The sequence below is a fragment of the Odontesthes bonariensis genome, chromosome 7, assembly GCF_027942865.1.
Source record: "Odontesthes bonariensis isolate fOdoBon6 chromosome 7, fOdoBon6.hap1, whole genome shotgun sequence".
Taxonomy (NCBI): domain Eukaryota; kingdom Metazoa; phylum Chordata; class Actinopteri; order Atheriniformes; family Atherinopsidae; genus Odontesthes; species Odontesthes bonariensis.
The window spans coordinates 32,171,657-32,293,552 of record NC_134512.1 but is presented as its reverse complement, the minus strand read 5'-3'; the positions used below and the strand labels follow the sequence as shown (position 1 = coordinate 32,293,552).

At 40.3% G+C, this 121,896-nt stretch overlaps 4 protein-coding genes across 9 annotated transcripts; 2 read left to right on the top strand and 2 right to left on the bottom strand.

Annotated features, from left to right (window-relative positions):
* Positions 1–299: 299 nt before the first annotated feature.
* ndrg4 (NDRG family member 4) lies at positions 300–75,079 on the top strand. 6 transcript variants are annotated; one of them, XM_075470573.1, is made up of 19 exons: positions 300–487; positions 3,650–3,723; positions 34,355–34,445; positions 37,473–37,631; positions 44,892–44,930; positions 58,247–58,352; positions 62,479–62,599; positions 63,612–63,674; positions 64,327–64,387; positions 64,667–64,753; positions 64,839–64,895; positions 65,850–65,953; positions 66,046–66,102; positions 67,170–67,221; positions 69,965–70,012; positions 71,367–71,402; positions 71,483–71,534; positions 71,677–71,715; positions 74,621–75,079. In XM_075470573.1, exons 2-19 carry the CDS (start codon positions 3,650–3,652, stop codon positions 74,767–74,769), a joined length of 1,395 nt encoding a protein of 464 aa, XP_075326688.1. In that variant the 5' UTR covers positions 300–487; the 3' UTR covers positions 74,770–75,079. The 6 variants fall into 6 exon arrangements, with proteins under 6 accessions (XP_075326688.1, XP_075326692.1, XP_075326689.1 ...); XM_075470577.1 differs by lacking the exon at positions 37,473–37,631; XM_075470574.1 differs by lacking the exon at positions 71,677–71,715.
* Positions 75,080–83,705: 8,626 nt separating this feature from the next.
* On the bottom strand, positions 83,706–93,474 carry LOC142384380 (olfactomedin-4-like). The gene is made up of 7 exons (XM_075470572.1): positions 93,367–93,474; positions 92,598–92,720; positions 91,091–91,309; positions 87,983–88,136; positions 87,503–87,730; positions 86,855–87,023; positions 83,706–84,321 (listed from the first exon to the last, which is right to left on the bottom strand). The coding sequence occupies exons 1-7, from the start codon at positions 93,436–93,438 to the stop codon at positions 83,886–83,888; spliced, it is 1,401 nt and encodes a 466-aa protein (XP_075326687.1). The 5' UTR covers positions 93,439–93,474; the 3' UTR covers positions 83,706–83,885.
* Positions 93,475–97,885: 4,411 nt separating this feature from the next.
* Positions 97,886–103,287, top strand: LOC142384798 (olfactomedin-like). The gene is made up of 5 exons (XM_075471105.1): positions 97,886–97,975; positions 98,159–98,317; positions 98,894–99,106; positions 99,403–99,535; positions 102,303–103,287. The coding sequence occupies exons 1-5, from the start codon at positions 97,943–97,945 to the stop codon at positions 103,148–103,150; spliced, it is 1,386 nt and encodes a 461-aa protein (XP_075327220.1). The 5' UTR covers positions 97,886–97,942; the 3' UTR covers positions 103,151–103,287.
* A 5,812-nt stretch (positions 103,288–109,099) lies between these two features.
* LOC142384797 (olfactomedin-4-like) lies at positions 109,100–116,606 on the bottom strand. Its single transcript, XM_075471104.1, has 7 exons — positions 116,519–116,606; positions 116,288–116,410; positions 115,976–116,194; positions 112,186–112,339; positions 110,955–111,182; positions 109,777–109,945; positions 109,100–109,656 (listed from the first exon to the last, which is right to left on the bottom strand). Exons 1-7 carry the CDS (start codon positions 116,567–116,569, stop codon positions 109,221–109,223), a joined length of 1,380 nt encoding a protein of 459 aa, XP_075327219.1. The 5' UTR covers positions 116,570–116,606; the 3' UTR covers positions 109,100–109,220.
* Between the last annotated feature and the right edge of the window lie 5,290 nt (positions 116,607–121,896).

Genomic DNA, 121,896 nt, shown 5'->3' with positions numbered 1-121,896 from the left:
ATTTTAAGCTAATTTCAAGATCACATTTAACTCAAAAGGCCTAAATATCACATCTTATTTCAAGAAATCTTGACAAGCCGATTTTCACTAGTTCCATTGGCAGATTTTTTTGCTTATTTCAAGCAAAAACGTCTTGAATTTGTTGTTTTTTTGCTTATTTTGGAGGGGCATTTTTTCCAGTGTGTGCTATATAAATAGATTTTGAATTTGAATTGCATAAAAAGTGTAAAAAGTCTCGTTTCTCGTGGTCGTTCCCTTTCTCCTTCTCGGTGCTGTGATCTTCAGTTGCTGCATCATCGCTGAAGCCACATGCTCACTGTTTATCATCAGGAAGGGGAGGGAGGTAGAGAGACGGAGAGATCTTTCTCTCATTTTGTCCACAGACGCACTCACACTCGCACCCAGTTTGTGGCAGCCGAGGGAACGAGGACGCAGAAGGCTTGAACCACACAGTGCCGACCGCAAAGAATTCAAAACAACACCACAGGTACAGTAATGCTTCATTTATCTGCAGCAGGACGTTTCAGTCGTCGCTTTTTCGACTTGCGATACAGTAATTCTGGAGACTGAAACTCTCTGTTATTATTGTAACTTTATGTTTTATATGTAAAAGACAGCAGGACTTCTGCCTTCCATGAGCTGTAGCTCCTTTGTGTGAGAGAGCTACAGCAGCAGCAGCAGGAGGAGGAGGAGGATGTTAAAATGAGGACAGCATTTTTGGCAGCCAGTGTGTGAATGCTGCTGCTGAGCCTTTGTACTCCATACTTTTACTCTCACACACACACACACACTCGTTGCCAGCTTCTGCATTTGGGTGAACAGAATGTAGACAGATTGGATTTACAGACCCTTCAGGAAGCAAAGACTAGTTGTATTTTTTTTTAAATATTTTCTCACATGTAGAGTGAGCAATCTGCGCTAATGTTTGGCTGAGGTGGCTGGATGATGAATCTACAGTGGGTGAAAGTCATAAAAGTTGATTGAATTTGGTGCAGGTTTGTGTCAGCGGTGCTCTGACTCAGCCTGTATTCGCTGAACGCTCCTGGCAGCACCTGTCAGATTAAGACTGTGATGCAACACGGTGAAAATAAAACCGGCACAAAAGACTAAAACAGGCGCTAAAGTAGATATAAATATTTAAATTGTGGCACTTTTAACCATTGGGCTTGTTTATATCCTGCCATAACTAAAAGATGGGAGATAACTGAGTTAATATTTTGCCTTTTTTAACACAAAGGAGACGCAGCCGAGGCCCCTTTTTCATCTGCTCCTCCAACATAAATTCCCTGCTGGATCAGAACAGCGCTGCCCTTATCGTTTCCTTGCAGGGAGCTTTTTCTTTTTTTTTTTTTTTTTACGGTCTGTTTTCAAGCAGTAAAACTTATTACCTCGTTTTTTTTTCTACTACCAGTGCTTCTCATTTCACCAAACAGCCACGGAAGTCAAGGCTGTCACTCTTTTGGGAGTGGATCTGTTTCTCAGCTCTGGGTTTATTAATAGAAAAAAACAAAGAGCGGTACGCTCCTGCTTTTGTTCCTTCACGAGCCGCACACAAATTCTTGCTCATACCTTATCGCTGCTCCAGTTAGTCCATATTTGGCGTTAGCTTGTTGACTTTAGGTTAGCAGCTTACAATGGACCAAATAAACCCAGAACCCTAGTCAAGTCTAAACAAACTAGAATTAAGCTCCAGCTGAAGTTTCGGCATATCTTTAGTATTTGTTTTAACCCACTTACGTTAGGCAGGTCACCTTCATCTCTTATTTTAGAAGTCCCATTGTTGCTCCTGGACTGTGTCTGAAATCATGCCATGTTTACATACTAGTGCACGGAAACTGCTGCCCACCATTATGTTTCCAAGTTCGGAGTTTTGAAAAGGTTTATGAAAAACCTCAAAACAGAACAGCATAAAGGGCTTCCCTGGTAAACGTCTTAATAATGATGATTAGTTTATTCTCAAAATCCTAATTGACCAGAGAAAAACTCATGTTTAAAGATAAGATTGTGGACGCAACCTTTGGGTTTCTTTGTGAATTGTGGGGCGTTCACGTCAGGTACGAGGAAAGGTAAAGATGTTATGTTTATGAATCATCTTTTTACATTTGAATATGCACATATACCTTATTTAATTTTCCATTTCAAGAATAAAGTTGAAATACTTCAGAAATAAAGTTGAAAGGTCGGGAATAAATTTGAAATGCTTTGAGAATAAATTTGAAATATCGATAATGAAGTCGAAATGTTGAGAATAAAATTTAAATACTTCAAGAATTCAGTTGAAATATCTAGAATAAAGCCAAATCATCGAGAATAAAGTCAAAATGTAAAGATAAAAGTTGAGAGGTCGAGAATAAAGTTGAAATTCTTCAAGAATAAAGTTGAAATACTTTGAAATACGTTTAGAATAGAAAGTTAGAAAGTTAAAATGTCAAGATTAAAGTTGAAATACATACAAAATTAAATTGAAATACTTTAAGAATTTAAAGCTTTAAAGCATTGGCATACAAAATACCTTTTGTAAATGAACTGTTACTTCAGAATAGGTTTTAGTAACAAGGAAAATCTTACTGTGACCCTTATACTCCATCATACTAAACAGAAAAAAGTAAAAACTATATTTTAAGATAATTTGTTATGTTTAGCCAATATAAATGACCAGATAACCTTAAGTTTTCAAACATTTTACGAATACAGCTTGATTGGGATTTTTTAAGTAGTTGAGTCACTAACAAAAAACTACAGCCTTTAGTATACATGATTACGATTTAGTAGTTAGCAGTGATGTGTTAGCAGTGATGTGTTAGCAGTGATGTGTTAGCAGTGATGTGTTAGCAGTGATGTGTTAGCAGTGATGTGTTAGCAGTAATGTGTTAGCAGTGATGTGTTAGCAGTGATGTGTTAGCAGCATATCATCAAGCATGAAAATATTCAAGTACACGTATTTTCTTTCAGACAACATTTGCTCATTTAAAAAATAAGTATCAGTCATCAGTTTAGAATGAGAAACGCTTTAAAAGAAAATCGGTTGCTGGTAAAAAACTGTTTTTGAAGCTTGCTGTTATTCTGCTTCTTTCTGTTTTGAAACAACTATTCTTGCTCCCTGGAGTCTCCAAACCTCACTCTGAGCCCCCAACCTCCCTCCCACCCTGTGGCACTTTCAACAGCTAAACAATGAGGTTTGGCACTGTGACTGAGCCATTGCAGGAGCAACACTGTTATTAGCGTGTTTCGCATGCTAATACATCCTCACTTTGCTAGATGTTTCCGCTGGATCTCTGGTCTAATTCGGTATAGCTGCTGAGAAATTAATACACATGATTGTTGCTCTTATTTCTAACCACTGTTAACAGTTGATAAGAATTAGCTGTAGTTTAAGTCAAAGTTTTTAAATAGTTTATATGATCTTTTAACACAGTAGCACCAACCACAGTCATAGAAATCTTTCTATTAATTGTTAACCTTCACATTTCTCTCCCTCTGAGGCAACATTCACAGGAACCAGTCGGCCTGTTTAGCATCTTATTATGTGTGTAGCTTTATTGCATGAAGTCTTAAAGTTCTGTGAATCTTGTTACTGCCTTTACACCTGCAATGCACCAGCAGCAGTACAGTAGATCTTGTCTCTTGTATTTTTTATACCCGCTGCTAGATGGGGCCTGGATTGTTTTGGAACTTCCCTCCCAAGGCTGGCTGCACGGTTCCACAGAGCCTCCTGCAGACCATGTACGTAGGATCGTGAAGCATCCGTACCTTCCATTCAGTACCACACAGATCCAGTCTGCGTGGATTTATCTATGGCATTTTCCGTCCATCCGTTCCATTCTGTCAGTCAGTCCAGTGTTTCACATGTTCATTACACAGCAGCCGGCAAATTCCCATAAATCATATGAAAAATCATGATGTAATAATTAAACAAACCTGTGTAGGACAGGAAAAGTCAGTCTTATATATTTTTAGAGGTAAAGATTAGATTCTGGGAATTAAGATTTGGAACAAAGTCAGACCTTGAAACTGAAATTAGTTTCTAAAAAATAACAGAGAACAGAAAAGAAAAGAAACATTTTTAGAGAAATCAAATATCTATGCAAAATATCATTTGGAAGCCAAGTCAAAATGCTATGCTAACTTTATAGGTTTAAACTGCTAGCTTAGCAGAATGGCTACAACACACTTTGTTGAGACTTAATATTTATTGTATAAAAATATTCAAGAGTCCAGGAAAGACAATAAATATTTTAGAGAAATCATATCGAGTGTATGCAAATATAAATTGGAAGCCATGTGAAATAGCTATGTTAACACTTTGCTAACTTTATAGATTCAAACTGCTAGCTTAGCAGAATAGCTACAATAGCTACAACACACTGTGTTGAGTCTTAATATTTATTGTTTTGTAAACCCCAAAAATCAAACACTTCTGCTAAACATCTTGGAAAAAATAAGCAAGAGTCCAGGAAAAACAATAAATATTTTAAATAATTCATATTGAGTCCATGCAAATATAAATAAGAAGCCAAGTCAAATAGCTATACTAACGCTATGCTATCTTTACCAGTTTTAACTGATAGCTTAGCAGAACAGCTAATGTGAGTACAAATTTTAACCAATGTGAAGTCATGTTGTTATTAATGGAAGGTTGTTGTTGTTATTAAAGGAAAACAAAGAAAATTCTATATAATCACGTCATAGATAAACTCGATCTGATCTTAATGGAGGTGTTTAAAATTACAACTCAGAAAATACACAATAATATGTCTTTACATGGTAACCAATTAAACTAACTTGTCTATTCTGTAGATTTTTATTTCTTAAATTTAGACTGGTACTACATGGCATGCTGTTGCTTTCACCTTGCATTTTTCTTTTATTGTAGCTTGATTGTAAAGAATATTTAGAATTATTGCATTTAAAAGCATTAAAATTTTTTGCACCAAACAAATAAGGCATTCATTTCAGATTTACCTGTTCATCACAGCCACTGCTAGATTGGGTTAATGTCTTCACAACATTTGAAAAGGATGATCTGAGTCCCTTTTTCTTGTAAAAGTACACAAAAAATATCACTAATAACTACTTTGCCTCGACAGCAGTGTTGTTGTACGATATCAGTGCAATGCTTGTTCCCCTCTGTGGTGTTGTAACACCAGCTTTTTGTTCGATTTATGACTTTATGAGACTCAAATTGGAGGAAGTTTTTCAGGTAAATCTCAACCTCATGCCTCATTGCTGCATTTAGGAAATGAAATGGAGTCATGTCAGCATGCCCTGTCATCACACTCTCAGTGTGTTTGTTGTCTGTTCCTGTTGCCAGTTAGCTACGAAAAGCTATAGCCTTGGTGCTGGCTGTCCAGTGTGATTGTCTGACCCAGTTAGGGAGGAAAAGCATGTTTCACACATGTCTGCATGTGTATTAGTGCATCTTTGTTATGCAGTGTACGACAACTCACTGTCAGCTTTAATAAAGTCTAAATATGTTGTGTGTTTATTGGACTGAAGTGAAGGGGGTTGTTTCATTAAGTAAATGATGCTTCTGACATATTGGTTGTTGAATGGAAGTGCTGTGTCACTCCATGGTCACTAATGGATTCAGTTATTAAAATGGAGGCCGGCACCAGAGGGGCAGTTTATATAATAATGTGTGAAAACATGATTTTGGCCTTCAGTACGCTCCCTCCTATCATCAGAAAAGCAAAAAAGGGGGAGGGTTAATGTTTCCGGATGGAAATTAGTTCTTAAAACCGGATTGTGCAGGTTAGTATTGGGTAATCAGAAAACTTTGTTGATCTGCACAACTGGAAATACACTCGAAGATGAAGATTACAGAACAATTATTCTCAAAAAGGAATAGCTCAATAAAATTAAAATAAAAAATGAATTGAATTAAAATACTATAAGATAAGGAATGTGAGCTCTTAGTAAGAATATGTAGAGATTAAAGTGTTAAAAACTACTTTCTGGTCCTGAATAGATGTAGTTCTGGTAAACAAAAACTGTCGTATTGCACCAGATTACATGTATTCAAGTGTGGATATTACACATAGTAGCATGCCATGTCAGAACTTGTTCATCAGCCTAAAAAGATACATGTCAGATGTTTCTGTTTGTTCGTCTCAGGTAATTTGAGGCATATTTGATCTGATGCTAGGAGGAGAGCAACACTTTTACAAGTGATTAACAAATAAAAGCAGAAACACACAACTAAATACACCAATTAGAGGAAAATGATGGTGGAGTTTATTTCTACATTTTCATCCGTCAGCTTTTCTTGAGGCTATTTCTGTACTCCTATATTTCTTAATTTATGTGTTTGTATGTCAGTTGACTGGGTGGTTCTTACCCCGGTCTAAAGCAGGACTGCTCAACTGGGTAAACTAGACAAAAGCTAGGCATTCCTATCACGATAGTTATGATCGTCTCCTCGACACGTGATGGCTCACTGTCTTTATTAACATTCAGACACAGGTCGTCTCCAAGGACGCATCCAAACCTTTTAGCTTCCCTCAAAGCCCTTTGTAGCCATTCCCCTTCTTTTTTTTTTATCTGTACGTAGATCAAAATCACCTGTTAGAAGACTTTTACTTGTTTCGGAGACACAGTTTAACGAGCCCCTTGAATAGATCAGGTCAAATCTCCTCTTAAAACATACTTTTATTTGAGAGCCTTTCCTGATTTTTATTAATCGATTGTTAATCTGACCTACGACTTTATTACATGTTATATTGTTGCACTGATTGTTGAAGGTGTTTTTACTCTTTATTTGTAAATACAGGACCCTCCAAAATGTTCGGGACAAAGTTCCCCCTCTGCTCCTCAGTGTAAAATACCAAATCAAACAATTCAGATGTGATTAAAGTGCACATTCCAGACTTTAAAGTCATGTAGAAATTACAACACTTTTTTACACACAGTCCCCTTCATTTCAGGGCTCCATTATGTTGGTACATTAAAGCAGCCATGTTTAGTACTTTGTTGCTTATCCTTTACACACAAGGGCTGTGTTCGAAACCGCATACTTCTCCTACTACTCATACTAACGTTTTGACTTAGTAAGAGAGCTTGAGTAAGCGAGAAGTTCGGATGCATGCTAGATTTGCCGAAATGTTGGGTATGCATCATGAGGTTACTACTCATACTCAAACTACCCAAGATGCAACGTAACGTGACGTCGCCGATCGTCATTTCCTGTCAAAACGGCCGTTTCAAGCTAGCTACAACGAGGGTAGGTTCACTTCCTGTTTTCAAAACAAAAGCACCAATTGTATCGTAATGGCTTTCCCTATGATAAAAGGCAACGGGTATTTTATTTTGTGAAAATAACCGGAAGTGCGTTGCTCACTGCGGCTAGCTTTAGTAGCGCCGAATTCGTCGGAACAAAATTGTAAACAGCCGGTATTTTGTCAGGTTTTCAACACGTTAGGTATCTAAACGACTACTTTCTCGCCTGAAAATGTTTCAAATGTTGCTAAAGTTTACAGAGTTTAGAGCTTAAGCGAAATCAGCTTCAGGCCGGCTGATTTTGGCTTGGGCAGGAGCGAAATGCATTGTGGGTAAACGCTCTGCATACTGTCTGATCGATCAGTATGCCGTATGCGGAATGGAAGTATGTAGTATGTAGTTTCGAACACAGCCATTGACTGCTTGAAGTCGGTGACTGATGACATGATCAGGTGCTAAGTTTCTTCTCTGGTGATGCTCTTCAAGCCTCTACTGTGCCCACCGTCAGCTCCTGATTGTTCTGGAGGCTTAAAGTTTCTTCTTCAGCATATAGAAGGCATGCTCAGCTTGATTTAAATCACGTGACTGGCTCGACCACTGAGGAGTGTTTTAGCTCTGAGAAACTCTGCTGCTGCCTCAGCGGGATGTTTGGGATCATCATCTTGTTGCAGGATGAAGCTCCTCATGAGTTTGGAGGCATTTACAGGAACTTGAGCAGATCAGATGTTTCTATGCAGCTCAGAGTTCATTGTGCAGCTGCCCTCAGCAGCTCCATCATCATTGAAGATCAGTGAGTAGCAGCCATACATCCCCAAACCATAACACCCCCGCCGCCATGTTTAACAGAGGAGCTGCTATGCTTTGGATCTCAAGCACTTCCTTTTGGTCTCCACACTTTCTTCTTGCCTCAGATATAGTTTCATCTTGGTCTGGTCTGTCCAGAACACCTTTTTCCAGAACTCTGCAGCTCCTTTAAGGACTTTTTGGCTGTAAACTGTAATCTGTCTCTCCTGTTTTGTGGCTAACTGGTGGTTAGCATGTTATTTCTGTTCATGAAGTCATCTGTGGATAGTCGTCTCTGACAGACACACATGCCTCCTGAAGACTGTTTCTGGCCTCTGGGGATTTATCTTTGCCACATTGAGGATTCTTCAGTCATCAGTAGTGTCTACGATGAATATTTTTAAAATTCAATGACAACCTCTGATATCGTAGAATATGATAAAATACTTTAGGTGAGTTGAACTTCTTTAATTCTAGCTTATTATTTGTTGTTTTACCATTGAGTAATTATTTAATAGTCCCCAAAGCGAAACTATATTGCTGCGGGATAAATTATTAAGGGAAAGTAAATTCCCATTTATGCCCTCAGATCGCTCCACTGGGCTTTGATTCTTGTCATCTGGTTCTCAGTTCGGTTCAGGAAGGAGTCAAGCGAATACTCCCCTCCCCCGTCGGCGTGCTGTTTGTGGCCGCACGCTGTCCGCCCGTCTGTCCTGCTGGCAGCCGCCCGGCAGCCCTATGGACGTACCATAGAAACACAACCACAAGAAGGGACACGTAGTTTCATTTTTCATTGCTGCTGCCGGACAATCCGACTGTGCCATTCAGCTCGAGCCAAATAAATACAAGACATCGTGTGTAAACCTTTGCTAGCGTGATGCTAAAAAATAAGGCTAATCCACGACTTTCAATGGGTCAATAAAACATAAAGTATGAGTTAAGTGAGGCCTTTTCAGAGTGAAGCTCATCTTTTCTGAATCATTTGGCAAGTCAACAAAACACACTCTGGTGTCATGAATCACTGGTGTGATAGTGACAAAAGCTGTTCAGTCCCTCAGTATTACGTAACATATTCTCATGTAGCTTTTTGATAAATCCTACCACACTAAACTGGGAAAACCATCTCTTTTTGGCTTCATTCCGACTTGATTCCTTGGTGGAATTGTTATACTGAAACAGAAGGAAAGTCTTTTCCAGTCTTAAACCATGTGACGAAACACAGCTCCAGGATTTTACTCTCCCTCACCACCGACACCTGCCATCGAGCAGTGTCATTACAGGCAAGTAATGTTCCTGTGGCATAAAACTCCCAAACAGATTTGACCGTCAAAAGCCACACATGATATTTCTTCATGGTTGTGTGGCTGTAGGTGACATCTGTATGTCACTTATCACCACAATTTTTTAGATAATTTGTTCGGTTGTAGTTTGAGGAGCACAACGTTGGCCTGTTTCATCTGCAGAAAAATGTAGTTTAAAGGAACAGTTCACTATTTAAGACCTTGAGTCCCAGTTCCAGCTTGTTTATCAAGAATAAGAAATGAGGAGACCATTTTCACAACAATAGCTCATTTCTATCCATTTTGGCTGTTTTGGCTGGTCCATCCTGCTGCTACAGACAGGGTTCCATTGGGCACTCTGTTCAATGTCCTTAAAACAATACTCATGTTAATTTGAAAGAAAAGGTCAACTCACCGGGTGGTTCGTGGTATTAAAAAAAAAAATGTCGGCGCATTTTATGGTTTTCCATCCGTGTAATCCGTGTTCTTTGCTGTTCAGGAACTATTTTTCATGCTAAATCACGACGCACGTAAACATCCGCTCTATATTTGAGTCTGAGGCTCTAGCCCTGGCGCAGTGATCTGACAGTGAAAGTGAAAGTGAAAAGTCTTCCAAACGGAATACAATTGGATTACAAAATGCTAAATAAAGCAAGAAATAACTTTTATTTCGCAACGCAATTTTTTTTGGGACACACAGGAACATCCACGAACCACCCGGTGAGTTGACCTTTTCTTTAAAATTAACATTAGTATTGTTTTAAGGACATTGAACAGAGTGCCCAATGGAACCCTGTCTGTAGCAGCAGGATGGACCAGCCAAAACAGCCAAAATGGATAGAAATGAGCTATTGTTGTGAAAATGGTCTCCTCATTTCTTATTCTTGATAAACAAGCTGGAACTGGGACTCAAGGTCTTAAATAGTGAACTGTTCCTTTAATCAGATTTAATCTGTAAAAGAAGGAACTGGCGTTGGAGCTGTTGGAGCCCAAACAGATTTATACACATTCATGGGAAATTAAGAGGCTGTGCTGCCAATGCCAATGGAGGATCGGGCCCTTTGGTTGGTATTGTCTTGGTATAGCAGTATAAGTATGCGCAGCCCATGGTTGATAGTCGATAACAAAGAATTAATATCACACCGGTAACATTTCTCTGAACTGAATACATTTTTGCCAAAATGAGGCTTAAACAAAAACATAATTTCAACATGTAAAAAAAAATCAAATTTGTTGCCTTTTTAATTGGCAAAGTTCAGGCTGATAGAGTTTATATAAGCAGCTTCACTCCTTAAATGTAAGCTGCTATATAGATATTTAATTTAATTATTTATATGTATACACGAAAACATAATCAATTACATTCAAAATTTGACATGTTTTCTTTGTCCTGTGAATATAAAATTGGTTTATGAGATTTGCAAATCATTGCATTTTGGTTTTGTTTACATCACAATGTTGGGGAATTGAGGTTGTCTTTGGTTAAGATCCTGGATCACCCCCCACCTCCCCAACCGTGGCTGTACATACAAAACATGTTGGACGCATACCAGATGTCCTACTGAAATACTTTTAAAGTCATGCTGAGAGGCACAAAAAAAAGGACAAGAAAAGGGTTGTTGTATAAAACTTAAAGGTTGTAAGGTCGGATCCTCGTTCTTTTAACCAGTGAGCGGTCAGAACATGAAGTGGGCATATTTTTAAACAGATTGATTCTCAGCAATATTTCCAGCAGAAGCACAAATTATACAGAAAGCACAATGCAAATTATTAAAGCTCATGCAGCTTTATCTGAAGTGCCACAAAGTTGGCAAGTTAGAATGACCCTTGAAGCCATGACTACCAAGAAACCCACCAGTTTGACATAAAAGAAAAGATCCTTCAACAGATCAATCTTTTTAAATCTGCTCCACAGGCTCAGTACTTTATTCTTTGCACAAAGATAAACAGACATTAGCTTTACCCTTCTTACTCTCCCCGACTTCGCTGCCCCCCTGAGAGCTGAGACAAAAATAGATCTTTGAGCAAGTGTGTTGTCATAAGCGTGAACTCGTCACTTTGTGACTGGTCACTGCCTTTCTGCTTTTTATCTCCGTGCTTTGGTTCAGCCAGGATCAGTTTGCTAACTGTTAGGAACAGCAACGAATGCACATTTCTTACAATCTGTAAAGGTTTTTAGCGATATAATGCCGTCATCTTACTGCCAAAAAAAGCTTCTGATGCCAGAAGAGAATGCTGGTAATCGTTTGAAGCTGATATTTAATATTTAATCCTCCTCACAGACAATGGTATCTCTGCTCTGTGAAGCTTCTCAGTTGCAGAAGATTCCTCCAGACATCCTGCAGCTGTAAATAATTTAAGTCTTAATGATTTAAACATATTTCAAACCAATGCTGTGATGTTATTATTCTTATTTTCATGCATAAAAGATGTGACACCATGAATGTAAGACAGTTTGGTGTTTCCACCCTCACATGGGTCCAGAAACCAACAGGTTGGATGATGATGGCGTGAGGTGTCGGGAGGGGAAATGTTAGAGAGCGTCAGTCAGGATTAATATCCCCGATCTGCTCGACAGGAGGAAGCTCCCCCAGGAAGCATATCTATTTAGGTAAAAAACACCAACAGCTGAAAGACAAAATCATGTCAACAGAGGAGGAAACAAGGCAGCGAGTATGAAAGAAGAAGCTTTGAATTTAGGAGGTGAAGGTTTGAATTCACTGAAACAAGAGACAAGAAATCATGTGAAGATAAACTGGAACCACAAGAGACCCGACTTACCGACATATAGTATTTACTGCCTCTTTTCATACTGTCTATTATCGATTCAGTCCATTTAAACGTGTATATTTTCATAATACATACATTAGGGCTGCAGCAAATGATTATTTAGGTAATCGAATTAATCGATTAATTGATTAATCGGATACGAATTTAAAAGAGAACATTTCTTTTTATGAACCAGCTTTTATATATAGATAGAATATAGAATGTAATCGTGTCTCTAAGAACTTAAATGAAGTCCTCTCATCGGATGCGTGAAAACACTGCATTGCTGTTATTATCTATCTATGTTATTATATATTATCATACGCTACAGTGTCAGTATGAGTATGGCCACTTAAGGGGGCCATTTCAATACAATGTGTAGGAACACCTTGAAAGCTTTGTTTGAAGTTGATAAATTTATTTTTTGCTCAGCACCACAGGAAACATTAAAGTCAAACGTCTGTTTTGATGGTTTTTACGTGGATATGAACCATTTCCAACCTGGAATTTTGTCAGGTGTACTGATATCGTAACAGTAGCCTATTTTAAAATAACTATTAGGTTAACGTTAGGCTACATCCGTACAGACTCTAACCCCTCGAACTCTAATAAAACAGTTACGTCGTGTAGGGAACAATCAGCCTGTAATCTACGTGTAGCCGAAATAAGTACAACTGTTTACTTCGATTAGTTTGCTAGTGATACCGTTCCATACCCATTAAGTTACCCTGTTACCAACTGACTGACTTATCTTTGTGTATTTTGAGGCGCCTGATGAAGTTGGACGTAGCTCATCATTAATCCTGATGCCACACACTTTGTAAGTGGCCGTTCGCTCGTTTTCTGCCTGCGGGAACGCTTTATAACCAAGTGTGATAACACATGGCAGAGCTCCAGGTGAGCTTTCCGTCGCCGTGGTCACTTGTTGTTTTGATATCTGTGGCTGCGCCTAATATCACAGGAGGGAATTAGATCCAGCTTGCCATCGATTTCCCGTCAGTAACATCAACACCCTGGAAAAACTAGAATCAACTAAATACTTTAAAGGGCATAGAGAATCAAAATCATCTTTTTCACGTTTTTGGTGTTAGTTCTGAGTCTCCCCGCTGTGGGGAGTACACACGAAGTGCCAGCAAGCGTCAGAACCTCTGTTTCAAGTACTCCCCTTTTTAATATATATCCCCCTATCCGTTTTTGTGAAAAAGTGACGTCACTTTTTCAGAAATCGCCCCCCCCCCGCACCCAAGTCCACAGCCACTCCGTTTCAGACACGCCCCTTCGGCGAGAAACAGGAACTGGTGTGCCTTCCAAGGCTGTGAAAGCGGACTACGATCGTTACATATTCTTCCCCCGGAAAGCAATGTTCGCCATCAATGGCTTTTATTTATTTTTAACAGCATCCCCATCCGCCGACTTTTCCTTTGCTCTGCGCATTTCACGGACTACAGTTTCACAAAGCTCCGTTCCGAGCAGCTCATGGTCAGTTCCGACAGGGACAGACTGCTGCGCGCCCGATGCAGTCTGTGTCTCGCTCCGGTGATCAGCTGCACGCAGCGGCGTCGAACAGGGGGGAAAAGTCAGACTGATTCACAGGGTCCAGCCTACAAGGGGGGCCCTAAGGGAAATTTTCTTCTTTTTTCGTTTTTTAAAAATCATTTTTAAAATAATGTCAATATATGTTGGTAATTTCTGCAAATCCAATGTTCTCTGGAAATACATCTGTTGAAATGTATATCCCAGCCTGCAAATAGGCTATAATCTATATCAGACACCCCCATTATCAGTGCGCATTGGTTTAGTCCGCCCTCTGGCGGACTTTTGATTATACATGCGCAATAAATTTCACTCACTTCATTATTAGGCATTAAACGCAGCAGCCGGCACAGGAAAGATCCAAAAAAAAAAAATCAGACTTTCAGAAAAGAAAAGAAAGGCAAGAGAGACAGAGGAAACAAAATGAAGGAAAGCAACTGCTGACTGATTTGTTTCCCAAGAAAGGTGAGCCCAGATGTCAAAATTACAGCCTACAGTAACTGATTATCCCATTCCCATTCCGTTGCATACCACTGTGATAGCAGCCGAAGTCAAATAATTAAAAAAATTATCTCTCATTTTGTTGGCTACCACATATAGAAGCCATATTTGTCTTAAATGTATTTATTTTCATAATAACTATTAGCCTATACAAGTGTCCCAAAAGCCTAACATAGGGTCGATGTTGGTTCAAATATGCATGGTAGTGGTTGTTCCTGGGGCCCCAAATTTGGTGCTACGCCCCTGGCTGCACGTCTCCAGGACTACGGGGCGAGCAGGTCGGATCACAGCTGACCCTTCTCTATTTGCACCACTCCCCTCGGGCAGGAGGCTTCGGTCCATTCGGACCAGAACCTCCCGTCACAAAAACAGTTTTTCCCCCTTGCAGTCGGACTTATGAACACTTCATAATCACCTCATAACCTGCCCCAGTCACTTTACCATCATTAAAATGGCACTAATGAAGCTGCACTGTTGTTGCTCTGTATATTGGATACTGTGTATTGTTGTACACACCTTGTACATTTTATATTCATATATTTTTATTCTTTATTTTTTATTATTATATCCTATGTTACATGTTTGCAACTTACGCTGCAGCAAATTCCTAGTTAGTGAACACTGTTCACTAACAATGGCAATAAAACGAATTCTGATTCTGATGAGCTTTCTTTTCAGTCGGTGTATTACTCTATAGCTCTGTTTTCAGTGAGAGCAAGGGCAGCCAATCAAGCAACGGCAACCGAATAGCGCCAACACCTACCTGCATTTCATAATGAGGTTGCCAGATAAGCTCTGAAACGACGGAAAAAGACGCATTTAAACCCAGCATAGTAACAGCTGTTTCAGAGAGCCTTTTAGGGAGGTTCTGAGCCATTACAGACCCAACCAATTTCTTTTGGGCTACATATCACATCACAGAACAAGGATTAATGCCCCATTCAACCATTCTCTATCACCTTTAAGATTGTTCACGAGTCCCAAACCAAAAAGTCTCGAGTCCCCATCTCTGGGTAATTCTGGTGACATTTCAACAGAAATTTGGCAACCAGGGTCCCCCAGGGGTTAATCCTTGGCCCCATCCTCTTTAGGCAAGGCAAGGCAAGGCATCTTTATTTATATAGCGCATTTCATACCACAGGCAACTCAATGTGCTTTACATAAAGACAAGGCATTTAAAAGAACAGCATAAAGCAGCATAAAAACAAGCAATTTAAAGAGAAAAAAATAGAATAAAAATTAAAACACAGTTAAAAGCAATCAAAGAAGAGGGGAAAAAGAAAAATATAAACTCAACCATGAGCACACCGAAAGAGAAATGTTTTTAACCTGGATTTAAAAGTGCTTACAGTTGGGGCTGATTTCAGTTCTGCTGGTAGTTTGTTCCAGTTGTGTGCAGCATAACAGCTAAAAGCTGCTTCACCGTGTTTAAACTCTGGGCTCCACTATCTGACCTGAGTCAGTAGATCTCAGAGCTCTGCTGGGTTTATACTCTACCAGCATGTCATTCTTTACTCGTTACCTTCCACCCCTCGGCCAAGTCATCAGCCGCCATGAAATTTCCTTCTCTTGCTACGCTGATGACACACAGCTTTACATCAGAACAACTGCTGCAGCCCCCCCCCCCCCCCCCCCTTCATCATCGTAACTCACCATCTGTCTGGAGGAGATAAAGGTTTGGATGGGGCACAGCTTTCTAAAACAACTAAACAGCTCTAAGACAGAAGCCATCGTGGTAGGCGCCCCTCACCAGATCCAGTCATCATCCATAACCAGCATCACTTTCTCTCATCACAACACTCCCCACATGGTCCAAATAGTAGAGGTCTTCTTGATGCTTTTATCATCACTGCTTTATTTTCTTTTCAGACCTGCAGTCGTGCTCTCTTTGATATTGTAGCTACAGTAAAATACCTGTTGCTAACTGAGTGTTCATGCCCTTGGTGCTTGTTTGACCAGCCACTCCTTCCTCCTGGGCTCTTCTCTGTGTAATCACACTGAGAGGATGAAGCAGAGGGAGGCATATCCTTCAGAAGGCTGTTTGAAGTGTTGCAGACAGATGTCTAATTAGTACACTCGAGTAGATTCAGTAACCTTGCAGCTTGATGAAGAGTCAGGAGAGCTGAGTAGTGCCTCGGTACCTTTTGGGTACGATGAGCAAATGAGGGCAATAAAATGCAAGGAATGCATTTCATGTGACAGCCGAGTATCACAGCAAAGTTTCAGCTTCATTGCTTTTATAAAGATGGTCTCTATTATTAATTATTTTAGTCAGGCATGTAAAAGTCTAACCTCTTTTCTGTCACGTCCTGCCCTTCTTTCATTCTCTCTTCCTCTGACCCAGTTTCCAAGCATCGATTCAGTGATTTTACATCAGATCAGATGCTTTCCTTCCACATGGTTGTGCAATTGATTTCCTGTCTGGCAGAGAGATTCTCACTGACCCTATTTAACGTGCTCTTTCGTCACTAGACGACTGGAGCTATGACGCTGGCCCCAAGCCTCCCATCAGCCACACACTGATACGTAAATATGAATAACAAAGATCAGTGTTATGTATCAACAGATAGTAAAGCTTTCAGCTGTCCAAAGTCTCTATCAGACGGGATTCGCTTGGGGTTTTCATATACTTTGTTGGGGTTCATCCAATGAAACAGAAGATCTGTCTTTCCAAAAATTACTGCCACACTAACAAGCACATTTGATGGGTACAAGAAAAGTAAGTTATTGGACAAACCCCAACAAATTACACATCACTGGAAAGCCCAGGATGTCCTCAACTCTCTTTAGAATAAAGCTGGGAAACTCTTGTTCCTTACAGAGGACAGAACTGGATAGTTGTAAGTCAAAAAATGTGTAAATGTGTTCAAAATTGAGGTGGTCCGTGGCGTAGTGGGTTGAGCAGGCGCCCCATGTAAAATAGTCCTCGCTGCAGCTGGCCCCGGTTCGAGTACTGCATCAGACAGCCCTGTGCTGCATGTTGTTCCCCCTCTCTCTGCCCCCCGCTTCCTTTCTCTCTGAACTTTCGTATTCGTTAAAGGCATAAAAAGCCAAAAAAAAAAAAAAATGTGTTCAAAATCTGATATTCACTAAAAGTCAAGGCAGTGATTTTGGGTCACTCTTTGTATTTCTCTCATTCACAGCATCCCTTTTATCTCGAACCAAGGTGCAGCCTTTTGAAATGTTGTCAAAATGTGAAGTTTTCTTTAAAAAAAACACACGTCACATTTGAAATTTGAATACTGTGCAATCAGTGGAATAAAAACCACCCTCGAGAGACGAGGCGGAGAGTGCAAAGTTGATAAAAGGAAAATATGTAATGATCCATCATGACTCCTAATCCACTGTAAACTGAGTGCGGTTTCACTCAGCTCGCACTAATGTATGAAAAGCTGGGTTGCTCCTTAAACTTTAAAAATATCTGTCCTGCGTTCTTCTGAACAGAGACAGTATCACAGTAATAGTCAAAGACAATACAAGTGGAGTTTATTCCCCCTTTGTGTGCTGGCAGAGGAAGAAAGGAAAGCAAAAAGTGTGAAAAGGTTACTATGGTGAGACTGTGAAATGTGTAATTTGGCAAGGCGAACTAGTGAGAGGAGAACGAGAGGGGAGCATTGTATGCAATTTAAACCAGGAGAGCAGTACTGAGGTAATTTATAAGAATTTAAAGATGGAGTTAATGCCTTTGATTGGCTGATTAGAGAAGCTTCTGTCAATATTATGTGTAATGTCGTAAGTATTTATTGTTTGATCCACTTTATCTGTAAAACTGTAGAAGCACAACTCCTGGTCAGATATTCAGAGGGTCCATCCATCCATTTTCTTGTAATTATCTGAGGTCGGATCACAGAGTCTAGGAGATAAACCCAGACATCTCTGTCCCCAGAGATACTCTGCAGCTCCTGCTGGGGAATCCCGGGACATCCCCGATCAAAAAATTTATATAAAATCCCTCAGACAGGGTCCGCCACGAGATCTCCTGCCTGCACTGGAAAAAATGCCCCTCCAAAAATAAGTAGAAAAACAACAAATACAAGACGTTTTTTGCTTGGAATAAGCAAAAAAATCTGCCAATGGAACTAGCGAAAATCGGCTTGTCAAGATTTCTTGTAATAAGATGTGATATTTCGGACTTTTGACATAAAAGTGATCTTGAAATTAGCTTAAAAACCTCTTCAAATGTGAAAAAAAAAAAAAAGTTTTTTCATATGATGTGACTCAAAACAATTTGTTTTCAAGACTTTTTCATTTAAAGGATAAGACCGGTTTTTTGACATTGGGCCCTTGATTTCACATTATAACATGATGTTCTACTCACCCCTGCTTGTTGTTGGTCATTTGGAGCTGTTCCGAAGATATTCGCGAGGCGTCTGGCTGCTCTCTTGAGATATTCGGCCATGAAACGGTTTCCTATGGGCAAGCTTATACAGGCACAAACTATGCTGTTTATAATTTATTAATTACTCTACACTAGCACTGATAACGTGGAGGTGCGTCGCTTACTTAAAAAAATCCGGGTTACTAATTTTGAATTTTAGCCGAATGAATAAATAGGCAGCAGGTCTGTGGGCTGTCTGTGGCAGTAGCACCACGAGGACGTCAGTAACACCCACTTTACGACAAAAAAATCAAAATTACAGTAACCCGGATTTTTTTAAGTAAGCGACGCACCTCCACGTTATCAGTGCTGGTGTAGAGTAATTAATAAATTATAAACAGCATAGTTTGTGCCTGTATAAGCTTGCGCATAGGAAACCGTTTCATGGCCGAATATCTCAAGAGAGCAGCCAGACGCCTCGCGAATATCTTCGGAACAGCTCCAAATGACAAACAACAAGCAGGGGTGAGTAGAACATCATGTTATAATGTGAAATCAAGGGCCCAATGTCAAAAAAACGATCTTATCCTTTAACAAGATATTCAAGATGTATTTCAAGAAATCTTGACAAGCCGATTTTCACTAGTTCCATTGGCAGATTTTTTGCTTATTTCAAGCAAAAACGTCTCGTATTTGTTGTTTTTTTACTTATTTTTTTTACCCCTAAAAGGTTAAATCAGATCATGTAAAATGTGTCTTTCCTTTGGCCATCGACAAAAAACAGATGATAACGAATAGATCAAATGTGAAAATGGTGGGAAAGTAAACGTGTACGATGAAGAAGGTGAGCCAGACACCATGGGAGACCCAGACGGGGTTGTCATGGCAACCGTGTCTGGCAAGAGCGAGACAGAAAGAGAAGCAAAGCAGCCCGAGAAAAGTCTGTTTAGTGCCCCTCAACAAACAGACTGTTTTATCTGCTAAACTTGCAAAAAACCCCACAGTTTTCTATGAGAGAAAAATCTAACATTTTGTTGTGAGAGGACAGACAAACCGGCCTGTAAATAACTTCTCACCCACTGACACTTTGGCTGCCTGAGCTCAGTGGGTTAAGAGGATGAAGAGGAGCTTTGAAGTCAAGCCCTCCTCTGTGGTGAGTGGACTGTGATGGCCACATGCCTCTCTGGTCATCTCAATGGCCTTGCTGGCAGAGCTGGGCAGGAGAAACACAAAATGGCCGAAGGAGAGCATGACGACCCACGTTTGTGATGTTGGAGAACAAAAAGTGCGACACCGAGGATCGCAACAGCAAATCGGCACAAAACTGCTTAAAAATGACAACAAATGTATCCAAAACGGCAACAAATGAGCACCCCATGATGCACAGAAAGGCACAAACACAACCGCAAACAGATGGCAAATAACCCCAGAGACACGAATCAGACACACACACACACATAACAGATGCAGAATAACAGCAAAGACGTGCAAAACTATTTCAAAATGTCAACAAAACAACCTGAAATAAAACAGTCGAACACAACCAGAGGCAGAAAGTGTGGCTGTTAAATGTCATGTGTTTTTATTTGATTCTAAAGTGGAAAACTCACATTTTTGTTAAATTTCCAACCTGAATTTAGAGGCCAGCGGCCAGTACTGCAGAGTAGATTCAACACATCTGGAGCAGCTGCTTCACAGCTGGTTCAGTTGTAAGTGAACCAGCTGCGCCAACAATCTTTACCTGAAGTCACGGCCTGTTTTAGACGCTCAGGGCTTCACCAACCTGCCAGTCAACATCACTCTGAGCCGGGCCACAACTTCAAACTCTTTCTGTGCGTGTTCACCTAAAAGATTTTGTTATTATTCGATAATTAATTCCAAACTTCATCAAGAACATCTTAATTTGCACAAGAAGGAAAAACTGTATTCGTAAATAATTAGGAATTTAGGGATAAGATTATTGCTAAAATCAGTAGAATTATCATGGCCTCGTTCTTTCTGCTGGTAAATTAGTAAAAATCTTTACATCCAAGCGCTTTAAGTTAGTTTTTGAAAACAGAAAAAAATAAATAATTCTTGTTTAATGTTATATCTAAACTTTTTTTTTTAGTTTAAGGAATGTATGTCGTCAGTCTCCAGTTCTAAAGAAAGAAGTATCCAAACCCCCACAAAGACCTTAAAGGAGCTCTTTAAAACCTAAAAATTCCAGCTAGCAGCATCAACTTAGCGAGCATTGACCGTTAGCATCGTGCTCTCTCATGGTTAAAAGTTAGAAGAACGGTTAAAAAGGTTATTTTAAATGCTCGTGCACCACAACGCTGTCGAAAGGCTTATATCCAAAGGTTTTTGTATTTTAGACATAGTTTAGAGCAGAGAAACCACTTGGTGGAATAAACCAGCAAATTGAGTTTTAAAAACACTTTGAATATATATATATTTGACACCAAAGAGTGTCTTGTATGTGGGATGTATATTCAGTTTTTTTTAGTCATGGCATACATATAGTATAAAAATGCATTATTGCACTAATACACAGCCTTTTACAAACTGCACAACAAAAATACTGAAATGCAACTGTTCAGCAGCCTTAAAGGTGCCAATATTAATATTAACAATAAAAACAGTGACTTTGTCACACAAAGTTCCCCCTCTGGGCTTTAGACTGATATTTAATCTGGAGAGTTTATTTGAACTGTTGGTGCTGTTGGAAAGGTTTGAAATAACTGAAAAGTGGAACTTTTGATTTGATTGTGAAGCAGGAAGTAAGTGGAATCATCCTCAAATGATCAATAATGCTCTTTCCTAATTTCATTATCGCCTGAACAGCAACTGTTGCTGCACTGTTCATTATTAAAGAAACAGCAGTATATATGTATAGATGCCGAGTTACACACCAGTTAAGAGAAGAAGACCACACTGGTATCTTTCCACCAGTACCAGAGGCGTCATGAAGCCAAAAATAACCCATGTGACTAAACGGTAATTGAATTCCCAAGAGGCCGTCTTACATAAGCATGTCAGAGTGAATAGAGCTGCTGAAAAAGAGAATGATGAAACCGGCTGGGGGGAAAAGGCAGAGATGGGGGGGATGAGGTGAGGTGTGAAAGAAGGGAAATCTGAGAACAAGAGGAACTGAAGTGACAGATGAGAGTTGAAAGACACACATGCTGGAGTGACAAGAGGTGGAGGTAAAATGTCAAAGGATGTGGAGCTCAGACAAGTCGAAAAAGAGACGCCGTCGTTACGGCAGTAACGAGCTGTCGGAAACCGAGAAACAAAACGAAGCAGAGACAGAGCAGGAATATGCCAGTGAGAATGCCAGCATGGAAACAAAACCTTCTCCAAGTAGCCTTTTGATATAATAAAGTCGGCAACGTTTGAAGAACCCGAAGGACCAGTGTGAAGGATTTAAGATCATCTATTCAAAGAAGTAAAATAAAGCAGAAATAAAGCTTGAATTTTCAGAAGGTTAACGTGTTTGAGACGTGTATGAGGGACCTTAAACCTAAATGCTTCTGCCTTAAACTGCCCTGGAGCACCTGAGATACCGCGGTTCATAACTTTGGTTTGGCTGTTTGACATTTTTATTGGTTTTTGATGGCGTCTTTGTGGCCTCTTCAACATGAAAACAAATTCATGTGTACGGCTGCACATGTGCAGGGCTCACACAGATTAGTTTTTATGACAGAGGTGTCACAAAAATGTTACGTCAGCATACATTCAAATATATTTTAACACATATTCGGACAAATTCTTTATATGATGCAGAGAAAACTGGAAATAGGTGTAGTGATTTATTGAAACGACTGCAGACATCAATACAGTAAATAAGAGTCTGAGCTCCTTTATTTTCCAACTCAGCCTGAACCCTCTCAGACGAGCTTTCTGTCCTTTCTTTAAGGAGTCTTCAGGAATAGTTCTCCAGGCTTCTTGAAGGACATCCCAAAGCTCTTCTTTGGATGTGGGCTGCCTTTTGTTCCGTTCTCTGCCAACATGATCCCACACTGCTTCAGTAATGTTGAGCTCCGGGCTCTGGGGAGGATTCATCCCTCCATCAGACCTGCTGCCACTGATTTTCAGCCCACTTCTTGTGTCCTTTGGCACAGCTCAGCCTTTTCTCCCTGTTTCCCTTCCTTAAGAACGGCTTCCTGACAGCCACCCTTCCATGGAGCCCATTTCTGATGAGGCTTGGGCCAACAGCAGATGGATCAGCTGAAGGTCCAGATGCATCTCTCAGCTCCTGTGTCAGGTCTTTGCTGGATTTTTTCCTCTTTCTTAAGGACGTCACTTTCAGATCCTGTTCATCTGCTGTAGATAGTTCTTTAGGCCTGACACTTCTTCTTTTGTCCTCCACTTGTCCAGTTTCCTCAAACGTTTTAAGGACACACTGCACACCATGCTGAGATATGCCAAGTTTTCAGCTAGCAGCTCTTTGGGAATCACCTTGTTGCTGCAGAAATCCTGTTTTCTGTCTGTCAAACTGTGTTATCTTTGCTGTTTTTCATAGATGAAACTAAAGAAACGGGAACAAATGATGTGTCTTTGTGACAGGCTGCTGGTAACAAAGTGCCGAAAGATACTATTTAAAACTTTCATGGGTCAGTGTTGAGTGGCTTAACAAACACATTCCTCTTTAAATGGTCAGGTACAAGGGCTGGACTTAAAAAATGAGTGAAAAAGCCGCCAATGTCCAAAGAAAAACTTTGAAAGATGTTCAGAAAGCTTGGAGAACTTTTGCTTTAAAATACTTTTTTTTTTACCAGAAAGTCCTGCTGCTTTAAAGGAAACAGAAAGAAATGAGGGGTGGACCGACGGTTTTGACTTTGAAGTGGTGATCACCAAACAAACCTTATTTACATCTTCACAGCTGCAGTCAGTTTGGACAATCAAAACCAAGCAACACCCAAAGACCATAAAAGTAAAATTAAATATGACACTGGTCATTATTACTCTTTCAAAAGGATGATTAAGATGATGATGAAGACTAAATGAAAACAGCGGACGGGCAGCTAAAAGTAAAATGGGACGGGGGACAGAGAGGTGGTGCTGTTTGGGCTCAGTTCCCATATCATGGCTCTGTTCCAGTGACTCCAGAAAGGTCACACTGGCCCATTTAATAAACTGGTCACGATTGGAGGGAGGAGGTAAACAGAAGGGAGAAAAACACGATGTGGTTTAAGGTCTGACTGGTGTGTGTGTGTTGATAATCTTTGACAGACCGAAGTATTCACACCCCTTGAACTCTTCTGCATTTCTTTGACATATTTGACATACAGTGTAAGATACATTTTTAACTTATTTAGGTACTCGATTGGCAGCCATTGTGCCAAAGGGCCCGGTGGATCACAGCTGGAAAACCGTACAATTCAATTTCAATTCAGTTTATTTATTTAGCTCCAAATCACAACAAATGTCATCTCAAGGCACTCCAGTGATACAGTCCAATTCAAGCCAATTAGAGTCCAATTCATTGTAATCACAATTCAATCAAATCCAATTCATTTAATGAAACATTAATCCAATTCATTGGAAGGGCTGCCCATTCAGAGACCTGGCCATCACCATGGATGCCTCTGTGGTGACATCAACCCGGACCGCGAGGAATCTGGGTGTGACCCTGGACGACCAACTGTCGTTCTCGCCAAACATCGCATCAGTGACCCGTTCCTGCCGATTCCTCCTCTACAACATCCGGAGGATTCGCCCCTTCCTCACCGACAAGGCAGCACAGGTGCTCATCCAGGCTCTTGTCATCTCCCGCCTGGACTACTGCAACTCCCTCCTTGCTGGCGCGCCGGCTTCTGCCATCAGACCTCTGGAGCTGGTTCAGAAAGCTGCTGCTCGTCTGGTGTTCAACCTCCCCGAGTTCTCCCACACCACTCCCCTTCTCCGCTCTCTACACTGGCTCCCTGTGGCTGCTCGCATCCAGTTTAAGACTCTGGTGCTGGCCTACAGGGCAGTGGAAGGAACAGCTCCTTCATACCTCCAGGCTATGGTCAAGCCCTACACCCCCGCCCGACCACTTCGCTCTGCGGCCACCAGGCGCCTGGCTGCCCCGTCACTCAGGGGTCCCTGCGCACGATCCACACGGTCACGGCTTTTCTCTGTTCTGGTGCCCCGATGGTGGAATGATCTCCCGACTGATATCAGGACAGCTGAGTCGCTGCCCATCTTTCGCCGTAGGCTGAAAACCCATCTCTTCAGGACACACTACCCTGATTCGCCCTCTTAGGACAGCACCTGCGCCGTCCTAGTTCCTTACGCACTTATTGTTTCCTCCACCACTGGCACCCTCTATATTTTCATTACCCCCTACCCGAACCAGGGTTTGCATCCCCACCCCGCTGTGACTGGTGTGCAGTTGGTGAGAGGCTGGTTGGTTATCGCACTTACTCTAGCACTAGTTTTGCTCTTAGCTGTTTGGTTTTGGAAGGAAATGCACTTATGATTTCTTGTGACCTGAAGTTCTTTTGCCTACCGATGTGGAACGCACTTATTGTAAGTCGCTTTGGATAAAAGCGTCTGCAAAATGACCGTAATGTAATGTAATGTAATTTATACAAAACCCGTTCAAAAACCAACAGATTGCACCAAAACTTCTCTTCGGTCCAGTCTCCTGTCCTGAGAATGCATGAGGCGACTGTGGAGAGAAACAACTCCCTTTTAACTGGAAGAAACCTCCATCAGAGGGCGGCCATCCGCCTCGACCAGCTTGGGTTTGAGAGGAGAGAAAAGAGGGGACAAAAAGCTCCATAACGCCAGGCGCACGACTGATTTGCTAAAGGGTTTCATGAATTACAATGTAAAGATCTAAGGTTAGTGATGCTGTTCTGTACAGGAATGTTGCCTTTGGCTGTGTTCGAATCCGCATACTTCTCCTACTACTCCCACTACTCATACTAACTTTTTGAGTTAGTATGCGAGTTTGAGTAAGCGAGAAGTTCCCGGATGCATACTAGATTCTCTGAAATGTTGGGTATGCATCATGAGGTTACTACTCATACTCAAACTACCCAAGATGCAACGTAACGTGACGTCGCCGATCATCATTTCCTGTCAAAACGGCAGTTTCAAGCTAGCTACAACGAGGGTAGGTTCACTTCCTGTTTTCAAAACAAAAGCACCAATTGTATCGTAATGGCTTTCCCTATGATAAAAGGCAACGGGTATTTTATTTTGTGAAAATAACCGGAAGTGCGTTGCTCACTGCGGCTAGCTTTAGTAGCGCCAAATTCGTCGGAACAAAATTGTAAATAGTCGGTATTTTGTCAGGTTTTCAACACGTTGGGGATCTAAACGACTACTTTCTCGCCTGAAAATGTTTCAAATGTTTCTAAAGTTCACAGAGTTTAGAGCTTAAGCGAAATCAGCTTCAGGCCGGCTGATTTCGGCTCGGGCAGGAGCGAAATGCATTGTGGGTAAACGCTCTGCATACTGTCTGATCGATGAGTATGCAGTATGTAGTATGTGGTATGTAGTATGCGGTTTCGAACACAGCCTTTATCATATTTTAAAACTTAACAGTTAGTTTTTGCATTGGTTTGACACTGTTTAGTCCAGGGGTCGGTAACCTTAACGGCTCAGAGAGCCATTTGGACCCGTTTCCCACAGAAAAGAAAACACCGGTAGCAAATAAAACCCTAAAATGAAGATAACGCTGCATAAAATGTTGTCATTTTACTGCATGACCAAGCCACTGATCTTGCTTATACTCATATCGTGCAGCTTAACGTGGGTTAAATATGTTCTGGAATATGTTTTGTGAGGGGATTTGCAGACATAATCCCATTCTTCGGTTTTTCAGGGTCTTTCTAAATCAGTTTCTCAGTTGAACTGAGCTCCAATTATTTTCTAATGTATTGTTTGATATTTTCTATATTTTTTTATGCAATTTTGGCTTTCTGTCCAGCTTTAAACTTTATCTCATTGTCTGTTGTTCTGGGTACGACTGAAGCTTCTCCAATGTATTTGCTCAATTACGATCTTATTTGCACGTATTTCACAAAGTCTTTGTCTTCAGTGTCGTATTGAGCTTTAAACTGAGCAAAAGTTTTTTATTTTCCATCGTGAGGATTTCTAACATCCTTTGGACGTCCAGGTGTCATTGGAGAGTGGTCGTTCCTTCTGCACTAACCTATAATTGTTCCATGATGGGAAACTGGAAGAATTAGAAAAAACCTGAAAAAAGCTTCGTTATGGAGCAAGAGAACCGAAACAGTGGGTTTTTAAAGGGTCTTACATCAGGGAGCACAACACAAACCATCCAGAGAGTTTATCTTTAGACGTATCTTGCATTGAGTCTTTCAGTCTCCTGTACTGAACATCCATGAAGAAACAACACAGTCAAATGTGCTTTGACTGGTTGGGGGCAGTTCTGTTGTAACTATTCATACGTACTTTCAAAAGGCCATTAGAGGAAATATAAGATGATATAAGCAGTTGCATAAGCTCCAGCTTGGTCATTACATGCAGCTTTCAGACAGCGGAGGGTTCAAAAACACTGTGATCGCTCAGCCTATAAAAACAAATACGAGCAATGTTGCTTTACAGAACTGCACAAACGTGACTGAAACGTGAAGAATTTACTGGAAACAAACCGACTAGTTCAGCTGAAGTCCTCCAGCAGGTCTGCAAGAACCTAAAGTGGGTGCTGAATTGTGTCAAATCAAACTGGTTTTCAGTGTTTGTACGAGGACGATACTTGTAAACAGGTAGAGAAATATGCAGTTATCAAATTATCGGTGTTTGTAGGATTTCATGAAGGTGGGACGTGTTGTAATAAATGCACAAACTCCAGAAACAACACAAAATAGGGTTATATTGATTACAAATATTTAACAAAGCTGCATTGTTCTGTGTACATTTTATATCTTTGATACATTTTGCTTGAATAATTCTACCTAAATATAGTTTAAATGCGAGACTTTTACTTGTAAAAGGGTATTTTTTTTAGACTTGGAGCACTGCATGCACAGCGCTGACATATCGTACTGTAGCTGGATTCACCAGAGGCTTTTTTGGACTCCGTCTGTGCCCACAAAGTCATGTTGTGTCTTTCTGCCAGTGACACACACATTAAGTCACAGACTTTGACCAGTTTGACATAAAAAATCTGGGATGGTGCTCATCATTTCCCTGTGTGGAGGGATTTTCTTCCCTGTTAAGCAGTGGATCAAACACAGCGGGGTCACACACCAACGCACACTTCGTCAGAGCGACTGAGAGGCATCTGGGCTTTGTCTCTTTAAGGGTGTCGGATAAAGTGAAAAGATAATGCTGAAAAACTGCCACAGAGAGCAGCGGAGGACAAAGGAGGTTGGAGGGGAGGTGTTCATCTTGTGTTGTTGAAATAGTGAAGGAAAAAAAAGTTTAATCCATTTTATTTTTAGCTCTTTGAAACCTGCTTTTAGATGTGTTCCTACCACTTTATCACCAAATCACCTTTTGCTAATGTTATTCTAGCTTTTCAGCAGTGTTTTCTGCAGGCTGACAGATGTATCATTGAGGATTTAACGGAAGAAGTGGAGAAACACTTGGAGGTTTCTATTTGTTTACCTTAAAACGGAGTCCATGCGTCAACATTTGACCACCAGGTATTAGAACAGGAATACATATATGCTTTTTAATCGTATGTTCACGTAAACAACCTGCCCCAACGAGGGCGTAATTGTTCACATACTGGCTTGTGTACGACGTCTGTTTCCACCTCGGGACATGAAAAACCCGCCATTGGCACCATCTCCACGCTGTTTCTGCAACACTTCTGATATTTGGTTCAAATACAGATAATTGCGTACTTACCATACAAGCTCGTCTTCAAAACTATGGCTGTGTTCAAAACCGCATACTTCTCCTACTACTCCCACTACTCATACTAACTTTTTGAGTTAGTATGCGAGTTTGAGTAAGCGAGAAGTTCCCGGATGCATACTAGATTCTCCGAAATGTTGGGTGTGCATCATGAGGTTACTACTCATACTCAAACTACCCAAGATGCAACGTAACGTGACGTCGCCGATCGTCATTTCCTGTCAAAACGGCAGTTTCAAGCTAGCTACAACGAGGGTAGATTCACTTCCTGTTTTCAAAACAAAAGCACCAATTGTATCGTAATGGCTTTCCCTATGACAAAAGGCAACGGCTATTTTATTTTGTGAAAATAACAGGAAGTGCGTTGCTCACTGAGGCTAGCTTTAGTAGCGCCGAATTCGTGGGAACAAAATTGTAAATAGCCGGTATTTTGTCAGGTTTTCAACACGTTGGGGATCTAAACGACTACTTTCTCACCTGAAAATGTTTCAAATGTTGCTAAAGTTTACAGAGTTTAGAGCTTAAGTTAAATCAACTTCAGGCCGGCTGATTTCGGCTCAGGCAGGAGCGAAGAAGCACGGACACATAACTCCGGTCTTTGCTACCCTTCATTGATTGATTTTAAGATTTTATTGCTGATTTTTAAAGTTTTAAATGGATTGGCTCTATCTTCTTTAGTAGATCTTCTGAACATCCACACTCCTGTGAGAGCACTGCCACAACAAAGATTACAGCAGATACGCTTGTAAACCTGCAACATTACGGATTATACCATGTTAACTTTGCGTTTGTTAGCAATGGTAGAAGTTTTCGGGTTGCATTGTGACCAAATGTTCAAGAGCAAGATGAAGCTACGTCCCTCTACATTTCATCTGTGATGAGCTGCTTGTTGCACAAACGCGATGCACAACGGAGCATTCTCCATCACGTTGTTCGTTTCTTTCCGACAGCGACAACAGTTATATCGTCTCCTTTGACTTCCGGGTCACGACCCCGGGAAAAAATCTCAAACTTAATAACTCAGTCTTATTGTAATTTAGCCAATAATCCGATCCTTTCAGTGCCATGTAACCCAAATGACTGTTTCTGACCCGTAAAATCAAGCCCCTGTTAGCCCCCTAACCGGCCTTTTCACTCAGTGTACCAATGATGTTTGTACTGAAGTGCATTTAAATGCCTTTTTAGCATAAAGTCATACTGGTCCTTGTTCGTAAAACTGTTGTCTGTGACGAACAAATCCAAAATGTTTTCCACACCGTTTCTGACCCGTAAAATCAAACTGCATCCACTGAGCCGAGATCACTTCAAAGTCAAAGTAAATTTATTTGTATAGCACATTTCATGTACAAAACAATTCAAAGTGCTTTACATAAAATAAAAGCATTGCAGCAGGGAGTGGAAGAAGCATTAAAAAGAAACAAATAAAATAATTTAAATGAATTTAAAAACAAGCAACAGTCCAGATAAGTTAAAAGATATCGTGCAGATTTCATGCATAGACACATGAGAACAGAAATGTCTTTAACCTGGATTTAAAAATGTCTCCATTTGGTGAAAGTTTAATCTCCACTGGCAGTTTGTTCCACTTGTTTGCAGCATAACAGCTAAATGCTGCTTCTCCATGTTTAGTCTGGACTCTGGACTGGACCAGCTGACCTGAGTCCTTGGATCTGGAGTCCTTCGTCTCTAAGGAAGCTGAAAAGGCTCAACTTTCCCTCTTAACTAAAGACACATTTTCTTGAACAAAACAAAACCAAAGTGCTGCGCTCAGAGAGGTCGTGTCGGATCACTCGTTCCTTGCGGTGAATAACGTGAATGCTCACTGCCTGAAGAGTTTGACCATACAAGGAAATCCAGGAACTATACTGGAAAAAAATGCCCCTCCAAAAATAAGTAAGAAAAACAACAAATACGAGACGTTTTTGCTTGAAATAAGCAAAGAAATCTGCCAATGGAACTAGTGAAAATCGGCTTGTCAAGATTTATTGAAATAAAATGTGATATTTAGGACTTTTTAGTTAAAAGTGATCTTGAAATTAGCTTAAAAACCTCTTCAAATATATCAAAAAAGCTTGTTTTATGTGATATGTGAGTCAAAACAATTTGTTTTCAAGACTTTTTCATTTAATACGATATTCAAGATGTATTGTCTTCAAACAAGTCCCTATATCTGGCTGAAATAGTACTTGTTAGGCAGTTGTGTCTTATATGAAGTGTAATGAGATATTTTGACTAGAAATGAGACAAATATACTTGGTAAGACTTTGATTTTTTCCAGTGTATGATGCAATGGTGGCCAGGTTGTAGGAAAAAAAAAGTCTTGCAAGTTACTGTTACATAAAAACGCAAACACATTTCTTAGCTCTGTGATCTTTTATGGTTTTAACACTGCAGATAAGCCAGTAAACATGGAAAAATGTGCAATGAGACTGTGAATCAGTGGTTAGTGGGTCATCCAATAACCGGAAGGTTGGCAGTTTGATTCCCGCTCTCGCCACTCAAAAATAGATTGGTGGCAGATTGGTGACAGCTGGAGGGGTGGCAGTCCACCTCCTTGCCACGGCTGATGCCTTTGAGCAAGGCACCGTACCCCCATGCTAGCCGGACGCTGTGATTGGCCCACATCTCCAGTATATGGCATCTGTCTCCATGAGTGTGTGACCCTGTGCATGTGTGTTCAACAGGTGCCAACTTGGATGGGTTGAATGTGGAGAGTAATTTCATGTGAAGTAATCTTAATGTGTGAAAAAAAAAATACTTATTTGGTCGTTTTGATTGGACGACACGTTGAGACAGAGTCAAACGTCAAACAGTCTAAATAAAGCACGATTCTAATATGACTTCTCTGTTAGTTGACTTTTTCATCGTCTCTGCAGTGGACCATGAAGTCACACACTGGAAAAAATGCCCCTCCAAAAATAAGTTAAAAAAACAACAAATACAAGACGTTTTTGCTTGAAATAAGCAAAACAATCTGCCAATGGAACTAGTGAAAATCGGCTTGTCAAGATTTTTTTAAATAAAATGAGATATTTAGGACTTTTGAGTTAAAAGTGATCTTGAAATTAGCTTAAAAACCTCTTCAAATGTAAAAAAAAGCTTGTTTCATATGAAATATGACTTAAAACAATTTGTTTTCAAGACTTTTTCACTTAACAAGACATTCAAGATGTATTGTATTAAAACAAGTCCCTATATCTGGCTGAAATGGTACTTGTTAGATAATTGTGTCTTATATTAAGTGTAATATGAGACAAATATACTTGGTAAGATTTAGATTTTTTCCAGTGCATAAAGGTTGTTTATTTAAACGTTTGTTTTAATTGATTCATTATGCTTTTTATGGTAAAGTCAACCAGCTTTTTTATTTCCTGCAACACTTTTAAATCAACTTCAGATGCTCCAAAAGTAGAAATGACTGAAAAACCTGAAACTTTTGAGCCTCTGGATCTTTTTAAACTACTGTCTTTGTATTATGTCTGTCTTTGTAAAGATGTTTCACATGGTGATTCATTTTCATGACTTGTATTAAAACAAGTCCCTATATCTGGCTGAAATGGTACTTGTTAGTCAGTTGTGTCTTATATTAAGTTTAATGAGATACTCAATGAGACAAATATACTCGGTAGGATTTAGATTTTTTCCAGTGTATTATGGAGAGGCCTGAGTCTTTCAGAAGCTGAAACAGTCCCGAGTCGTGTTCAGGTGTGTTCCTGATGCCATGACTGAGCACTGTTATTGTGCTAATGTTGTCTGACCCTGTTCTCAGTGTGCATTGATGTGCCGGGTGTGTACTGGTGAAACTGTGTCCTCAAACACACCTAATTAGGACTTTATCCAGCCTCAGTCCTCGTGTTATCTTTGGAGCAGCAGTCTGTTTACTTTCAATCTCCACTTTTTACAGAGTAATCTCAAGTCAATAAGCATCTATGTCAACTCTGGGTTTAAATGCGTCTTCGTTATCTCGCAAACTACGTCAGATGTCACTTAACTGTGTTGTTGTAGACGCATTTTATCTGTTTATTTCTTTGATCCGACCTTTATTTAACCAGGCAAGTCGTTATGAGCAGAGCTTTATGAACTTTAGAAAACAAAAGACGATCAGACGACGCTACACTGGAAAAAAATCAAAGTCTTACCAAGTATATTTGTCTCATTTCTAATCAAAATATCTCATTACACTTAATATAAGACACAACTGCCTAACAAGTACTATTTCAGACGGATATAGGAACTTGTTTGAAGACAATACATATTGAATATCTTGTTAAATGTCTTGAAAACAAATTGTTTTGAGTCACATATCATATGAAACAAGCTTTTTTTGACATTTGAAGAGGTTTTTAAGCTAATTTCAAGATGACTTTTATATCAAAAGTCCCAAATATCACATCTTATTTCAGGAAATCTTGACAATCTGATTTTCACTAGTTCCATTGTAAGATTTTTTTGCTTATTTCAAGCAAAAACGTCTTGTATTTACTGTTTTTCTTACTTGTTTCTGGAGGGGCATTTTTTCCAGTGTATATATTCAGTTTGTCCGATGTTCAATGTCCCAGTAAAGGAAGGGAAAGACGCAGCTTTCAACAGTATTGATGCCTTTTGGAAAAGAAAATGCATTCAACACCCATGTTGAGCCTCATGGAACATTAACTTGCAGAATAGATTGTAAATGGATAGAATTAATCAATCTATGTACATGAACCCTTAAAACAAAAGCAAAAACTAAAAGTGTCAGTCGCGTTATTACTCTCACTGTTGTCTTTAATTGCTCTCGAGATGTGTCAGAAATGTCTGAAAAGTCCACCCGTTGCAAAAGGAACCGATTGGTTTAGAAAGGGGAGCACCTGTTATGAGAGTCCCACGATCCACCCTGCATTTCAACTCCGAGGACCTCCATCTGTAAACTGTTTCAAGGCATATGTCAGGGGCAGATGGATGAAACTATTTTTAATGCATGGCGTCTTCCTGGTGGTCTGAGAGGTTAGGAAAAGGAAGAACACCTAGACTCCGATGTGAGTCTAGTTACACCTTCTATTCCAAGCGATCACAATGTGATCTCTCTGTATGTCTTGTATATATGAACGAATTGACAATAAACCTGACTTTGACTTTTGACTTTGACTCCTCATAAGTTGGGTTTCCGTTGGCTTTAGAAGATGTGCATGATGAGAAAAGGTGAGAGGAGGCTGTAAAAATCAAAAGAACCTCCACTGTTGTTTGAGTTGATGATAGTTTAACAGGCTAAATGGGCCTTTAAATCTGTTATTTTCTTTCACCAAAAGGGTTTTTCTAATGTGAAAGGTTACGATAAAGGTTGGTTTATCATTTTTCTTTATCATTTCACTGACGCCAAAGGAATAGCAGTCGGCTATCAGTCAAATTATTATTTTTAACACCGGTATCGGCCCCCAACGTGCATCCTTTGTTCCCACAGCCATAAGGCTTTTTTACAGTGACTGCTGAGTTCTTCTCAAATTGATTGATTTTTTTATTTTATTTATTTATTATTATTATAATTATTATTATTAGTTAGTAGTAGTATTTTTATTAGAATTGGTATTATTATTGTTGTTGTTAATATATAATCATTGTAAATATTTATAATTTTTTTGAGCTACTTGACTAATTTGAATTTCCCCCATTGGGGGATGAATAAAGTATTTTTCTATTCTATCCTTAGTTTTAATTTTCCAATAGATGTGAACGTGAAGGAGCCTAAATGCTTTTTGAAGCAACTGTTAGCTTTAGTTTATGAGGTTTATTCACCAGTTTGAGTCTGAAACATCATGTAAATGTATTTTTATGTGGCTTTTTTTCTTTTACATTTTATTGCGTTGATCTCTAAGCTGTGGATTCTTTCCTCCTAAAATCTTTTCCATGAGCATACTTATTCTCCTCTTGATTCCATTTCCTGTTTTCAATCAGTTTCTTTTCTCAGTTCAATACAATGTGAACTGATTCTTTCCAAGATTTCACAACGTGGATTTGTGAAATTTCCCCCCGTGAAGGAAGGCGTCACCACTCTCATTATCATGCAACGCAGTAAAAACGCTTGTATTAGAGGACAGAAAGCGCTTTGCATGATGTAATGATATATGACCTTCGATGTGTGTTTGTCTGCGTTTACTTTGGGTGATTGTAGGTTGCTGTCCAGGATGGCGGGGATGAAGGAGCAGCAGTTCACAGAGGAGAAGCCCCTGCTGCCGGAGCAGAGAGGAGTGGACTCAGACATGGTGAGTCCACCTGCTTTATTCGCTTTATGTTCTCTTGTTGCCGTTAACCCTCATATCTGGGTGTTCACATGTGATTATTGAAGCCCTCTAAAACTCCTGGGTTATTCAGACAGAGATGTTTGTGCTCATTAGCTGTGATGGCTTATAATTAGACATTGTGGTTGTTTACCAGCGGAGGAGGAAATTAATGAACTCCATCCAACCATGACTCTTTGATAACAACAATGTGAGAAGATGGAAGCTCATTTAAGCTGTGAGAAAGAGGGGTGGAGGGCTGAGGGAATCAAAAACAGAATCGGGAGTAGGCGGTAACTTATTCCAGTCCACTTATCCAGTGAATGAGCAACAGGTAGCAGCTGAGGCTGAATCAGGGGCTCTCGAGTTCCTCTTGATGCTGGAATGTTAGAAATGCCAGAGACTTGCCAAATAGGAAAGTGACTTGAACACTGGAAAAAATCAAAGTCTTACCAAGTATATTTGTCTCATTTCTAGTCAAAATATCTCATTACAGTTAATATAAGACACAACTGCCTAACAAGTACTATTTCAGCCAGATATAGGGACGTGTTTGAATCCAATACATCTTGAATATCTTGTTAAATGAAAAAGTCTTGAAAACATCTTGTTTTGAGTCATATTTCACATGAAACAAGCTTTTTTTGACATTTGAAGAGGTTTTTAAGCTAATTTCAAGATCACTTTTATCTCAAAAGTCCTAAATATCACATTTTATTTCAAGAAATCTTGACAAGCCAAATTTCACTAGTTCTATTGGCAGATTTTTTTGCTTATTTCAAGGGAAAACGTCTTGTATTTGTTGTTTTTCTTACTTATTTTTGGAGGGACATTTTTTCCAGTGAAGAGGCAAAAAAACACTTGTTATCTTCTTAAAGTTTTCAAATAGGCCCGTTCTTAGTGACGCGAGTTGGTTGTTATTCCTGCCCACTGTGGCGATAGGGGCTCCGAAAACAGAAGCAGAGAAACGACTGGGAGCTCTAAATGACCAATTATGAGCAAGCTGTTTTCATCACGGTACAAAGCAAACAGGCAACAAAATCCCGAGTGCCCAGAAAAAGCATGAAAATGAGCATAAACAAATGTGGAATATTCGTCTGCTTCTGTCGAGCCTCTTATTTGTGCTGAAAGAGTCGGTGAGAGGCTGCGAATGTAACCACTGACTCAGCCATGACTCACTCAGCCAAAAATGAGACGTTCAGATGATACAGGGCGTCGAGGCTTTTTGACTCAGTAGCTCCAACATAATATGCAGTGCAACAGTATGAATATATCTAAAACTGGCATTCATAAGGTAAAGGTCATCAGGCCTGCTCATTATGACTCACTGCTGGTAAATAATCGAGGCCATCGATTGCTACCTCATAGATCGGGTTACATGTGGCATGACTCGATAAGCAGCTCAGATTGTTGAACTGTCAAAGACCTGCTCTGCTCAGACACACTAAGTTTTATCTGCTGCCTCTCCACCTCGAAGCGTATTCAAAGTCTGCAGCTCTGGTGTTGTGCAACAGAAAGTAAGTGACCTTTAAGAGCAACTACTAAGTGATTGCCTGCTGGCAGAAAACACTGTTCAAACTCACCACAAGTCATGTCTGCACTGGAAAAAATGCCCCTCCAAAAATAAGTAAGAAAAACAGCAAATACGAGATGTTTTTGCTTGAAATAAGCAAAAAAATCTGCCAATGGAATTATTGAAAATCGGCTTGTCAAGATTTCTTGAAATAAAATGTGATATTTAGGACTTTTGAGATAAAAGTGATCTTGAAATTAGCTTAAAAACCTCTTCAAATGTAAAAAAAAGCTTGTTTCATATGATATGTGACTCAAAGCAATTTGTTTTCAAGACTTTTTCATTTAACAAGATATTCAAGATGTATTGTCTTCAAACAAGTCCCTATATCTGGCTAAAATAGTACTTGTTAGGCAGTTGTGTCTTATATTAAGTGTAATGAGATATTTTGACGAGAAATGAGACAAATATACTTGGTAAGACTTTGATTTTTTTCCAGTGTGCACCACAAATGCTGCATTCGCTTCAAACAGGACAGGCGCTGTTTGGTTAAAAACTGCAAAAACAATAATTCAATTCTAGTGAATAAAAATGGATTTGAAGCCGTTTAATTTCTATGATCCTGATGACCTGTGTAACATGAATACATTTAGAAATAAACCACCGATCATGCAGTTTAATTGTAAACAAAACTGAGAAACTGATCAATGATGACTAACCGCCATCTGGTCTGCAATAGTGAAGCATGGTAGTGGGAGTTTCATGCTGTAGTGGGCACTACTCAGCATCTCGATTGTCTATGTCCGTCCGGGTGTGCAGGTCAGTAAAAAAGATGTTAAGCTTTCATTATGGCCATTTTTATTCAGAACTATCATTTCGGACACTAGTTCAGGTCCAAAAAACAAAAAAAAAAAAACTACGACTAAGATTTAAAGTGTCGTAATAATTTTTCTCTTAATACTCGTAGTGTCTGTCCACTTTGCTCCATTGAGATTTAACAAATTCATTATTCTGCCAAAATAAGCTATATAAATAAAAACAGTAATTAATTTCACACATTGTCAACACAATATGAGGGGAAGCAGTTAAGAAATCTAAATGATTTAAAGACATCTTTGGCACTTGTTTGTCTGAAATACTGTCAATAACACACTGTTCCAGTTAATGTACAGCCTTCTCTACTCTACAGCGTCCCTCGTGACATGAATGCAGCTTCTTTCTGGTTTATTAGTTGCATGTGGACACAACCTGTTCTTCTATTCCAATTAAAGGAAGGCTGCAGATCTTCCGCCTGACCTTTCTGGTGACGCTGGAACAGAAAAGAAGCAGTGAAATGGGGCATTTCAAGGATGAAACGATCACCGAGGGTGTTTCTAAGACCTCCATAAACATTGCATCAGAAAACATCTTTATGTTCTTTATGTTGACTGTTTGTTGCTGATGTGTCTGCCCTGGTTGATTCCCAATAACCACCTTTTGTTTGTCGTTTTGCAACACAGCAGGATAAAGGAGAGGAGGCAGCGGAGGGGCTCCCGTGCCCCGCCAGCCCCACGCCTCCTAACCAACCCCCTCCCCCCCACCGCCCCACACACCGCTGGCATGTCATCGCACGGCACTGGCTCCGCCAGACCCGCCGTCGGACCAGCGGGGTCCTCCCGGTAACTACCAGAGCAAGCAGAAACATCTGACTGCCAGTACACAAATCCAACACACAACAAAAGCACAGCCAACACAGCTGGGAACAATAACTGAGCGGAAACCTGGAGCAGAAAGTTAATTGATTTAGATAAAATCATAAAGCAAATGTTTTTATGGACCAATACTTACCACTACCAATAAGCAACCAGTTACATGTTGGAGGTAAAGCAGCTAAAATGTTGGGAAACTTGCTGTCGCTGAAAAAAATGGCAAATCCTAGTTAAAATAGTCAATTCCAGGAAAAAATCTTTGCATTGGAAGTCTAAAAATAGAAGTATTTTAAATATTATTACACATACTGTAACATAGCATAATGGTAAATTATTAAACATTATTCATAATGTTAAACAATACCATAATTGTATGATATCTTTGTACGGAAGTTGGGAAAAATAGATTCTGGTTGTCGCCTTAAGTATTGTTCATACTTGCTGTTCATGTTTAATGATGAAAAAAGCCCAATTTTAGGTTTAATTCCTAAATTAGTTGCCCTATTTCATGGTAATAAACATGTGTTTTGAAGTGCATGAGCTTGTTTATCTGTAACTGATGCTGACTAAATGCCTTTAACAGTGTGTGTTGTGTTTTTCCCACACCTGTTATGCAGATTCATTGTTTAAAAAAACAGGACAGAGGGCCTATTGGTCTATATTTGATTATATAAAGCAAAGGGCAACAAACCCAGCCTGCCTTGATGACACTTAGAGCCTCTTTACATGTGGCTACAACACTAATAGTTGAGCTACGAAGCCTTCCAACTGCGAGGATGATTTCGCTATGTTTCCATGGCAAATAGGGCCAGCAAGTGCAGTCAAATTTCAAGGCGAATCAACTCTTTCTCACCTTTTTTTTATTATTAAGGGGAGCTATCTTCCTCTCGTCAACCTTGTTAATTAATTATTGTACAAGTAAAATTCTTGAACAAGCTTCAGTGCGCTGAATCTATAGGTTTTTTGTACCATAACCTTGACAATCTCTGAGTTTGAGTAGTATTAAGCAGTATTTTAGTGTTCAGCAGTTATGTTAGAGTGTCCTTGTGCAGACAGCAAAAAAACAAGAAATACACTGGCTGAAATAAATTCTTAACCATAAAAACACTGGCTGGAGATTACTTTTTATTAGCTCTTTAAAATGTGTTAGTGTTTTTAAATAATGACCTGTTAACACAACAGATAGTCTTGGCCTAGACATTCATTATCTGTGCTTCTACACCAGAAGCCCAGAGATATTTGCTGTTGCCCTCAGAGACGGAGTCAATAGATTTTATTCAGTGCATTCTTCGTTTGAGGCAGCATCAGTTTTCTTTAAAAGAAAGGGCTCACAGAAATCAACATGCACTTGCAGCTGCAGAGTAAGAAAAGTAGGCAATACACCCCTTGAATTTACTGCACATATTCTTTTTTTTTTACTCCAAATACTATTTTACACAACTCGAAAGATTAATTATTTTTAAGCAGTTTTAATGAGATTTTAACTGGTTAACCAGCCTTTAAATAGACGTTTAGAAATAAATCCTTAGCCAGTTATCATTGTTAAAGCATAAATGTGGTCAAAAACAGCAGGGAGAGATAGTTACAAGTTAATCCCTTTGAACACAGATGTACAAATAAGAAACTACAGCCAAGGGAGAAGATTTTATTAGCCTAGACATTTACGGTTACATGCAGGCTAATTGTTTGTTTGGGAATCAAAATAAGGAAAGCACTGAGAGACAAACTCAAAGTTGTCATCTTTTAAAAAATGTTTTCAATAATTCATCTAAATAATGACATTTATGAAAGAGAAGGTGTTTCCTTCTGGCTATAGTGGAAGCCACTGAAACAATCGCCTTCCCCTGTAGACATTACATTAGCAGATATTAGCAGAAGCGTGAACAAAATGGCAACTTGTTTTAGTGCCCAACAAGGCCAAAAATGCTCCAAGTTCACATTTGGTCTAAGACCAAAGTCATACATTAGATGTCTAAGCTTTACATAAAATGAAAAAAAGTGAAGGTCAAGTAAACAAACTAGATGGTAAAAATGCGCAAGAAACAGAAAACTTGTTGTTGTGATAAATTGGACTAAAACCAGTTTACTTTTTTTAACATTTAAAAATCTGTTTTGAACCCTGTTAATTTTACCGATTTTATGGTTGCAGTTTACATTCGTAAGTTCCTCTAAAGTTAATATATGTCCTGTAAAAGCTAACTGGCTAAAAGCTAACTAGCTAAACGCTAACGAGCTTAGCCTAGCCTAGCTTAGCGTAGTTTAGCTTAGCAGAGTAACCTCTGAATCAAGCCGTTTTAATGAGATTTAAAGTTAGGTTTACCAGCCACATTTTGATATATTCTATTGCTGATTGATTAATTAAATAAGTTCCTTGGTGAAAAAGACAGCAAAAGAAGAAATGAGCAGGCATTTTATTTGTAGAAACTGTGTTGTCTTTGTACGTGTAAGATGCTTCACCCATTAAAGGCAGCGTCTCTGGTTTAGTCTTTGTAAAACCTGTGGCAAATTTGTATTATGTAGAACATTAATCAAGGTTATTATAAGGTTTTATGACTTAGTTGTTTTACATTTGGCCATTAAACTGTAGCTTTTCATGTGGCTGTTATGGTTTCAACCTAAATGCCTCAGCAGCAACGCAAAGCTCAACTTCAGATGCAATATGATAGATTTGATCCCCTGTGAACATCCATCTATCGTATCTCCGGGGTCAGACTTAAGTAAGTCAATTCCTTGATCCTCCCGTACCCGATTACTTAAATGTAGGGTTAAAAGATTATACTAAAATAAAATCTAGGTCAAAACATTGATGAAACCAGCCCACGGACACAGTGACTCATTGCAGCATCTTTACCTCATCAACACACAGCCTTACACATTAAACAGCCTGTAGACATTACTGTGGCTCAAAGAGCCCTCACACAACTTTTAAGACATTCTTCCCATTCTTTTTAATGGACATTCTCTCTATAGTCTCCCCTCTCTTTGTTATGAGCTGCTTACAGCCCCTACATGCAGTATGATGGGGTGGGAGTTAAAAGAAAGAGAAGAGTGCCACCTGCTGGTCCGACCACCGAACTGTCACATTTCCCCATCTGGAAACAAATCCACTTGCATGAAATCCGCATGAAGTCCACAGGAACTGAAGTTGCCCTTTTAGCTGAACATTTCTCTTGAAGTAAAATAAATGTATTTATTGGGTTTCCTGCCCTGCCACCTCCAGCTGCTCTGGTCATGATGCAGCCACACAACAACTCACTTAGTGATGCCTGATGGTAACATATTCATCTACTGGGCAGCTTCAGATCTTGTTTTTGTGATGTCTTTCTCTTTTTTTAGGTGTTTTCCTGATCTGACTGTGCCACTTCTGTCCTTTTTTAACTTGTCATCGCAGCTGATTAACTAAAACTAACTTTTTATGTGTGTCCCTTTTTAATACTGTCGTATTTTCTTTCAGAAATATCTTCAGAAATCTTCATCTGACCTCACAAACTAAGAGTTGTGCATGTCTAACAAGGAAGCAGTGTGAACACCGTCCGTCTGAATGTTCTGACAAGCATCTATCACATGCATGTCGTTAATTGAGTTGTTTGGTCCAGATTTCCAGATGTTCCTACCCTGCTTTAGGCTTTACAAAAGGCGGCAGATCACAAATAAATGACATGTGGTGAAATAACACAGATTAGGAGGAGGGAACTTTCCAAATGCGTTCAAGGAATGACAAAAAATTATAAATATATTTTTAAAATTAAGTTCTTAAGCATGTGTTATTTCATAGCACACCAGGATGCATTTATTTATGAAGGAGAAAATGTTTCATTCCGATACATCTTGTTTTAAAGGATGGGTTTACAGTTTTTCTTGCTTGTCTTAAAACAGAAATCAAGTTGTGGAAGAACACTGAAATATGCAGCTAATGGGGGATAAAATTGAGTCTGTTAAAGAAAAAAAATCCCGTAAACACAGCAGCATTCTGAGTTTGACAAATCAGGAAGATATCCTTTGTTTTTTTTTTACTACAGAATTGGCAAGCATTTATTTAAAAATATTGAAACTGTCTAATTGCAAATTGTGCAAATACAAAATATCAAATGCTGAACATCATGAACATGATCACGACATGTATCCACAAAGTGAGGATAGAGGTAAATTAGTGTAAACAGTGGGCATTTAATCATCTACAGAAGTAATAAATTAGTAGAATTCAGAGAAAATGTGTATTAGTAAAAAACAAGGCAGCGCTGTGTTTAAAACACACCCAAATGACCCAATGAGCTCACTGAAAACAACTCATAACGCAAGACTTCCCCTGAATTTAGCCAATGTTTTTCATTGGATAAATACTGGAAATTATTAAGGAAAACCTGTTTTAGTCTTTGTTAGATTTGAGACTGGGACAGAGGTTCAATTTCCAGCAGGACAATGACTCCAAGCAAACGTCTACAGCAACATTCGAACAACCTCGACCAGGGATACCCACATCCGGTCCTCGAGGGCCGCTGTCCTGCAGGTTTTAGATGTTTCCCTGCTTCAACACACCTGGTTCAGATGAAATGGATCTCTTCAAAAGATTGTTAAGTTCTGCACAAGCCTGCTAATGATGCATTGATCTGAATCATGTGTGTTGAAGCAGGGAAACATCTAAAACCTGCAGGACAGCGGGCCCCCGAGGACCGGATGTGGGTATCCCTGGCCTAGACAAACCCTAAACCTCAATCCAATTGGGAATCTGTGACATGATGTAAAGGTTGCTGTACACCAGCAGAACACGTCCAGCTTGAATTAGCTGAAGCAGTTTTGCTCTCAAGAATGGGGAAAAATCTAAGGGGCTTGATGTGGCAAACTCATAGAGACTCTAAGAGAGTTGAAGCTGTAATTCAGGGATGTCCAAAGTCGGTCCTCGAGGGCTGCTGTCCTGCAGGTTTTAGATGTTTCCCTGCTTCAACACACCTGATTCAGATGAAATGGATCTCTTCAAAAGGTTGTTAAGTTCTGCACAAGCCTGCTAATGATACATTGATCTTAATCATGTGTGTTGAAGCAGGGAAACATCTAAAACCTGCAGGACAGCGGCCCCCGAGGACCGGATGTGGGTATCCCTGGCCTAGACAAACCCTAAACCTCAATCCAATTGGGAATCTGTGACATGATGTAAAGGTTGCTGTACACCAGCAGAACACGTCCAGCTTGAATTAGCTGAAGCAGTTTTGCTCTCAAGAATGGGGAAAAATCCAAGGGGCTTGATGTGGCAAACTCATAGAGACTCTAAGAGAGTTGAAGCTGTAATTCAGGGATGTCCAAAGTCGGTCCTCGAGGGCCGCTGTCCTGCAGGTTTTAGATGTTTCCCTGCTTCAACACACCTGATTCAGATGAAATGGATCTCTTCAAAAGGTTGTTAAGTTCTGCACAAGCCTGCTAATGATACATTGATCTTAATCATGTGTGTTGAAGCAGGGAAACATCTAAAACCTGCAGGACAGCGGGCCCCCGAGGACCGGATGTGGGCATCCCTGGCCTAGACAAACCCTAAACCTCAATCCAATTGGTAATCTGTGACATGACTTAAACCAGTGTTTCCTGACCTTAGTCCTCAAGGCCCTGCATGTTTTCCATGTTTCCCTGCTCCAGCACACCTGACTCAAATGAAAATGATTAAATGAAAAACTCTTTTCAATCATTTTGCCATTTTGAAACAACCGCTCTGAGCTAAAATTACTTTTTCTTGATTTGTTTATCTCAGGCTGCTGAGATAACTTACAAAGAGAACATATCAGAAGAGGATACTTAAATGGAAAGTGTTTGTGCACATTGTTTTGAGATAAATATGGAATAAACTAGTGAACCTATCCTTTAAATGGAGTCGAGACTGGATTCCCCCAAAGACTAAGCACCTCGCCGGCAAGTTTTTCTTCACGATTTGTATCCATTTGGTATTTTATTTAATTAAATTTAAAGATCTCCAGTGTCTCATTGATTAAAGTCAGCATGTTATCAGTCAGAGTGTCTGAAATATGTGAAAATGATCTCAGCAGTCAGCTGGAAGCAGGATTCTGCTGTGACCTGAAAGAAAAACGTATTATTTTCATGCCTCAGTTTATCTGTGTTTACTAATGCTCATCACTGCTGGGGTAGCTCGCTGTGAGGGGAATTCGGCTGCTTCTCTGTCTCGTTCTGTATTTTAAAGCATCATCTTTCCTCACTTTTTAACATGAAGTTGTTCTCAGTTTCCCACATGTACTTCAGTAAAAAAAAAAAAATCTGCAAATACACACACATCCAGGCAAATTTAGATGTAAAACGTTCAAATAGTTGGAAACTTAAGAGCAATTTTAAAGGGGCAATCCACCAATTTTACCCATCTGTATTATTTATAGTTAAACAGACATTATGAAAACAGCTGTTAAACGTCTTCTTATGCTCCAGAGTGAGCAATCTGAGATTAAACGATCTGAATTATGCCAGTTTTGGGCGTGATGATGCTACAGATGTCAAAATAAACTAAGAAACGAATATTGTGTGATAGGAAAAGAAGATCTATACAAGATGAGAATTTGGTAAATAACAAATTAAAATATTAAATTATGAAAATGTTGGTTTGTTGTAAATCCTCCAAAAACCTTTGTTTACATCCGATTTCACCATCTGTACAATAAACATTGTTGCTTTTACTGTACAGATGAACCTGATTTGGTATAAAACTGTGAGCACAACCCTTCCAAAAGGTTGAGATAAAAAAAAACAACTAAAAACAGACTGAAAGTGATGCTCATACATTAACACACTTGGTCTGATGGAGGGCTGTGTCTTGTTGCATCATGGGAAACGTAGGATCCAGGGTTTGTGGAGCTCAGTTACTTTGATGTTTGTGGCATACGTCCCCCAACTCATTCAATGATGAATTGCTGGATTTCCCCTTTAAAGGAGTTAAAAAGTAGGCAGCGTGTTTGATCTAAAAAGTGGTGGCTTTTTATTCTGTTTAACCGGTTGATGTTGAGTGTTTGTATGTGGTGCTGCTGAGGTGCGTTTGGGAGGCAGATTTTCTCATGTCTGTGGTTTGGACCTGCAGCGCACAGCTCATGCCGCTCTTCTGTAAGTCTGTCGGCCTTCAGCTTCAACAAAGGACGCCCCCTGTAGTGTTTGAGGAATGTGTCTGAGTGCGAGTTCAGATAACTTATCTCCTTCCTTTTTTAATGTTGTTTTCTTTGTCTTTTATCTGCCCGTCTCCCTCTGCAGGAAAGCTGCGATCAGCTGATGCCGCCAGGCGACTGGAAGGTATGAGCTCGCACCCCCCTCCTCTCTTTTCTTATGGGTGTTTCTTTTGTGTTTTCATTACGTTTGGCCCTCGTTCTTTCTTTGTCATCCCTCTGTGATGGCTCGTATGGGTAAACAGGATGAACGCCTCAGTATGGAGCTACTATAATGTTTTGTTATGAAGACAAAACAAATGCAATGTCTATATTCTTACAGTGTTTTTAAATACACTAAATACAACTTAGTCTATCTGGCAACCCCTCCCTGTTGGAGCGTTTGTGAGCTCCTCTTTGTGTCATTTAGGTGTATGTCGCTGTCTCTTTATTTTCTCTGAGCTCTCGAGTAGCTCCCCACTTTAGTAAAACACTTTAATTTTAATTATGCACCAACATTGTATCTATTTTCGCCTCATTTTACTTTTCCCTGCCTTGATTAAAGGGGTAGCTACAGGTATGCGGGAGCCTGTCTCTGATCCTGCCTCACTCTTGCAGTCCTCGTCAACTAAATGTTAATATCAGATGGAAATTATTCATACATTATGTCGCTAACATTATTACAACCAACAGGACCTGGAAGTTTTACGTTGGGAAGACCCTGTGCCACAGGCTCCCCTGCGAGTCGCCGCCATCGCTTAGCAGCGCGTCAAACACTTTACATTCGTGCAAAGTAGCTGCATGCTGTGTGGTCAAATGTTTCAGCATGTTGGAGGTATTTCCCCATTTGATGTGATCAAAGCTCTGCACGTGTTGCAACTGGCCCTAGTTTTGTCCTTTTTGGTGAAATATAACCAAACTTTGGAGCGCTTTTGCCTCGACGCCATGTTGGAAACATTCTGAGCCAAAATACGTAGTGTGCACATGACCAGGGCCGCTGACAGGTTTGGCTGGGCCCGGAACAAAATTCTCTGAATAAACCAGAGCCGTGTTACATCATACGTCATTCAGCTGACCGGGGATGATTCTCAAATCAATTCAGCCTGATTGGCGTGCGTGCCTGAAACATTTGAACATATTTGCGGACTAATGCGCATATCGGCGGCCCTGCACTTGACGTCAACGCGCAAATGCGTCAGACGTTAGCAGAACCTCTAAGCGGGATCGTTAAGCAGGCGGATTAACGATTCCACGGAATGGAACTACAGGGAGCCGGTTCTCAATTCCCATCCCTATAAACATCTCTCTTCCTCCCCTCACTCAAATATCATATCCAGGTTTTTGAAAACAGTAATTAGGACTCTGTGTGAGCTCTGAAATTATGTTTACTTGTGCAAACACTACAATTTAGATACTTAAGAAAACATCTCAGGGTTAAACACTTCACTAAAAAAGATCTACTTTATCTAATCTACCTTAACATATGGTATTTTGGGGATCATTTTAGAAGGGGACAAAAATGTCTCTTTTCAGAAATTAAGGAGTTTTTTTTTTTTTTGGTCTAATTAGTTGCCCACAGCTATGAGATGCTGGAGGTTTGACAGATTTATTCACCCCCCTAAAAATCTGAGCCCATCAGTGAAATCGAGTCAATCAAACACTGCTGGATTGTTCAAAGTAGCAGGATAACTCCTCATTAGAGCTTCACACATGAAAAACTTTGCTGGTTTATTTTAGTCAAACATGTGGTGAGTGGCAGACAGCAGCAGTTTCTTGTGAAAACACCTCTATTTCACCTCTGTTTTCACACTCAGACCCGACACAGGTCTCGGATAATAATGCTGCATTTGAATGTGCGAATGAATAAAAGCTGAAATAATCATAAAGGCAGTGAAACACTTTTGCTATCTGCTCTAAAACAAGAGATGAACAATGAACAATGAAGCTCCACGATGAGGCAAAAACTCCTTCACGGCCTCATTTTTGGTTTGATTTTCTTGTCCCGGTTCTTTTTCAGAGACCTTACAAGTTATTTTTAAAACCCTGAAAGGGATGCTGCGCTGTACGATCACCTTATTAAAGTGTTTTTTTCTCTTGTTGTGGCATCGCATGCAGCTCGTCTTTTTCCTTTGACAGTTGACAGTTTGTCAGTAAAACGTCGAGGTTTCTATAAAAGGTGAAAAAGGCGAATCTAGTATGCATTCGGGAAAAAGTCAGTAGTAATGAGGGCGCTGCTCCTGTCTGTTTTGGCGTAGAAGGATGGAGCAGCTTCCGGTTTACTGCTCCATCTTTGTTCCAACCAGGGCTCTAAATTAACTTTTTTGATCACCAGCCAATGTGGCTAGTAAGTTTCTGAAGTTACCAGCCAATCAGAATTTCCACTAGCCACATATTTTTCCGTGCAAAAAAGAAAGGTGAGAGCCACTGAATTAATTTGATCAATTTATTAACTAAAGCTTTAAATTCATTTTACAGTGAAATTGGGAATGTATATCCAATTAAAATAATTACAATAATTAAACTTATGTACATACAAAAGTTATTCTAACATTTCATTACTCCTCAACCCTCACAGACTATTCAGGGTCACATTTTTTGTACATAAAAAAATAAAAAAATAACTTTAAAACTGATTTATATTCATGTGAACCCTGAATCTACAAAAATGGAAATATTTAACAACTTTCTAACCATGTTTTAGTGCAGGTAATGCACAAAATTAAACACAAACTATGTGCAGAGACTAATTATAAGAGGAATGCTGTGAAATGCTTAAACATCGTCCGAGCTCTCTGAACTGTCTTCGGATCCATCTAAATCAGTTCCATTTTTCCCTTTTCTCACAAAGTGTGGCCAGCGTGTGCGCAAACTGTCACCATGCCAGATTCAATATATTCAAAATATCATCCTCCTCCCCTCCTTTGGCAGGCATATCTTTTCTCTTCATGGCCGGCTGTCCCAACCATCGCCACATTTTGTTAGTGTTTGCGTCTGTATTTGTACCAATAACACGCTGTCAAATAATGCTCCCCCTTCTCAATGCATTCATGACAATGATGGAGCAGAGTCACCTAAATAAAGACAGAAGTGTCCCAAATACAAAAATCAAATGGTGAATGACACCCATTTGTGCATGTTAACCTAACTGCTTGTTAATACGATAAGTGTTTTATTACTTTGCATGTCTTCCAAAAGAGAAAATAATCAGAAAACGAAACGTAGAAAATCGGCTCGGCGCATGCGCAAAGTAGCAATTCTCGACAAGTAGGAGAAATCGGCTGAACACCGGCGTCTATCGTATTTCCAAACCAAGAGTGACCCACTCCCCTAGTACGGCAGCCTCGGCAGATGCGTTCCCATAGAAACTGCGCTCGTGCGTCCCGCGCATAGACTGTATATAATAATTTCGCGTCCCGCAAAATAGATGGTAAAGTTCCTCATTTATCATCGGCCAAGCCGGCTAGTGAGTTTTTTTAATACACGCCAAAAATAACTTTCACCCGCATTTGGCGGGTTGGCGGGTGTTACTTTAGAGCCCTGGTTCCAACCCTCACCTGTGGTGACAGATCTGGATAGTGAAGGAAAGAATGAGGTCACAGATACAAGCGGCTGAAATAGGTTTCCTTCCAAGGGTGGCTGGGCTCAGCCTCAAGGCGGAGTTACAGTTGTCACGTCTGTCACGGCGGTGGCGGCCCGTGACGTCAAAATGACGTTTCAGGCATGGCGCTGCCTTGAAAAGACGGCGCAGCGCGTTGTCGTGCACCAGTCGATTTTTGTAACTTGGCTGCGCCGAGAACGACAAACCAGATGGACCAATTTGAGACCAGGCTCAGTCAGGAGGTGCGTTTTTACAGCAGCTGTACGAAACTGCAGTGAAACAGCACAGGGAGCACGTAAACTCCCAAAACTGGTGCACAGAGATTGGCAGAACTTTGGGGAAAGAGGGAGAGTTCTGTAAGAATGTGTGGAAGAAGCTACGGAACAGATACGTGAAGGCAAAGAAGAGGGCAGAGACTCAAAAAGTGGTGATGCTGGGGGCTTCAGATCTTCACCTCTTTTAACTAAATTAAAATTATCCGAATACTGCAGCAGTATCATTGATGACAGTGTTCCTGCTCTTCATTGTTTTCTTCTCGACTTTCGTGGTTGTAGAGTAGCGGTTACCTTCACGTAGCAGGGACACCTCTGTTTTTACTGGCGCATCGACTTGCGCCAGTAAAAACAGCCGGCACAAAATCGTGACATCATCAACACCGCTCGTGCTACCCGACGCAGCAACCATGCTAGAGCCTTAATACTACTGTTATTATTGTTTTGGTTTTTTTTGGCTTAAATTTAAACCCAGAAACTGGGTTTAATGAATATGTTCTGAACTGTACGCGTTGTTTACTAGGGGTGGGACGATATGCTTTGGTCACGATTCGATTTGTATCACGATTCTTGATAATTGCGATTCTCCAAGTATTGCTGTTCGATATAATCAGTAATTGCAATTTTCTTCCTCCTTGAAAAAACAAACAAGTTGAATCATACACTTCTAGAATGAATGTCGTTCCCATAAACAATGCACATCAGTCTGTGTCAGTCAGTCCAGCAGCTGACATTTATTTCAACTGAGACAAAAAGAGGCATTTTTTAAAGTTTACAGTTACAAAATGAATTGAAATGTCCACACAGCACAAATGTGAGCTAGTTTTAACATAACTTAATGTGATGAATTGATGAAATTTATCTGGACACGGATATGATGTAATATAATCGATAAAGCTTCCCTTGGCATTGCAAATGTGTTTAGCATAAACGGTATTCAGATTACAATTCTGCTGCCATAATGCTGGACAGGACAAGGGTAAAAAAAAATATATACATATTTTATATATATATATAGAATCGATTCAGGGGAGAAAAATTGATTTTTAAAATCATCCCATAAAAAAATCGCGATATGTATATGAATCGATTTTTTTTCGCCCACCCCTATTGTTTACATCTAACAGCCGACAGATAGCGCTGGTGCTAACCTTGATGCTAGCACTCTTTACATGTTTGCACATAGATGCACAGTTATTCTCTGACTATACTGAGGAACTGGGAAGCAGATGTAATATAACCCTCCAAACGTCACAGAATCTGACCCGAGTTTTAGATCCTATCTGGATAACTTTGAGAAGATTAGTGCTGAAGAAGGATTCACTGTTGGATTTCACCGAGTCGCTTCTCACATATATTAAAGGGCAGGAAACTTTTTATACAGCTCACTACATTGCTTCGGTCGAGTCTGTGGCTTTTCATGGGGATGGGAATTTGTAAATGTTGCTATATGAGCATTGTCATGGGGTTTTGCGCCATGTTTTTAGTTCTTAGGCCTTGTCCACACGTAGCCGGGTATTTTTAAAACCGAATGTTTCCCCCCCTCCGTTTATAAAATAATTTGTATCCACATTACCTCGTTTTCGAAAAAAACACCTTCCACAAATAACCAAACATCTGCGTTTTCACCTGTCTTGACAACCCAAATGCATTTGCTGTTTTGCGCAATCTGCCCTCGTCAGCTAAATAATAAAGTGTGCACGCAACTTTTTTGAGCACACGGACAGGTGATCGCATGACAGTGGACTGCCCCTCGATATGAGGACGTAATAATTCCGACAGCGACAGGAGTGAGGAGTACAACTTGGGCGTGTAAAATCAAGGCTGTAAACAGCGCCTGCACAATAATAACCACCACAGTTCTGAAGGCATCCATGCTTCTTCAGTAAACAAAGGTCGCACTTTAGACTTTTAAGCAGATTTGTTGCTGTTTTGGCGCATATTGTGACGTTCAAAAACGCAAAACTCCGGTTATCTCTGTCTACACGCAGCTGCATAAACGGAGTTTTCAAAAATCTTCACTTTGCCCGGAGTTTTTAAAAACATTCGTTTACGATGCGTTTTTATGCGTTTTCATGTGGATGACAGGTCCAAACGTAGAAAAATATATTCGTTTTAGCAGATACCCGGCTACGTGTGGATGGGGCCTTAGTTTTGTGTTTTATCGTGTTTTATCATGTCTAGAGCTAGAGCCTTTAAGAGAAAGGGGGAGGAGCTCAGAGTAGAGCCGCTGCTCCTCCACATAGAAAGTCAGCTGAGGTGGTTCATCTGGTCAGGATGCCTCCTGGTTGCCTCCCTTTGGAGTTTTTCCTTGGGGACGTCCAACAGGGAGGAGGCAGACCCAGGATTATATATCCCTTCTGTTCTGGGAACGCCTCAGGATCCCCCGGGAGGAACTGGAGAGTGTCGCTGGGGAGAGGGTCTGTGTTTACGTCCTGTTGCCTACACGACCCGACCTCGAATAAGCGAAAGACAGTTGATAATTGGATGGACGCATCTGTTATCGTTTCCTGTGTCTCTTCATTGTCTCTTCTTGCAGTCAGCTTGTATCTCTTTGCAGATGTTTTCCATCACTTGTGTTAATCTATTTCCCATCGTTCCATCTCTCTGTCTATAATTACGCGGTTGTTTTGCATCTTTTATGGTCTTTCTGTGCCTTTCTGCAGTTTTTGTTTTTTTTGTCTCATTGTAAAACCCCAAATTCCATAAAAGTTGGGACGCTGTGTAAAATATAGATAAAAACAGAATTCAATGATTTAAAAATCTGATAAAAGAATATTTTAGTCACAGTGGAACCGAGAAAACATAAAATGTTAAAAATGAGACATTTAACTTCTTCATGAAAAGTATTTAATTTAATGGCAGTTTATGGGTCTGTTTGTGGACATTTTTTATTTTATTATCGTCTGTGTGGTTTATTTCTTTAGAGTCATTTGTATCCACGGGGTCATTTTGTGGGTCCTTCCCAGACATAAACATGGGCCCCGGACCTGTCGGGCCCTTAGGGCAGTACATGGGATTCTAAATTATTTGATGATCGGACACGACTGTGGAGTTGATCTCTGGTCTCTAATGTGAGAGTCTTGAAGTTTTAACACCGTCCATCCATCCCAACCAGGGGCGGACTGGGGAAAAAAGTGAATTTACTACCAGACTGGCCCACTCAGGGGCCGGGGCAGCAGATGATGTTGGCGAATACTGGAGGCGGATGATGGCGGTGGAACAAATATGTTGATTGTGGGAGAAAAAAAAATATGCATGTAAACATTATTGAAGAGATAATGACACATAATTTCATCTGAGGCCTTGATTAGGATTAATATATAATAGTTTTCATAGTTACTTAGAATAGTCTGGAATAGTTGCTTAATAGTTGCTTTACTTACCTGTTGGACAGGTAATTATTTTTTTGCTTCGGGGGGATTTGTTATTTTCATGAAATATGTACAGGTGAATGAGACATGAGTCCCACCGTGGGATCCGCGTTCAAGTTTGTGGGGGCGTGGCTTTCCATGGAGCACTGATCCATCCCGCTTAGCATAGGTGCTACTTTCAAATCTTGCTAGCTCTCCAGGATTACCAACCATGCCTTTAAATGTATTGAACATTCTCCTACATCATGTTGTTTGATATCTATGTTTCACGCCTGGGCCGAGTCCACACACGATAATGACGTTTTTACAGCCAAACTATCCTAAATGCGTTGTGCTAAAAGTTAGCAAGCTAGAAAATAATGTCATCACATTACAGCTGACTAGCATCCTCCTCCCGGTCACGTTCTCCTCCAGATGTCGACGCAAAAGCTGCAGGTGCTGTTGAGGATGAGGATGATGCACCGGCAGAAAATATATTTGTAATTTTCTGACACTTGGCCACATCTGCTTGTAGTACCTTTTCTTTTCTCTCAATTTTTGCGCTCCTCCTTTACGTTTCTTCTCCAGTTTTGCACTGCTGATTGATTGATGAATTGACAGATGAAGAGGAGGAGGGGCATATACCCTGGGCCCTCCAGTGTTGATTAGCCAGACACTAGAGGAACTGTTAAAATTGGTTATCACATTAAAGGCCAGCCCAACAACATTAAAACTCTATTTCTTTTTTTTTTGCCGGCTGCACCGGCCCACCAGGAAAAGTCCCGGTACTCCCGATGGCCAGTCCGCACTTGACCCCAACCACCTCCTGCTAACACTGATCCAATTCATAAATGTGTCTTTACAAAACAGTGGACTCACTATGTAATCATGCATTGTTTCATCCTACAGAAACACCATTTCTGGGAGATTGTGAGTGTTGTAGCTCATAAACAGCAAGACGATGAGTGGTGTCAGAAACCAAACAACCACAGAGACCTGCATTAGCTTTTTATAATGTCCCACATTTGCTCCATGATCAGAAAAAAGCTTTGAGGAAACTGACAGATGAGACTCTGTGTGTTATGGCGCTGAATGTATTCACCAAGGTGGCAATGGAGGATTAACTGGCAATTAAAGCAGCAGTTCTAAATGAGTAAAGGTGAAACAATCCAGCTCATACTTCAGTCCACCCTTCAGCTTCCCTCCTGCACACGACTGCTCGTTAAATGCTCGCCAGCGCAGACTGTACGTTTAAAGCAGATGGGGCGCTGCCGAGTCAGCGGGGAGCGAGCTAATCTCCTGTGTGGAGGGAAAGGGGGACAAAGTCAAAGATAGAGAGGTGTGCAGGAAAGGGGGATAGATGGGATGGAAAAGGAGGAGATGGAGGGAGAGAAAAGGGGGGATGGGATTATAGAAGAAGGACAAAGGGTCGGTTGATGAATGACAGAAGCGAGCAGAGAGTCTGCAGTCAGCAGACACCATGGCAGCTATGTGGATGTGCACGTACGCTTCTCAGCCTCCACATTGATATTCATGTTGTATTTAACTTCAGCTGGAGACAAACAGTGTTAATTCAGTGTATTTAGAGATCCTGACAATCTTTATTTGCATTTCCCACTTCAGCTTCAGCAAATCCAACCGGCATCATCTCAGATGGGACATTTCAGGTCACGTTATCATCAAATCCTGAAAAGGCTTCTGTTTTCCCTGCACACAACGCACAGAGAGAAACTGCTCAGGCTTTTTACGTCGTTTCTTTTTCACAAGGCCAAGAACGTTTCTCTTCCACTCATGTGGGCATTAACACTCTCTGTGATTCATTCTCAACGTTTGCTGTTGCTGTGGCTCTCGTCTTGTGGGTGTTTAGTTTAGTTTTCTGTTCATTTTTCTTTTAAAATACAAAAACTTTCAGATTGCGATCGTCCTGCTATAAGATACGAGATGACTTTAGTTTGAATAAATAATCCACTTGCAGTTTATTTTAGCTTGTTGCAGATTAATTTATGCTGAGAGACGCCTCCAACACAAATCAGTTATGTTTTTTTTTTTACAACTGATTTTTTTATTTGACATATAAATACATACAAACACAAACTCAACAAACACAGAGGGGGTGTATATTATATGCAGTTATACGTGCTTCCTTTCTCTCTTTTTTTTTCTTCCACTGACTAGATCTCTGTAAATTTCAGTCACTGTTTTAGACCTTTACGTCATATTTCCGCTAATCCGATCCTCTTCTTTGCTCTATCTGCCCTAACGAGCATTCTGCGTTAATATGAGTACTTTACAAGTGAGAAAAACAACCATACAGAGTACGAGTCATTTACAGGTGAGAGCAACAACAGCACAAAAAGAAAAAGAAAGAATCTGTAATTAATAAAAATTAGAAAAACAAGAATGTAGAGGTAACTAGAGTCCAGGCATTGCCTGTACTAATAATGACCATCTTTTATCACACATGTCTGTTTTCAACTGTAGTCTTGCTGTGATTTTTTTCCATGATAAACACGTTTTTTTACCCTGTCTCTCCATTACATTATGCTTGGAGGCTCTGGATTCAACCAGGAAGCTGTTATAGTCTTCTTTGCTATCAGCAGCAGGATTCTCAGTAAATATTTAGAGCTCTTATCTGTCATACTGTCAGGAATTATTCCCAAAATGTAAAGTGCTGGTTCCAGATGGAGGTTTATGCCCATAATCTGTTTAATTTCCTTTTGAATATTGTTCCAAAAATCCTGTAGTTTTGGGTAATCCCAGAATATGAGTGGAGTCGCCCACTGCTCCACACTCGCTCCAACATAAATCAGTAGTATTGCTGTATTTCTATGTAATGAAAGGTGTGTAAAAGTAACGCATTTTCACTTTCCAATCAAATTTCCTCCATGTTGGACTATTAGTTAGTTTATGTCCCTCTTTAAATGTTTCCTCCCACTCTTCTTCTGATATTATGATATTCGCTTTCAGTTCCCATTTTTCTTTGATATCCAAGTTGTCATCATTGCATTTGTGTTGCAAAAAACGAGCAACCTGACAACATCAGTGTTATACACTGGAAAAAAAAAATCTAAGTCTTACCAAGTATATGTGTCTCATTTCTCGTCAAAATATCTCATTACACTTAATATAAGACACAACTGCCTAACAAGTTCTATTTCAGCCAGATATAGGGACTTGTTTGAAGACAATACATCTGGAATATTTTTTTAAATGTCTTGAAAACAAATTGTTTTGAGTCACATATCATATGAAACAAGCTTTTTTTGACATTTGAAGAGGTTTTTAAGCTAATTTCAAGATCACTTTTAACCCAAAAGTCCTTAATATCACATCTTATTTCAAGAAATCTTGACAAGCCGATTTTCACTAGTTCCATTGGCAGATTTTTTTGCTTATTTCAAGCAAAAACGTCTTGTATTTGTTGTTTTTCCAGTGTGAAGCCCCTTCTATATGTTAAACTACGGGTCATTAACTGTATAATGATGATACGTTCAGGCAGACTCACAGTCGAGGTGTCCTGATATTTTGGCCTGATTCACAAAAAAACAGACATTTTGTTTTTTTATCAGAACCAGGAAAACATAACAAGGTCACAGAGGGAAGCAGGGAAATGGCACCAAATCATATCTGGAGCAGTGGTGCTGATGAGAGAGCCACTACAGAGTGACAGCACAGCCGGCCAATCACAGGCCGAGGAGTCGGAGCTCTCTCCTCTCTCTGTGGGCAGGGTGGAGTAAGAGGAGGGGTGGAGCACGTAGCATAAATCTGCTGTTGAAGCAGAGCGGAGCAGACAAAGACTCTGCAGCAGCACCTTGATCCGACTCTCCATCCTCCAGCGAGCGGTCACCAGAACCTAGTCCTCTAACCCAGGAGAGGTCTGGCTGCCCGTCTGCTCCCTCCTCTTCCTCTTCGGCTGCGAGCTCAGATCCTGGAACCATGCCTGAGTGCTGGGACGGGGTGAGTGACGGGGGCTGTTTACACAGAGTCATCTACATCATAAAGAAACAATTCGGTTTCTGCCACTTGTTTCCTTTTAAGGTGCCTCTGTTTGCGTCTTGATTTCGTCTTTTTTTTTCCTTCTGTCTGCGTTCAGAGACAGAAACTGCAGAGTCAGTGTCAGCTGGTGGCTCGTCCTTTGACTTTGGCCCACTGACACACTTCACACACTCTGACTCATGAGCATTTGTGGAGGAATCTGCAGCGTTCTTAGTCTTGATAAAGACGATTAAAAAGGCGTTCGCTCGTCTCTGGACCTTCTCACGCTAAAATAAACTACTTAAATATGTGGCTGTGGAGACCAAAGAAGAGGCTGCGTCGTAGTGTTAAAAGCTCGGGTTTCAGTGTGAATTCTTCCTCTGTGGTCGTCTGAAGGTCAAAAGGAGCTTGTGGTGTTCGTTAAACGTCACCGAAGCAGTATCTGCCTCTCATTAGGGAGCTGATTGCAGTTAGAGAGACTCTTCTGCTTGAGGGGATTCTGGACCGTTTTGGACCTGCTTTGTTTTCTTTATGCTGCGAGTTATTTTGGGCACGTTTGAACGGCTGCACAGCGAAGGTTGTTCACACTGGAAAAAATGCCCCCCCCCCTGAAAAAATAAGTAACAAAAAACAATAAATACAAGACGTTTTGCTTGAAATAAGCAAAAAAATCTGCCAATGGAACTAGTGAAAATCGGCTTGTCAAGATTTCTTGAAATAAGATGTGATATTTGGGACTTTTGAGTTAAAAGTGATCTTGAAATTAGCTTAAAAACCTCTTCAAATGTCAAAAAAAGCTTGTTTCATATGATATGTGACTCAAAACAATTTGTTTTCAAGACATTTAAAAAAATATTCCAGATGTACTGTCTTCAAACGAGTCCCTATATCTGGCTGAAATAGTACTTGTTAGGCAGTTGTGTCTTATATTAAGTGTAATGAGATATTTTGACGAGAAATGAGACAAATATACTTGGTAAGACTTTGATTTTTTTCCAGTGTATGTTTCCAAATAACAGGCAGCTGTTGAAAGATGCTGCAGGCTGACAGCTGCAGGTTAGCAGAACATCAACAGTTTAGAAGCATCAGTGAGGTTTCAGTGCAGCTTAAAGCCTGAACAGATATAACGATACCAGAACTCCACCCTGCTCTGTATATGTGTGTGTGTGTGCTCGTGGTAACACTTACCTCAAACCTCCATTTTGAGTTTGGTTAGCTGTGACCAGCAGATGCTGACAAAATGTGGGTCATAACATGAGACCTTTGACTATGATCCTACTTCTGCCCCCTTTTTATAGCATTGATTTTACTGTTTAACACGTTATAACTCGTCACTTAAACGTCACAGAAATATTTATTAATGGCATACATTAAAGTTATTTTAGCCTTTGAGTGTTTATTTGATGCACTTAAGTTGTTGTTGGACACAGAAAAAGTTTAAATAGACTGATAATTTACCCATGGTGCACAATAATGATGCTATAATAATAGTTGACTAAAAGTACTTTTAATAAAAACTGACCAGGGCTGTTTTCATTGTTCGACTGTGGTGGCCTAAAGCTTTCATGATATTCATAATATCTTATGTTATCAGACTAATTCATCTGTGTTTTTTGCCTTTTTGGCATTTGAATTACAATCAAAGTAGAAGAAAAGAGACTTTAAAAATGTACAAAAACAGATTTTGTCAGCTGAGAACGAATCAAAATGTGTTTATATTTACATTTAATTCTTTTGATATAACGTCAGCGTATCATTACACACCTATTACAGACCTTCTTTTTAGTTATTTAGCAAATTGAGATTAAAACAAACTGAGAAACAAGCATCTACGCAGCAGGTTTGCTGCCCAAAAGTGAGAAAAACATCAGTTATTGATTCTGAGCTGTAGTATTTTCAAATAGTTTAAAGGTGATCATGCATACCAAGCCAAATTAAATCAAGTTGAACATAAAATACAAGTTTCTGAATCATTTATGGTTTACATTCCTTTTAATTCCTTTTTACCACATTTCAACATAATTCATGCTTAATTATCTTGGATTAACTGTGTTCCACTAATTATTGCTAATTATTTTTATATACAACGAGAGCCTGTTTTTCTGTTATATGAGATTAATGAGGAACAAGGCAGCGTGAACTGGCTCTAAATGACTGTGGAGGAAGTGAAAGGTGTTTAAGACAAACTGATGTGTCAAATCACAACAAGGAGTCGTGTTTTGGTTGTGTGAACCGCCCGCTGAGTGTGTCTTTTTGTGTTTCACAGGAACATGATGTTGAGACCCCTTACGGGATGCTCCATGTGGTTATCCGAGGGGCTCCCAAAGGAAACAAGCCCGCCATCCTCACCTACCACGACGTGGGGCTGAATCGTGAGTATCCACCTCGAAATATGCTGACACATGTTCCAGTTTCTGTGCTTTTCGAAGGCGATAATTAGAATTATCTAACACAGACACGCACTCATTATCATCGTCAACATTAGGCTAGTGTTGTTATTCGAAGAAAAAAGTGTTAAAATGTCACTTTTATTTGATTTTTCACACCTAAACAAGTATTATTTCTCATTACGACTATGAAAATCATACCACTATTTAAAAAAATCTAATTGTAAATCCTTGAGGTAAGTTTCCCCCACCGTTCTTTAGTTTATTATATAGGTTTTGTGTTTGTTAAAAGTTCAAAATTCATTCCCGAGATTTGTAGTTCAGACCTTTCTCCCTTAATGACAATCACAGTGAAACACATTTGCATATTATTTGCATATTCTGTTCCCATTGGTTAGTCACTCAGCTTGCTTGCACCCTTATCATTTTGTATCAATCAGCTGACCAATCAGAGTGGACTGTGCTTTAAAGAAACAGTAGCTAAAACAGAACATTTCAGACAGATGGAAGTAGAAACAATGTACTTTATGAGGAAAATAGTGTATTTTTTTTAAATAAAGGAGCATTTTAATCTCTTATATTTGACTTTCAATATGAATGTAAGAAATTAGCATAAAACTGACTCTTGAAAATATGATATTTAAAAATGGAAAAGACCAATTTAGGAATAAAGGGTGGCAGATATTCTTAAAACATTTAATGTCAACAAGCTGATTTCTGTAAATGTAATTCACAAACATAAGTTGATTAATTAGTTTGTATTTTAAGCCAGTGAAACAAGCAAATTAACTAGCATATAAAATCCACAACAACTTAAAAACCGGCAAAGCGGCTTTTCAAGCAAGGAACCAGAAAAACGGATTATGACACTTGTCAGCTGCCAGCTTGAGCTGAGAAATAGATTTAAGACCTCACAGAAACAAATAAGCAGTTTAGAATTAACAAGCCTGGTTATGAGAGGTTTATTTAACCTAATAATCTGGCTTTCGTGCTGCTTGAAGATCACCAGAAGCTCTGTGTTGAGTTTTGATGGCTGTCACCACGTTCGTGTCATTGTGCAAAGTCACCACATGCCGAGAGGTTCTTTATTAGAACGAACAAATCAAAAGGTTTACGAGGAAGGATATAAGTAACGAGAAAAATAATAAGAGACACAAAGAGGCTCTGAGGGGGAGTTTGTCCTATAATGGGATGGAAAAAAAATGAGGAGATGAAAGGGCGAGTGTGAGAGGCAGGGATGAAATGTAGGTCAGAAAAACATGCCTATCCTGCAGAGAGAGGGGGGGCGGGGCTAGCCAGCAGCAATGCGGCGCTGCATTGATGGGTGGAGGTGGGATAAATATGATCGGGGGGGTTGGGAGGACTGCTGACTGCAGATATATGGCTGTTTGCATGTCTCATTGCTCTTTTCCTGGGCCTGCTCACTGACTTTGTGTCTTAGAAAAATGACACAAAATCAGCCTTTCTCCAAAAGGAAGCATTTATGAATGAAATGAAGGAGAATGTGGTATAAGAGCGAGCACAAAGGAAGCTTTTAATATCCACAGTCAGTCATTTCACCCTTGACAGCAGCACACAATGATGGAGGCTGGAAGAACGATGAAAGAGAATTGATGGAGAGTTCCTACTTCCATTGAGGTGACTCCTAATAAGCAGATGGCATGACAATCTGCCAGAAAACCTTGATTAAAAACCCCGGAGAGGAGAGAACAGGAGAAGAAGAGTGGGTAAAAAATAGAAAAGCAATGAAAAAAGAAGTGGAAAAAGCAGGGGATGGACTTAAGAAGCAGAAAAGAGGTCACGTAGCAGGAATTGTTGCAGCTAAGGAAGTAAATCCGACTGCAGAGGAAAGGCAGGATGAGGGGAAGATGAAAGAGAGGGAGATGTTCTCATCGTAGAAAGTGGAAAAGGAGAAAGTAGGTCATGGAGTCAGTAGGATCACAGACTGCGAGCACAGACCGATGATTCAGCGATGTGAAACTTCTCAGCTCACCGAGCATGCAGCGTCTGTATTTTCACGAGCCCACAAAGACTGAGCATCCACCTTTCCCGGCCTCTTCTGCTTTTTTCGTCTCCAACCCAGTTGTCATGTTAATTGGTCCGTTTAATTAACGCTGCTCAATCGGAGCCCGAGGAGGAAACACAATGTTGCTGTGTGGTTTCACACATATGAGTTTGACACATATGGAGTGAAAGTAGAACAGTGGGAGGAGGGCAGCGGAGGAGCTGACAATATAGATGAAGCTGTTTTAGAGTTTAATGCTCAGAGTTTTCCATTGTGCTCCAATAAATAGAGCTCTGAGTTAGAGAGAGTGAGTCACTCTCAAAACAAATCAGTTTAGTTTGCCAGAACAAACAAAAGAAATCTGTACATTTTAACACTGAAGTTATTTGTTTTGATGTCCACTCCTATGAAAGAGGAAATAAAGAACCATATTTGTGGTTAAACCACGTCCAGATCAGCTTCTATAGTTAACTTATGGAGTTGCATATTAATCAATGTTATTAGAGTCTTAAATGTGAAATTAAAAGTCTAACGCCACCACTTCTTGTTCAGAAGCTAAAAATCTGGAACATTAGCAATTAGCTTTAGCTTAAGCTAGCTTCGACTACACTGGCCTTAACTAGCTAGCATATCTTATCTTTGATATACAGAGGGCTGCAAGTGTTAACCATAAATCGGTCAACATATTTACTTTGTTATTATTTTTTAAATTTTTCTTATAGTGATGATATAGGCTCCTTTGTGCTCCTCCAGAATACAGATGATTAGCTTAGGGATGCTAGTGAAGGGCGTAGCGGCTAGCGGCTAGCTTACGACTTCAGGTGGCTTGGATTTTATTTTTGATGTTCATTGAGGTAAACGTGTAAATTAGTTGGTTAAGTGAATAATTATATGAGCTTGGTAAGTGGGTTAGTAGTTTTACTGAGGAAAAAAAAATCGCATTGGTTTGGTAAATCAGTCACTAGCTGTTAGAGATGGGACCAAGTCACACATGTGCAAGTCTCAAGTAAGTACCAAGTAATTTTTTCTTGGGCAAGTCAAGTCACCTTATTATTGCAATTTTACCTGCAGAATCTGATCTTAATAAAGTGAAAACACAAAGATATAAGTAACTGCCAATAAATATCATTGGCCAATGTGTCCAACCTGTCCACCCCGTAACATATCAAGCTAACGTTAGCTAACTACCGACTAAGCTAACAGGTTAATATTAGCTAATTATTATTATTTTATTTTTGGGGGCTTTTTATGCCTTTAATGGATAGGACAGTTGGAGAGAGACAGGAAGCAGGGGGCAGAGAGAGGGGGAAGACATGCAGCAAAGGGCCGTCCGGTGCGGGACTCGAACCGGAGCCAGCTGCAGCGAGGACTATAGCCTATGTACATGGGGCGCCTGCTCAACCCACTACGCCACCGACCGCCCCAATATTAGCTAATTTGACAAGCACTTACTGGTCAGAATGGATCTTCAAATGACGAACAAAGTTGGCTGTCAGAGATGTTGATGCCGCATGTCTTGCACTGTGCTGTTCGTCTTTTGCCGTCAAAATGGTGATTATGAAAGCCGAAGACAACGACTCTCGGTCCCCCTCCCGCTGACATGTTGATGCATATCTGATATGAGTTTATTCTCTCCAATAAACACGTGAGGTATGTAGAGGGCACGACTGATTGACAGGGTAGTGATCCAATCATGACGCCATTCTCAGCCTGCGCTCCTACCGGGTAATCGATATTATTTTTTAAATTAATTTCTTAATTTTATTTTCAAACTGAAAACATGAACTGAATAACACTCCAGTCATTCAAGTCATCGTGTCTCAAGTCTTTTATTTTTTGTCAAGTCAAGTCACAAGTCATCAAAACAGCGACTCGAGTCCAAGTCACAGCGACTCGAGTCCCCATCTCTGTGTATGTCAGATATGTCAGGAGGAGTTTGTGCCCTTTCCAGGCTGGCACGGGATCAGCTGTGCAGATGGCTCCCTTCAGGACCCTCCCTGAACGTGGTGCATATTTAATGTGTCCACATTCCTCTGCTCCCATCCCTCCATCCCCTCACTCCATGCTACCTGTGCTTATTTCCTCTCCTCCTTCGCTCTTCTCCAGACAAGCTGTGCTTCAACTCTTTCTTCAATAATGAGGACATGCAGGAGATCACCAAGCACTTTGTGGTTTGTCACGTCGACGCCCCGGGACAGCAGATTGGAGCTTCACAGCTGCCACAAGGGTATAAAAAACATACATTTGAATTTCTACTAAAGCTACAGCCCACCACTAAATGCTGTTTATTGTAACATATGTTATTCAGGTAGTTAAGCCATACATAAATATCTCAGTTTAGTTGTTTAATTCTGTTTTTTTATTCGTTTAGCTGCGTTCAATGCTTTAAATCTAAATCTAAGTATCTGAATTGTCTATTTATTTGAAATAAATCCAACACTTTATTTCATCTGGGCTTTTTACACTTCAGTTGATTCCAAAAAGGGGGTATTTTATGATTATTCTTTAATAATTGGACTTAGTTATTAAACTGTTATCATTAGATGTTCGCAGTTCAGGGCTAAGTCAACGTGTTATTTTAATTTGCCAGTTTTTTTTATTTACAACACAGTCACTTTTGAAAGCATCACATGTTCAAATAATGTTATTTTCAACATATTTACCTTTTTTAAATGGGATTATAAACAAACCGTAAGCATGAAAACAGCAAAAGAAGAAGACATTTTATCTCTTTGTCAGTTTCAGCTCAGCCAATTTTTAAAAACAGGAATATGATTAAACAGTAAAATGTCTAAATGTCTCAATTAGCTGTAACCATAGAAACCAAAAGCCTATTAAAATAAGAGTGGGTAGCTAAAGATAACAGACAACAGTCCACAACAGATGGATTGTTGTGAATGCAGATGATAGAAATGATAAAGTAATGGTTGTAATAGATATAAGTCATGGATAAAAGTCTTTTTATGTAACAGAGAAAAGGTTTGAGTTGTTAAGTGTTTAAAACCTCCACATTTAGCCTCCTAACGTTACAAATACAAATGTTACATTACTGACTTTTATAGGATTTAGTGGAAATACATTCAGTATGAAATCGAGTCGATGAAGTGGGCGCCATCTTGGAAATAAAACATGGAAATCTCAAACACTGCTGCACAAATGAAATTGAATTGATTGATTTAGGCGAACTATCCCTTTAACCTTTAAAACTGAGTCACATGTCGTGTCTTTTCTCTCCACAGATACCAGTACCCCACCATGGACCAGCTGGCCGGGATGCTGCCCACTGTGGTGCAACACTTTGGGTTGGTGCTCCTCGCTCTGACATCACACAGACATGTTTGCTTTGACCTGCTCACGTTGTCTGATGCTAAAGTGTAAAATCACTCTGTTTTAGAAAGTGATTGGTAAATAAAAACTGAGTAACGCTACACTGGAAAAAATAAGTAAAAAAACAACAAATTCAAGACATTTTTGCTTGAAATAAGCAAAAAAATCTGCCAATGGAACTAGTGAAAATCGGCTTGTCAAGATTTCTTTAAATAAAATGTGATATTTAGGACTTTTGAGTTAAAAGTGATCTTGAAATTAGCTTAAAAACCTCTTCAAATGTAAAAAAAAAGCTTGTTTCATGTGAAATATGTGAAATATGAAGATGTATTGTATTAAAACAAGTCCCTATATCTGGCTGAAATGGTACTTGTTAGGCAGTTGTGTCTTATATCAAGTGTAATGAGATACTCAATGAGACAAATATACTTGGTAAGATTTAGATTTTTTCCAGTGTAATTGTTAAGATTTCAGTAGAAATCACAGCTGCTGCCATCAGGATGAAGTTTCAGCCTGATTACACAGAACCACCTGAGCTGGGCCGCTAACGATGGCGCTCTGTGCCATCTGATCGTGTTGCATTCACACACAGCGGATTATCACTAATGGATTAATGATCTTATTTAGATTCAAGAGCATCGTTGGGATCGGCGTTGGAGCTGGAGCTTATGTTCTGGCCAAGTTTGCTGTAAGTCTGCTTCATAAAGCTGAATCCACCAGACTTAAATGCTTTCTTTCTTCATAATGCTTCTTTTTGATGGACACTTTGACCATTTAATGCATAATATCTATTAGAAGCTGCGTTAAATTAGTTTTTAAATGCCTGTATACAACTTTTTATGTAAACTAATTTCACATATCTGTATCCTATAAGTAATGATAATGATTTCATGAACTGTATTTTTGATTAGAGAGTCTTTAATTTGAGTGTTTTTGGTGTAACCCAGACTGTGTCTTCTGCTCTCAGCTGATTTTCCCTGACCTGGTGGAGGGTTTGGTTCTGCTCAACATCGACCCCAACGGCAAAGGATGGATCGACTGGGCCGCCACCAAGGTGCGCCTTTAACACCCCCCCGCCACATAAGCTCAGATCAGCTGTTTGTTTTATCCAGCCAACGGTGTCTCTGTTGTTTCCTCAGCTGTCAGGTCTGACCAGCACCATCCCAGATGTTGTGCTGCCACATCTTTTCAGCCAGGTAATCTTAAATTCATGGAAAATAACCGCACCACTGTAATATTAGTAAAAAAAAAAACAGTATATCTACCCAAAAACTCCCCAGAGGCTGATATTTTGAAGAGATAAAGCCTGTTTGTAAACAGAATTACATGCAGGGTTGATACTCAGAGCACTTTTATTCAGTTTAAACGCACACAAAGAAGCATTTTTTTAATTTAAAGCATTTTGGTTTTGGCCCAAAATCCATCTGTGATATGTTCAGAGAATATAAACCCAGCAGAGCTCTTAGATCCAAGGACTCAGGTCAGCTGGTCCAGTCCAGAGTCCAGACTAAACATGGAGAAGCAGCATTTAGCTGTTATGCTGCAAACAAGTGGAACAAACTGCCAGTGGAGATTAAACTTTCACCAAATGGAGACATTTTTAAATCCAGGTTAAAGACATTTCTGTTCTCATGTGTCTATGCATGAAATATCTTTTAACTTATCTAGACTGTTGCTTGTTTTTAAATTTGCTTCAATTTCATTTAAATTCTTTTATTTGTTTCTCTTTATATTATTTTATGTATTTTTAATGCTTCTTACACTCCCTGCAGCAATGCTTTTATTTTCTGTAAAGCACTTTGAATTGTTTTGTACATGAAATGTTCTGTACAAATAAATTTGATTTGATTTTGAATGATTCTCCTTTTATAATTGGACTTAAGTATTAAACTGCTGTTATTAGCTGTTAGCATTTCACGGCTAAGCTAGCTGTTTAATGTAAAAAAACAGCTTATTTAGCAGCGTCAGATTTTAATTTTCCAGTTTTTATCTACAACACAGTTCTTCTGAAAGCATTACATGTTCAGATTGTTAGTTTTTTTTTATCTTTGTTTTGTTTTTAACTGCATGATGAAAGATAATTTAACTAAAGACACAGTTCCTTTGGTCTTCTTTCTAAGTAATTAGCGTGTTTGTTTGTTTGTCTGCAGGAGGAACTGATGAGCAGCACAGAGCTGGTGCAGAGCTACCGGCAACAGATCAACAACACCGTCAACCACTTCAACCTGCAGCTCTTCTGGAACATGTACAACAGGTGAGGAAACTCCTGCTGTGCAACACAAACACACACAGTCATATCTCCATGGTAAACACTCACTGACTTTATCTCTTTCTGGCCGGCTTCAGTCGGAGGGACCTGGAGATGAACCGCAGTGGGACGGTGCTCAATGCCAAGACCTTGAAGTGAGTCTTCAGACGCTGTCTCATCCAGGGTCTAACAGGGTTTGACGTTTCCTTAAATCCTCAGAAGAGAAATACTTTATCTTTTATGTTTTGTTTGTTCCAGCCCTCTGAGATGTAAGATTTACCAGCGGTATTATTTGGAAGTTTTTCTGTGCCATCAGAGTTTGAATACGAATTTCTAATATTGAATTTTTACAGCATCAAAATCAGACTTTGAATTTCAAAAACCAACAGAGTAAAAAAAAAATTAACAACTTAAAAAAAGTCAATGAAAAAAAATTCAACTTAAAAAAATTTAATGGAAAAAAATTCAACGAAAAAAAATTCAAAGAAAAAAATTCAATGGAAAAAAATTCAATGAAAAAAAAATTGAATGGAAAAAATTCAATGAAAAAAAATTGAATGGAAAAAAATTGAATGGAAAAAAATTCAATGAAAAAAAATTCAATGGAAAAAAATTCAATGAAAGAAAAATTGAATGGAAAAAATTAAATGAAAAAAAATTCAATGGAAAAAAATTAAATGAAAAAAAATTGAATAGAAAAAATTCAATGAAAAAAAATTCAATGGAAAAAAATTCAATAAAACAAAATTCAGTGGAAAAAGAACCAGAACACAAATGGCAAATAAAGTAAACTCACTCACCGAAGCACCATCACCTGCGTTGGTGGACATGGCTGATCTGAATTTTTTGAAGTTGAATTTTTTTCCACAGAATTTTTTTTAGATGTTGAATTTTTTTACACTAATTTTTGTTTTTAGAAATTGATTTTTTTTTTTTACACTGTTGGTTTTTCAAATTCAAAGTCTGATTTTGATGCTGTAAAAATTCAACATTAGAAATTCGTATTCAAACTCCGATGGCACAGAAAAACTTCCATAGTATTACATCAGTATCTTAACAGGTATTTGAATAAATGTGCTTTTTGTCGTGTAATTTTCTTTTTAAATGGAAAAAACGAACATAGAAAAAGTGCGTCTTTTTGTTCATTGAAACTTGTTGTTAAAATAAAAATGTTAATTTATATGTAAAATATTCACAGTGGATGCTAATTTATTCTGTGCAGGTGTCCTGTGATGCTGGTGGTGGGGGACAACGCCCCCGCTGAGGAGGGAGTGGTGAGTCCAACTTCCCTTTTCTGGAAACTTTGTTTTTACTTTAGGACAGCAGATCACAGCTTTTATACCTTTTATACAGATGTGTAAAAGAAACAGCTCCTCCTCCTCCTCCTCCTCCTCCTCCTCCTCCTCCTCCTCCTCCTCCTCTTCCTCCTCCTCTTCCTCCTCCTCCTCCTCCTCCTCCTCCTCCTCCTCCTCCTCCTCCTCCTCCTCCTCCTCCTCCTCCTCCACCTCCTCCTCCTCTTCTTCCTCCTTCTCCTCTTCCTCCTCCTCCTCCTCCTCCTCCTCTACCTCCTCTTCCTCCTCCTCCTCCTCCTCCTCCACCTCCTCCTCTTCTTCTTCCTCCTCCTTCTCTTCCTCCTCCTCCTCCTCCTCCTCCACCTCCTCCTCCTCCTCCTCCTCCTCCTCCTCCTCCTCCTCCTCCTCCTCCTCCTCCACCTCCTCTTCCTCCTCCTCCTCCTCCTCCTCCTCCTCCTCCTCCTCTTCCTCCTCCACCTCCTCCTCCTCCTCCTCCTCCTCCTCCTCCTCCTCCTCCTCCTCCACCTCCTCTTCCTCCTCTTCCTCCTCTACCTCCTCTTCCTCCTCCTCCTCCTCCTCCTCCTCCTCCTCCTCCTCCTCCTCCACCTCCTCTTCCTCCTCCACCTCCTCTTCCTCCTCCTCGTCCTCCTCCTCCTCCTCCTCCTCCTCCTCCTCTTCCTCCTCCTCCACCTCCTCTTCCTCCTCCACCTCCTCTTCCTCCTCCTCGTCCTCCTCCTCCTCCTCCTCCTCCTCCTCCTCTTCCTCCTCCTCCTCGTCCTCCTCCTCCTCCTCCTCCTCCTCCTCCTCTTCCTCCTCCTCCACCTCCTCCTCCTCCTCCTTCTCCTCCTCCTCCTCCTCCTCCTCCTCCTCCTCCTCTTCCTCTTCCTCTTCCTCCTCCTCCTCCTCCTCCTCCACCTCCTCCACCTGTGCGTTCTCCGTGGGGACAGATGGCCTCTCTGTATCTCAGGTTTTCTCATTAAGTGGCCCAGAAGTGTTTGTGTCTGAGCCAGTTAATCTAAATCAAATCACTCGTCTGTCAGATGGAAGCGGAGGAAGCGAAGCTGTTATAAAACCGCCAGGAAGGAAAGATGGAAAGTAGCACAGAGACGGAGGAGTGTGAGGAGGGAGGAGATATAAACGGAGGTGGTTATATTGAACGAGACAGATGGAGGTCATGTTCGTATCTGGATATTCGACCAGATGATGAATTTAGTCCATTTTTTTTTACTTCCTGCATCTCGTTTGCTGTGAATTTGCATTCATATTATCGGACAAATGAAGCTTTTCAGGACATTAACTCCATTCTGTCTCAGCTGTGTATTTTCTCTTCTGTTGTTGCTGTCACATGGTCACGCGTTAGGCATGACGTGTGAACATCTGCACACATCTGCCTGATTTGTGCACGTGCACACTGCAGCCGAGTGTCGCCCTGCTGAAGTGACTCATCTCTGCAGCACACTGCGGTTTCTGGATCAGGACCGCAGCACAATACAATCCCCACATACACCTGGCACACTTTCCCCTGACGTCTGTGACTGCGCATAAAGTTGATTTGTTTCTCCCTAAAGGAGACACTTTGTGCTCTTTTTACACAAGTTTTACACGATTTAAAGAAGCCTTAATGAGACGTTTGTGATGCGCTTTGTTCAAAATAACACAAAGATACAGAACAGCCATGAATTAGCTTGTTTTAACTTGGTTCTTCTCCTCAGACGGGGTGTATTAACTGACATCTGTCCTACAGCTTTAAGATAAAATAAGGCACCTCTGCTTATTGTTGGGAGGGTTTCTTTGGGCTGTTGTTCTGATGTCTTTGGTGCTGGAGACGGCTCTTTAACACTGTGCACACGGGGTCATACAGCAGGCGTGCCGAGGATGTGAGAACAAATGAGCCAGTGTCTTTTTATACTCTTGGAAAGAGTTGCACATCTACATTGAGATGCCAGAGTACAGCACAAAGAGAAACTGCAGCAAAAAAGAGGCAAATCAACTATAAACAGATGAGGGAAAAACGAGTTCAAGAAGTTATCTTGGAAAAGCAGAGTTTTCAAGAGCTTCTTGAAGGTAGAGGGGGGGGTCCTGCTCTGGAAGCACTTGGTCGGTCATTCCACCAACGGGGCATCATGGAAGAGACGGATGTTGAGTCATTCTCATGACATGTTAGTCTTGTGTGGTTTGCCTTTAATTCTTCTGCATATTTTACGTGTGTTCTTCTTTTCCTGCAGCAGCTTCGGTGCTTTTATCAGAGCGATTTTATTATCTGTGCAATAGGTTTGGGTTTAATTGGATTTAATGATGTGTAAACCATTGAAATAATTTAAAATCAGTTCTAACAGGGACTCTGTGTCGGCGTGACGCTGTTCAGATCTGTGTGATGAGCTGATTAGGAGGCCAGCAGTCGAGCTCGGGAGATGCTGAATTAACTGGAGATGAAGGCATTAATTAGTGTTTCTGCATCTGATTATTTGACGGAGGCTAAAATGACACTAAATCCTTCTCTGTGTTTGGTCTTTTGGGGGATATTTCATTCAGTTTTAAAAAGTTAATTCGTGTCCACTGGTTAACAGGAAGTTAGAGAGTGTTGTAATACGCGCAGTTATTACATATCATCGCTGTTAAAGTCCCTGTTTCATTGCCTGGTGATACGATCAGAGGTTTCTTTTTACTGCAGCTTTTCTCTTTGCTCATTTAACTCTTAAGTGCTGTTTTTGTCTTTGTCTTCAAGGTCGAGTGCAACTCCAAGCTGGACCCAACCAAAACCACCTTCCTGAAGGTAACTCCTCGTCCTCGTCTCACCTGCAGATTCAAACAATCTTTAAAGTCAGTTGATTGATGAAAAGTTGGGTTTGATGCTCAGCAATAATAACTTTTCTATTTAAATTATTTTTCTAAAAGAGATTTTTGGTCGTGTGACATATATTTTAAGAAAGAAACTCCATCCTCCCCTTCCAATGAAATTAAATGTAGTGATAAATATTAATGCCAGCAGATGTATTTCTATACACTTATAGATCATAGTTAAATATGTGTAAATATATTCAGAACATATGAAATAAGCCACTCTGACTATTGTAGATACAACAACCCAGCACGATCATTTGGAGACAAAAGTTGCCCTGAAAACCACCTAAAAGATCTGTTTGAACAGAAAAATAAAACATTTAATGTGGGAAATGTTCTGTTTTGAGTGGAATAGATTTGAGTAATAGAAGCAGTGCAAAACAGCTGTGAGGAAACATCAAGAAAACAGCACAACCAGAAAGAGTTGCACATCTACATTGAGATGCCGGAGTACTGCACAAAGAGAAACTGCAGCAAAAAAGAGGCAAATCAACTATAAACAGACGAGGGAAAAACAAAAAGTTGCAAAACAACCACACAGGACAAAATAATCAAAGAAAAAAGAAGAAAAACAACAACGCAGAGATAAGAAATGCCAAAAAGAAAAAGAAAACAAACGTGAAAATACAAAAAACAGCCAAAAAAAGAAGAAAAACAACCAAGATGCAAAATGATGACCAAGATAAAGAATTCTGAAAATACTCAAAATGACCACAAAGATGAGGAAATATCACAAAAGAGAAGAAAAATAATAATATGACACAAAACAGCTGCAAAGAGAGTAAAAACCAGCCAAATAAAGAACAAAATAAACAACTTAGAGATGCAAAATGACGACAAAAAGAAGAAAACAATGGGGCGGTCGGTGGCGTAGTGGGTTGAGCAGCCGCCCCATGTACAGAGGCTACAGTCCTCGCTGCAGCTGGCCCCGGTTCGAGTCCCGCACCGGACGACCCTTTGCTGCATGTCTTCCCTCTCTCTCTGCTTCCTGTCTCTGTCCTATCCATTAAAGGCATAAAAAGCCCCAAAAAATATTTTTAAAACAAGGATGTAAATACATGAAAGAACCACAGAGACATGCTAAATGACCACAAAGATCAGTAAACATAATAAAAGAGAAGAAACACGGACAAAAAACAGCTTCAAAGAGATAGAAAACAGCTGAATAAAGAACAAAAAGAGTATGTATAAGATAATCTGATGTTTAGCTGGACAGATGCAGCAAAGTGAAATGTTGTGGTGAGCCGTCTGCATGCTGGCTAACAGCTGATCTCCTCTTGTGGCAGATGGCTGACTCTGGTGGACTCCCTCAGCTCACACAGGTAACCGCTCGCACAATCAATAAACTGCCCCACACATGCATGGCATACAAGCTGAGTGACGGAAACATTTTGTCTTGCAGCCCGGCAAGTTGTCCGAAGCTTTCAAGTACTTCCTGCAGGGGATGGGCTACAGTAAGTACCCGCAGTGGTGTAACCCGTCGGTTAATGAGTGAACTCCTGTAAATACTGACGCCATGTTGTTGTAGGAATGGATGAGTGATGTGTTTACCGCAGAGGGATTGTGTTAATCTTGCCCTCTGTCTTCCTTGCCCAGTCGCTAATATGAAGGATCGGAGGTTGAGTGGAGGGCCAGGTACTTTCCCCCCTCCCTGTTCTCCTCTGACCTCCTGCTGCTGCCCTGTTTGATGGCATCTTAAAGTTCCCTTTTCATTTATTTTGGTCCATTTTATTTGTGTATGAATAATGATTTTGGGCTGCGATGATCAGTTTTACTTTTGCTCTCATTTCTGATGTTTTATATACCTTCTGTCCCGAGGACATTAAACCCCATCATTGTTTTATTAACACATTTTTTTCCTCCAGAGGAAAAATATATTGCCCTCACTCCCGCCTCCCCCCCCATTCCTTCACCATTACATTACCAGGACTGCTCTTTGCATGGCGCTCTGCTAGCTTTGAGCAAAGCCTTAAGGCGTAAGTTTAGTTAAAGTGTTGAACAAATCTCATAAAACATGCATCAACTGCTAACTAATTCAATTCAATTCAAAATTTATCTATACACTGGAAAAAATGCCCCTCCAAAAATAAGTAAGAAAAACAACAAATACAAGACGTTTTTGCTTGAAATAAGCAAACAAATTGAAAAAAAAATGAAGATTTCTTGAAATAAAATGTGATATTTGGGACTTTTGAGATAAAAGTGATCTTGAAATTAGCTTAAAAACCTCTTCAAATGTCAAAAAAAGCTTGTTTCATATGAAATCCGACTCTATTTGTTTTCAAGACTTTTTCATTTAACAAGATATTCCAGATGTATTGTCTTCAAACAAGTCCCTATATCTGGCTGAAATAGTACTTGTTAGGCAGTTGTGTCTGATTTTAAGTGTAATGAGATATTTTGACTAGAAATGAGACGAATATACTTGGTAAGACTTTGATTTTTTCCAGTGATTTGGCACATTAAAACAACCTCAGCTGACCAAAGTGCTTCGCAATAGCAACTGCATCACATATTAAGAGAGTCGTCAATAAAATAGCAATAAGAATAACTTCATCACAGATAAAAATAAAATTTAAGATGAAATTAGCAATAAAATAACAATAACAGTAACAATAAAAGGAGCAAGCCAAGGTAAACTCCATTTCAGCTAGTGGAAGGCCAGGGAAAAGAGATGTGTTTTCAGTCTGGATTTGAACTGGCCTGAAGACTGACTAATACCTTTAAAGGCTCATCTTCGGCTTGAGGTTTTTGTTGCTGATCAGACAAATTCTGCAGTAAATTAACGTTAAACATTTTGTATCGAAGCTGCGAATCGATATTCACAAAGACAAAGTTTAACCAGACTTTTCACATTTTATATTAAAAAGATTTGTTTTGGGGAGATTTAGCCCACATAGTCTGATGAGAAATGAAAGCAGCCATTTTACAGCTTTTTCCTGAATACTGTCGTCACGTTCGGTGCCGGAAGAAACGATAAAAACGGACTAATGGTTGGATTTGATGTTTTTTGGTGTAAATACAGAATGTCGAAATAAAGAAATAACTGTAAAGTCACACGTGTGAGGTTGTGCGGAAAGAATATATACCAAACCAGGCAAAGTTTTTAGTTTTTAAACAGTTTTTAAGGGGGATTTATAAAGGTAAACGTGACAGATTTAGCTGGAAAATAGACGGATGTTTCTTCTGTCTATAATGAAGGCAAACCAGCAAACATTTTAATGCACACGATAGTAAAGAAAGCAGCCATTTTACAGTCTGCCAGCTCATAAAAATTACTTTAAGTTAGCACGATGCTTACGATTTAGCCGTTAGCATCATGTTACAGTCTGTATATATGATGGGCTGTCGGATACGCAAGGCAGTTCACCTCCCGCTCAGTAGGCAGCGCTACGTTAAACGACCCAATCTCGCGACGTCTATCGTGAAAGGCGTTGGTTGGTTGTTCACCTTCCGGCTCCGTTCCACTCCTCACAGTGAACGATGGCGAGCGAGAGAGAAAGACTGTTGTTGGAGTTGGAGCTGAAATGCAAATAATTTTGACCAAATGTTGACCGGCCACAAAGTGAACTCTTTCAAAAATGGCGGCGTTGTTGTTCTGAGAGGAAGGAGCTAAACCGGAAAAGTGATTCCGGAAATGATGTTGTTAAATTAGCCGACCAATCACAACCCTTGCGGTCTCCGTTGCCTCGACGGATAGATAGAAATGTTGGCCGACGCACGCAAGCTACGGATAGCGTCTCCGGGAGGGTCTCTGTTGACGGAGAGAGCTCTCCGTAGGCGACCATAAATCAGCCTTTAAACTGACCCACGAATACAGTTTGAACAGTTTTAACAACTTTCACTAATAAAGAGTAAACAGTTTATTACAGTTTTACAATCATAAAGTTGCACAAACTGAACTCTGAGTGCACGCTGCTGACGCATCACAGCTGACGTATGAGTTAGTCGGCTGCCTTTTCTCACCAGCTACAAACAGGGATATTCTTCAGTTTTCCACAGAGATGGGGACTCAAGTCACTGTGACTTGGACTCAAGTCGACTCGAGTTGCTGTTTTGAATACTTGTGACTTGACTTGACAACAAATAAAAGACTTGAGACACGACATCAAGCACAACTTCGAACTTTGTTCATCATTTAAAGATCCATTCTGACCACTAAGTGCTTGTCAACTTAGCTAATATTATCCTGTTAGCCTAGTCAGTAGTTAGCTAACGTTAGCTTGATATGATACGGGGTGGACAGGTTGGACACATTGCCCAATGATGTTTACTGACAGTTACTTATATCTTTGTCTTTTCACTTTATTAAGATCAGATTCTGCAGGTAAAATTGCAATAATAAGGTGACTTGACTTTGACTCGACTTGCCCAAGAAAAAATTACTTGAGACTTGCACATGTGTGACTTGGTCCCATCTCTGGTTTTCAACATTAGCATGTTCTCCCTCCATCTCCCCAACATCAACTGATCACACCCTCTATCTTCAAAGAATGTGATGCTGAACACTTCCCTCTGCTTTCTACCACCTCCCTCCCAGTGCCCTCGGCCAGTATGACCCGCCTGGCTCGCTCCAGGACGGCCTCCCTGACCAGCGCCGGCTCCATAGACGGTAACCGCTCCCGGGCCTGCACCAACTCCGACAGCACCGACGGAGTGGTCACCCAAACCATGGAGGTGTCGTGCTAAGGGCGACGGAGACGACGGAGGAGGGGGGTGGAGGGGATGGAGCGGGAAAGCAAGAGATGGGAGGATTGGTGTGAGGTCTGACAAAGGGTGTAAGGTGAAGGCCCCCCCTGCCTGCCATCTCCCCTCCGTCCCTGTAAGATACCATACGTATTGTTACTAACAGCTCCCCTTTAAACATCCACCCCGACCCCCCTTTGCCCAACACTTAAAAGATTTAAGCAGCTGGTTTTGTTCCTGAGGTGTCATTATTGTGTTTGCTAAGTGTTCCCTCATTTTTTTTGCTTGCAACCCTTTCTTTCACCCCCCCCCCCAATAAAAAACACACACACAAGCACATATAATGAACAACCCGGTCTGCACTGGAAAAAATGCCCCTCCAAAAATAAGTAAAAAAACAACAAATACAAGACGCTTTTGCTTGAAATAAGCAAAAAAAATCTGCCAATGGAACTAGTGAAAATCGGCTTGTCCAGATTTCTTGAAATAAGATGTGATATTTAGGACTTTTGAGATAGAAGTCATCTTGAAATTAGCTTAAAAACCTCTTCAAATGTAAAAAAAAAAAAAGCTTGTTTCATATGATATGTGACTCAAAACAATTTGTTTTCAAGACTTTTTCATTTAACAAGATATTCCAGATGTATTGTCTTCAAACGAGTCCCTATATCTGGCTGAAATGGTACTTGTTAGACAGTTGTGTCTTATATTAAGTGTAATGAGATATTTCGACTAGAAATTAGACAAATATACTTGGTAAGACTTTGATTTTTTTCCAGTGTGTCAGCAGTCCACACTGCAGTACGTCATAAAACAGCTGCTCTTAGCATCCGATACGAAGGTGAAAATGTCGCACATGGAAAGGAAAGCAGAGCTTTCGGGGGTGCCGTACAGGGATAAAACAGAAAAAGGGTTATGCATGTGTATGAAGTAGTTTATGTTTGCTTTCTTTTTGGTGGGAACCTGTGGGTATCTCTCTCTGTGAGCTTTGTAAGAACTGTTTTCTCCACCCACAAGTGACAGAACACAGGCTTATCGTAGCTGAGTACATCTGTAGCGTTTAGAGAAGCTCTGTTAGTTTTCTTGGAGCATGATTAAAGGGGCAGCCCGCTTACTTAAAGCTGCACTTGGTAAACATTTACGGGAAAACGCTTCAGTGACAATTTAAAACTCAAAAGAATGATAATGTCAGCAGATGTGTTCTCGAACCGTATCATCAATAACACCTTTTGTAGTCCAATCGAACTTGTAAAACTCCACCTCTGGTTTGTCGTAAACCTTCATTCTGTGTGCGTAAGCTGTGAACTGAATATTACCTCAAAACAGGAAATTAAACACCAGCCAGTCGTAATCGCTCTGACCCTGCGCCACCACACCACCAGAGAGCTTTGAGGACACGGCTGCAGCGTTTAATTAATCTTTATTTTGCGGAGGAAGACAATCTGGAGCTGTATATTTTTACATGAGCCTAAAACTAAAATTCCTGAACAAAACGTGCCCGCGATTGCCGTTGTGCAGCTCAACTTGGCTGTGACTGGCTTTTGGGTGTCTTAGTATTGAGAAAGCATGAAATTTGTGGTCAAATGTGGGGCCAGTAGGCTAAACCATCAAAGAAATATAGCAGTTTTCTCAAATATAACCAGCCAATCAGAGACAGTGTTAGATTACAAACTGGTGCTATGAGCTGACTTTTGGGTCATCCAAATCTGATGTACCAAGTATGGTAAAGTGAATGTTGGATGCACAAACGGTGGAAGCTGCATCATAAATGTTGAACAAATAAAGCTCAAAGCATAATCATAACCGTAGTAACGGCTGAAACACGACTAAATTAAAGCCTTCGGTGAAAAGACGCCTTCCCATGAGCCTTTGCGCCTGTTACGCGACTCCCTGACGTCCGAAATACTTTAAATATCTGACACAAAGGCGATTGGGATTCTGGTTAAAAGGTGGAAGACAAATCCAGTCTCTGGTTTTCTGAGCTGAGCGCTTCACTACAGAGACGTGGGCCGGACTCAGGATTATATCTCAATGCTGTGAATTTAGTATTTCAGTTTGAGTAGCCGAGCATGAACACATGAAGCATGTTTCCAGGCATGCAGCGAATGAGAGCATGACAGTGATCTGTTGAGGTTTAAATGGATTTTTGCATCACGACGGAGAAGAACTGGAGAAAAGTTTGGGGCTCTTTTGAGCAGCGTATTTACTCCCGTCAACTAGATCATAACATTGATTGTGAAACCCGAAGCTTTGGATGCATAAATCTCCCAAACTAAACATATTTAACCAGTTCAGGATGCAACATTCAAACATTCTGAATGAAATCTGAGGTTGCACGTTACACATTTGAGTCTGTACTTCAAAAGAAACCCATTAAATCAACTATTATCGATACCACCGCCTAAAGTTAAAGCAAAAATCTCCCAAACATCCATGTTAAAATAAAGAGTGGAAACAATGATAGTCAAATGCTAAAAGGTGAAAAATGTGCATTTTTCCAGCATTTTTACATCTCAAAAACCTAAATATGTTAAACGTTGGCACGTATGTGTGGGACATTAGTTGTTTTTTAACACGTTTCTCCACCTGCGACCGGACAAATCAAAGCTAAACGTAATAAATTCGATGTTTTGAAGCCCACATTTCCCCGTATAGCCGCCATGTTGCAGCCACATTGTGCAAAATTGCTGGGTGCAGCTTTAAGCTCCGTGGGCCGTCTCATATTTCTTAGACAAGTCACTACATTAATATAGTATAGAAGTATTTATGAACACGTCTGTGAATGTGAAAGTAATCTTAGGGCATTTTTCATTAACACCTCACATGTGGTTAGCTGAAAACAGCTGTGGACGTAACCTTCATCATCAGCCTGTAGCTCCACTGCATGGAAGCGGTTCTGTCCACAGTCGGCTCTTTGTGGTCTCTGATCGACAATCACACTCTGACCCAAACCAAACCGGACCGGGGAGAAGAACCGGGGAAGGACCAGGCCGACCCCCGCTGGCTGTGCCTCTGGGGGCGGCACCAAAGAAGTTCCCTTACAGCGCCCAGCCTGTCTGCGTGGACATACCAAAGCTGCCCACACACACGTGCACACGTTAACACAAACACACGCTCACACCTTCACACACGCACCGAAAGGAAAGCTGCGTGGGCTGGGTTTTGTAACGGAACAGCGCCAAAGAAATACATGAAATTCACACGAAGAAGAAGGAATCCATTGCTATGTGGTCAGTGGGTGTTTGATGTGCCGTGTCTAGTGCTTTTAGTGCGTCCATAAGTGTAGACTTAGTCTAGAAGTGCCGTGTTCTGTCATCCTGGACCACCTCGGTAGAGATCGGACGTGGCGTCCTCTGGTTTTTCGGAGCGTTAATGTACATTATTCAGGTACCATCGCTTCACTTCTTCCTGCTTTCAGTTTTACAGAAAAAAAAAAACAACAACAACAACTTTCAGTCCCCTCTAAGAAGGGACGTAGCTTCCATTTGCTGAGGTGTGCGTTCTTCCTGAGGCGGCCTGTAAGAGGCGGGGCTTTTTTTGGCGCCATTTGGGCTCCAAGTTCGGAATGTAGGGCAACCCCCAGCCACCCTAAAAAAAAAAACTCACAAGGTGCCCCGGCTCTCACAGGCACACCCAGCCGCACCCTAAAGGGCTATCAGCTGAAGTCACTTTTATAACATGTTGGTCGAGTTGTAGTCATGCGTCTGAGCACCAGGGGGCGGCAGAGAGCAGCGGGCCGGAAGAGGTTCGGCGCCTTTTGCTTTGTGAGCAAAACAGAGAGAGATACTGACCTGAAATATAGTAGGAAGTATAGTTTTAAAGGAAAAGAATGTGACAATTCTGAAGCATGAGAGATTAATTGTTGATTTGTTTTTGGAATATTGAATAAGCTTAATGTTTTGAAGACGTGTTCGAGGCTATTATGAAATCGTGAGGATTTTTACAGACAGTAGAGTTTGTGTATGATCATCACTCAGTGTTTCTTCTCTAGATGAAGCTATTTTCTGCCATCTACGCTCTGGTTTCCTCCTACACGACTTCCACCCACACTGCCTGGGGGGCTCCTGAATGTATCTTGTCCCTTTTTTGAAGTGCTGTACAGTATTGTCAACCTACACCTCATTCTCACTGTGGTTTGCACTTCTTCTTATCTTTGCCCCTTAGCCTTCCTCTTTAAGGTATTTCAATGGTAATGTCGACTTCTGAGAGTCCGCAGGTCCAGTAAGCTGGCACTGGATCAGTTTTAGACCTTGGCCCTCCTCGCTCTTGTAGATACTTTTTATTTATAGAGCAGGTTACCTGAACCGAACACTAATACTACTGTAATGTGAGAAGACGCATTTCTGTTCCACTTCTATCCGATTTTTTTATAGGAAACTGTAGGATGTAACCTCATCTTGGTATTATGATCTTGATTCATGTGTTGCTACTACTCTTTTGCTTCTTCGTACTGCTGTTATGATTAATTTGTATGAAGCAATACGTTCTTCTTTTTTTTCTTGTTTGGATTGTTTCATATTGTGGGAGACTTCCCTGTTAGCTTGTTTCTATTCACAACAGTAGAAGGACTCTTACCTGCTTTGTTGTCATTCAGATGTGTACTGTAAAATTTAAATATATTATAAAAACAATATAAATACGAACTTAGATGTTCTTGTTCATGTACTTATCAAGTAACGAGTAAGAAATAAAGACCTGATGTCAGAATTTGAAGCGTCAGATCATTTTCTGTGAAAACTGAGCGAGACTGAGCGGTTTTACCAAAGATAAGAGTGATGAACCCCCTCCTTCAATGCAGAGGGTGTAACACATTCAGGGAAGAGCTCTCATTGATAGAGCTACACAGACCAAATACAGCTGCCCAGGAATTATCTTTAACCAGGGATGGACAGATATTCAATTTCATTTAGTTCAGTGTTACTGAATTAGTTCTACTGCTGCAGTGTAATTCATTACTAAAGATGCGTAATTTTGTTACAGATAGATAATTGGAAGCTTGGCAACAACTTTTCTGGTGAGTTCTCGCACAGTCGAGGCAGGTAACACAGGTGAACTCTCTCAGTTCAACATGTCCACACTGTAACGAATTGCTGTATATTTACAGTGGATTTACAACAGTATCCTACCGTATTTTATAATAATTGTAAAATACTGTTGAATATTCATCCCTCACATGTAAATTAACAGTTAAATCATTTAACAATACCAGTAGATAACTGTGATTTAACAGAATGAAACAGTATTTGTAATGAATTGCTGTAAATTTACAGTGGATTACTCCAGTATCTTACTGTATTTTAAGATAATTGTAAAACACTGTTAAATATTCGAGCTTACATGTAAATTAACAGTTAATGCTCAGTTAGCAATTAGAAACTGGAATTTAACAGAATAAAACAGTATTTTCTGTCAGTCATTACCCATCAGCATCTTACTGATGATTGCGGGCTTATGTTTCTGTTTTGATGAAAGCATTTCTTTACTGATCAAACTCCTCATTTTAAAACCACTAAGCGTCCCTGCTGCCAGTATTTTACTGTTATTTTACGGGGAAATTCTTCACGGTGCAGGATCACACCATCTGTTTCCAATCGAGCGCTGCAAGCCTTCCTCCTTCGCCATGTCTCTGTAGAAAAAATTCCCGTTTGGCATCCTCGCCGTCTCCTCTTCAACTCACCCAGATCTGTAGTCTTGATCCAGGCATTACTCGGGTTTTTGAAAAATCAGTTCCTCTCACGGGCAAACAACTTTACAGTTGCCATGGTCACGCATCTTAACGGAATGCGAAGAAACTCCAGCAGCGCAGCATCCGAACCAACGTGGAAAAAACTCTTCAGAAATCTGTGTTTTCACAGAAGAAAAAGGACTTTAGATTGTTTACGAGATGCAAAGAGAGACGTAACATCGCTATTGCAGCTGGCTGCCACTAGAGCGGCGCCATACTCAGAAACATAGTGCGTAAACGAGGGGTTGGGGGGGGTAAAATCTACTTTTAGATGCATCACTAGGCAGATGTGGACGATTCTGAATTGATTTGAAACTAGATCATCTTCATCTTAATCAATAACCTGATTTTGAGGAACATAAAAAACGAAACCCGGAAGTGCGTAAGCGCAGCACCTGGACAGTTTATGGAGAACTCATAACGGAGTCACGAGGAGATGGCTGGGCAGGAATTATGACCAACACCCCCTGCACTAAGAGCCAGCGTTTGGAAGCACTTCGACTTCTATAGATTTTAAGAAAAAATTGACTCGGACAAGAGCCGCACTGCCTGCAAACTGGTGCATCGGAGTGGGTGCTGGCCCGCTTTCATTGGTAGTCGGGTGGTCCGGTCCTCCCTGGTGTCAGACGGGGCCTCTGCTGGGAGGTTGGGTAGTTCTTCGACTCCCTGGGTCCTGCACTCGACACTCAGCCGGTAGACTGGCGCTTCTGGTTCCCTGGGGCCTCTGTCGAGGGCTGCGGGGGCTGCCAGTTGTCCAGGTCTTGGGGCCCTTTCTGCCTGCTTCTGATTCCGGTTGGGGCGGTGGTGGCCCTCTGCACTCATTATTGAGCACAATTCATGTAACTCCTATGCCATATATTTACGTATGTACACTCTCAGAAAATAAAGTACAGAATTGTACCTTTAGGGGTACAATGGCTTGTCACTGGGACAGTACCCTCAGAAGGTATAGTTTTGTACCCTTGTGATTTGTACCTCTGGTGGCAATTTTGTACGCTTATACGGAAGTAGCCTAACACAGACTGTCTATTGTACCCCAGCATGTAGAAAAAAGATACATATGTACCTTTTACCACTTGAGTACATACTGTATATGTACCTTTTGGACCCTCAAAAAGGTACATATATGTACCTTTAGGTCCAATAATTAACCCTAGGGGGTACAAAAAAGGACTGGTACTGTACCCCTATTTCTGAGAGTGTACTTATGTGTCATCATGCGGTTTTAATCATTAGTATCCACAGTGATGTTTTCATACTCTTGCTGCTTGTGTTGTTGCTGTTTGTGTTTTCTTGGTTTGTCTTCCTGCAGGTGCTCCTGACAGTTCTCCGCCTGGTTTTCCAACAGCAGCCGTGGGGGAGTTTTACATCAAGTCTCTGCTGGTTGTCTGGTTTTGTCCGGTTTTCGTTGTTATTGTTTCTTTTGTATCTTTGTCTCTTTTCTCTTTTTTTTTTGTTCCGCCTGTCAGGTTCGGCAGTGATATATGATTTAAACAAGGATAAATAAATAAATGTTTAGGGCTTAGATTTATATCCATAAAGCTTCCCTTGGCAAAGCAAATTTGTTTGGCACAACATGGCATTCAGACCATCATTCTCTGAAAAGTTGAAGCGAATTACAAAGTCCTTTGAAACTGTTATGCGAAGGATTTATGACCGTATTCAGTCGTTGAGAACCAATAAATAAAAGCAGCTGGTAGTAAATTAATGATGGATCATTAAAAGTACTTTGCTTTAAAAGTGCAAAGTTGTCACACAGGTGGAAGAGCGGGCGCGAGTGTATCGTGATGCATCGATAATCGTTTTAAAATTTCATTGTAGCCTTGTTTTCAGCCAGCTTAAACACCCAGCTGATGTTTATCGGATGTTACTGTTTGGGTTTGTGGATTTTTTGTTTTTTTCCTGTCTTAGATTTTCTGTATTTTGTTTTCTTGTTTGTGTTCTCGAGCCATTGGTTTCAATTAGGATTTATTCTTTTATTATTGTCTTTTATTCTCATGGTTTCTTGTTCTTTAATTTTCTGTTCCCTCTCTTTTCTCTGTCATAATTTCTTAGTCTTTTCTTCTGTGTTCTTGGTTAAGCTTACTTTGTCCCTGCATTCAGTCCCATGTTTAGGTTTTGATTACTCTTAGTATCCTCAGTTTTCATGTGTGATCCTCAGCTCCACTTCCACAGCTGTCTCCAACTCAATCAACCACAGCTGCAGCTGCTTCCTCATTAGTTCCCCCAAGTATATAAACTCCTTTGTTCAGTTCAGGTTTTATCAGATCCTCACTGTTACAACCTTCTGGAAATGTGCTGTAGTCAATTCGTTCCCTTGTATGTTTCATCTGATCAGATTAGTTTTGTATTTAGGTTTTATTGTCTATAGTTTTCACAGTTCAGTTCTTGGTTAATCCGGCTCTTGGTTTCTGTTTTCTAATAAATGACCAATCAAGCTTTCAATCTGCTGATCTGCATTTGGGTTCTCTCCTCTCCATCACAAACTTTCCCTGAAACCAACAGGCCTGGCCTGCAGCTGCAGATTCAGCAAACATCCAGTCGGTGGCAACTTACTTCCATAACAGCCACTCTATGTTTCACAAAAACATTTTTTGTTTGGCCCCTCAAGGACTGAAGTCTTTGAGTGTGTAACAGCTGAACAGGCCAACAGAGCTTTTAAAGTGTGGGTTTTCCTCATGTGAAAGGTTACAATAAAAGTTTAATACATTTGAAATAATTTGTGCTCCTTCAGAGATGAAGGATTGAGATTCTAACTGTTTTTCTACAGTTTTACTGATTTTAGACAAAGGAAGAAATTAATAGAAAAACAATCGGTTTTGGCGATGGGATCTTGGCCAAACAATTAATTTTGAACATCAGTGCTGGTTGAGACCCACATTGTCCCGGTTTTTAACAAACCCAAAGACCAAGATTAAGGTTTGCAGATGCTCCACCAAGTTTCACAAAGTAGATTTTGGGTTCTGAACAAAACTGTTGGGTAGATGCTGTCATGGTCTGAATTTTTGTGTTTTTGGTTTCTTGGTTTCTAATGATGGGTTCTTCTAGTTATTTAGTTGCTATTATAGGTTTATCTTACTTTGGTATCCGCTTAGGTTTCACCCTGTTTCCACATTCTGTATCCTTGTGTCACTTTTGACTGCAGGAGGAAACTTTCGGTTCCCAAATCCAGATGTGAGACAGCAAAGCCGAATGAATGAATCCGACACATGCATGAGTTTCCCTTACATTTATGTAAATTCAGCATTTGTACAACAAGAGATTTCCCAACGGCATCGTGTTTTTGAACTTTTATTGACATCTGGAGCATTTTTAAAGAATGTGCTGGATATTATAGTACATGTAAATAGTTCTTGCTGATCTTTGAAGCCTCTTAAGGAAAATTATCATCCGTTTACTCAAACAAAACCTTGTAGGAGACCATGTAGGAGTCACAGTAGGCATGTAGCATCTGGTCCACTGGACTGTAGTTCAGGGACTGAATGTTAGGAGACATCTTGTTGATGAAGATGCCAACGTTGAAGTTCTCCCTCCCTGTTGCAGAGTCGAAAGAATAAAAGATCTCCTCCGTGTTTTTGTCGACGTAGCGTGTCGCGTACATCACGCCGCAGGCCATGAAGGTGTTGGTCACACTCTGCTTGTAGACCGAAGTGCGCCAGGTTTGGCCGAGCTCCGGGTTTTCACCCTTCTCCACCTTGGACAGAACCAGGTTGCCGAAGTCCTGGGTGGTGGTGTAGATCACCCAGACGCCGGACTCATCTGTGGCCAGGTCCAGGTCTGTATACAGGTAGCATTCATCCAGGTGGCAGAAGTTACCCTTTGAGTTGTACCTGGAAGACACAGAAGAAGAAGAGTTGATTGACAAGACCTGAAAGAATCGTCTTTCTTTGAATTTTTATTTCAGCCTTTCCATGGACTTCATGTTTATTTGCATGACAAATAGAACCTATGAACCTACTATGTTGCACCGTATTTACATCATTCCAGAAAAGTTAACTGATCTGCTGTGATTTCTCACATTTTATTCAGGCATCTCAACTTTAAGGAGCATTAGGCCGGGAATGTTTGCTTTTTAATCACACGTTTCCCTAAGCAACTTTTCTCCGTTGTGGGCAAATTGTTCACATACTTGCCTGTGTACTACGCTTGTTACCGGAGGACTCCGCGAGGGGAGTGCTTAAAAAAAAAAAACTATCCACCAATATTGTCCCTTCTCTGTTTCTCTGGACGTTTTCCTCTGAGTTTCCAAAATTGCACTGATCTCCGAACCAGCTGCTTTTATTAGCATATGTGTCACAGTGCAGAAGCAAAAGTACGTTGGAAAGATTTCAGTAATTGCAGACCTACTCTACAAGATTGTCTTCAAAACTTTACGCCATAATACCGCCACCGACCCTATGACCACGCATTTGGTTAAATTTTGGCCCTACACTGCCCCCTTCTGGTCACCTACATATCACAGCTTACCAACAAGTAGCCTCAAATTCTGCGGATGTGCACAAACTACGGGCTAAACAAACACAGAACACACAAGGCAGCCCTGTTAAACACATTTGTGACGGTTTCAGGTGTTGTGGACCACAAAGACGGGGCATTAGTGAAACATGGAGCGGATTTATTTTTTTCTTGTTTTATTTCCTTCCCCCTGATGGAATGAACTGAAATATGTTAGGCTATTTGAGTTGTATCTCCTGAATTAAAGGGTAGTGTTGGAATATATTTTCTGTGATGTTAATAAAACTGGGTTTGACAAAAACAATCTTAAATATCAGGAGAGAGAGACCTGGCGGGAACCCAAGTTTAATTAATCCCAAAATACCTGAGCTTAACCGTGTCATGTCTGTGGGTTTTTTGCCACGTTTTTAGTTTCTGTTTAAGTTAGTTTTTACCATGTCTTAGTTTTGTTAAGTTTTGGTTCAGGTCTTGTATTTAGTTGCCATGCTATGCCACCTTTTTCCTCAGTGTTTCTCCTACCCTGCTATCAGCTTCACTTCCTTCACCTGTGTTTTCCCCATCAGCTGTACTCATTCACCAATCACCCTCCACAGTATTTAGGAGGGGTATTTAGTCGGTTTGTTCATGTTCTTTGCCAAATCCTCACTTGTCCCTGCATTCACCTTTCATGTCACGCCACAGTTAAGTACCTTTCTTGTTTATTCTAAGCCATAGTCATGTTTTGTTTCCGTCACAGTTTAGTTTTTGGCATCCGGCTCAGCTGCGCTTTTTGTTAAACCCTGTTTTTGAAAATAAATCAAGTTTTGTTTTTGAAAGAATCTGCATCCGCATCCTTCCTCGCACCCACCCTACCTGACAAACCGTCAGACAGGACCTAACAAAACTGGGTAGCACCGAATGGAAAAAAAAACCGAAATACCAAGGCCCCGTTTACACGATAGGAAGACGCAGATATTTTCCTGCGGTTTGGCCTCTCATTTACACCAAAACCCCGTTTTTAATCACAGAAAACGATTATTTCTAAAACTTCCGGCCAAAGTGGAGATTTCTGATAACGCCGGTTATGTGTTGCCGTGTCAACTGGGAGAAACGGCGTTTTAGGTTCTTAAACGTCACATTATGCGCCAGAAAATGCTTAACGTCATGCGAGCGCCTTATGTTTACAGTTTGTTTGGCTACTGATCAGGATTATCATGGATGATGTTAAAGTTCTACTAATTTTTACGATTCTGGCCTTATTGCATTTGCCAGCCCAAACCTGCTCGCACAGTTCAAAACAGAGGAGCACCACTCTTCCGTGGCCGCTCCTGCGTCCAGTATCCACTGACTGTCTATATTTCCCTCTTATTGCCTTCAGTTTTGTTGTGATATTTGCTCGCGTTATCTCCTCCTTCACATGAGGAAAGTCCTCGATTCTGAGGATTTTGATTGGCTTGCATGGCTTTATTCCTTTCCCTACACTGCCGCCAATAGGTTTGGCAGAGTTATTATGGAGCTTGACGGCGTATTTATGTGGGTTGATGTAAATGACAAGTTTTTTGAAAACGATGTTGTGTGCACGATGTTATTATTGAAAACGGAGGGGGGGAAATATTCGTTTCTCTAAATACCCGGCTATGTGTAAATGTGGCCTAAAACACCAACATAAACTCCACCTCGGGTTTTCCGAACAACAAACGTATGCTGCGTCACAAAGTAACATTTTTTTTTCAAACAGCAAAATCAACCAGCTGGATGGACTTTCAGGACCGGAGTTACTGCTGGTTGTTCTGTCCCAGCTGTTTCCTAGATGAGTTTCCGATCCGAACTTGTATTCTTCTCAGCTGATATTTTGAAGTAATGGGTTGAACAGGTATTTAAGTGCCATGTTTAACAGTTGGCTATCAATTCCTGGCCTTAAGCACCAACCTGGTTCCTTTCGGTAGTGTAACCGTGGTGACACTTTTGGTGGTGAGGTTGAATCGACAAATGGCATCTTTGTTGTAACAGTTGTAGTACAAGGCCCCTCCATACAGAACCACGTTTGGACCCTGGATGGTGTTGGTGGTCGGGTTAGAGGCGTGGATTTGGACATTACCTGGAAGGAAAAAAATACAAGCAGAAAGCCAATTTCATTTAACAAATGAAATAAATATTATTTTCTCTGTGGCTTTTCCCCAACAGAGCACTTTGCTCTCAGACTGCAGGTTTAACTTGTGGTTCCCAGAGTTTCTAAAAGCAGAATGGGAGGCAGAGCCTTCAGTTATCAGGCTCCTTTCTGTGGAACCAGTTTGACACCCTCTCTACCTTTAAGATTAGACTTAAAACTTTCCTTCCTGATAAAGCTTATAGTTAGGGATTGTTCAGGTGACCCTGAAACATATCCCATAGTTATACTGCTATAGGCCTAAACTGCTGGAGGACCTTCCATGATCTTATCTAACTTATCATTTTGTTCTGTCGAGTAGAAATGGAGTGAGATATGATCCTTCAGTAAGTAGTGTTCCTACATACAAAGGACAACCTCAGTGCTACTGGGATCCTTACGGTGAGTCCGTCCACAGCTCAGTTTCATACCTGGGACGCTCACTCCAGCAATGAGAGAGCTCAGAGTGGAGTACAGACGGACGTAGTTGGAGTATCTGTTGCTGGCGGTCAACATCACCAGCCAATGCCAGTTCTCTTTCCCAGCTTCCGGTTTGGGATCCCGACCCCAGGCTCCATACTTGTATGAGCCGGGATACTCCCCTGCTGTGTAGACCCTCGGCCCGGTGATGTTCAGAAACTGACCGTGTGGACAAGCACCTGAGAAAGAATGTGATTTTTAGTTTTATTTTCTAAAAAAGGACTAAATCAAGCATTTATAGGGGCAGTAACTGTTTGATAAATACTTCTTAACTCTAATAATTCAGGTTCTTTATATGGTTAAAATGAGCTCAAAGTGAAACAACCAACTTCATGATTCAAATTGACAACTTACATACATTACATTAATACAACTTGAGGTTACGACTTGCCACATCATCATAACATCCCATAGTGAGGTTTGGGATTTACCCTTGGGAGGCCCAGTGGGTCGGGAAGTGGGATGAATCCCATTCTTGCACTGGTCCAGGTCTCTCTTTAGACGCTGGTTGGCTTGTTGTCTCTTGACCACCTGCATGGTGTCGAACTTCTCCAGGTCCTGCATGTCTGATCTCAGATCCTGCAGCTGAGACAAAACGAATATCCCAACAGAGAAGATGAAGATGGAACGTCGTATGCGGGGACATTGGGGCCATTTTATGAGGAATGCTCTTCTATTACCTTCGTTTTATACCATTGTTGCCGGTTTAGAGTTGTTTTATTTGACTAAAAATGGTCTAAAAGAGAAGAGATGGAGAGCGCAGACGGAAGATCTGCTAATTAAGCCACTCCTAAAGAAGAGAACTCTAGATGCCTCTATGATGAACAACTACAGACCTGTCTCTAACCTCTCTTTTATATCCAAGATTATTGAGAAAGTTGTATTTAACCAGCTCAACGACTTTCTGAATGAAAGTGGAAGTCTTGATAACTTTCAATCAGGCTTCCGACGTCATCATAGCACTGAAACAGCTCTGGTCAAAGTGTTAAACGACATCAGGTTGAATACTGATTCTGGTAATGTTTCAGTCCTGGTTCTGTTGGATCTCAGCACTGCGTTTGATACTGTAGATCACAGAATCCTGTTGCACAGGCTGGAAAACTGGGTTGGACTTTCTGGAGCGGTCCTTAACTGGTTCAGGTCCTACTTAGAAGGACGGAGTTATTTTGTTACAATTGGCAGCTATGAATCTGAGCGAGTGGACATGAGTTGTGAAGTCCCCCAGGGGTCAATTCTTGGACCTCTTCGGTTTAACTTGTATATGCTCCCTTTGGGTCAGATATTGCAGAACTTTAACATCAATTATCACAGTTATGCAGACGATACACAACTTTATGTGTCTCTGTCACCGGACGACTGCAGCCCAGCAGACGTACTGCGTCAGTGTCTGGAGGAAGTAAACACCTGGATGAGAGAGAATTTTCTACAATTAAATGAAGACAAAACTGAGATCATTCTGTTTGGTAGCAAAGAGAAGAGGGTCAGCGTTGGTACATATCTTGAGACTCTGGACCTTACAATCACTGACCAAGTTGGTAACCTCGGAGTGTTGATAGACTCAGATCTGACTTTCAGCAGCCACATCAAAGCTGTCACCAAGGCAGCTTTTTACCATCTCAGAAACATCAACAGAATTAAAGGTTTCCTCTCCCAAAAAGACCAGGAGAAACTCATCCATGCATTCATCATAGTAGACTCGATTACTGTAATTAAACTTTCACCAAATGTAGACATTTTTAAATCCAGGTTAAAGACATTTCTTTTCTCATGTGTCTATGCATGAAATATCTTTTAACTTATCTAGACTGTTGCCTGTTTTTAAATTCATTTAAATGATTTAATTTGTTTCTCTTTATATTCTTTTATGTATTTTTAATGCTTCTTCCACTCCCTGCTGCAATCCTTTTATTTTATGTAAAGCACTTTGAACTGTTTGTACATGAAATGTGCTACACAAATAAATTTGATTTGATTTGATAATTAACGAGCCTTTATTGATCCTAAATCTGAACACATTTGATACTATGAATAAGTTCTTCAGTTGATATTACATCTAAGGCATCACTGTATTATACATTTGTTTAGGATTCCTTACAAAAATAAATGCACAAATGTGAAAATAAATTAAAATGTTTTCAGATATTCTTGGCATTTGCTTTTATATTTTCACATTAATTGATTTCCGTGTATTTGCACTCATTTATTTAGTTATATGTTTACAGATTTATTCTTTTCTTTGGGACTCCTGTCATGAAATCAGCTCTGATGGAGCACAGTCCGTATAAACGAGTCCCTGCTGGGTGTGGAAACTAAGAAAACTTCCATTAAATCCCTTTATTCCAAACACAGAGATCACTCTCTTCAAGCATCGTCTTGGTAACCCAAAACCCTGAGACACTTGTTGCTGCTGGCTTTAAACAGCTCGGGCACAGCCTTCCCGTTTGCTAATAGTCTCTTTTTTTTTTTAAATGTCAGTAACAGCTTGTTTTCTAGATAAGATATCAAATAATTTATTGAGTTTTATGTAAATTTTGATGTAATTTATGTATTTTTTTAAACTCAAACTATCTCTAATGAATGATAAGTAATCTTGAAACTTGGCTTAATGTTTAGTTCTTCCCTTCAAAGGTCATAATCCTACGGAAGCCCGGAGCGGACGTGGTACGTATAAACTTTTTTTTGATGGTTTTCTTGAGATAACGAGTTAATTTACTGATGGTTTTCGAGGCCACTGTTTGTCCCCAGTCCGCCCCTGTTTATATGTGTTCGCAATTTGTTTGTCTTGTAGAGATAACTTTCATATCAGCCCGCGTCATTTAAGGAGTGGTGCCGGCTCGACTGCAGCTCAACGGGCGTTTACACCTCAGTGATCCAGCTGAGGGGACCAGGCCGTCTCCATGGTTACCGAATGATGCATGAAAGGTGCCGTTATCGTTTTCTCGAGATAACGAGATAAATAACTCGTTATCTCGAGAAAACGATCGTTGTTTTGCTCGTCACACCAGCGAGATTTGCTTTGTGCATTTTCACAAACGCTCCACATTCCATGTTTGATTCATAGGCTACTTTATTCAGTTTTCAAAGAAAGGGGGGTAAAAATGGGTTCACCTTTGCCAGAAATACATATAAACACATATAAACAGGGGCGGACTGGGGAGAAAAAGTGGCCTCGAAAACCATCGGTAAATTAACTCGTTATCTCCAGAAAACCATCAAAAAAAAGTTTATACGTACCACGGCCGCTCTGGGCTTCCGTATAATCCTCTTTGAAACTCATCTTTTTCTCTTCCTGCAGCGTGGCTGAGGACCCTGTGCAGCCCACTTTAGAGGCATCGAACACAATCAAGGAATCCGGGGCAAAACTCTCCCCAGATTGTTCAAAAGAATCTATTTTCCCTCAGCTGAGGTGTCCTTATCACGGACTCCCTTTGGTTTTGAGAACACAACTCATCATCTGAGATTTAAACATTTCTGAGGTGAACTGTGGAGATCATTCACAGTGATGGAAGCACCGATGAGGCAGGTGGATGAGAGCTTACCTGCTGAGTGGCCTCATCAGCCAGGTCCTGGTGTGCCTGAGCGGTGCTGTTGAGCTTGTCGAACAGCTGCATGATCTCAAAAAGTTCGTTCTCAATGACGTGCAGACTGAGCGCTCCGTACAGCTCTCCGTCATTCTCCTTTTCCAGCACCTCCACGTCCTCCACCAGCTGTGGCAGGCGCCGCTCCAAACCCAGCAGAAGACTCTCTAACTCGAAGGTCTGCAGGGACAAGACGTTCTCACAGTTAACATGAATGCAGACGTGCAGGACGAAGGAATACAAGACTGATTACAAGACCATCCCAAAAAGAAAAAGCGCTTTTGCACAAAACAGCTTCTCATATATACACTGTAACGAATTGCTGTATATTTACGGTGGATTTACAACAGTATCCGACTGTATTTTACAATAATTGTAAAATATTATATTTATTTGTCAAATGTAATCAATATATAATTAATAATAATATGATTAATTATATATATATATATATATATATATATATATATATATATATATATATAATAATTGTAAAATACTGTTGAATATTCATCCTTCACATGTAAATTAACAGTTAAATCATTCTTTTAACAATACCGGTAGATAACTGTAATTTAACAGCATAAAACAGTATTTGTAATGAATTGCTGTCCAAATCCAAAATACATTTTCATACTGTTAAATTAATTACGGTAAATGCCCTGTATTTCTCTTTCGATGTGCTTATGGTTGAGTTTATATTTTTCTTTTTCCCCTCTTCTTTGATTGCTTTTAATTTCTATTCAGTTTTTTTTCTCTTTAAATTGCTTGTTTTTAATGCTGCTTTATGCTGTTCTTTTAAATGCCTTGTCTTTATGTAAAGCACATTGAGTTGCCTGTGGTATGAAATGCGCTATATAAATAAAGATGCCTTGCCTTGCCTTGTAAAATTACTAAAACACAGTTATCCTACCGTCATGTACTGTAATCCAAAAAACAGTATTATACTGTTTGATAAATAACAGTAGTTGCACTGTAAAAAAAAAACAGTGAAATACTGGCGTCCCTGCTGCCAGTATTTTACTGTTATTTTACAGGGAAATTCTTTACAGTGTAGCTATAAAAGAATGGAATGAACTCCCCCAACACATAAAGTCCTGTATAAACATCAAAGATTTCACCAAACAAATTAAAATGCACCTACTATTAAAACAGATGTGCTCCAAATGATAATTAGTTTTTTTTTTTTAAATCAGGCTTTTTAAAGACTTTTTTAAAGAAAATATTAAATAAAACATGAGTCAAAATGTATAATTCAGAAATAAACAAATTAAAATGAAAAAGCAGTTTCACTGCTCGGTCCCTAATAATTGTACTCCTTACCCCATCCCCCTTTAAGGACTACGGATGGAAAATAGCACTCCTGCTAAATCCGATGTAACCATCTTGTTGCTGTTGTTCATGAAATGGTATTGATTTATGGTATTGCATGCTGTCCTTTAAATAAACTCATTCATTCATTCATTACCTTCTGTGGGGTGGCGTTGCTGTTGCAGTCTGAGGCGTTGTTCTGCGCTGTTTCCAGCTTGTCGTGAGGGAAAGCTTTTTCTGAGCTAAATAACTCACAAGCGCACTTATCCAGAGATGCCGTCTGAAACCCGGAGAGTAAAACACAGCGTGTAAAACATGAATGCTTGAAATACACTGCAAAAAGTGAAATCTAAGTAAAAAGAAATATCTTAGATCAAAGGGATATATGCTTATTTTTTGTCCGATAAGATAATTCTTCTTAGTAAGCAGTTTTTATGTAAGACTGCTTCACTTGTTTTATAAGTGTTTCTGTCCTTAATTATCTAAATAAGATATTACAGATTATTTTTATGACCTGTTTTGAGTAAGTACATGCTTGAAGCTAGAATATCAACAGTTTCCAAGCTGGTTTCAAGAAATATAAGGCCTAGTGCATACCACTATGTCAAGATAATGGCTCTAGCATTTATTTAATTCAAGAATATTTTTCAATATATTGAGAAAATAGGCCACGTGTATTTAATTAGAATCAAGAAAAATGTACTTGTTATTAGTTAAATTACACTAATTCTAAGGTATTTGTGGGTTAATTGAGATTAGATATTTTTACTTGTTTTGAAAAATCTTGACAAGCCACATTTTCTTGTTCCATTGGCAGATCATTTTGGTATTTTTAAGCAAAATACACCTAATTTTTGTACTTTTTTTTCTTGTTTTTGAAAGCTGGCTTTTTGCAGTGTAAGGGAAGCTGAACGAGTGTTTCTTACCTGCTGGGTGAGGGTGAACAGAGCGCACAGAGGGATGATCGCCCCCAGCTTCATGATGGAGCAGAGCGACATGAGACTGAGTCGGACTGAGGCAGAAGACTCCCACTTGTTAACTCTCCCACTGACTTTGTGTGTCACGGGTCACTTCCTCCTTCAGGGTTCAGATTGCGGCAAAGTAAAAAAATTTTGTGGCTGATGAGAAACTGATTGGTTCATGTTAAACGTAAAGTGCAAGACTGGACTTCTTGTTTCAGCACGTTTGTGTTGCTCAAGGCCACAAGAAGCATCCTGTTTGTCAAACTCTTCCACAACAATATGTGCAGCGTTGCATCATCCATCTGTGAAAGGTTGTAAAAACACTGAATCATCACTTTTGGAGGATGATCTTTAAGCTATTTCATTTCATTTTGTAGAAAATAAAATCACAGATATGGCACAAAAGTATTTTATTTATCACCTGAACACTCTGGATTTGTGAAACATAACTCTACGATATACACTGGAAAAAATCTAAATCTTACCAAGTATATTTGTCTCATTGAATATCTCATTACACTTGATATAAGACACAACTGCCTAACAAGCACTATTTCAGCCAGATATAGGGACTTGTTTTAATACAATACATCTTGAATATCTTGTTAAGTGAAAAAAGTCTTGAAAACATCTTGTTTTGAGTCATATTTCACATGAAACAAGCTTTTTTTTTCATTTGAAGAAGTTTTTAAGCTAATTTCATGATCACTTTTAACTCAAAAGTCCTAAATATCACATCTTATTTCAAGAAATCTTGACAAGCCGATTTTCACTAGTTCCATTGGCAGATTTTTTGCTTATTTCAAGCAAAAACGTCTCGTATTTGTTGTTTTTCTTACTTATTTTTAGAGGGGCATTTTTTCCAGTGTATAACTAAGGTTTGAGGTTTCCAGGACTGTCTTCTTTCCCCTTTGTAATATCACAAAAATCAGGAACATCCTGTCTCAGAGTGATGCAGAAAAACTGCTCCATGCATTTGTTTCTTCAAGGCTGGACGACTGTGATTCTTTATTATTGGATGGTACATAAAAACTCTCTGAAAAGCCTCCAGCTGATCCAAAATGTTCTGATGAGAACTAGCAGCAGAGCTCATATTTCTTTAGTTTTATATCAGAATAGAATTTAAGATTCTTCTCCTCACATATAAAGCTCTGAATGACCGAGCTCCATCACATCTTAAAGATTTCATAGTTGGATATTTTCCCCAACAGAGCACTTTGCTCTCAGACTGCAGGTTTAACTTGTGGTTCCCAGAGTTTCTGAAAGCAGAGCCTTCAGTTATCAGGCCCCTCTCTGTGGGACCAGCTGCCAGTTTGGGAGGCAGAGCCTTCAGTTATCAGGCCCCTCTCTGTGGGACCAGCTGCCAGTTTGGGAGGCAGAGCCTTCAGTTATCAGGCCCCTCTCTGTGGGACCTGCTGCCAGTTTGGCTTCCGGAAACAGACACCAACTCTACCTTTTATAAACTCTCCTTCCTGATAAAGCTTATAGTTAGGGATGGCTCAGTTGACTCTGAAACATCCCAAAGTTATGCTGCTATAAGACTAGACTGCTGGGGGAGCTCCCATGATGCACCTCTCCTTGGGGGCAGTGAAACACGTACCTGAAACAAATTAAAGTCATTAAAATTGAGAGGTTTGCAGAGCTTAATGAGCTTTTTCACCTGGCTGATTAACAGGAAACACACCCCCCAATAAAAAGGACTGTCAGTTACTACCTGTATTTAATTCAAGTTTTATGTTTATATTTATTTGAGTTTAAAGTTGAACCAGGAGCAGGAGTTGCACAATTAAATGTACAGTAAATCTGTGCATGACAACCATTTATATAAAGTTTTTGGGGTACCCACTGATCAGTTTGGAAGAAAAATGACCCGTGGATAAACCAAACTGCTTTCTAGTCCTTTTTATGTTTCATATGCTTTTCATGTCTTTGGAGCACAGATACAGAGAAGACATGCAAACTGTGCACAGAAAGGCCCCGACGAGCTCAAAGCCAGAACCTCGGCCCTCTAAGGAGGCTGTTTACTTAATCTGAAATATATATATATTTTTCTCTGTCATGGTTTATGAGCAGCATATAACTGCAGTTGTGAAAAAGAAAGTACATCCTATTTCAGATTTCAGATTTCATGTATCAGGACACAGTTTAAAAAGGTGATCTGGACCGTATCAGGTCCTAAAATAAAGTAAATCTCAGATGAACAATATCACGTGTCATATTACACCGTGTCATTAGTGATCCAACAGCTTGTAAAACTCTCTGTAGCAGTAATAAAACGAATAATGAAACGACACATGGCCCCATCATGGATTATTTTGTAAATTGGTGTCAGGATGTTGGAACTAAATGTGTCCAAAACCAAGAATATGTGCATTGATTTTAGACACAATACCTGCAACCCCACCACAACCAAGTTAAATGGACAGGACATTGAAATTGTTCAACAGTCCAAATACCTAGGCTCCATTATTGATGACAAATTGACTTTTAACAGTAACACGGACTTGTTGTGCAAGAAAGGGCAGCAGTAACATAACCGGTGCTCAACAGAAAAGCTTGACCGCTTTATATGAAGAACAGGTAATCAGGAAGGCTGAATCTATTTTAGACAATTACACTCATCCTCTGCACAGTGAATTTCAGCTTTTACCCTCTGGTTCCCGTTTTAAATATCCACTAGCCCGGACAAACAGATACAAGCACTCTTTTATACCCTCCGCTGTTCAGCTGCTTAACTCCACTAAGAAATGCAGATAGCCACATGTCAGGTTGTGTATTTATTTATTTTCTAGGTAGGTCTAGTTTTTTATACTGTGTATCTCACTTCTCCATAGCATTTTTATCTTTAAATCTTACACTGTGCAACCCCCCCCCACCCAAAAAATGTATTTATTCAATATTATTATTATTATTTTTATCTTTTACAAGTTTTATAATGTCTTGTGGAAGTATGTGAGTGTATGCGTGTGTACTACTGCTGCAAAACAATTGCCCAAGTTGGGACAAAAATAAAGTTACTTACTTACTTACTTATAACTTGATGCTTTCTGTATGACGTTCTCAGTCTCTCACATGGTTGAGGAGGAATCTCGGCCCACTCTTCTCTCCAGCTGCTTCAGCTCATTGAGGTTTGCAGCTCTGGTTTCTGCACAGCTCTCTGAAGGTCCCACCACAGCATCTCAGTCAGGCTGAGGTCTGGACTCTGACTGGACCGTTGCAACACCTTGATTCTTCTCTTCTTCACACATTCTGCTGTAGATCTGCTGCTGTGTTTGGGATCTTTGTCCTGTTGATGAGCCGGTTTCAGCCCAGCTTCAGCTGTCGGACAGACGGCCTCACATCTGACTCTAGATGCTGGTCTATAAAGCTCCGAATACATCAGGGACCTCCTGACCCAGTATGAACCTTCCAGCCCCCTCAGGTCATCTGGATCCGGTCTTTTATCAGTTCCCAGAGTCAGAACCAGACATGGAGAAGCTGCATTCAGCTTCTATGCTCCACATGTCTGGAACAAACTCCCAGAAAGCCTCAGATCAGCTGAAACACTCAGTGTGTTTAAGTCCAGGCTGAAGACGCACCTATTTTCAGCTGCGTTTGAATAAAGCTCCAAATCTGAAGCTTGAGTTTCAAAACTTAATCACATTTTAACTCCTGATTTTATCTGTTGTTCTTATTTCTTTCTTTTTTGTTTAAAATTTAAATCATGCTTTTTTATTTCTACTGTTTTAATGTCTCTGTAAAGCACTTTGAATCACCTTGTTGTTGAATTGTGCTGCACAAATAAACTCGCCTTGCCTAGAACACTTTGGTATCCAGAGGAGTTCATGGTGGGCTCAGTGACTGCGAGGTGCTCAGGTCCTGTGGCTGCAGAACCAGCCCAGATCATCAGCCCTCCACCACCGTGCTTGACAGTTGGTGTGAGGTGTTTGTGCTGATGTGCTGTGTTTGGTTTCCTCCAAACGTGCTGCTGTGCATTATGAGCAAACATCTCCACTTTGGTCTGGTCTGTCCAAAGGACATTGTTCCAGAAGTCTTGTGGTTTGTTCAGATGCAGCTTTGCAAACCTAAGCTGTGCTGCCATGTTCTTTTTAGAGAGAAGAGGCTTTCTCCTGCGGCCCTTCCACACAAGCCAAACAGCACACGTTCAGTTCAAAGAGCTGGTCAACACCAGATGATCTGTTTTTTTATTATTATTTCCTGATGCTTACACTAAAACCTTTGAATTTAGAGACATTCTACTTTGCCTTTCACGTGTTTGTCCAAACTGAAGATCTCACAAAGGAAAACAACAGGATTATGCAAAAGGAAAAACATGTCTTCTTGCATAAAAGGCAGATGAAAATGGGAAACTCCTGAGTTGACTGCTTCAATTGTGAAACTCCATTGCTTCCCATTTTTGGGGTTTCACATCCATGGAAACTGTTTTAAGGTTCAGGAGGCCTGTGAAAGTGAGATGGGGGGGGGGTCTGTCGTTTTTAGAGAAAAGAGAAGGAGGAGGGATCCTGACTTCACTGTTTAGTTCACTTCTACTGCTGTAAGGATGCTGCTGCTCCTGCTGGTGCTGATGTTCACAGTGAGTTACAGTTGATATCCCTTCTTAGAGGAAAAGGTGTAAGATGTAGAACTTTAGAACATCAAAATGAGGCTTTTTTTTTTATTTCTCTTTTCTTTTTTTTTTGCCAGTGTATCTTCTCTGTGAACGCTTTCAAACTAAACATCTCCTCGGTCTCATTGGTGTTTTTGTGTACGACTGCAGGATGACGGCCAGGCCCAGCGGGTGTTCGGTCAGAAGAAGGATGGCTCGTGCCGGTGTGAGGTGAACTCCACCGTGTGGTCATTCCCTGCCGTGAAGTATGAAGCCGTGCTGCAGCAGGTTCAGACCTGCGAAGGATCTTTGAGAGACCTGCAGGAACAGGTTTTTAATTCATTTAATTTACAACAGCACTGGAAAAAATCTAAATCTTACCAAGTATATTTGTCTCATTGAATATCTCATTACACTTGATATAAGACACAATTGACTAACAAGTACCATTTCAGTCAGATATAGGGACTTTTTTTTAATACAATGTATCTTGTTAAGTGAAAAAGTCTTGAAAACATCTTGTTTTGAGTCATATTTCACATGAAACAAGCTTTTTTTTTTCATTTGAAGAGGTTTTTAAGCTACTCAAAAGTCCTAAATATCACATTTTATTTCAAGAAATCTTGACAAGCCGATTTTCACTAGTTCCATTGGCAGATTTTTTTGTTGCTTATTTCAAGCAAAAACGTCTTGTATTTGTTGTTTTTTTTACTTATTTTTGGAGGGGCATTTTTTCCAGTGAGAACAGAGGAAACGTATAAAGTTGAAAGTAATCTTATTTCTTACACTCTTTCTTTGATTTTGTGTGCTTGTTTTGCAGGGTTTCTGTTTAATGTCTCATATTCACATGAGTTATTTATGATACTAGCAATAATTCAGGCTAAATAAAGAAATCATTTTCTGCAGGTGATGATCTCAAGCCGGCGTCTCCCAGAGATCAAAGCTAAGGTTGAGAGTGTGACGGCCCGTCTGCAGCCTTTCCGGTACTTGCTCAACCAGGGCCTGTACACGGCCCTGTCTCTGCACCGGCTGGGCCAGGAGCTCGGCCACCTGGAAACAGATATCGGTGCCGTCCACAGCCAGTTAAACAGTTCCCAGACACAGAAACTGTCCAAAGAGGTACAGCAAAGCACTGAGATAATATATATAATATATAATAATACTGTATTTATGTCGGGTCCTGGTCTTTATACCAAAAACAACTAAATAAGAAGACTTGAATGAACTCTTTTGACATGTCGATCGATGAAATACTGTGTGCATTGTCGTGTTTTAAAGTTGAATTTGTAGAATTCATATATATATATATATATATATATATATATATATATATATATATATATATATATATATATATATATATATATATATATACATATACTGTATATTAACTGAATAAATGTGTGTTTGTGTAGGTGATTAAACTGCGTAAAGACGTTGACAGGTTGCATATATCTGACACAGTCAACATGCAATCTGTCAGAGAGAATCTGCGCAAACTGAAGAACAGCGTCGAGTCCTGCAAGACGATTCCCAAAGACTTCAGAGGTACGTGTGTGAGTGTGAGAACAAAACCGAGGCTTTAAAGGCATGGTTGGTAATCCTGGAGAGCTAGCAAGATTTGAAAGTAGCACCTCCGCTAAGCTCCCACTAACCATGCCTTTAAGTTAAGTATTATGTAAGTACATTATGAAATTGTGAAAGTCCCTCTATAATGTCACAGTTCAGAGAAAAATAAATATATCAAAAATCTATGTAAGACCAGAATTTGAAACTAAGCTGGTGAATGCTGTTGGCGACTTAACTGTCTATCACGGCTACATCAACTGTCTTTGGAGCCTCAATAGGCTTACAACAAATAAAGGTGGTAAAACGCTGAGCGATTCGAGCCATTTTATTGGTTCACTGTGCGGCCGGCGTCTGATGAACTTGACCATGGCTGTGTTCGAAACCGCATACTACATACTACATACTTCCATACTTTATACTCATCGATCAGACAGTATGCAGAGCGTTTACCCACAATGCATTTCGCTCCTACCCGAGCAGAAATCAGGCGGCCTGAAGCTGATTTAACTTAAGCTCTAAACTCTGTAAGCTTTAGCAACATTTTAAACATTTTCAGGCGAGAAAGTAGTCGTTTAGATCCCCAACGTGTTGAAAATCTGACAAAATACCGGCTATTTACAACTTTTTTTCCGACGAATTCAGCGCTACTAAAGCTAGCCGTAGTGACCAACGCACTTCCGGTTATTTTCACAAAATAAAATACCCGTTGCCTTTTATCATAGGGAAAGCCATTACAATACAATTGGTGCTTTTGTTTTGAAAACAGGAAGTGAACCTACCCTCGTTGTAGCTAGCTTGAAACTACCGTTTTGACAGGAAATAGTAACCTCATGATGCATACCCAACATTTCGGCGAATCTAGTATGCATCCGGGAACTTCTCGCTTATTCAAACTCGCTTACTAACTCAAAAAGTTAGTATGAGTAGTAGGAGTAGTAGGAGAAGTATGCGGTTTCTAACACAACCATGGTTGGTAATCCTGGAGAGCTAGCAAGATTTGAAAGTAGCACCTCCGCTAAGCTCCCACTAACTATGCCTTTAAGTTAAGTATTATGTAAGTACATTATGAAATTGTGAAAGTCCCTCTAAATTGTCACAGTTCAGAGAAAAATAAATATGTCAAAAATCTATGTAAGACCAGAATTTGAAACTAAGCTGGTGAATCCTGTTGTTGACTTAACTTTCTATCACGGCTACATCAACTGTCTTTGGAGCCTCCATAGGCTTAAAACAAATAAAGGTGGTAAAACGCTGAGCGATTCGAGCCATTTTATTGGTTCACTGTGCGGCCGGCGTCTGATGAACTTGACCATGGCATCATGTTTGAAGTATAGAGACAGTATGATAATAAAAACCTGCTGAATAAAACAACACTGTGACTGTGTTGATTCTAAGAAAAAAATGACAATATAAAGTAAATTTCACGAGTCTTTACTGCTGTCTTTACGACGGTGACTCAGTAGTTGTGATTCCGCCACCATTTTGTCTCCCTTACTGTATTCTTCTTGTTATGGTCCCGGTGCACATCGTAGACACAACAAGATCTGCTTCTTTGTTTAAACTCAGTGAGTTATGTTGCTTTTTAAACGATGACGCCAGCATTGCTTTAATCAACACATTATTCTGTGCCACGTTCCGATTGGTTGGTTATCCTGATCATCAACGGCTGTCTTTAAATCTCTCTTACGTATGATGACACTTTTATCTTATTTGATTTTCTTGTATTTTATTGCTTTCACTGTCCTTTTATTGTTTTTATTTGTTTTTACTTATTCTTCTCTTTATTTATTACCTGCTGTAAAGCACTTTGGTACATCGTACGGATTGTTTGTAAAGGGCTGTATAAATAAAATACATTTACATTTACATACTGTGATCTGAGAATAGTTAGCAAGAGAGTATCTGTGGATCTAAATAATCAGGAGGGAACTGACCAGGTCAATAAGTCTGACCTTTGAATCTATTGCTGTTTTCACACTGAGATCCGCTACCATCGCGGGTCCAAATTGCCACTTCATCCTGCGTCGAGCAATGTGAAAGCTTGGCGTATTAGGTGACCCGTGCCGCCTGAAGCCGAGTTCAGGGGCCATTGCCTAGTGGCAGACCGTCACACGAAACACATAAAATGCTGGGCGTGTACAATGACGTAGGCACAACTCATGCGTGGAACTTCTTTCTCATGGTTTTCAGTTTGTTGGTCACCTGCGTCTTGCTGCGTGGGAAACCGCGCTCTGTCATCTTTCTCGCCAGCGTTTCCAGCAGATGTCCATCCTTCACCGTCCCCGACATGTGGCGGTAAATAACGTCCTCTGCTCGGAGGCTGAGGAGCTCGCGGACCTCCTTTAAAACCTCTTTTAAACTACTCACGTCACGCCCACGTCCATCCCGCGTAAATTGCTTTCACATCAAATTCGGTTTGGCAAAAAGACTAGGGTCCGACGCGGGTCGAATGGCGAATAGAGTTGACACCCCAGCCCGGATCGTCAGTGTGAAAGGAACAGCGGACACGCTAAATTCGCGAATTAAACGCGGGTTATTCCTCAGTGTGAAAGGGGCTACTTAGACCCAGAGATGCTGAAATCCTGTACACATGCAGGTTGCTCCTTCCTCAGCACAACATCAATCATGTTTAGGTGAGGTGGGGCAGCAGTAACTTTTCTTTTGACAGAAAATGTTTGAGATCGGCTGCTTTAGAGAAGACTGTACTGTACATTATCTGATCCTCAGAAACTTTCTCTGTTTCCAGGCCAGAACAGTCAGTGCCTCAAGGGCCTGATCACCAACATCAGCGACCCCGTAACGACTAAAGTCAGTCCTTACGGTAAGACCCACACCTCTGGTTCGTGGGGAAAACAGTCACAGACGGACACCGAGGAGCAGAAAAACAGCTACTGGGTTCAGCCTCTGCTCAACGGTAAAATCTACGGAAACACTCTGCGTGTTTACAAAACCTACGAAGACTTCATGGCCTCTACCAACCACAAGGACTTTACCGTGGCTCCTGCCTACAATCACGCCAACACCATCGAGGGTCCCAGTGCCGTCCTGTACGGTGAAGCTCTGTACTACCACTGCTACGGCTCTGCAGACGTCTGCCGCTACGACCTGAAGACCAACACCGTCCAACGGGCGACGCTTCCAGGCACCGGCGTGGGTTTCAACAACAAGTTCCCATACTGTTACTATGACTGCAGCTCTCACAGCGATGTGGACTTGGAGGCGGACGAGACGGGGCTGTGGGCCATCTACGCCACCGTAGGTAACCACGGTAATCTTGTGATGAGCAGGCTCATTTGGGACGACGAGGCTCAGACTCTGAATGTGACCCAGACGTGGGAGACGAGGCTGTTCAAGAAGGCGGTGAGCAACGCTTTCATGGTGTGTGGCGTGATGTACGCCACTCGTTACGTGGACGACTACCGCGAGGAAGTGTACTACGCCTTCGACACGGCGACGGGGAAAGAGGACAACTCGCTCGCTCTTTCGCTGCAGAAGGTCTCTAAAAGGGTGGCCAGTCTGAGCTACAACCCCACCGACAGGCAGATCTACATGTACAACGATGCGTATCTTCTGGCCTATCAGGCGTTCTTCTGATTTGATGGTTTTTATGTTGACATAAAGCTGCAAAAATACAGCAAAGCTTAAAAAATATCCAGCTTTAAGACTTTTTAGCAGCAGCGTTAGCGGTTGGCGAAGTCGTGTATGAATTAAGAAAAGTTTTTCTCATGTGACCATGAATAAAAATTAAAAGTTCAAAAAGTACCTTTTGGTGTTTTACTTTTTGATTTTGAAATTACTTCAGAAAAACATTTGATTACATTTCGTTTCATTTTGATTTATTTAAACTGATAATTTGCACTTTTCTCATGTTGAGTGTCAGCTGCTTAACAAAGTGTGTCCCCTTCAAATGATCCAGAAAATGAGGAATAGCTGAAAATTAAACAAATGCTAAATAATAGTGTGAAACAGACGTGTTTTTGGCGGCTGGAGCCTATCCCTGCTGTCATTGGGCGAGAGGGAAGGAACACCCTGGACAGGTCGCCAGTCCATCACAGTTTATTTATAAAGCGCCAAATCACAACAATGTCATGTCAAGGCACTTCAATGATACAGTCCAATTCAAGCCAATTAGACTCCAATTCATTGTAATCATAATCCAATCAAATCCAATTAATTAAATTAAAAATGAGTCCAATTCATTCATATAGAGCCAATTCAAAAACAATTTACTAGCTAAGGAAACCAACAGATTGCACCGAAACTGCTATTTCGTGCAACTTAATTACGTTATTTCGTGGTTACTGTTTTCACCCGTCCTTTCCTGCTTTTTTTTATGCTGCTGATGTTTTTAAAATATTTTTGATATACATGTGGGGGCTGCACCTGCACTTGTGGTGGTTCGCACCGTCGCCTCACAGTAAGAGGGTTCCAGGTTCGATTCGTATGCGTGGGTTCTCTCCGGGTACTCCGGCTTCCTCCCACAGTCCAAAAGCATCCATGTTAGGTTAATTAGTGACTCTAAAGTGTCCCTAGGAGTGAGTATGAGCGTGTGTTTGGTTGTTTGTCTCGTTTGATGGACTGGCGACTTGTCCATGATGTACCATTGCCTCTCACCCAATGACCTGGGATATGTGTAACATAGTTAAAATAGTGTGGATAAATCCAGCTAAATGTGGGATAAGCGCCCTCTGCTGTCTTTTGTGGATATGGCTGAAAACCGTATGGAAAGAGGGATTGTGGGAAATCCTCAGTGGAAATGAGGATTGAACAAGAAGGTAACGTGTCCCGAGTTTCGTGGGCAAAAACTTTGTTTACGGTTGTCAGAGTCATGTTAAAATTGATATTATAGTGTGTAATGATTTGCTGTGTGTTTTTGCTGATTTTTCCGTGCTCTCCACAACTTCAATGGTGTTTGGTTGTTCTGTTGCCGACGGAAACGTGTAACACGGAGCTAGTAGTGTTAGCTTAACACGATGCTGTTTTCTTCAGTAGAAATGTGTCCATTAGTGATGGGTCATACGCACATTAAGGAGTTTTTTGTCTACACAATGAAAAATTGCATTGTATATGATGTGTGTTTGAAATTCAAAAAAATAGTCAAAAATGCACAACTGGACCAAATATGATGAGTATCACTATCTACAGTGTGAAATTAGAGGAGAAAGCACACCCCAAGTGGACAAAAATGTCCCCTATCAGGGATTAGGGTTAATTGAAATAAACAAACGTAAGAGTGGTTTTGTCACAGAATAAATGCACAGAATTAGGCAATTATAAGGTCTCTCATAAAAACACTGAAAGCAAAAGGGTTTTCAACACATAAACCATGATTTGTTTTTGCAAAGTTAAGGTAAAATATAGGCTACAAAAGATCCTAAATAAAGAGCCGGTCGGGAGTCGGCTCTTCTTTGGGAGCCGAGTCAAAAGAGCCAAACTTCCCATCACTAGTGCCCATGAACAAAAGCAGAAAAGCGTTACCTACCGTTGCCCCTGTTTTCTGTCATACATCCAGGTGTGTGTGTGTGTGAGAATGAGACAGCAGAGGTGTGTCGTCGTGTTATGTTTATTTCATGTTTATCCCACGGCAGTTAATGATATGTTCAATATAAAAATGTAAAAAGGTAAAAACTGATAGAAATGTGTAACTTGCATTTTATTTTAAGATTCATTATTTTATTTATATTTAATACACATTCACACTTATACTTACAATTCATACATTGCACATTCACTTTTTATTTTATTCACAGACTTTACAGAATATAAAAAAGAAAATCCACTATACGATCGAAGTATAAGTAGTTAAAAGTATTTAATTTTATTTAATTTTATTTGTATCATAGCTACACTTTTTACGCTTCTCGATGTCAAAAATATCTGCAGGTTCATGAGCTTTTAGTTCAGCAGTGTGTTTCTTTAGCAGCCTGAAGATGGCGTCATTTCCCTGCATACATTATGCTTTTCATTCTACTTAATGGACAGATATTTCTGTTGAACAGACAGCATTAACCACATAAATGATCAATGTCAGTCTCATGTTTTAATGTCTTACTTCAAAGGTTTATTCTTCTTTTTATACAGATTCTGGAAAAATGTTTATAGATGCATATTGTATCTAAACAGGAAGCAGCCTGTAACAAAAGACTAAATAAATAAAACTAATAGGACCCTGCAGTGCCCCCTGCTGACCCAAATGACCCATTAAAACTAAACAAAGTGCAAGTTCTTAACTTATTCTTAGCTCTAATTCTTGTTTTTATATCACCAGATTTATTCTCTCTTTTGGATTTGATTATTTTATTGGTTTATTGTCATTATAATGTTTCACATGATGACAAACTGTTGGGATCCACACAATTCAAAGCATAGTTTTTATTTTATTTTAATGTCATCCAAAACACGAAAAGCCTGTCGCTCAGTTATTGTTCTGAGTGACAGAAAGTGGTCGTTCCCTCGTGTCCAGTTATTAATTTTTTTTATTTTGTCCCAAATCTGATAATTCTTCAGTAGCTTTTTAACCTTCGTGATCTTACATCCTTCAGGTGTTAAAAGTAGTAAATTAGCTGGATAAAGAAGTCCTTATGAATTGTGTACGGTTTCCTAAAGTTACTTCTTTTGTTACATTTAGTTTCTGTCCTTTCTTGTGGATTCATCTTAGCTTTTAGTCTTTGTTCTAGTGAGTTTCTCAGTTTGTTTTTTCCCGTCACTGTTTCCTCAGCTGCGTCTTATCACTTAATCACTGTCTTACCATCTGCTCCCTGTTCTTGTTACTCACCTGCATCCACTCACCTAATCATCTATCCCAGTGTATATGCTCCTCTTTCCTCATATTTCTGTTAGCCTGTTATGTGTTGTCATGATGTTCTTAGCTGCTGTTTACCGGCCTATCTGCCCTGTTGAGGTTTTGCGTTACCTCCCTCTGCAGCACCTTTTCTTACGTCAACAAAGGTGACAGGTGTAAAAAACTGACCTCTTATCGTCTATTCCTAAGATATTTTTTAGTGATCTCGTGGAAAATGTCATGATGGTAAAGGAAAGGTCGAAGGAAAAATCCTTAAGAACTAAAGAAAAGACGACCACGCATACAAAGCTGTGATGTGGTTCCAAATATTATCATATTGTAACATGAAAATGATTCATTGAATGTCAGATATAACATAGAATATAACTTTATCTTCAAAGTTTGTAACTGAAAAATGAAAGAAAAGTTCTTCTGTCCTCATATTTATCCACATGAATCACAGTTCGTGAGACTGGATGAAAATAATCGAGTGTTGCGCTTAAAGTTGTGGCCGCAAAGAATTATGAGACGTAATGATCTCCTTTCTCTCATAAGCGATGTATCCCATGCTAAGGGATATAATTGAGGAAGCATTAGAGGTCCTTACTTTAGTATTTGTAGAATTCAAACATCTTATCTCGGCTGCTGCTCAGATACTTCTGGGTCATTTTACCGCAGTCAGGAAGGTAAAATAGACTGTTGGACTTTGTTTCTTCTGTTTTAAGTCCTACATTTGGGTCGATTTCCTTTATCGTCTCGAGCCATGAATCAGGACTACTGATAATCAGATGTCAAGCTTAAGTTAAATTTTGTACACAACAGTAGCCAATGATCGTAAGAGACTATTTTTGTGTCCAACACACTAAATCGTCTTTACCTTCCAGGCTTTATGACAAATCAGGGGCACATCTTTATTTCTACCTTCTATTCAGTAAATACCTCTAAGAAAAGGCTAAAGCACTTTATTCATCTTTTGGGTGTAAGTGGACAGAGTGAGGAAAATAGTGAAGGAAGTGTCAGATGAGGCAGTAAAGTCCAGTAAGTGGATTTGGATTAGAAGAAGCAATAGTAGCTGGGGGCCAGCAGGGGGAGCACTTAGGGTAAACGGACTCTTTGGAGAAGCAAGGAAGAAATCCAGGATGTATTTAAGTGGAGGGTGTGGCCCATGTGAGCCTTTTGAAACCAGACGGCCATTTCAGGCGAGTTGGCCTGTATGGCCATGTATTTGTTGGCATTCTGAGTGATTGTAGGACTGTTTAGGTGAGTTTGTCTGCTGATCTGCTAGTGTGTCTTGTCCTGCCTCCCCCTCTGGCACCCTCTATACCAGTGATACTCACTCGTTTTTTTTATAAGAGCCATATTGGGCAGAGCAAAATCAAGGGAAGAGACACTTTTACAACAACATACTAAAGTCCCCTTTTGCAAATATGCATTTCTACATATAAAACATCCCACAAAAAAAGAAACAACACAGCCAATACATTTTCAATTAAGACCACATTTACCTTAATACTGGGATGAGCGACATGCATGTTCTTGACTTTCTTCATGTTGTATTTGTAGTTTGTTGTTGTAATCATAGTGAGACATTCAGGATGAGCATGGTTTTTGTGCTTGTTTTTGCCCTTTTTTAATTAAAAAACGATCCATTGTGCCTGCATCTCGCGCTGGCTAAAGGAGCTAGCATGCACTGCGGTCAAATGTGACGGTGGTTTAAGCGGGCTGCGTTGCCAGGTTTAACAGAGCCCCCTTTAGGAAACACCATTAAGCCTTAATTAAAACTTAATAAAAATACTTAATACTGTGCAATATTCACTGTGTGTTATTTGAAAAAAAATATTGTTATTATTACCATATTGTTATAAGCTACTATGCAAGTGCGAGCCACCGATTAAAGCTTGAGGAGCCACAAGAGTTGGTGAGAGGCTGGGGTAGCTTGTGGTTGTAGAAGAAAAGATGGTTGTTGTGGTGTGAGGAGCAGTGATGGCTGGCATTAGGGGAGTGACTCCGGGACACCAGTGATCGCTGTCTAGCCTCCTGGAGGTCGTGGGCCCAACTTGACAAAACACTGATGAAAGGAGGTTCCCACCTGATGACCCCAATGACATGTTGGTCAGCACTGCTCACTGGTCTATATAGGGAGTATTGTGATCAGGATATCTTCATTAGGTGCTGAGCCAGTATTAGAAGGTTAATTGTTGAATTTAGGGAATTATTCACTGAGTCTGGTCCAATTTTTTTGTAGAACAAGTTTCTTATGTTTATCTTGAATTTTACGTTGTTAGCTTTTGGTCATTTAAGCTACTCAACCCTTTAAATAACTCACATGAAGCAGACAGGTTTTGTAATTTTTTGTTTTGTGTACTCTGGAAACACAGATATTCCTGACATACATGGAAATAAAAATCCACTTAATTTGTACTTTATTGGCAATTGGAGTATTCAACGAAAATGTGTTAAAACTTCACAGCCCATCCTTCAGTTGGGAAACGTGCACATCTCGCTGCTGTTTGGTGCCTCAAGTGTTTGAAACTGTTTGATAAAGTCTAATAAAATGAGCTGAGGTGGTTCATTTGTTTGGTGTGTGTGTGAAACTCAGAAACTCTTTTTTCCCATCACCGATGAAACAATATCAACATTAATATACAGTCTGTCTGGAATGCTTTTCAGCGCCTGTGCTCACTGATTGATTTGAGTTGCTGTAATTTTCTAGTTTTAACTGACTCAAATGTAGCTCAGCACAATTTGAAATAAGAGCAAAGTAGAGAGGAATCGATTTATTGAAAGAAAATATTAAAAAAACTGAACATTTCAGTGATTAAGCATCGCAGATCTTTGAAGCCATTATTCTCATACAAGCTTTTAAGGAAAATTATCATCCGTTTACTCAAACAAAACCTTGTAGGACACCATGTAGGAGTCACAGTAGACATGGAGCATCTGGTCCACTGGACTGTAGTTCAGGGACTGAATGTTAGAAGACATCTTGTTGATGAAGATGCCAACGTTGAAGTTCTCCCTCCCCGTCGTAGTGTCGAAAGAATAAAAGATCTCCTCCATGTTTTTGTCGACGTGGCGTGTCGCGTACATCACGCCGCAGGCCATGAAGGTGTTGGTCACACTCTGCTTGTAGACCGAAGTGCGCCAGGTTTGACCGAGCTCCGGGTTTTCACCCTTCTCCACCTTGGACAGAACCATGTTGCCGAAGTCCTGGGTGGTGGTGTAGATCACCCAGACGCCGGACTCATCTGTGGCCAGGTCCAGGTCTGTGTACGAGTAACATTCACCGAGTTTGCAGAAGTTACCCTTTGAGTTGTACCTGGAAGACACAGAAGACAGAGTTGTCAGTGCCCCTTTTAGGCTTTTTTAAAAGAAAACAAGTCTTTAATTCAGGTGATGTTTTGAATCAACAGCTTAAAGACAAAGCTGAGCAGCAGACCGAGTTCCTTTGGGTAGTTGTACGGTGGTGACACTTTTGGTGGTGAGGTTGAATCGACATAAATAGTCTTGGTTGTAACAGTTGTAGTACAAGGCCCCTCCGTACAGGACATTATTTGGACCCTGGATGGTGTTGGTGGTCGGGTTAGCGGAGTGGATCAGGACATTACCTGGTAGAAAACAAAGAAAGAGGAGTAAAAGTAAATATTTGTTTTTATATCTGGCTCCTGGTTATTCTAATCCAGAGCGACATGGCAGATAATTCCTAAAGCACCGATAAAGGGATAATATATGAGTTAACTCGTTATTATCGCGTTAACTCGTCAATTATTTAACGCCGATAAATATTTTATTATTGTAAAAGTCTGTTGCTCACAGGCTTTTATTTTGTAAAAGTCTGTTTCTGTCTGCTGCGGAAAAGAAAGTAATTGTCGGATCCACCAAACATGGAGAAGGGTACGGAACTTTTCCTCGGCCATTTTCATTTTAAAGTTCTTCCAGACGGCGGAGTCGACAGAACCAAAGTCATCTGTAAACACTGCCAAGTTGAATTGTCTTCTCAGCGTAGTAGTTCCAGTCTAAAATATCACTTAAAGGTATACACTACTTTTAAATTCCTTTTTGGATTTAGCGTACAAATGCGATTAATCGTGATTAATCAGGGAAATCATGTGATTAATTAGATTAAACATTTTAATCGTTGCCCAGCCCTAGTTTTAATTGGTTCATTAATACTTTTTCACAAGTTAATCCTAATTAACTCGGATTTAAACACAATTTGTTCACAAGTGATGTCCAAACGGGAACCTGTTTATAAATACTCCGCTGAAAATAGTCTCCAAATTAATTCCCAGTTAATCCAGGTTGAGTAATGATTGTTAGAAACTATAATAACATTTAGCCAGAAGTCTTCCTCATTTATATACTTATGCTTTAAATGAGTTTCATCTTCAGAAGTGCCTCAGGCAGACTGTTTATTTCTGTCTCGTGAGGTTTATGTTCTGTGTCAAATTAGCCATTTCTTACCCGATTACCTCCCAGTAAACACATAGTAACGCACATTACGGTGAACCCCCAGGATTAATTACTTAAATGGTTTTCATTTGATCAGAAAGAATCAAACATCTGCTCCACAGATATAAGGCTTTAAAGTAACAGACGAACACAGCAGGTTCCTACCTGGGGTGCTCACCCCGATGATGAGCGCGCTCAGGCTGGAGTACAGACGGACATAGTTGGCGTAAATGTTGCTGGAAGTCAACATTACCAGCCAGTACCAGCTCTCTTTCCCTGCCTCAGGCTTGGGATCGCGACCCCAGGCTCCATAGGGATACGAGCCTGGATACTCTCCTGCGGTGTAGACCCTCGGCCCGGTGATGTTCAGAAGTTTACCGTGTGGACAGGTTCCTACGAGGAAAACGCAGAAGAATAAACAGATTTAAACACGATAAATAACTCCAGCTGGTCGTGAGGCGGGCAGAAGGAGGCTTTCAAGGCAGAGCCGAAGCACAGCAGAGAGGGAGGAGGAGCAACTCTAAAGTCTCATCAAGGTTACGAAGTTCTACTTTAACCCTCTGGGGTCTGAGCCCATTAATGACATCATGCGAACTGATCATGCCGGCGTGATCATAGACCTCAGAGGTTTAAGGAACACATTTACCTTGATTTTTTTCCCCAGAAAAATATCAAGACGGTAATAGAAACACAAAATAAACTAGGTCCAGCATTCGCCGTATGAAGTTTGAGACAGATTGGATAATGTCTGTGGGAGTTATAAGTGACTTAATTTTTTGTGGCGAGTCATCCAACTTGGATGCATCGCCACGGCCACGCCCTTTAAGTTTGAAAAAGTTTCCCCATGATTTTTCCCCCATGTCTTAAGAGTAACCTGGCCAAGTTTGAAGTCTGTAGCATTAAATCTGTAGGACGAGTTCGATCATATGCAATGCAATGGAATCGGTCAAAAATGGCACGAAAACGCACTTGCCCTCCAAAATGGCCGCCTTCCTGTGGACGTGGGAACATGGCAGCATGAGACTTTTTTGTGCGTCTGGGCATGATGAATGAGTGTAGCGAATTTTGTCGTCCCGTGCGAAACTAAGCCCAATGCGAGGATCATTTTTAAGTTTCGTAGGGGGCATCAATGAGCGACTCCCAAAAATATAAAGTTTAGATTGTTTCATGTCGTCGACTGGCAGGTGGTGCTTGCAAAATTTCAAGAGTTTTTGAGTACCTTTTGCAAAGAATCGGACGGAAGACGGACGGAAGACGGACGGAAGATTAATAAACCTTACAGATACATTAGGGTCCTTGCAGTTTCACTGCTCGGTCCCTAATAAATTGAAATCAGCCGATGTTGGTGCACAAAATAAACATTAAGTGACACCATGTATTTGACTGTGAGACTTACCGTGTGGAGCCTGGGTGGGTGCGACGGTGGCGTTGAGTCCGTGCTGGCAGACTTTTAGCTCAGATTTTAGACGCTTGTTGTCTCGTCGTCCCTTCACCACCTGCATGGTGTCGAACTTCTCCAGCTCAAGCATCTTTGTTTTCAGGTCCTCCAACTGTGAGACAGCACATAGAATAAAGTGTCGTCAAAGTATAGGTAATTTGATTAATCGTCCATACTAGAAAACCCTTGAAGACTCAATTGAATAATTAATATATGAATGAAAACAATCTGCAAAGTGTCCATACAAAGAAGGTTGAGAGTAGGGATGGGAATTGTTAAGAACTTAGCAATTCCGGTTCCATTATTGATATCGCTTATCGATTCGGTTCCGTATCGGTTCTCATCCAGTTATATACAGTACAAATGGCTTTGGCAGTAACACTTTAATTTCAAGTATGCACCAACATTGTATCTATTTTTGCCTTTTGTCATTTTACTTTTCTCTGACTCGAGCCTGTGGCACAGCGTCTTCCCAACATAAAACTTCCAGGTCCTGTTGATTGTAATAATGTTAGCGACATACTGTATGAATAATTTCAGGCTCAGAGACGGCATGCTCTGAGCCTCCCTCTGAACCTGCCTCTGAGCCTGCCTCTGAACCTGCCTCTGAACCTGCCTCTGAGCCTGCATCTGAGCTGCCTCTGAGCCTGCCTCTGAGCCTCCCTCTGATCCTGCCTCTGAACCTGCCTCTGAGCCTGTCTCTGAGCCTGCATCTGAGCTGCCTCTGAGCCTCCCTCTGAACCTGCCTCTGAGCCTGCCTCTGAACCTGCCTCTGAACCTGCCTCTGAGCCTGCATCTGAGCCTGCATCTGAGCTGCCTCTGAGCCTGCCTCTGAGCCTCCCTCTGATCCTGCCTCTGAGCCTGCCTCTGAGCCTGCCTCTGATCCTCCCTCTGAGCCTGCCTCTGAGCCTGCCTCTGAACCTGCCTCTGAGCCTGTCTCTGAGCCTGCATCTGAGCCTGCCTCTGATCCTCCCTCTGAGCCTGCCTCTGAGCCTGCCTCTGAACCTGCCTCTGAGCCTGTCTCTGAGCCTGCATCTGAGCTGCCTCTGAGCCTGCCTCTGAGCCTCCCTCTGAACCTGCCTCTGAGCCTGCCTCTGAGCCTGCCTCTGATCCTCCCTCTGAGCCTGTCTCTGAGCCTGCCTCTGAACCTGCCTCTGAACCTGCCTCTGAGCCTGCATCTGAGCTGCCTCTGAGCTGCCTCTGAGCCTCCCTCTGAGCCTGCTTCTGATCCTGCCTCTGAACCTGCCTCCGAGCCTGCCTCCGATCCTGCCTCTGAGCCTCCCTCTGAGCCTCCCTCTGAGCCTGCCTCTGAACCTGCCTCTGATCCTCCCTCTGAACCTGCCTCTGAGCCTGCCTCTGAGCCTGCCTCTGAACCTGCCTCTGATCCTCCCTCTGAACCTGCCTCTGAGCCTGCCTCTGAACCTGCCTCTGAACTAAATGTTAATATCAGATGGAAATTATTCATACAGTATGTCGCTAACATTATTACAATCAACAGGACCTGGAAGTTTTATGTTGGGAAGAAGCTGTGCCACAGCCTCCCCCGCAAGAGTTGCCGCCATCGCTGAGCAGCGTGTCAAAGGCTGTGTTCGAAACCGCATTCTTCTCCTACTACTCCCACTACTCATACTAACTTTTTGAGTAAGTATGTGAGTTTTAGTAAGCGAGAAGTTCCCGGATGCATACTAGATTCGCCGAAATGTTGGGTATGCATCATGAGGTTACTACTCATACTCAAACTACCCAAGATACAACGTAACGTAACGTGACGTCGCCGATCGTCATTTCCTGTCAAAACGGCAGTTTCAAGCTAGCTACAACATGGGTAGGTTCACTTCCTGTTTTCAAAAAAAAGGCACCAATTGTATCGTAATGGCTTTCCCTATGATAAAACGCAACGGGTATTTTATTTTATGAAAATAACCGGAAGTGCGTTGCTCACTACGGCTAGCTTTAGTAGCGCCGAATTCGTCGGAACAAATTTGTAAATAGCCGGTATTTTGTCAGGTTTTCAACACGTTGGGGTTCTAAACGACTACTTTCTCGCCTAAAAATGTTTCAAATGTTGCTAAAGTTTACAGAGTTTAGAGCTTCAGGCCGGCTGATTTCGGCTCGGGCAAGAAAATGCATTGTGGGTAAACACTCTGCATACTGTCTGATCGATCAGTATGCAGAATGGAAGTATGTAGTATGTAGTATGCAGTTTCGAACACAGCCAAAGACTTTACATTCGTGCAAAGTAGCTGCATGCTGTGTGGTCAAATGTTTCAGCATGTTGGAGGTATTTCCCCCTTTGATGTGATTCCAGCTCTGCACGTGTTGCAACTGGCCCTAGTTTTGTCCTTTTTGGTGAAATATAACCAAACTTTGGAGCGCTTCTGCCTCGATGCCATGTTGGAAACATTCTGAGCCAAAATACGTAGGGTGCTCATGACGCCATTGCGCAAATGTGTCAGACGTTAGCAGAACCTCTAAACGGGATCGTTAGGCGGATTAACGATTCCACGGAATCGAACTACAGGGAGCCGGTTCTCTTCGAGAACTGGTATTCGATTCCCATCCCTAGTTGAGAGTAGAAGAGAATTTACTGGTAATACGTTTTTGGATATTAAAGGTTTTAGTGACCATATTAATAAATGAATGAATATGAATACTGCTACATAAAGATAAATGCCAAAGTCAGTGTTTATTTAGTCTCACGGTGATGGTTTGATCCAGTTTTATCTTCTCTACATTGGCTTCCTGTTAAATTCTTAGTAGAATTAAAAAAATTTCTCCTTATATTTAAAAGCTCTGGAGTTGGATATTTCAGATATAACCGAACACTTTACTTTGAAACTGCAGGTTTATTTGTGATTCCCAGAGTTTCTGGGAGGCACTGATCATGTGAGAAAACTTATGCATTCTTATCTCTGGTCATGGTGGGGATGGCAAAGTGCTCCTTTACTTCCTTCAGAATTGTTACAAGTTTTTATATCTCAGGGTTTAAGCAGTAAGTATCCATGTGAAAATAATGTTTATTTTTTTTATTCACACTTTCTTATTCAACCCCTCGCTGCAGTGCCCCCTAGTGTTTGGATGAGGTATTAACAGTTTTATATTTTATTTCCTTGCCACATATAACATGATGATTATTAAATAATTTATAACATTTCCTTTTCCAAAAAAAAATAATTAGCTTATAGGAGTTAAGTGAGAGCTTGACTGTGTGTTTTTTTTTTTTTAGCCTAATGTTCAAATAAATTAAATAAATTCTGCAGATATATGATTACTCTGTGGTACAGCGATGAGAACAAATACGCTGGAAAAAATGCCCCTTCAAAAATAAGTAAAAAAAACAACAAATACAAGAGGTTTTGCTTGAAATAAGCAAAAAAATCTGCCAATGGAACTAGTCAAAATCCGCTTGTCAAGATTTTTTTAAATAAAATGTGATATTTAGGACTTTTGAGATAAAAGTGATCTTGAAATTAGCTTAAAAACCTCTTCAAATGTCAAAAAAAGCTTGTTTGATATGATATGTGACTCAAAACAATTTGTTTTCAAGACTTTTTCATTTAACAAGATATTCAAGATGTATTGTCTTCAAACAAGTCCCTATATCTGGCTGAAATGATACTTGTTAGGCAGTTGTGTCTGATATTAAGTGTAATGAGATATTTTGACTAGAAATGAGACAAATATACTTGGTAAGACTTGAGCCTATTAAGCCTCTTGGATGATAACAGTACTGAGCTTGTAAATCTACCTGATGGACGGTGTTATTCGTGAGGAGACTGTGTCCCAGCGTGGTGCTGTTGAGCTTTTCTATGAGCTGCCTTATCTCCGTCCTTTCGTTCTCTATAATGTACAAGCTGAGAACGCCGTACAGCTGTCCATCATTCTCCGTCTCCAGGATCGAGACATCTTCGTTCAGCTGGGCAAGACGTCGCCTGAGTCCCAGCAGCAGACTCTCCAGCTCCAGGGTCTGTGGAGACAGCAGAGATGACACAGCTCCCTGCATGGATACAGATACACAGAGCAGCACAGGTGGCTGGAGTTACTGAACAAGTCTGTTTACCTTCTGTGATGTGATTTTGCTGTTGCACTCTGTAACATTGCCTTCCACTGTTTGGAGTTTGCCATGAGGGAATGTCTTATCTGAGTGGTTCAGCTCACACGTACACTTCTCACGTGCAGGCACCTGAAGCAAAAAATGAGCAAAAAACATTCAAATTTGCAATAAAATGTTAAAATGTAAGGTTAGTTTAAGAAAAAGGATGTATTACTTTCAGTTTTGAGTGTTTCTTACCTGCTGGGTGACGGTGAAAAGAGCACACAGTGCGATTACATACGGCGTCATGATGGATCAGTGAGCCGAGCATAAAACTGTGTCTGAATAAAGTTTCATATCAGAGTCACTGACTGCTGCTGCAGCTTCTAACTTGTGAACACGCCCACGGACGCACAAATCATGTCGCTTTCCTACTTGTGGTCGAGATTGCATCATATGCGTGCTGAGCAGAATTAGATGTAAAAGGAACTTCTGTGGATTATCACATATCTTTGCAGTTTTCCTTCAAGACCAAATGGTGGTTACTGTTTTAGGCTTCTTAATCTGGTTTTACAGCCTGTGAATTTACCCAAATTGCAATAATGGGACACGACGTGATTTCCATGACAGAATCATGTCTGTTTTTAATACAGTGGGCCCAACGATCACGGGAATCCAATTCTGACTTTCAGCCATGTCTGATGCACACAGAGACGTCTCCAGATTCTCAGAATCTGAAATGATGTGCTGCAGATGACAGAATAATCACTCTTCACAATTTTACATTGAGGAACATTATTCTGAAACACAGTATTTATGAACTTCTGTTCATCTTTACTGCTGATAGACTCTGCCTCTCTTAGGTGCTCTCTTTTTATTGACTCATGTTACTCACCTACTGCTAATTAACATAATTAGTTGCAACATGTTTCTCTTTAGTACCATTTACTTTTCCAGCCTTTTGTTGTCCTCATTCCAACTTTTTTGAGACATGCTGCTGCCATCAAATTCAAGATGAGCTGATATTTTTCATTAAAAAGTAAAATATTAAAACATTTTATATGTTTCTTATGTTATATATATTAAATATTGATTTATTTGCTTTGAAAATCACTGCATTCTGTGTTTGTTTACATTTTACACGGGGTTAGCTAAGCTAACAGCTACTCTGATTGGCTACGCTAGAAGAGTGAATTTTGTTCCATCTGAAACGACTCCTCCCTGAAATAATTTTAATAGCGTTTCTAATGAATTCTTTATTAGAAGTTTTTACACTGAATCACTTTTCCATCAGACAGTTATTCACTTTGGAATTACATGTTCTTAGCCACAGAATCTCCACATCGCAGCATGAACCATCTGATGGAAAAGTGACCCCGTAAAACTATCCACAACCTCGTCTTTGCTCTGACTTCTATGAAATATTTTCGGTGTAAGTTCACAAAATTCACTCGCTTTGAATAGCTGTTAGTTTGAAAAATCAGGAAATTCTGAGCCTCTTTCTGTTATTTGACTTCAGATTTATCACGAGCCTGTTAGTATTGTAGACCTGCAGTTTTCTATTTATCTGCAGCCAAAAAGCCCCCAAAACTCAAAAGTGAGCACAAGAAAGCATGAAAAATTGACATTTCCGTCTGTATAGTCTCAATTAATGTTGAAAGAACTTTCCAATTCAACCTTTTCAGTACTGGGGACAGGAGGGGAACATCCAGTTTGATCCGCCTCCGATGAAGTCTCACTAGTGTTAGCTTTATTTTGATACCAACATGGTTTACACAGAGTTTGTAACTGCAGATAAATACTTGGATTTAATTTCCAAGCAGGAGTTTTGTATAGATTTGGTAAGACATTTATTTAATTTATCTCAGTTATAAGTCAGTGTTGTTTTAATTAGCTGTTTGTTCATTGTAATTGGAGTTCCGATCTTCTGGTGTTTACGTGCCAGACTGAGCCTGCAGTTAACAGTCTGAGGTTTATCGTCCTGCGGCTGGATGTCGCATAAGGAATCCACACGAAGACGGGAACAGTGAGTCATATCTCCGTTTTGAGGAGAATGATATGCATCGGTAATAACTTTTTTAATCAAGATTCAGGAACCGAAAGTGTCCAATCTGCACTGAAGGCGCAAAATAACCACAGAGGAAATCCACATTGGTTCAGAATAAAACATGTAAATGAAAAGCTTTCGTGTGCTCAGCTTTTTTAATATCTTAATATCTGTGGACGTGATAAAACGATTCAGACTTTATACACAGACCTCAAACAGTACCAGAGTGGGATCAGCAAAATGAATTTGACCAAAAGCCAACCATACTAATAACGTTAGAATTACAGTCACTGACATTATTTTTAGAATAATTAAATCTGACAGATTCAACTGTTTTATTTTTAATTTAAAAAAGCACACCAGGTTTTTCCTCTGGACTCGCCTTCATTTTTTATATGATTATTTCTGTGTTAGTTTGATCTGAATGTTAAACTGAAAATCACAGTGAGATGGCAGATGGACATGAATTGTGAATATTTTCACTTATTCATTGGGAGACCAAGAAGTTTTTCTTTTTCTGTGTATTTTGCAGAGGGGGCAACACTCATCACATTATGTCATAAAAAGAAAAGTAGTTTCCAGAAGACATAACAGGAATACCTGTTTTAGGGCAAGATATATGTTTTCCTAACCCTAAACAAGTGGTTTTTGTTTCCTAAATCTAACCAAACGGCAGCTGGAAAGACTGAAAACGAATGTAAAAATTCTAGTTAAGCTAGCTGTTGTAAGTTCTGGGTCTATTTATTGGCCCTTTTAACTGGGGTAGGTAATAGTAATGGGGGAAAGAATGGTTCCTTTTTCTTATCGACAACAAAAAATATCGCAGCTGAACTCAGTCTGGGTCTTTATCATACAACGTTGCTGCACAACAGCTTACAGTTCGAGACAAACATATCTTGAGAGTAGAAAAAAGATGGTTCCGACTTAGTTAGTGATGCACATCGTTTACAGATAATCGAGGCACAGCGACTGAACTGCGAAGGAAACTACAGACTTAACTCACAGCCATTAAGTGTCCCAATAAAAATACTTAAGAATCCTACTTCATGATTTTTCTCATTGTCAAATTCAACATCCAGTAAAAAAAAAAAGTAGAAATACTGAAGGTAAAACTGGGTTAAATAATTTCTTCCCTCGCTCATCATGGGAAATGTGAGATCACTGGGAGATACAATGGACAAGCTTCGACCTCTGATGAGGACACAACGAGACCAACTCTAACAGCGCTCTGTTCAGCTTTAAGACTATACGGGCAGACAGAGACTGCAGACAGAGAGGTAACAGTAAAGGAGGAGGATCACAGAGCTTGTTAACAACAGAAACAGTCATTGAAACAGAGCATCTCTTCACCCCAGATGTGTGATCTGTTGGCTGTGAATTTCTGTCAATGTCTTCAGAAACGTGGACTCCTCTCCAAGGAGTTGTTGCTGCAGTTCCACACTGCAGTCATCGACTTTGTCTTGCCCACCTCCATCACTGTGTAGTTCAGGGCTTTCAACAAGCAGGACATAACCAGACTGCAGGACCCAATAAGGACTGGGGAGCACATCATCAGTGCCAACCTGCCCTCGGTACAAGACTCGTGCTGTTCCAGGACTCGAAAGAGGGCAGGGAACATCATAAAGGACCCCTCCCATCCCGCACTCAGGCTGTGTTTGAAACCGCATACTTCTCCTACTTCTCCTACTACTCCCACTACTCATACTAACTTTCTGAGTTAGTAAGCGAGTTTGAGTAAGCGAGAAGTTCCCGGATGCATACTAGATGCATACTAGATTTGCCGAAATGTTGGGTATGCATCATGAGGTTACTACTCATACTCAAACTACCCAAGATGCAACGTTACTTGACGTCGCCGATCGTCATTTCCTGTCAAAACGGCAGTTTCAAGCAAGCTACAACGAGGGTAGGTTCACTTCCTGTTTTCAAAACAAAAGCACCAATTGTATCGTAATGGCTTTCCCTATGATAAAAGGCAACGGGTATTTTATTTTGTGAAAATAACCGGAAGTGTGTTGCTCACTGCGGCTAGCTTTCGTAGCGCCGAATTCGTGGGAACAAAATTGTAAATAGCCGGTATTTTGTCAGATTTTCAACACGTTGGGGATCTAAACGACTACTTTCTCGCCTGAAAATGTTTCAAATGTTGCTAAAGTTTACAGAGTTTAGAGCTTCAGGCCGGCTGATTTCGGCTCGGGTAGGAGCAAAATGCATTGTGGGTAAACGCTCTGCATACTGTCTGATCGATCATTATGCAGTATGCAGTATGTAAGTATGTAGTATGTAGTATGCGGTTTCGAACACAGCCACAGACTCTTTTTCTGGCAGGCGCCTTTGAGTCCTCCAGACCAGGACGAACAGACTCCGGAGCAGTTTCTTCCCCACAGCAGTCACACTTATGAACAGTTAACTGGCACAAGTTTGCACGACTATGCCATAGTTTTGCACAATCATTACTGTATATTTGGCATAAACATTTCTTATTTATTAATTTTTTTTTTTTTAACCAGAGAGACAACAACTGCCGGCAAATAATTCCTTGTGTGTGCCTAGGTACTTGGCAAATAAAACTGATTCTAATTTATGCATTTACGTGCTGTTTATCTGTTTGCTGTTATTGGGCTTTATGTGGCGGCTGTAGCTGACGAAGAGCAGTCCCCTGCCAATCGGAAGGTCGGTGGTTTGACTCCAGGCTTCTCTGGGCCACGTGTCGAAGTGTCCTTGGGCAGGACCTACCGATGTGTCCAGCACTTTGTAGCATGAATTTACACTTTGAGTGGACAGATTGACTAGAAAATACGTACAAGTACAGACTATGGTTGCTTTTTGGCCAGTGTAAAAGGGCTTTCGCTGTAGTACAGTGGAAGTTGAAAGGAGAATGAACAATCCCGCTTATAATCCATGACTTGAATGCAATTACAGATTGGAGCCTGTCCCAGCTGACACTGGGCGGGGTACTTTGTACAGGTCGTAGGTCAGTCGCAGGGTTTAGACGGAGACAAACATTCACGCTCACTTATATATCTGTAGTATTTGCTGTTATGAAGCAACTTAGTAGATTTTAACGATACACTTTCAGAGTAAAGTTTATGTAGTATTTCTAGGTTTACGTACATACAACTATTAAACATTTAAATTGTATGAGGAAACCTAAGTAAAACTTACTCTTCCCCCATAATTCATGTATTACGTTAATAAAATGTTTAATTTTACTTAAGATCTAGTTCTTACTAAATCTTAAAAATACAAGGTCGAAATTATGACAGTTACTCTAATAGAGTTTACTTCACCAAAAAGTCACTTTTGTTCAGTGTACTAATAAGCTGATATTATTCAATGTGAATATTATTTGTACTTTGTACAAACTGTAGAAAAGTAACATGGTGTCACGTTCTTCTTCAACAGAAAACCTGTCGTTGCATTACACGTTTTATGCAGGAAATTTTTCGAATGGGAAATGAGAACCAGAAATATCAATGATTTAAAAAAGAAAGGGGGAAACGGGAAACGTCTGGCTTGACCACAAGTGTTCAGAAACATGCTGTATGATATTTTTCATTTATAGAATTCATGCAAGTGGTTTTAAAGG

Excerpts from the sequence above, each read along its gene's own strand:
- ndrg4 (XM_075470573.1), top strand. The coding sequence starts at position 3,650 with ATGGGGCCTGGATTGTTTTGGAACTTCCCTCCCAAGGCTGGCTGCACG. Across the intron at positions 3,724-34,354 it reads CAGAGCCTCCTGCAGACCAT|GTTGCTGTCCAGGATGGCGG; the intron begins GTACGTAGGATC and ends GGGTGATTGTAG. Across the intron at positions 34,446-37,472 it reads GAGGAGTGGACTCAGACATG|CAGGATAAAGGAGAGGAGGC; the intron begins GTGAGTCCACCT and ends TTTGCAACACAG.
- LOC142384380 (XM_075470572.1), bottom strand. The coding sequence starts at position 93,438 with ATGTCGCTCTGCTCCATCATGAAGCTGGGGGCGATCATCCCTCTGTGC. Across the intron at positions 87,731-87,982 it reads ACCCACTGGGCCTCCCAAGG|GTGCTTGTCCACACGGTCAG; the intron begins GTAAATCCCAAA and ends ATTCTTTCTCAG. Across the intron at positions 87,024-87,502 it reads TGCTGGAGTGAGCGTCCCAG|GTAATGTCCAAATCCACGCC; the intron begins GTATGAAACTGA and ends TTTTCCTTCCAG.
- LOC142384798 (XM_075471105.1), top strand. The coding sequence starts at position 97,943 with ATGCTGCTGCTCCTGCTGGTGCTGATGTTCACA. Across the intron at positions 98,318-98,893 it reads TGAGAGACCTGCAGGAACAG|GTGATGATCTCAAGCCGGCG; the intron begins GTTTTTAATTCA and ends CATTTTCTGCAG. Across the intron at positions 99,107-99,402 it reads CACAGAAACTGTCCAAAGAG|GTGATTAAACTGCGTAAAGA; the intron begins GTACAGCAAAGC and ends GTGTTTGTGTAG.
- LOC142384797 (XM_075471104.1), bottom strand. The coding sequence starts at position 116,569 with ATGACGCCGTATGTAATCGCACTGTGTGCTCTTTTCACCGTCACCCAG. Across the intron at positions 112,340-115,975 it reads CGAATAACACCGTCCATCAG|TTGGAGGACCTGAAAACAAA; the intron begins GTAGATTTACAA and ends GCTGTCTCACAG. Across the intron at positions 111,183-112,185 it reads ACCCACCCAGGCTCCACACG|GAACCTGTCCACACGGTAAA; the intron begins GTAAGTCTCACA and ends TTTTCCTCGTAG.